General features: G+C 44.7%; 6 protein-coding genes across 31 annotated transcripts; 3 read left to right on the top strand and 3 right to left on the bottom strand.

Annotated features, from left to right (window-relative positions):
* Window positions 1-1,811: 1,811 nt before the first annotated feature.
* On the bottom strand, window positions 1,812-3,415 carry LOC117649353. The gene is made up of 2 exons (XM_034392013.1): window positions 3,168-3,415; window positions 1,812-2,556 (listed from the first exon to the last, which is right to left on the bottom strand). The coding sequence occupies exons 1-2, from the start codon at window positions 3,343-3,345 to the stop codon at window positions 2,369-2,371; spliced, it is 366 nt and encodes a 121-aa protein (XP_034247904.1). The 5' UTR covers window positions 3,346-3,415; the 3' UTR covers window positions 1,812-2,368.
* Window positions 3,416-19,988: 16,573 nt separating this feature from the next.
* On the top strand, window positions 19,989-42,028 carry LOC117649373. Of its 2 annotated transcripts, XM_034392063.1 has the most exons (5): window positions 19,989-20,085; window positions 20,896-21,069; window positions 26,541-26,711; window positions 32,022-32,182; window positions 41,861-42,028. In XM_034392063.1, exons 1-4 carry the CDS (start codon window positions 20,014-20,016, stop codon window positions 32,073-32,075), a joined length of 471 nt encoding a protein of 156 aa, XP_034247954.1. In that variant the 5' UTR covers window positions 19,989-20,013; the 3' UTR covers window positions 32,076-32,182; window positions 41,861-42,028. The 2 variants fall into 2 exon arrangements, with proteins under 2 accessions (XP_034247954.1, XP_034247955.1); XM_034392064.1 differs by lacking the exons at window positions 26,541-26,711; window positions 32,022-32,182; window positions 41,861-42,028 and adding an exon at window positions 23,885-24,006.
* Window positions 42,029-58,758: 16,730 nt separating this feature from the next.
* Window positions 58,759-76,772, top strand: LOC117649750. Of its 3 annotated transcripts, XM_034392774.1 has the most exons (5): window positions 58,759-58,775; window positions 59,203-59,331; window positions 70,904-71,188; window positions 73,081-73,350; window positions 76,238-76,766. In XM_034392774.1, exons 2-5 carry the CDS (start codon window positions 59,311-59,313, stop codon window positions 76,412-76,414), a joined length of 753 nt encoding a protein of 250 aa, XP_034248665.1. In that variant the 5' UTR covers window positions 58,759-58,775; window positions 59,203-59,310; the 3' UTR covers window positions 76,415-76,766. The 3 variants fall into 3 exon arrangements, with proteins under 3 accessions (XP_034248665.1, XP_034248664.1, XP_034248663.1); XM_034392773.1 differs by lacking the exon at window positions 58,759-58,775 and having other exon boundaries at window positions 59,114-59,331; XM_034392772.1 differs by lacking the exons at window positions 58,759-58,775; window positions 59,203-59,331 and adding an exon at window positions 61,724-61,765 and having other exon boundaries at window positions 76,238-76,772.
* Window positions 76,773-80,533: 3,761 nt separating this feature from the next.
* LOC117649462 lies at window positions 80,534-97,871 on the bottom strand. Of its 13 annotated transcripts, none has more exons than XM_034392292.1 (6): window positions 97,849-97,871; window positions 93,061-93,221; window positions 87,451-87,636; window positions 83,843-83,955; window positions 82,139-82,326; window positions 80,534-81,695 (listed from the first exon to the last, which is right to left on the bottom strand). In XM_034392292.1, exons 2-6 carry the CDS (start codon window positions 93,219-93,221, stop codon window positions 80,952-80,954), a joined length of 1,392 nt encoding a protein of 463 aa, XP_034248183.1. In that variant the 5' UTR covers window positions 97,849-97,871; the 3' UTR covers window positions 80,534-80,951. The 13 variants fall into 13 exon arrangements, with proteins under 13 accessions (XP_034248183.1, XP_034248171.1, XP_034248175.1 ...); XM_034392280.1 differs by lacking the exon at window positions 97,849-97,871 and adding an exon at window positions 97,409-97,485; XM_034392284.1 differs by lacking the exon at window positions 97,849-97,871 and adding an exon at window positions 97,376-97,422.
* Window positions 95,439-114,833, top strand: LOC117649464. 11 transcript variants are annotated; one of them, XM_034392300.1, is made up of 7 exons: window positions 95,545-95,563; window positions 96,879-96,985; window positions 99,029-99,189; window positions 99,327-99,512; window positions 102,434-102,546; window positions 106,981-107,168; window positions 113,585-114,833. In XM_034392300.1, exons 3-7 carry the CDS (start codon window positions 99,029-99,031, stop codon window positions 114,326-114,328), a joined length of 1,392 nt encoding a protein of 463 aa, XP_034248191.1. In that variant the 5' UTR covers window positions 95,545-95,563; window positions 96,879-96,985; the 3' UTR covers window positions 114,329-114,833. The 11 variants fall into 11 exon arrangements, with proteins under 11 accessions (XP_034248194.1, XP_034248191.1, XP_034248189.1 ...); XM_034392298.1 differs by lacking the exon at window positions 95,545-95,563 and adding an exon at window positions 95,570-95,704; XM_034392301.1 differs by lacking the exon at window positions 95,545-95,563 and adding an exon at window positions 96,415-96,432.
* Window positions 114,834-115,250: 417 nt separating this feature from the next.
* On the bottom strand, window positions 115,251-120,322 carry LOC117649277. The gene is made up of 4 exons (XM_034391884.1): window positions 120,178-120,322; window positions 119,156-119,355; window positions 116,053-116,202; window positions 115,251-115,355 (listed from the first exon to the last, which is right to left on the bottom strand). Exons 1-4 carry the CDS (start codon window positions 120,242-120,244, stop codon window positions 115,269-115,271), a joined length of 504 nt encoding a protein of 167 aa, XP_034247775.1. The 5' UTR covers window positions 120,245-120,322; the 3' UTR covers window positions 115,251-115,268.
* Between the last annotated feature and the right edge of the window lie 13,347 nt (window positions 120,323-133,669).

Raw genomic sequence — 133,669 nt, 5'->3', positions numbered from 1 at the left:
CCTGTAAATGCCGTTAATTTATTACCAGTTTTCACTGTAGGTCTATTCACAGCGTTTACTGTGATCTGCTCACGGGATTCACTGTGATCTGGTCCCCAGTAAACACTGTGAGTTTGACGCCGTTAAGCACCGAAGTACTGCAAATCGGGCTCCAATTCACGGCGTTTACTGTGGCCAGATCACAGTGAACCCTGTAACCGAGATCACAGTGAACGCCGTGAACTAGTCACAGCAAACGCCGTGAATTGCATAACAGCAAACATTGGTAATAAATTAACGGCGTTGACAGGACATTTTTTGTAGAGTGTACGCCAGACCGCGTCTTGTCGTAACAGGCTCCGTGATGTCAGACCCCCCTTTATTCTAGATAGAGTTGCTTCATCTACAGATAACACGATCTTGACCCTTGGAACTTTTTAACTTGTTGCGACCCCCTTTCTTCAAGACAGAAGTGATCTGCCTGCGGAAAACTCGACTTTTCGCCGTTTTTTTGTGTTTTTCGGCTATAAAAACTAAACCAGTTGAGCTAGGATGGTGAAATTTCGCGTGTGCTGAGCCAAGGACATACTCATAAAGTGTGCAAAATCTCACCGAGATCGGCCGAGCCGTTCAGGAGGAGTAGTGCGGACACACACGCACACACGCTGACATGAAAAACTTTTCAACCCCACCTGAGTAACGGGCTTCGCTATCACTCAGCCAAAAATGGTCCAATGCATAAATTCCCCAGTTTGCCAGTTCCCCCGTTCCCTTTCAAACATAACCTTATAAGTAAACTAAAAGAGGGGAAAAATTAAAAAGTCCTGCCAAGGCAATAGCAAAGCGGTCTTGCTGTGGAGCGCACGGTAAAAACGGGTTCTGGTTTTCCCAGGAACCTCCTGGAAATCGCTTATGCCTTCGCCGTAGGGCTCCTGGGAAAACCAGGTACCGTTTTTACCGTGCGGCCGGGCAGGGAGGGGGCAAGGAGGGAGGGGGAGGCTGTGAGGAGTGGAGACTGGCGCGGCGGCGCAGGACGTCGACCATACAGTCCCCTCTGAGCGCGCTGGATGGATGGACGGAATGGAACGGATGAATGAATGGGATGAGTGGGATCGGATGCAGAGCTAGAAGCGGCAACAAGACCGCTTACAAAGTTTTTCAACCCCACTGGAGTAACGGGCTTCGCTATCGCTTAGCCAAAATGTACCAAATTGAATACAGGGGCGTGCTAATTTTCGACTTAACTGAAATCCCCCTTTTCCGCTTTTTATATTGTCCAAAGGAGTTAAGTCGACTTGTCTCAATGCAGTCAGTGCGGTAAAACCAGGCAGCTAAGGCCCTGTGACTAATGTTGGATTTCCAGGTATTTGTGCATAAACTAAGATACGATTTTATGACAGACACAACTTATTTAATTTACCAGAAACAGCGTCTGAGTGACTTCAGAAGCAGAAATCCACAGTATATATACATTAACGGATTCATCCATATCATCACACTTACATTCACATTATGAGACACACACAATACACTTCACTTTACACCACATTGCTGTTTCCGACACAAAAATTTCGCTGGTGGTCGATGTTTTGTCGTGAAATATTGTTGTGAGGTAGCGCGGGAGGCAAGAGAGACAAGGATTGGGAGCACAAGTAGTATTTATTCAGATCAGTAACAGTAAACACACAACACGGGCGAGAGCGACACAGAGCGACGCGCCCGTTAGCTCGGTCTCCAGGCGAGTGGAGAGTGGCGGCGCGGCGCGGCTCGCCACGGCTCGGCCCCGCGCGGGACTCAACACTCGGCAGGCCGTCGCCAACGGCTCCGTCAGGGCGGCGGTGACGTCGTCTGCTACGGGGTCTCGCGCCGCGCGGCTGACGCGCGGGCGTTCAAATCATGGGATCTAACTTCACTACAATATTCACTCTTACTCCAACCGGATCCATTCCATTTCCAGTTTCGCGCTTCTTCTTGTTCTTTAGTCGGTCACGACTAGTGTAGACACACCACAAAGAGAAATAATTTGCGAATTTTATTTTTTTAGGAGGGGCAAAAGGGCAGGGGTCCGGAACGTGAAACCTGTCCCGGGTTGTGGCAGGTTGCTGAGGTATATTTTGTCGAATCCAAGAAAGAAATGCCCATGGTTCCGACCCTAATGAAGAACATGCTAACCCAGGATTTGCCGGAAAAAGCACGGAACACCCGGAACTTGCTCTCTGTTCCGGCATGTTCCGGACCCCTGCAAAAGGACCACGGTTGACAATTTAACGGCCCATCAACTTACTGATATTCTAATAATAATAATACTCGAGAGATTCATTCTCCCTTTCGGGTTGCCTTCAACCCTCAGTCGATTGAGATCATAGTCCACATTCATTCCAATTTTGCACTACGGATGACGAGCTGGAGCGACGCTCGCGATCCTTGACGGACTCGACTGGTCGTGGAGACCAGCTGCTCGTGTAGAGACGCTTGCTGAATTCGGTGAGGGGCTTCTAGAGTTGGTATTTGATGGGAAGTGCAGTGCTCGGACATCGTCGTCGCGGTGCAGACTGTCCACCAATCGCTGTAGCAAGCCTGCAACACAAGAGCCTGTGAGATTGGTTGGACTTAAGCGAGACCCCGGTGGGCACATTTTGGTTTTGTTTCAAAGGGGTTTGAGCGAATTTTCCAGGTCATCGAACAGTTAGTTGTGGTACATTAGAAGTCAATTATATATACAAAAACTATACCTTCGCGGGGAAATGTACCTCCTTGAATAAAAAGGCACCCCCCCACGTGTATAGCTGGTGGCCCGGACGCACGACGTCTTCTGCCTCGTAACATATTCCACATCTCAACACATGTTAAAGGTTGGGATGAAAAATACAAAAGTTTAAAAAAAGTCCAAGAGTGGCGAAATGGCCGAAAAGACGTGTTCAGTTTTGGTCAACTTTTTAATTTCCCATAAAACTTACGACTACTTTGACCTTTAAAGTTTGCTTTGACAACAAATGATCGGAATGCAATCCAATCCATGGGCGGGGTCACACATTCGGTTCGAGTCCCTATTGCTGACTAACGGGCTCAGGACGCGTCTTGAATTTTGGCCACCTGGCGGTCTTCTATAGCGCACTGTGCATCAGCCGTAAATTTCAGAGGGGCCCTTTTATTCTAACAAAATGACGTCACCGGTTGCGCTGCCTTACCTCGCTGCTGGTTAAGCCCCTCGTTGTTGACGCTCTCGGTGACGGCTGGCGAAACCGAAGTGTCCCCGGAGACGGTGGTGCGAGCAGTGTCGCCGGAGACGGCCGTGAGCTTGTACACGACCACGGGCATGACGGTGATGCAGGCCAGCGCGGCCACGGTCATCAGCACGACTTTCATGTTGGCGCTGCGGTCTCTCCTTGCTCGTCCTGCTCGCTCAAGCTTCCCGGTGCGGCTGGGCGGCGCTGAGGTGCGCGGTCCTTAAGTAGGCGTGTCGGCAGACGGCGGCACGCGCGCCTCTCCACGGGCCGGCGCGGCCACCACGTGTACCGGCGGCGGGCCCGGCGGGCAGACGGCTGATAGCGACCGCGTGGGCAGCGTCTAGACGGATCATGACGACGAGACTGATATCGATGAATCCAAGAGTGCGAGAGGAGAGAGTAACGTGTTAGACCGTGGACCGGGTTTGTTTCAGACAGTATTTCTCCCTTGGAACAGATTTACACGCTTTACGCTTTGAACACACATTGGGCTACAAGAGAGTCACACATGATCGTCTCAGCTTACTTTAAATCTCGAATAGGGCAAAATCATTCTTTCCCTAGTGACTTTGGATAATGGGCTGGTCCTGTTCTCGGAGCGCACAAGCCCATATGAGGTAACAACATCCGCTCTGGCAAGGCTGCGCTCCCGGAGTGGACATGTGCGTGCGTGCGTTGCGCGTCAGGGGCGCCGGCGGGTAATAATTAAAGGGAGGAAGCCTCCCGGCTGGGACTCTCCTCCTCCGCCCTCTCGGTGCGCGGCGCTCACCTTACGAAACCTCAGGGGCATTCGAGAGCCGATTGACAGTGGTCGAAATTGACCATTGACAATTTTGCTCATTTATGGCTTGGATGATACGAAACCTCAGGGGCATTCGAGAGCCGATTGATAGTGGTCGAAATTGACCATTGACAATTTTGCTCATTTATGGCTTAGATGATACCCATAGCTATGGTAAACGAGTAGAAACATGAAACTTAAAACTGTGAAGAGTCTAATTATTAGGAAAGAATAAAACAAAGAGTGCGGGACACACGACTTGTAGACAGGGCAACAACGGCAGCGCATGCGTCAGTGTACTCTCATTGGACCCGCCGACGCTGACTCGAAGGTAAACCGTTGGCTTCGCAGGTCCGCTCATGGTTCCGCCGCTCGGGAGCAGGAGCAAGTTGCTGCAGCAAGGGTTGACTGGTTTCCTCGGGTGCCAACGGCTGACTGACTGCCCAGTGCTGTGTATTTGGGCCTCTAGTGCTGTGCTGAGCTGCTTGGTTAACGTAGGATAACTTCCCACACAGTTCCAGCCCTCTGGGTCAATTAGTGTGGGAATTGTGAGTAATCGAAGTTTCTGGCTTTCTTTCTTAAGTCATTTTTGACCAAATTCCACTTTTTAACTAGAATGTTCTGGAATTCTATTCTTTAGGGTCCTGCGGTATGAAAAAACCCGCGCTGCCTTCACCCCCACTACGCAGATTCCGACCCCCACCACGCGATGCTTTTTTTGTTTCTCCCCTTCTGTCGCTGACTCCCAGTCAAGGTTTCCTCCGCAGTACCCTGCTTGCATGCAGACCATTTTGTCCAAACTCTGATTGCTGATAAGTCGTTTTTAGAAAGTTTTGCTCTGTCTCTTACGGTTTGTGGAATATGAGGCTTAGATGGTTTGGGACCAAAAAATATGTCCCAAGACTATCTTACTAGGTAGGTTTACGCCAGACCACGTCTTGCCGTAACAGGCTTCGCGATGTCTCGCTGCCTGTTTCTCCAAATGGACCTAATCTTAGCCAGGAAAAATTTTCTGGCCAGAAAAAAAAAGTATTTCAGGGGACTATCTCAAAATGCTTGTTTCAACCCCGTTTCATGTTGCAATTTTGTAGAAATGTTTGAAAAAGATTACACAGTGTCTAAACATGCATCAATCTTTGCTGTGCCCAGGGGCTTTTCATCCAACAGCTCACAACAATCCAGAAGTTGCAGCGGCCTGTCGAGGTCACCGTAAATAAGAACAGGCCTAGTTTCATCACCTCTGCATGTACTCCAAACATACTGTACTTCATTCGGTGAAAGTCGGCCTACTAATGATAAGTTATTAAAAGTTGCAACGGGGGGAATGGCATATTGTATGTTCTCTCACAGTATGTTCTTGCTAATGTTTTCAGCGGAGGCTCGGCCTTGTCGAAGATAACATCTGGTGATTCCCTCTGAACCTCATTGTCGACACTCGTGAGGAGGTTATTCAACAATTTCCTGGCAGATGATTTTGCAGTTGACTTCTCTTTGGCAGCTAAAGGCCTCTTCATGCGTTTTTTTCTGATTCGGGGGGACTACTCCAGGTCTCTGTGTTACATTCATTGGTAAATGTCTTACTTTTTTTTCCCCGCGTGGAAGGATCTGTAGTGGAACCGTAGATGAAACTGCAGTTGTTCATCTGCAGTCCGTTCCGATCCCGGAAAATGTTCCGGGATCTCGTCTACTTCTGAATTTTCTGTTTCTGCACCTTGCTGTGATTTGATAAATCTCTTCTTTATGTTGAACCCATCAAAGGACGATCTCTTTCTGGCAGATTTGTGAAGTTTCCAGTTTTCAGTTTCTTGCTCACCCTATTTACCTTGACTGAATCTGTTTTCCTTCACATTGCCACTTGAGGAGTTACTTTTATTAAAAGCTTTGCAGGACGTGGCATTAAGAGGCTGAGTTTCTTGCTTTTTTTTTGCTCGCTCTTCAAGTTTTGAGTTGTCAATGTTGCGATACTTCAGATATGCTTTGCTATTTGTTATAAGCTTTTTATCGACCTTCACCAATTTTGTCTCTATGTATTTCCTCTCTTTTTCCACCTTCCCAATCTTGTTGAGCAGTGAATCTTTGTGTGTCAAATCCTTCTCAGTTTTAAAATAATCTTCAGCGTTTGCGTTCGAAGGAGGCAAATAGAAATTTTCGCCTCTGCAATCAGACATTACCTCTGTCCATAATGGAATTAAAGGGGCACATTTAAGCATAAAAATGTCTTTCAAGTACCTCGGACAGAACGCTGGATTATCCTCCAAACGCTGGATCTCAGTACACGTCTAACCTTTTCCCTAGTTTTTGTCTGTTGCTTAACATTTTGCAGCACGCCAAAGCAAAGTTGAAAAAAGAGAGAGGAGACCAAACTTTCGTCAGAGCCCATGACCAGAGCTATATTCAGTTAAGGCTCGGCAGAGTCGGCGAAGCAAAGTCGGCGAAGCAAAGTCGGACTTCGGCGAAGTCGGCGAAGCAAAAGTCGGCGAAAGGGATGGCGAATAAGCGAAACGCGCCGCGGGTGAGCTAATGCGGGTATGAAAGCGCACATATTTCGGAAAGCGGAAAGTCCAAGGATCAGTTCGATATGCACCTTTTGTCATTTCAAGACAGAATATTCAAATATTACGCTCCCTAACCTGATCTGTATAGCCTAGCAGACGACTGTACTGCTAACAGGTTAGGGAGCGCAATATCTGAATATTCCGTCTTGAAATGACAAAAGGTGCATACCAAACTGATCCTTGAGCTTTCCGCTTTCCGAAATATGTGCGCTTTCATACCCTAAGAATGCACCCGCGGCGCGTTTCGCTTATTCGCCATCCCTTTCGCCGACTTTTGCTTCGCCGACTTCGCCGAAGTCCGACTTTGCTTCGCCGACTTTGCTTCGCCGACTCTGCCGAGCCTTAACTGAATATAGCTCAGCTGTTCCATGTTTTCAGGATCCGGACCAACGCCTTCAATAGGCTAAGGCAAAGCTGTAAAACTACTATTTTGCAGAATCCGTAAATGTGTAGGATCCAGACAAATATTTATAACAAACACTCAAATAAGCATTAGGCTGACCCCCTTTCATTCTAGATAGAGTTGCTCCATCTATAGATAACACGATCTTGACCCTTTCAACTTTTTTACTTGTCGGAAGTGATCTGCAAGGGAAAAAAAATCGATTTTTCGACGTTTTTTAGGTGTTTTTCGGCTATAAAAACTGAACTACGTGAGCTAGGATAATCAAATTTCGCGTGTGCCGAGCTAAGAACATACCTAATAAGCCTGCAAAATCTCGGCCAGATCGGCCGAGCCGTTCAGGAGGAGTAGTGTACACAGACAGACAGACAGACAAAACTTTTCAACCGCATTCGAGTAACAGGCTTCGCTATCGCTCAGCCAAAAACATTCAAGATTTGCTTCAGTCATCTCTTGATATGTTGTTCCTAGCGGGTTTGGAGCCCATTAGGTTCCTTTCATTCCTTTTGAAGGGTAGGTGTACGCCAAACTGTGTCTTGTCGTAACAGACTTCGCAATGCCGCGCCAGTTGCGACAATCCACGCCTGATGCTTACACCTGCGGCCCTGCGGCGCTTCTTGCATGCCTGTTAGCAAGTCGTCACAGAAATTTATGAAGGAATGCGACGAGCACTCTGGGAAGTCCCAGAAGGGTTCATGGGGAAAAACCAATTCTTTTCTTGCATCCACAACTCTCGCAACCGAGTTGAGACAACGCCTCAAGAAGAGTTTCTCATTATGCAGTGAGAAAATGAAATAATTTGAGATATTATTTTCACTTATAGTTCGCACAGTGCTGGACGGCAGATTAAGATTCCTTTCCATGTTAAGATAGAATTAAGGGGGCAGTAGCGTCATTTGCACGTGTTTTGACGATTTTCGAACCTCCTGTTTAGACGTTAATATAAAGATAAGTATGACTGCCAGAGACAAACGGCAGGCACCATTTGAAAGATAAAAGTTTTTACAACATTTTCAAAAAAAAATATTTTGTTTTAGCATTGAATTAGGATGTTTTGTGTTCTATGCAAAAATGGTCTGCAAAATTACATGGTGTCACTGCGCGCACGATTGCAGCCAAAGTTTTTAACTTTTTACCAATCGGTAAAATGCATCTGAAAAAGCATAAAATTGCCCATAAAATGACCCTTGGGTTTCAATATTGGGCAAGAAAAACTATTGAAACGCTCATCTTCAACTTAAGATGGAAACGAACCACATTTTTTCTGGCCCAATATTAAAACCCAAGGGTCATTTTATGGGCAATTTCATGCTTTTTCAGATGCATTTTACCGATTGGTAAAAAGTTAAAAACTTTGGCTGCAATCGTGCGCGCAGTGACACCATGTAATTTTGCAGACCATTTTTGCATAGAACACAAAACATCCTAATTCAATGCTAAAACAAAATATTTTTTTTTGAAAATGTTGTAAAACTTTTTATCTTTCAAATGGTGCCTGCCGTTTGCCTCTGGCATTCATACTTATCTTTATATTAACGTCTAAACAGGAGGTTCAAAAATCGTCAAAACACGTGCAAAAGACGCTACTGCCCCCTTAAGCAATGAAATCTACGACTTGACTGGAGGGAAACAGGTCTTTAAAAGGAGGCATGTTGTGCCGAAGATCTTCCTGAAGACGCTCAGGGTCTTCTCGGAGATAATCACCCGAGGCAACGTCCAGGTCAGCAGAGTCGTCAATTGTGGTAACGTGAACTGTGACTTCTATAGGAACTAATCTTGGAGAAGCTAGATACCCAAGATGCTGGGTTGTCACCTCCCAAATGGACTACTGACAGTCTCATTCTTCTTCAAATGTTCTCCTAGTGTGGTATTACATCCTTTGATGTTGAAACGGGTTCATCACAACCTTAAAAATTGCACTTGGATGTTGTCTGCACTGCAAGAAAAAAACCACAACAAACGTACACAAATTTCTGGAAATTTTTTTTTATCAGGAATTCAGTGTATTTTCAAAGTACAACAATTGTTGTACAAAGTACAATGGAACCGGTATAAGGAGTACTGTGCAGTCCAGGCCTCGTTGTGGTTTGTACAATTCTCGTTGCACCTGTTGTGCTTTTATTGTTCAGTTTTTGTTGTATATTTGTTGTACTATTCACACATTTTTTGCAGTGTGAGCACTTCGTGGAGCACGGGGAGGTTTGTTGCTGATAGATGTACGTAACGATCGCAGGCCGCTAGTCACTTTAGTCTTGAATGGGCAGATAGGACCCCAAAAATTAAAGTTCCTCTCTAGACTATGGATGAATCAAAACATGACAAGGTAGGTTTACGCCAGACCGCGTCTTGTCGTAACAGGCTTCGCGATATCTCGCTGCCTGTTTCTCCGATCCGCGCCTGGCGTACCTACCTTGGCCTGCGGCGCTAGCCTGCCTTCGGCAGGCATTAGCTTGTCCATCGTCTCCGTTTCTTCTTACCTGTTGCATGCTGGGGGGCTCCGACCCCCAGACCCCCCTTTATTCTAGATATAGTTGCTTCATCTACACATAACACGACCTGGACCCTTGCAACTTTTCAACTTGTCGAGGCTGGGGGGCTCTGCCCCTAAGACCCCCCTTTCTTCAAGACAGGAAAGATCTACCTGCAGAAAACTCGATTTTTCGCCAATTTTTAGGTGTTTTTCGGCTGTAAAAACTGAACCACGTGAGCTAGGATAGTGAAATTTCGCGTGTGCCGAGCTAAGAACATACCTAATGAGCCTGCAAAATCTCAGCCAGATCGGCCGAGCCGTTCAGGAGGAGTAGTGCACACACACAGACAGACAGACAAAACTTTTCAACCGCACTGGAGTAACGGGCTTCGCTATCGCTCAGCCAATAAATCTCAAAGCTGAGAACAGTCTCTCAACGCTGACTTGCGTTGCAGGTATATACCTGAATGTAGAATTGAGTGGGGAATCCGAATCTGCACGCAGAATCGACCCCAAAGCAGTCCATCGTTGATTTAAACGCAGTCAAAGCCAAAAAAAAACTTTGTTTTAGTGTTTTACAACCCTCAATTTTCTCCCCATCCCGGAATCCCAACTGGACCCGTTCTGGGCGGGAGACCGTTCCTCAGACGACTCCCTAGAAACAAGTGGCTCGAGTTACCGAGGGTATGGGTATGGTTTGGGCGCTGCAGTGCTCGCAAATTTGACAACTGCTAAATGTTCAATCCAATGAGATCTAATAGATCTGTGCGTCTGGCAGCAACTTGCATACACTCTACCAAAAATATCCTGTCTATGCCGTTAATTTATTACCAGTTTTCACTGTATAGGTCAATTCACAGCGTTTACTGTGATCTTGTTCACGGTGTTCACTGTGATCTGGTCAACAGTCAACACTGTGAGTTTTACGCCGCTGAGCACCGAAGTACTGCAAATCAGGCTCCAATTCACGGCGTTTACCGTGGCCAGATCACAGTGAACACTGCAACCGAGATCACAATGAGCGCCGTGATCTAGTTCACAGCAAACGCCGTGAATTGAATAACAGCAAACATTGGTAATAAATTAACGGCGTTGACAGGACATTTTTGGTAGAGTGTAAAGACTTTTTTAAATTTTTAATTAAAATTGGTTTTAACCATCATAAGGGCAGTTGCCAAAATTGTGGGTCCTTTTGGCTCCGAAAAAAATGAAAAAAATATCTCGTTCTAAATTTTTTTTAGTATTTTTCCTGTATTCTAGGGGTCATTCTAAACGCATTTCCGAAGGAGGCCAGTATTTTGTCGCTCTTCGATTTTTCCCCTATACTTTACATGGGGGAATGGCACGGAAGTTACCGAAAATGTGCATGGCACGGAAGTTACATCATCAAACAAACCGTGAAAACGGACCAACCCGTTCACCAAATCGAACAGGTGTCTCGCCTAAAGTTTAAAAGACGTGAAAGCGCAAAATGGCCTGGTGGACCGAAATCGATAGGCCGAGTAGCAAGCTTGCTATTGATGACACGGAATGTTACACACAAACCTGACACATGCCGGATTTTTACCTTCGATGGTCCAGCTAGCCAGAATGGTGCCCTCCAGCGAAAATCCGCCTAGCGCGCTGGAAAGAGGAAACCACGCTGCTGATTCTGGGCGTTGAGCCGAACTTTTCCCGCTACAGGTTCGGCGCTGAGGCGCGAAACTAAAGCCTACGATGTTTGAAAACCAATACACGGTGGACATTTTTTCATCCAATAAAGCAGGAGGTAAGAGTCACTGGAATAAATTGCTATCCAAGGGTGTCATAAAGGGTTGCCAACGGAACAAAAGGCTGTTCGCGGATTTGCTCTCCGACAAATAGTTCAAGAGATTTTCGCCTTGGAACACGGACTTTTTGGACAATGGACAGCACGGAAGTTACATTTGGCCCAGTTTTAGCCTGTTTTGACAGGGAAATGCTTGAACTGCATGCTCGGTTAGTGTGTGGGATAGCAGGGGAGATGAAGCCCAGTCATGGGAATCAAACCGCAGGTCGATGCGTTGAAAAATAAGGAAACTGTGGCCCAAAGACACAAAAGGACCCACAATTTTGGCAACTTCCCATAAGACTAAAGCACTTACTGACTACTACAATTAAATCTTTTCACGATACACTACAAGTTCAAAGTAACAGACACAACATTCCAACCATCAAGCTTCTATTCAACAGGAATATTAAGAAAGACACTCATAAGAAAGAAATAACTAAGCAAAAAAATTTTCTAAAAATAACTCTCTTTTTCTATGTACTGATGTCTTAAGTCCTCAGTCCTTGAAAAAAAAAAAAACAGTCAGGCATATAGAATCAAATAAATGGTTGAATGACTATCCGATAATTCATCAAAAAGACCCACATCTTCCCAATTTTTGATTTGTTCTGCTTCAGAGGTCTTTATTCGTAGGCTTTGATAAGCATTTTTTTACCATATTCAATACTTTTATCAATAACATCTTTATTTCTTTTGAGCAATAGAGACTTTATCAAGACATTTTTGAACAGAGGAATTTGTTTTTGACCTTTGCAGGGTTGCCACAAGTCTGGAAAACCTTGAAAACCTGGAAAAGTCAGTTAATTTGGTCTGGGTTTTCCATTTTTTTTTCCAAGTTTGAAGAGTGTCAAACGCATAACGAATGCAATCTGCTTCACCACAAACTCTTATGAAACGTTTTTTATCAATCGTTGTTTCATAAAAGTCCATAAGCTTGATCTTTTGAAAACAACGACGTTGCCAAATAACTGGTGGAACCACACTGAGATTTCAAAGGCTATGAATATAGCAGGTATGATGCAATGCACTGAGATATCCCACCATACAATGAGCATTGCTCAAATGAACGTATAATTTTGTCACGTTCGTTTCAACGTGATGTCACGTTCCTCGAATCGAAGTGTCTGAGTGCTGAAACATCACACACTACGAACACACAGCTTGTGGAAGCAAAAATGTTGATTTTACGCAACACACGGAATTTCAGCTGAATTTTCCGTCCCTGGGTATTGTAGTAGGGCCACATATGAAGCTCGATTTGCTGTTTAAAGTACATAAGGTGTCTTTTTATTCCCGATGCAATGCCAAGCCATATTGAACCTTACGTTCAATGCGTTCTGAAAATGCCCTGTGTTAATTCGTGAAGGGATGCCCAAGCATTGCACCAATTGACGCTGCATTCATAGCATTTGGATGTGTTGTCTTGATGGTCCTCAGCTTTAGTGTGAAAGAACTGGAAGATAAAGAGCCGCTGTCAAAAGGAAAGACCTTTCAAGCTTCTGAATGTGTGGCTAGATTACAAAAACATTGCTAGTGGAAAAGTACTTCCTCCTCCAAAAATTTCTTGTACATTCTTGTCATAGACTCGAGGTTTTGTTTCAAAAGCATTTGAAGAAGCTCAGCTCTTTTAACCAAATATGACCCATAGCTGGGGTTTGACGGGTGATTACGCCTGGCGTTGGAAGGAGTTGGCTGGAGCTCTTCATGACCATATTTTCTGGCCCTTGCTTTACACTTCAGTGTAATTTTCTCTCTACATCTGAAATACTGCATCCCTGGGCTGCAGGTTTTCTTTTCTGAATGATAGAAATGATCTCCCATCTTAAAAATTCTTCTCTTTCTTTGTCCCTCTAATACTGATACACCACCATCTTCATATCTCAAATCGACCCGAAATACCCTTAATTCGTAGTACTGCCCCTTTACAAACTGACAGATATTGCATTTTGAACACACAATATGCCATGGCTTTAAGCTCACTTCGCTCGCATAGTGCTGCGGAATCGCGTGAAACGAATCTATCATCAGCTCGATGAGTTCCAAGCAGGTCCACATCAGTTCCTGATAAACTTGCAACAATGTTGCAAACTCTCTTTGCTCGCAGTTTCCGCTGCTTTGTTTTGGCTGCTAGCATCAGAAACAAACTCTGGGTAATTCTATCATTTCTACAATTTCAGAAGTCTGGGAAAATCACATGGTTGTCGTAATTATTTATATAGAGGATTTCACCTTACGAGAGGGGGGGGAGTGAAAGCAAGGGCTCCTTTTCTGCCGGGGCCTTTTATGAGCCAGTCCGGCCCTGCAATGTTGAGTGTGCTCATCCTGGGGAGGGAGAGGGGGGGGGGGAGTTGACGGGCGGGCGACTTAATCGCTCAGTTTCTGGACACCACTTTGTCTCGGAAAACTTCAGGACGATCCTAGCACCAACGGCTTCTGCGTCTGCCGCGTGAGACATGAATTAGTACAGTTTTACGAAAACCACCCGCCTATCACCCGTGGATCACATTTTCATTGTTGACAGGATTATGCTTCCTGCCACGACCGTGCATTAGGGGTGGTCGAATGTACACTTTTTTCGAAATCTCAAAAGTTAGATGGCGCATTTTGTGGTATTTTTTCTGCTGATCCCGAATATGTACTTGGTTTTGAGAAAGGAGTGAAACTGAGGGCGCTACCAGCCTTTTAAGTTTTAAAAAATTGCTTAAAATGCGAATTTTTAAAATTTTCCTTTTTTCCCGTTTGAAAATCACAGTACATCTTCGGAATCGGCAGAGAGAATGCAACAAAATGCACCATCTAATTTTTGCATAATTTTTGCAAAATGGATATTTTGACGAAAATATTGTTTTTGACCACCCTTAAGAGGGTCAGTACTAGAGCTCCCCCCTCCTAGAGCTCCCCCCCTATTTTCCGCCTTTTCTTGAATTTATTTTATTTAAATGTGATAAAATGAATTAAATATGATAAAAGAAATAAAATATAATTAAATGAATTAAATATGTTGAGTTTGGCAGTGTGAGGGCGAGTGACAACGCTGGAGGGGTTTGGAGGGATTTATTGGAAGGAGCACAAGGGCACTAGTCAATGGTCTGAGACTCGGCTGCAGACTGACTGGTTGCTACAAGGGTGGTTCAATATATAGCTTTGGCAACAGAGACACTTGTTAGGAGGGTGGCAACGGGGGTGCGCTCAGAAACCGGAAATATAGAGGAGCCTTGGCCAAGGCAGGGAAGTTCCATAGCAGAGACAGGAAGAAGAACAAAAGCGGGGACTGACCGGAACCAACTCCAGTTGTTTCACTTCTAGCATTCTGCCAATTCACAACACCACTCCCCCTTCAACAAAAATTCCCTCTTGGAATTTCCACCACTCCCATCGTTGCCCAAAGCTTTACAGGTCCTCAAAACGTTAGACTTCTCTCCGTCAAAGCTGTACCTAATCCCACTAAGGCCACTCAGGGCAAGGTTGTCCAGACCTTCCCTGACACGCCAGTCGTGGTTAAAAGCAAAGATAAATAAATGCCAAGCAAGTTGATCCTCTCAATGAGTGGTTTGTCAGTGACTCTCATGGCTCATCCTTAACTAGTATTGGATGCCCTCCTGAGGTCCTCCGACTCGCCTGATCAACAGATTTAAGCGTAGCACTGTATTGGAGAGAAATGGTTGAACGTTGACTGAAGTTCTCGAGGATTTGAGTTGTCAGGCTCGCTGCAGGTCTTGGATCAAGGCGACAGTTCTTGTAGATCTCTCTGGCTCTGGCTCTGAAGACTGGAACGGTCTCGAAGTTCTCGAAGTTCTGTCGGTCTTGATGGCAAAACCTGAACAGTGTGAAAATACCTGGCAGTATTTGAGCCCTCATTCCCCCTCAAAAAAAAAGGTGGGGTTTTGCCTTGGTGTTTCCTGACTAGCTCAATCCTATCTACAACACCATCAATGTCTAGACACCCTAATTAACTGTTGCACGACCGCGAATACTTAACTTTTCTTTTGCCACGGCCTGTCGCTGTCCGGGCCTGGCGCCGCGGCTGGTTGTTCTGCTCGGTTCTGCTACTGATGATTTCGTCTGTGTCATCTGTCCGTCCGTTATCGGTTTCGTTACTCGTCAGAAAAACTAGGCCAATCATTTTAGTGCAATTTCGCCTATGAAGCTCCACTCCGTGACAAGATTAACCACTCCCATGAGGCAAGTAAGTTCAACTTGAAACTGGATTTGTTTGTTTACATGTGTATTAGTTGCTGAAGTGACTAAAGCTGTACTGTGTTTCTCCCAGGCCATCCTTTGACTGACTCCAGTGGTGCCTCACGACGGCTTATTTATTTACATCGCCATGGCCGCCTCCGGGCCCGACTTCAAAACTTTGAAGAGGAATTGTGTTTCTGGAGCTTTAGATAACGTGTCAAGACGTTGTGTCCTAGAGTTTTGTTTGTGGAAACACGTCCGCACTACAAGGGACTTGACCCTCTTGCATGCCTTCCGGAGCGTTTCGTGTTCTGTCTGAGCGAAGTGCACTCCACCAAAGGCAAGTGACTTCATAAGTCTTGACTACGCTATTAAGGGAACAGTGTGTCCAACATGGAGAGTCAAAGGTGGCAACTGTTTTGGGATCACTTTTATTTACGATATTGACAGGGAATAGTGAAACTGAACATGGGTCTGGGACTTGTCAAGGAGCTCATAACCTCAAAAGTTACTGTTTACAACTTGGAATGCTCTCAACATGGAGCTTGCTAGGAAGTTTACTGTTAAGAATTTAAAAACTCTTTGCTGATGGCTTCAAAATTTACTTTTACTTTTAACTATTTTCAATGGCCCAGTCTTTCAACTTTAGTTTTTCGTTACAGGTCTGGCGTTTCTCTTCTCAGTTCTCGAAGGCTGGCATCGACTGGACTGGATTCTGCTGGCATCGTCTGCTTCAGCTCGAAATTTTGGGACTTGCTGCTGCTCAACTGGTGTACTTCATGGTGTCTCCGACTCCTGCTTCTGAACAACTGATGCTACTCCGCCATAATGCTGCTGTTCATCACTGTCCTCCATTCCGCTGAATTCATGGGTTCTCCAGGTATGTTTCTACTTCTCAATTTGGCACTCTCATTCTAAGCGCTTTTCCAAAACCTTAAACTGGCAATCGTTCAATCATCAGATTTCAATTTTTCTCAACTGGCACCAGTGAAAAGACCCGCTTGTACTCCTTCTTGCCACGCCACCTGGCTTCACTTGTGGCTCTCTGTCTTTGCCTTTCTCTCAGACTTTCTTGGCCCTGGAGCTTCCTTCTCCATGCCGCTCTCCTTGTCGAGGAATCATGAACAAGGGTTTGAACATTGAAGCAGAGTTTGACTCGGGTGTGGACTGCACCCTGTCTCCCTCTGGCGTTCTGTTCTTGCCCTAGCCCATGTCCTGACTGTCTTGATTCCACTGGCCTTTCCAGCACTCTCTCAAGAGTCTGTTAGCAAACTTTCCTTAACCACTGGACTCCGAACGGGGCTTTTCATCTGATCCAATTTTTCTCATGTCTTTGAATGGGAACACAAACTTCTGAATTTTGTCTCTGGTTCTGGAATAAGCACTTCTGAATTTTGTAACTGGGCTCTCCGTGACATGCCGCATAAGCTTTGTGCCTTGTGTCTTGTTTCTTTGCTTGGGTTTCTTTCTCTTACTTAGTTTCTTGTTTGTTCCAGATGTTCTTAAAGGTACTCCTCTTCGTCCTCCTCGTCGTCGACCTCTTCATCGTAGTCGTCCTCAATGGCGACGGTCCTCGCTCGCTTGGCTGGTTGGCTTGGCTGGGACAGGAGCAGACCTCGGTGAAGGTTCTTCATGGCCTCTGCCAGAGTGTCGCACTGCGAGTAGGCTAGGCTCCCTGCTGCTTCCCTGTCCTGCAGGCCCTTGACGAACGCGACTACGAGCGCTTCCTGGACGTCTCGCTCGTTTTGAGTGACCATGTACCGCCGTCCTGCGAGCTCCAGTTCTCGAGCAAACTCATGGACAGTCTGGCCGGACTTCTGTTCCATGGTTTCGAAGTCTCGTTTGCGTTGCCAAAACGAAGTGGGCCTACTGAACATTGTGGTAAGCATTCCGTCCACTTCTGCATAAGTGATGGGCCTCTGCTGCTGGTTCAGCATTTGTAACACTCCTAGAGTTTTTCCTTGAAGTGCTGCCACAAGCTTAAGCTTTTTCTCTTCCTCAGAGCATCCTTCAGTCAGGGCTCGGAACTGCAAGCGCCACGCACTGTAGCACTGCTCTCCATCATACTCAGGAATTTTGACTCCTGGACGAGGGCCTTGTTGAGCACCTTGCTGCTGGAATGCAAGCAGCTGTGTAATCTGTCGCTCCTGCTGCGCCATCTGCCGCTGCTGCTGCGCAAGCTGCTGCCGGTACTCAGCCAATTGCAGGTAAGGCTGTAATCCTGCTGGTGGTGGGGCTTCCCTCGCGTCGACAGCGACATCGACTCGTTCAACTCCTCCTTGTTCTTGTTCCAGGTACTCCTGACGGGCTTCCCGTGCCTGCTGGACGCGTGCTAAGGCGGCTTCTCGTTCCTGGCCTCGGCCACGGCCTCTTCCACGACACTGGCCTCGGCCACGACCTTGGCCACGGCCTCTGCCACGGCCTTGACCTTGGCCACGCCCTCGGCCACGGCCACGACCACGACCTCTGGGTGCTGCTGCAGGCTGAGCGTTGTCCTCTGGCTGAGCCTCGAATTGGCCTTCCAGCGGTAACTCCTCGGGACCAACTTCGACGTTTGCCATATTACACGTTTGCTCGTACGCTTGGTGTCTTTATTTGAGTTTTAAGAACCTGACCTAGGCTCCTTGGTGCTGGCTTGTGGGTTTCTCTCGGCTTTCAGCTACCAGTCACTCTCACAGTGGACGTAGCTACACAGCCTTGTCGGCCTGTAGACTTCCCGTTGTCAGACTGGCGTCCTGGATTCCAGTAGCACAGTCTCGTTGGTTAAGTCCACAGCTCGGCTCAACCGGTTTCGCTCGACCTTTTCTTTCACTCGTGGTAGGGCTGCTCGGCTTCGCGACTCCGCCTAGCGGACAGCCTGTACCCCTGCACCTGCCTCAAGGGCTGCTCGGTCGTACGGCTCCGGCTAGTGGACAGTCTGAACCGCCTGCACCTGCCTCAGACCACTTTCTCTTTCACTCCCACATTCGGTCTGGGGTTGGGCTGCTCGGATTCGCGGCTCCGCCTGGACAGCCTGTACTCCTGCACCTGCCTCAAGGGCTGCTCGGTCGTACGGCTCCGTCCAGTGGACAGCCTGAACTTCCTGCACCTGCCTCCACCCCCTACTGAGCTGCTAGTCAACTCGTCCGACTCTCACACTCTCACTCTCACTCCCCCTCAAAAACTCTCCTCTCCCGTCAAGCGTTGCCGCCGCTTCACCGCTGTCACCAGTTGTTGAGTTTGGCAGTGTGAGGGCGAGTGACAACGCTGGAGGGGTTTGGAGGGATTTATTGGAAGGAGCACAAGGGCACTAGTCAATGGTCTGAGACTCGGCTGCAGACTGACTGGTTGCTACAAGGGTGGTTCAATATATAGCTTTGGCAACAGAGACACTTGTTAGGAGGGTGGCAACGGGGGTGCGCTCAGAAACCGGAAATATAGAGGAGCCTTGGCCAAGGCAGGGAAGTTCCATAGCAGAGACAGGAAGAAGAACAAAAGCGGGGACTGACCGGAACCAACTCCAGTTGTTTCACTTCTAGCATTCTGCCAATTCACAACAAATATGATTAAATAAATTAAATGTGATTAAATGAATTAAATATGATTAAATAAATTAAATGTGATTAAATGAATTAAATCTGATAAATTTGATTGCACTGCTGGTGCCGAGTGCAAGTTAGATGGATTGGAGTCTACACTAGCCGCGTGAGACCAGCATCGTTCTACCACGCAGCAAGATGCTACGAGAGCTCCAGCGCGGCGGCGGCGGCACTGACAGGGCTGAATTTAAGTGATCTTACCTATCCTAACCAAACCTAACGGGCTGGCGACGGATCTCACTCTCTCGCAAGCTAGAGAAAGATCTGTCGCGAGTGAGAGTGAGATCCGTCGCGAGCCCGTTAGGTTTGGTTAGGATAGGTAAGATCACTTAAATTCAGCCCTGTCAGTGCCGCCGCCGCCGGAGCTGGAGCTCTCGTAGCATCTTCCTGCGTGGTAGAACGATGCTGGTCTCACGCGGCTAGTGTGGACTCCAATCCATCCAACTTGCACTCGGCACCAGCAGTGCAATCACATTTATCAGATTTAATTCATTTAATCACATTTAATTCATTTTATCATATTTAATTCATTTAATCATATTTAATTTCTTTTATCATATTTAATTCATTTTATCACATTTAAATAAAATTAATTCAAGAAAAGGCGGAAAATAGGGGGGAGCTCTAGGAGGGGGGAGCTCTAGTACTTCCTGCCTTAAGAGCGTACCTTTCTCAAAATGTCAATTTTGCAAAAATTATGCAAAAATTAGATGGCGCATTTTGTTGCATTCTTTCTGCCGATTCCGAAAATGTACTGTGATTTTCAAACGGAGAAAAAGTAAAATTTTAAAAATTCGCATTTTAAGCAATTTTTCAAAACTTAAAAGGCTGGTAGCGCCCTCAGTTTCACTCCTTTCTCAAAACCAAGTACATATTCGGAATCAGCAGAAAAAATACTACAAAATGCGCCATCTAACTTTTGAGATTTCGAAAAAAGTGTACATTCGACCACCCCTACCGTGCATGTGGATCCAGTGCGATTGGCATTAGACGCCGCAGCCGCATACTGCGCTGGCGTGCAGGCAGGGACCATGAGGTTCTGTCTCTTCAGTGGGCTACTGATCAGCACCTGCGCCCTCTACGTTCTGTCCGCCCAGCGTGGGGTAATCGTTGCCTTCAAACATTAAGAACCACAGTGGTAAAACTAAAGTGTAACTCTAAGCTTGACTCAAGCATCAAGTTACGCTTGAAGACGTGACGCTTGATATGAAGCGTAGACATGAAACTACCCCATGCATTTAGATAGGGGGGATCTTTGTGGATGAGCCGGTTACGCTTGATTTCAAGCATAAACTGATTACGCTTGAAAACAGAGGGCAATACTTCGCTTAACCTTTACCAGTGGAGTCACAATCACGACTCTAATTTGGCATACAGGACATGAGGCCCGATGGTCTGAGCCCCAGCATGAGCCGGGGTTGAGCCCCGACTCCCGGATAGGGCACTTCGGAGATAACCCAGACCGGAAGTCAGCGACAGAACGGGAGAAACAATAGAGCGTCGGGAGGCTGTGCTGAGCGGTGGTGGGGGTCTAAATCGGCGGAGTAGGGTTGACGACGGCGCGCGCATGCTGCCCCCACTCCGCCGATCTCGACCCCCACCACCGCACAGCACATCCTCCTGACGCTCTTTCTTCCGTTCGGTCGCAGCCTTCCGGTCTAGGTTTTCTCCGAAGTACGCTATTGAGCCCCGACCTAAGCCCCATTTGAGCCCCACTTGAGCCCCGTGGCAGTATAAATCATACAAAAATATTACCTGCGCTCACTGATTACTTCCGAGGCACACACGCTTAAAGCCTTGCGAAGTATTTCGAGCTTAAGCTGAGGGGCGATGAAAGCCTTGACCACTTTCGCGCCGAAACCTAACCTAACATTTAGCCGGTACGAGAACATGTAGTCTTCATTATGTTGCAGAAACCGGTGAAAACGACGAGGCTTTTCCCCAAGTGGTATGGAGCCCAAACATGCACGGATAAGAAACACTACGCCAATCTCACCAACTACAGGATCGAGTTGAACGAGTACGGGGCAGAGTATATCGCAGATGCAGAATGGTGGCTCTACCGCGGAATCAAAGTGCTCACCAAGGTAACGCTCTAACACTCCAAGTCCCGAAGGCATTCAAAACCAAACCCGAATGATTCACACTCCTGGCACAGCGCAAATCGGTTTGTGCTCTTAAAAGAGGTGTGCACTTGCACCGTGTAGGACTCCTAACCAAAATTTTTGTGCAACTCCTTGGTCATTACCGTATTATGCCCTTGAAAGCCGTCAAAACCTGATTCAGGAAGCAGAAGAAGGGGTAACTTCCGTACGAGAAACAACTCAGCAGCCGTTGGGCATAATGCGAGGGGTGCCTCGCTATGTTCAAAAAAGTGTACGACTGAGTGAAGAGCGTGTGGGAATGATTGTCTAGACTGTGACAGATTGTTACGAGAACGTGTAGAATATGAGGGATTGTTACAAGAATGGACAGAATGTAAAAGAATATTGTAGGAAGGTAAGAGAATGTGTGCGAATGTCTTTGAATGGGCGTGCATGTGTAAGTCATGCACGTTTGACGGTAGAGCGGGAATGTTAAGGGGGCAGTAGCACTTTGTGCACGCTTTTTCATTTTTTTTCGAATTTTCTGTTTGCACCTGAATTAAAAAGACTTCCATGAATGCTAGAGACAAACGGCAGTAACCATGTAAAAGATCATTTTTTTTGCAACAATTTAAAAAAAAAGTATTTTGTTTCAGCATAAGGGGAGGCACCTATATGAGGGACGTAAAAAAGGTCTGCAAAATCATACGTGGTGTCACTGCGCGCACGATTTCAGCCAAAGTTTTCAACATTTTTTCAATCGGTAAAGTGCATAAAAAAGAGCATAAAATTTCCTACAAAATGAACCACGGGGGTTAATATCGGATGAAAAATGCTACTGGATATTTAGTATCGAACAAGAAAAATGCATTCAATGGAAAATTTGTGAAAAACGACCTTTTTCTACCAGCGTTTTTGGCCCGATATTAACCCCCGTGGTTCATTTTGTAGGCAATTTTATGCTCTTTTTTATGCACTTCACCGATTGAAAAAAAGTTGAAAACTTTGGCTGAAATCGTGCGCGCAGTGACACCATGTATGATTTTGCAGACCTTTTTTACGTCCCTCATATAAGTGCCTCCCCTTATGCTAAAACAAAATACTTTTTTTTGAAATTGTTGCAGAAAAATTAATCTTTTACATGGTTACTGCCGTTTGTCTCTAGCATTCATGGAAGTCTTTTTAATTCAGGTGCAAACAGAAAATTCGAAAAAACTTGAAAAAGCGTGCACAAAGTGCTACTGCCCCCTTAAGTGAATGTGACCGAATGTGTGAGAATGTTAGGCGTGGTGAAAGAATGCCGCGATTGTATGGGCGAGTGTGGGGAATGTCTAGTATGTGAAGGAATGTATGAGGAATGTCTTGAATGTAAAGGAATGTGTGAGGAATGTCTAGAATGTGGAGGAACGTGTGAAGAATGTGAAGGAATGTGAAAGACTTTTGCAGGAATGTGTGAGATTGTTTGTGAACAAGTACTGGTACTGTGTTCAAAATGTGCCAGAATGTAATGTGATGGTATAAGAGTGTTGAGAGAATGTGTGTGAATGTTGGGACAATTGTAGACAAATGTCGTGACGGGATTGTGTGAGAATATGAGGAATGTGCTTGAGTGTTGTGAGGATGTGTGAGGGATACTCGGGAGTTGGGTCTCCAGTTGTACATCGAATGTGGGCAGGGGTCCCCCCCGCGGCATAAGGGCGTAAGTCAAATGGGAAACCCATTGAAAATAGGTTGTTCTGTCCGATGACGACTAAACTGTTTGAAAGGAAAATAAAAACCTGACAAATGAATGTTGTGCACATGTGATTACAAGTGCATGAAGCATAAGTTAGATTTTTAGCTAAAGTCATACGTGTCAGGTTACTCCGTGGAAGATTTCTGTGACTTATCACTTTTCGTTTAAATGGAAAACTCAGTCATTTTAACTTGTATTTCCTTAACGAAATGAAATTTGGAGACAAATCAAGGATTCCATTTAAGTTGCCAAAACGAAGGAGGTTAAGTTTACTTCATTCTTTTTACAATAGATTCATTAAAACACAAGTTGAGTTATCTCCTATCGACGATATTTTCAACGGAACCTTGGTTGAGTTTGCATCTTTTTCTTAATAGAGAGCGTAAGAGAGGCCGCCCTGAGCCTGAGCCCCACACCCATAAAACTTCCCTTTTTTGCACTGACCCAGCCGTTTATATTTGTCGCGATACGAATCAGATCGTAACTTGATCCATCGTTTGTTTACACTATATGAACTGTGAGAGCGTCACACTATTTAGTGCGAACCACTATGTTTCACGCTTATGAACCTCGTTTGTCTCAGACTTCCAAGAGTGAGACCGTTTTGTCCCACACTTCCAAACGTAGGTCCTGTGGCACTGAACCATAGGCAGCGAGTGTGGGACAAACCGTGTCTCGCACTTGTTAGCGTGGGACAAGGTTCACACCAAATACTGTGAGACTGTCTCACACCTGCATTTGCACTGTATATGTAACTGTTGGAAGTAGGAGGTAGGTTGCACCTAGCTTAATCCGGTTCGAGGCTGAACCGAACAAATCTGGTTACTTGTGGAGCCACCTACTTCCATCCAGTAATCGAACAGCCATAACTAAGTAGGTAGAACCAGTACATTTGTTTTATTTGCACATGTAACCAATAGGGGTGTTTACTATGGGTGAATGCAGGGTAGGGGCAGGGAGGGCTAGAGAGAGGACAATAATAACGAGACTAATCAATGGACCGAAACGTCAGTTTCGGCTTGTTCCGGCACCGGTGGGGCAAAGTTGCAAATTGTTTTTTAACTACAGAAAATTGTTGACCAGCTTTCCGACCGGGAGATGTCCGAGGCGCGGGTGTATCAAGAGCTACGATAACTGTAAAAACGAAATGTCGAAAATAATAACACCAGAAGGATATGAGAGGCTGATAAAGGAGATGAAGGCACGTAACAATAAAGAAACCAGCGTAAAAAGAAATTTGAGAAATAAAGCTTTCCGTCTTTCACCCACATCCAACCAGACAAAATGCTGTTTTAACACTTTCAACCAAGGTAAAAAATCAATTGTGGGTCTCGAATCAATAATAGTCCATTTTGTTTGACGGGCTACGACAAATCCATGAATGAGCGTATCAATTTCAAATGCGGTATGGGTCTTCCCTCAACCTTCTTTAGTCACCTGAAACAGCGCAGATGTCTGAGCAACGACCACCACACCACCTATCGGGCAGCAAAGAGAGACCTTCAAAATTCTATGGCAAATTGGGCACATCCGAGGGCAAGAAAAAGGGAAGGGGGGGAAGTGATGTTTTTCAAAAAAAAAAAATCGAATTATGGAATGAAGGGGGACGTCTCTGCCGACTCAAGTGTATAACAGGTGAAGAACTGTAAGTTAACCCAAGTCTGGCAAAAGTTGCTCAAGGCTTGTCGCGTGGGTACTCACTAAATGTCATGGGACTTTTGTTGTCCCATGAATGATGCAATTTTAAGCACATCCGGCGGTGATGCAATCAGAGATCCTCAACTTAACATTTAACTAACACTGCTTTCATAACGTAACATAAGACAATGTTCGCTAAAGGTTAAGGGTACGGACTTTTGGAAGTAATTCAAAACACAAAAAAATAACTTACCCTTTTTGAAAAGATGTCAGAAGTTAAGGTTAATAACTTTAACTCTTACGATAACGTTATGATGCCCTTATGAGGTAAGTTAAGGATCCCTGGATGCAATTTTGAGTCCGCCAGGCGGAACAAATTGGCTGGTGAAAGTACAATTTGCAGCGGCGTCGGACAAAATGTGTCGCCAGACGGGAACAAAATTGTATCTGCGTCGGATGTGTTTAAAATTGCATAAATCGTGGGACAAAAAAAGTCTCATGACATTTAGTGTGTAGCTTTAAAAATTGCTGACCCACAAGTGGTTCCAAAAAGCAGTTCGACGCCTCCTAATAGAACAATCCTAACTGTCGGTGCTGATCCAAGACAATCCCACACCCAGAGGAAGGAATTCTTGTGGCAATCCCGGATTTTCTATTGAAATGTTTTGATCATAATTTACTCCATTCAATCCTAATTTTCTCACTTCGAGCATGCATGCATGCATGCTTCAAACCATGGTTTAGATCGATTATGAGAACGTGTTATTCTCAATTTTTGGCCTGTATTTCATGTTCGACTTCAAAAGTGAAGGAGGCGACGAGCATCGAACACCCGCTTTTGAACTAGATTGCCAGCTCGCAAGCCACAGCGCCAATGTGTCGCTCTGTTCAGTGTGCCTCGATAAACGCTATACACTTCGACGCCTGCTCGAGCGCTCAGAAAAATAGAAGAGAGGACCGAACGCGGAAACTGAGATCAGCTGATGAAGCCCCGGTTTAACAGACGGCAGTAGTGTAGTGGTATCCCGTCTGGCACTTCGGTGGACTGCGGTTCAAAACCCGTCCACTTCGATATTTTGTTTGACCTTTAGGTCCCACCCCAGCCTCAGATCCGTTGACCAGCTTCAAATCCCGGCTCTGCGGTCATTTTGTTTCAACTCCAACTCCAATCTATCGCCGTGCTCAGACGCAGCGCTGTGGTAGCGCAGTGGTCAAGGGGCGTCTCCCGTAGTATACGCACCTCGGTTCAAATCCCATCTGTTTTTTTCTTTTTCGTTTCTTTTTTTTTTTTTTTCAAACAAGTTAGCACGCTTATTACGCAGAGCTCAACGCTGAAAACGACGTAGTGCACTCTAAATGTCTTACGAAGAAATTTCCCATATTACGAAGGAAATGGCGCAAGCATAATACGAAGGTGGTTTTTCTTCGTATTACGAAGGTTTTTCTTTGTATCTTACAATGAAAAAGCTAAAAAGATTCGTATTACGAAGGAATATTGCTTCGTATTATGCTTGCGCCGAATTCACAGTAACATACGAAAAACATAGGTCAAATTTCATTGTACGACATTTAGAGTGTGCACGACGTAAAAAGCTATTCCTTATAAAAATTCTATGACGCCAACATGCTGCTTCAAATTTCTTGGCAATGGACTTTTTAAAAAGTATAAACCTTGCACATGAACGTGGAAGTTGTATTTCAGTGATATCATGATTCGCTGCTTTGGACTGAAGAGAGCTAATGAGCAGTCTTAGCCTCCTCTGAAACCTTTGAGCAGTTAGGATTGTCTTGGATCAGCACTGACAGTTAGGACTATTCTATTAGAAGGCGTCGAATTGTGGGCCAAAACGGCCTGTTTTCGAAACGGCCGTAGCTCACCAACGAGGGCGACTGACGGCACTGCTATGCGGCAAAGCGTAGCTAAGGGATCATAATTGAACGTCTGAAAGCTACTTCTGTACAATGCATTTTTAAGTGTGTACTTAGTAGACAGTTAGATTCGTAGTGTTTAGGCGCCCAAAGGCGCTACAAAACCTGAGGCGAGCGTCAAAAGACACCAACTTTCAGAGCACCCCTGAATGACAGTGTATTTTCGCCTCAGTTCGTGGTCATCATTCACCGCTGCTTGGGTGGCGTCTCGTCGAATGCGTGCGAATACTTTACAACGTGGACCTGGGACGCGGCTCTCTGTGCGCTGGTCCCCTCCAAGGGCGTCCTCTGGAGCCCCATCGTCCAGACCATGGAGCCTGAGTTCAAGTGTCCCATTGCAGCGGTAAGCTGGCAGAAAAATAGGCCGCATGTAACAAAACTTGAAATGTATCGGCGCTTTTGCAGGGGACACGAATTAAGTGTCACGCCAAAATGCAGCCTCACAGTGAAGTCATGCCAAAAATCGGCGAGACTGGTTAGAAGACGCTGATTTTCGGATTTCCTTGTCATGCAGATTTTAGGCGTGACGTCGGCCTCTGTTGTGGATACATCTAGGCTTCGTTATTTTGACGTGATGAGGGTTCGATTTTCGGCTGGGAAGGGTTCGATTTTCGGCTTCAGTAGGGTTTGAGTTCACTGAATTTTCAAACTTAACCAAATAGACATCACCATACAGGTTTAGATTCGTCTCGAGAGGACAAACAAAAAATGTCAACACATGTTATGGGTTAAAATAGAAAGTGAAAGAGCTATTGGATTTTTAGAGTGCCAAAATGGCCAAAAAGACGTTAGAAGTTTTATAATTCTTTCATTTTCCATTTAAACCCGTGACATTTGTTGACATTTTTTGTTTGTCTTCGCTTGCGACAAATCCCCTTGCAAAATGGAAAATATATGGGCACTATATGGACAAAATATATGGCCCAACATGTATTGACGACATATGTGGAAAAGATAATTTAGCAAGATACTTTTCCGATATAGAAAATATGTGGCAAATATATAAATTTCATACATTGCTCTATACATGTAGGCAATATATGATGTGAATACACCGAGTCTGACGACTCAGAGACTTTCTTTACTATTAGCAAAGAATTAAACTTCGCCTTGCGAGGACATCCAATAGTGATCCTACCGTCGTTACCTAAGAGAACTTTTCGCGCTACACCCAAAAAAAGACGTTTAAAATTTTCGAACTGTTCCAGTAAACTTAACAGGATTTCTCAAAATTTCCTGGAGACTTAAACGCATAGGAAAGAACCTTGCCCCTGCTCAATATATGGCGTCAATATATTTTACAAGATAAAATCATGTTGAGAAATATAGCCGCCTTTCAACATCGAGTGCCAAGATTTTAAGAAAAGTTACTTGAAAAGTCTGCCCTCCTAACCCTGCCCCATCCCACGACGGGCACCGTGTCAGATATTGAAACATACATTCCGCGAAGATAATATTATATGGGGGAATATATGCATCATATATTAACGGGCACCAAGATATACCCCCATATATAAACCACGTATTGCGCAAGATAATTTGCAATATATTGAGCAAGATACAATTATATTGGCAATGCATGAAACATATATGGAGTCATATATTGACACATATTTTCCATATATTTTCCTTTTTGCAAGGGATCTTAATCTGTAAGTTAATGTGTGTTTGGTGAAGCATGCAAGTAGGCGCTGTCCTGGGAAAGTCCCCAAGTGCCGAAAGCCGGCGAAGCGGTCGAAAATCGAACCCCCGTGGGTTCGATTCTTTATAAACCGTTATTGAACCGGGCGAGAATTGTGACAGTCTTTCCACGCTTCGAGCATCGAACCCCCTTCTAACAGTGTGCTCTCGTGCGGAGAGTACCGAGTTTCCGGCTGGCCAGGCAGCGGTTGCCTGGATGGCCTGTCTAGAAGATTAACACGCGTTAACGCATTCGCTGCGATACGAGAACATGCAACTAACCTCGTATCGCACTGTGGGAAAATAACCACAGTGAATCGATCATTTTAAGCAGGGATCCTTTACTTACCTCATAAGACTATCATAACGTTATCATAAGAGTTAAAGTTAGTACCCTTAACTTCTATCACCTTTTTAAAAGGGTAAGTTATTTTTTTATGTCTCAAATTTGTGTGGATAAACTTTTGCAAATACTTTCATAAGTCCGTACCCTTAACCTATAACGAACATTGTCTTATGTTACGTTATGAAAGCAGTGTTAGTTATATGTGGAGTTAAGTTAAGGATCCCTGATTTTAAGTATTTAGACACTACACAGCAAGAAATCGTAGGCCTCAACTCATGTAATGCTGACCTTCACCTCGAAATGGTTCCAGAGTGTTAAGTCAGACACTAGGATAACATTTTAATGCACACGCAATGTGGGTGTTGGCAAAGGCTGAGGGTCCCAACCTTGTTTCTCACTTTATTATGTTGCCATATTCTATTTTCAACCCATTTGAGCGCCTAAAGCCGCAATTTAAAAAAAAAGTTTGAAATTTTATTTGAAATTTCAAAAATTTGCCACGGCGTAAGTTCTGAATTGTTTTTTTTTTTCAGAAAAATTTATATGAGTGATCTTTGAGTGGTACGCTATGAGATAAAGAACTGGGAGCTGGATCTGAGCAAGTGCGTTTTGGACCATGATGGTTTGACACGAGGGGTGAATCACGAGTGTACTCATGTGTACAAATTTGCCCGTACTCAGTGTACTCACAAGTTTAAAAAGGGTAAAATTCACCAGTTTTTCGACCGATTTAGCGTTGAGTGCCTTTTAAAACGCTAAATAAAGCCTTAAAACGTTTATAAACGTGAAATTTATGAGTAAAGCATGGTGTACTCACGCGTACTCTTGTACTCATGTGTACACTAGGACGCGGAGTGATCCACCCCTCGGTTTGACATGGAATGCCCCAGACTCCTGTTTTAAATGTTAGACAGGGCAGTCTGAGACCGTGTTTGGTCTGAATTTTTGTACCCAGTCTGAAAATTCATTACGAAGAAAGTTTTAAATTTCAGATAAGGCTGACTTTTACAAAACCAAATATACAAAATCAAACGTAGCGCATTGAATCATTTTGATAACGTCAGCTGTTATGTTAAGTGAGCTTGGCAAACCGAAACTGTGGACAATCCACTTCTCACGGTTCGATCCACACACTGGCAGCCGCCTGGGGTCGGGTTTCACGGACCTGCCGCTAGGTGGCGCCTGGAGCGCCGTGTCAGATCATAAATTAGTAATTCTGATTCAAGTAACTATAGTCAATTATTTTTGCAAACGGTGTCATCTGTTACCGTAGTAAATATCAGCTTTCAGCTTTATCCGTTAGCGACAAGTTTTAAACAGGGTAGGTTTACGCCAGACCGCGTCTTGTCGTAACAGGCTTCGCGATGTCTCGCTGCCTGTTTCTCTAATCCGCGCCTGGCGTACCTACCTTGGCCTGCGGCGCTTGCGCCTTGGCCTGCGCCTGCCTCGCGGACAAGATTATGGGCCGTTCGGGTTTTGATAAATATGTGTGGCAAGCAGAAGTTCAATTGTTTGACGAACTTCGCGAATTGTCAGTTTCTTTCAATTTTACCTTTGAAATGAAACGCGTAAGGATATAGTCATGAGTCTCGCACTCCCTTAACTCAATTACGCATCAAAGCTGTTGTTTTCATAGTTTGATATTAAAAGCTTATAACAATATAAGCTTGAAGACTGTGTTTAACTAGAGCAATCCTTCATGCAGCTATTCTGAAACAATGACAAAACAGGGGGTGATCCTGAAGAGCAGCCAGCGTCATGGCAGTACGGTAGATGCGTGTAGGTACACTCTAAATATCGTACGAAGAGATTTACCTTAATACGAAGGAAGTGGCGCAAGCATAATACGAAGGAGGTTTTTCTTTGTATTACGAAGGTTTTTCTTTGTATTTTAAAATGAAAAAACTTAATAGATTCGTATTACGAAGGAATTTTGCTTCGTTTTATGCTTGCACCGAATTCACTGTAACATACGAATAACATGGGTCAAATTTCACTGCAAGACATTTAGAGTGTATTAGAGGGAAGCTGCGGAAGTGGTGTTTGTAACGGGCAGTCGGACAACGGGCGAAAATTCGCCAACCATCTGGCGCGAGCGTTTACACTCTGCCCGGAAGGCCTGCACTGAAACAAGTCCACACTCTCAGACTCGTATTGACTTTTTTCTCTGCATTATTGACATTTTGAACTTTGCTTACGTAGTTTTTTAAGCAGCAATAATATGTAGCATTTCCTTTTAAACCATGAACAATATTGTTCACTATAAAGACTAAACTGTCATCAATTATTCACAATTTTTGAAGTCAATTGCGTATTGGCTCCTTTGTCAATACCATTTTGACTTTAAGGGGGCAGTAGCACTTTGTGCACGCTTTTTCAATGTTTTTCGATTTTTCTGTTTGCACCTCAATAAAAACGACTTGCATGAATGCTAGAGACAAACGGCGGTAACCATGTAAAAGCCTGTCGTTGGAAGGAGTTGTCTGGAGCTCTTCATGACCGCATATTTTCTGGCCCTTGCTTTACACAGGGGGCGGTAACACCCTAAATCGGCAGTGAGGCGAAGCTCTCGCTCCGATCTTGCTCCGTGCAGGGGTCACGGACTTCTTCGAGATTATTCAAACTAGGCCATTGTTTGCAAATCGCTTTGCACATATCGAAAGAGTATCACATAAAGGGTGCATTAGACTCATTGGCAATCCCTTAACTGCTACTTCAGCCCTCAAAAAAATCAAAGTGAAAACACCGAAAAATACAATAAGTCTAATAATTAAGGAAAAAACCTCGGGGGCGCCATCTTTGTGTAAACATTTCTGCGATTTTCTCTTTTGTACTAAGTAAAATTGGGAGTTTTGGGAAGGTCAATACGTCTAATGCACCCTAAATTTGATGCTCTTTTGATCTGTGCAAAGCGTTTTGAAAGTACATTTTTTGGCGATACAATTGAGTAGCGCCAATAAACGGCCTTACGGAAAAGTATTGCCTTCAGAACGGCGATACACACACAGAAATATCGCCAAAATTTGGCGATACTTTTGGGTATTGCCAAAACCACGGCATTAAACAAAGGTCTTGTCCCCTTGATTTGTTCGACTTTTATTGCCAAATGGTGGCAATACTCCAAAGTATCGCCAAATTTTGGCAATACTTTTGTGTATCGCCGTTTTGAAGGCAATACTTTTCCGTCAGGCCGTTTATGGGCGATACTCAGTTGTATCGCCAAAAAAGGAACTAAAAGTATTGCCTTTGGATTTAAAGTGATTTTAGGCGCTTGTATATTGCGAACAACTGGAGATAGGAAAGGTAAGCACAGAATAGTTTAAATTGAAAATTAAATTTTGAATTTAAGTTATTCTGTGTATAACTTTTTCATCCCCCACTGTTTATGAAATTGAGCTACTAAAATTCAAAAATTGCAAAATAATGTTAAGTGTGCTCACCCTGAGAGAGAGAGAGAGAGAGAGAGGGGGGAGGTTGACGGAGTCGAGCTCGTTGAGACCTACACGAGCGGAAAACTTCAGGACGACTCTACCACCAACGGCTTCTGCGTCTGCCGCGTGAGTCACGAATTAGTTTTACGAAAACCACCCACGTATCATCTGTGGATCACGTTTTTATTGTTCGCAGGATGCTGCTTTTCTGCCACGACCGTGCATGTGGATCCAGTGCGATTGGCATTAGACGCCGCGTACTGCGCTGGCATGCAGGCGGGGACCATGAGGTTCTGTCTCTTCAGTGGTCTTCTGATCAGCACCTGCGCCCTCTACGTACTGTCCGCCCAGCATGGGGTAATCGTTCACTTCAAACACTGAGAACTAGTCACAATCACGACTCAAATTTGGGAGAGGATCATGTTGTCATCTAACTTTGGGCGAAGAAACCATCCTCACCTAAATCCGAGTGAAAATGCTATCTGGCCGTAGCTAGGAATATAATCCTAACCCATATTTGGGTTATAAAGTATACCTCGCCCCAAATTGTATTTTGATCAATGCTTCTTCGTTCGCACTGAATCACAACGTTCTTTTGTGTATTAGGTCATTCGCCTATCTGTGGTGCACACTCTCAGAACGTTACTGTCCTCTTTCTCATTATTCGTCAAAGCAAGGATTATATTTAGAATCTTAAAATTTTTAACAACAAATGGTCAGTATAATTGCGTATTGTGGTTGCACAATGTAACGTGCTGTGAGTGCAGGTGGCTTGCAAGTCACAAATTCGATGGCCCCTATTCAAAAGATCTTATCTGCGCGCTCCTATTCAAAGAATCTCATCTGCCACGCACGCAAATTTCACTAAGTTTGACCATTTGGGACGGAGAAGAGGATAAGCGTAACATATTTCTACACGCACTATTAATTTCTTCGATCTTTCATCTTCAAGTTTGTGTAACTATAATCCCAAATTATTTTGATTTGTAGCTGCCTCTATTGGTCAAACTTAGTGAAATTTGCTTGCTTTGCAGATAAGATCTTTTGAATAGGACCCCTCGAATTGTTGTTGCGGAATTTTAAATCTTTTCAGTGGCCTGTTTGTTCGGAGCTTTTATCAGCGGGTTAGGGAAAAGGGCACCGAAGTTCCGTACTTGGCAGGCAGGTACGGAGTATCTAGGCTAACTGTCGAGCAGTCATACTGGACTTTTTAACATATTATGGTGTGTCTACATTTCCCCCTTGTCCCGCGCTCACTGATAACTTCCGAAGCACACACGCTTTAAACCTCACGAAACAGACGAATTTACTTTGTTATGCGAAGAAATAGTTCGTAAGTTACGGGGTATTTTCTTTGTAAGCTTATGTATGCTAAAAATACTTTTAAAGCAAGCTGCTTTTCTTTTTAAGGCCTAAACTAGTTTGTTAGGTTTTCGCAGTGCAGTTTTTGCTGTTTGAAGTGTCTTTCTCCGCTCTACAAACTTTAGTGTGTACTCAGTATGCGTCTGTAGACACCTAAAGATACATACTTAGATGAGTACACACCTACAGATGCATACTTAGATGAGTACACATCTGCAGATGCATACTTGGATGAGTACACATCTACAGATGCATACTCAGCTGAGTACACGCCCTTGCAAAAAGGAAAATATATGGAAAATATGTGTCAATATATGACTCCATATATTTCTGCATTGTCAATATAATTTTCTTGCTCTTTATCTTCAATTTTGTACTAAATCCCATTTATATTGATTTGTATCCTGTCGGTTAAATTGATGCATATTTGCCCTTTGAGATATTATCTTCGCGAAATGTACCTTCAATATCTGATCGGTTTAAATCGTTGATGGCCTGGTGAGGTGGGAGCTTTACAAGGGTTTTAAAACTGGCACCAAATGTTGAATGGCGGCTATATTATCATAATTTTAGTTGTAAAATATATTGACGCCATATAATATTATGGGTAAGCTACTTTTCTATGCGTTTGCCCTCCAAGAAACTTCCGAAATCCGCTTTAAACCTCACGGAACAGGGGAAAATTTAAAACTTTGTTAGGGTAGGGAAAAGTTCTTTAGGCGACATGTTACTTAAGCTTAGATGTCCTCTATGGCGAGGTGCTTTCTTTATAAGTAAACTATTGGTTTTCGCAGTCGCAGACTTCTGGTGTTTCACTATATTCGCCTACAAACAATATATGTACTTTATATCTGTGCCAAAATATTTTTAAATGAGAACACATCTTGCAAGATTATCTTCACATATGGTCACACTGTTGGCCATATTTGGTGCTATAGTCTCAGATGCTTTCCCATTTGAAGGGCGTCGAGGGGTGAATCACTGTGCGTTCTGGTGTACACATGAGTACATGAGTACGGGTGAGTACACCTTGCTTTACCCATAAATTTCACATTTGTTGGCTGAGCGATAGCGAAGCCCGTTACTCAGGTGGGGTTGAAAAGTTTTGTCTGTCTGTGTGTGTGTGTCTGTCTGTCAGCACTACTCCTCCTGAACGGCTCGGCCGATCTGGCTGAGATTTTGCACACTTTTTGGGTATGTCCTTGGCTCGGCACACGCGAAATTTCACCATCCTAGCTCAACTAGTTCAGTTTTTATAGCCGAAAAACACCTAAAAAACGGCGAAAAATAGTGTTTTCTGCCGGCAAATGCCTTCTGCCTTGAAGAAAGGGGGGTCTGGAGGGCGGAGCCCCCCAGCCCCGTCAAGTTGAAAAGTAACGACGGTCAAGATCGTGTTATCTGTAGATAAGGCAACTCTATCTGGAATGAAGGGGGGGGTCTGGGCACAGCATGCAACAATTAAGAAGTAACCGACGATGGGCAAGCCATGGCCTGCCGAAGGCAGGCTAGCGCCGCAGGCCAAGGTAGGTGCAAACGCCAGGCGTGGATTGGCGAAACTGGCGCAGCATCGCGAAGCCTGTTACGACAAGACACGGTCTGGCGTACACCTACCTTGTTAACATCTCAATGCTTTATTAAGCTTTTTAAACATCACTCAACGCCAAATCGGTCGAAAAACTAGTGAATTTCGCCCTTTTAAAACTTGTGAGTACACTGAGTACGGGAAAATTTGTACACATGAGTACACTAGTGATTCACCCCTCGGTACACGTCTAATACCCAAATTACCCTTGAGAGGTAACAAAATTCCAGGGGTGGTCCACTACCCCACACTAAATGTCATGGGACTTTTTTTGTCCCACGATTTATGAAATTTTAAAAGGCCCAATCCGACGCTATAAAATTTTTTTCCCGCCTGGCGACACTTTTTGGGTCCGACGCACTCGTGTAAATTTAGTCAGAATGTCAGAAACATGTCTGAAATCCTGATCAAATTCGCGCACCTCTGAAAGCTGAAATTCTGAAAACTTACTCTGATATTGATGGTGGGGTTCTACAGAATGTCAGGAGATGTTTTCAGTTTTCAGAGGTGCGCGAATTTTGATCAGGTTTTCAGACAGGTTTCTGACATTGTGATAACATTTACACGAGTGCGTGTACTTTTTGTACTTTCATTAGACAATTTGTCCCGCCTGGCGGACACGAGCGGACTCCAAATTGCATCACCACCGGATGTGCTTAAAATTGCATCATTCGTGGGACAAAAAAAGTCCCATGACATTTAGTGTGCCCACACTAGGGGGTAAGTAATACGGACCACTCCTTGCACAGCTGTTACTCTGCAAAGAAGCAAGCCATAAACATGCCGTTTGACCCAAAACACGAGGGAGGGATGATAGATGAGTTTTAGATTGGCAAGACCGCAAGCACTTTTTGCTTGTCGGTAATTCTGAAATAATCTCGACAAGTGGTCCATATTACCCGCACTGGCGATGCAAAAAGTTGTGAAATTGAAATTGAGGTACGCCAGACCGTGGCTTGCCCTAACACGTCGCGATGCTGCACCTGGTCCGACAACCCACGCCTGGCGCATTCGCACCTTGGCTTGCGGCGCTGGCCGGCTCCTTTTGTAGCACATTAGCACACAATCGGCGTGAACAGAAAGTTAGAAACTAGGTTCGGTTTTAACGTTTAAACTGGGGTGCGGTGAAACCCTTTACCCTATTTAACCCTCTCGTCCCTGCACCCTATTTAAGGGGGATTTTCCCCCCTCTTTTGATGACGATGATATTTTAACTATACCTCTCGGAGACTAACGGTACAAACCAAATAAAAGAACAGAATTTTTACAACATTTTCAAAAAAAATATTTTGTTTTGTCTTCAGTTGTAAGGGAGTTATAGGGAATGCAACGAAAACCGACAAAACATACAAAATTTCACTGCGCGACACTTTTCTCCGGAAGTTCTTAACTCTTTGGCAATCGGTTTGCTGCATCTTGAAGATGAAAAAATCCTCTTTACTTTAACCTACGATCGTCCATATAGCGCAAGGAAATCTTCTATGATAATAGGAAGTGAACTTATGAACTGTATCAGGTCCTGTGAAATGAGCATGAAACTGTTATAGCTAAACATGTGCACTCAAGAGCAATCATGCTTACAGATCTTTAAAAAAAAAGGTAGCTATTCTATTTTACATTTCACACCCACCTTAAGAAATTGATGGTGTAGCTGGTTCAAAGTTTCAGCTCTTGGAAACACTGTGTTCAAGGCTTGCTTTAATTCAGAGTCATAAGGACACACAATAACATCTGGATCAAAACAAGTATTGATTCCTCTTAGATGCATCAGAACTGCTTTGTAGGATGCTTGGTTTTGCTTCTCCATCATGCAATATACTAATGGCAAAGCATAATCTTGATACTTTCCCACCAAAACGAGGAGCTGCAGGCGGCAGTGAAACGGAGGTGAAAAAAGTCATTAGTAAATCGTGATCCAGGGTGCAGAAGAAGGACATAACCCTCAATATTGGCCATTTTTAGGAGGAACAAAAAACTTAGCAAAGGAAACTAAAACAAAACAAATGGCTGTGGTAAATGATATAATTTCAAAAAGCAAGTTAAATTTTGGAAAAAGGCCATCAGAAAATAAAGGACACTCCACCCGGGTTTCTGCAACTTATCACTATTCGTTAAAATGGAGAGCAGTAGGGACCTAATCAAATAATTCGGTGTAATGATAAAAACCATTCTATGGCACAGTAAAATATAAACTCAATTTTCAGTCAAGTGATTCCCCTCGTCCACGTCTTGGATCACATGCTACCTATGTTCCTTACAAACATAACAAGGTAGGTGTACGCCAGACCGTGTCTTGTCGTAACAGGCTTCGCGATGCTGCGCCAGTTTCGACCATCCACGCCTGGTGTATTCACCTACCTTGGCCTGCGGCGCTAACCTGCCTCCGGCAGGCTGCTTCCCTAGGCAGGCCGTAGAGATGGGCGTGATCCCCTCAAAAAATAGTATTTGGTCATCAAAATCTACACCAATGGGATTTAACTTTCGATCGGTGGCCCGAACGGGTTCTATTTTCGTCATCAGCAGCCTCAAAAACATATGAAACGATATGAAACTTGACAAAAAGTTGAAAGTACCAAAAAAGTTGTCCTTTTTCTGTCGTTTTTGAAGTGGTTTTTGGCTGATATGACCGAATGGATTGAGATAGAAAGCTGCATTTTGGTGTGTGGCGAGCCAAGGACATACCTAATGACCCTGCAAAATCTCAGCCAGATCGGCCGAGCCGTTCAGGAGGAGTAGTGCACACAGACACACACACGCAGACAGACAGACAAACAGACAGACAGACAAAACTTTTCAACCCCACTGAAGTAACGGGCTTCGCTATCGCTCAGCCAATAAATGCTGGAAATTACCTGAAGTTTAGGGTTAGCTACATTTTCAGTTATGCAGGGAAAAGACCTTACACGACTGAGAAACGAAATATTTCTTGAGGAGCATAAGACTAAGCTGCTTGACTGATCATCAGATGTGACTAATTTTGAAAAGATGGAGTCTTGTCCATCTAAAGTGGCAGATAAGAAGGAGAACTGTGGCAGCTGCAGAACCGCAGCCACCTCCTGCAGACTCTCAGCAGGTGGGGGAAGAGAGAGCCTTGCTGCTTTCATCTCAGGATAAATTAGCTCCCATTTAATCTTGGCCTGAACAGCTCTTGACAATCTGGAACAAAATAGTTATGTATAGAATTTGTTCATTATCCAATAAAATTTGATTTCCATAACTGTAGAAAGGCTTACAGAGAACTTTCTTCGTCAAAAATATTCCTGTAGGAGGCTGGATTCCCATTGGCTACTCGCTGCAGTATTTGTTTTCGAAGCTGAAGTTGAGCCGGGAACAATAGGTTGGGCAAATGGTCGTGTGCGTGTAACAGTATTAAACTACCTTCTTGCCAGAGGGCTGTTCCAGGACAAGTATAATTGAGGCACCTCAGCAAAGCATAGGTCTCGTTAAGAGGAGACATCACTCCAAAATGGTCAAAAATTGCCACTTTTTTTTTATAAGTTAATATTATAGACCATTCTTTTCTGCGTCAAATGGTGAAAACCGCATTCCGAAATTCAAAAAATTGCAGTTTTAGGAGGTTGTGGGCCGCAAATATGCATAGGGGAAAAGCCTAGTTTCCCCAACTTTGATCGCGTTTTTCTCGAAGCATGAAATTGCAAACGGTTGCAGGCCTGTAGGGCGCAGTTTTTGAGCTACAGCGGGGAGATTTAGCATGGAAGCTCCTACGACATGCCGCTATGGTGGTTAGCAAAATAATTTGCATTGGTCAATTTTTATTATTTTTTTAACGTTCAAACTTGAACAATTTTGACCAAAAAAATTGAACAATTTTTTTTGTATGTAATAAATACAACTTAAAATTATTTTTTAAATGTGATTGAGGTACCCACCATAGCCAGACATCTCAGGAAGGCTGTCACCAAATTTCGTTGTTCTAGGTCAAACCGTTTGGCGTCCAGCGCTGAAACAGTGCGAAATGGTCTAACCTAACACTCAAAAATGTGTTTTCAACGAAAGCGCCGTTCTGCCCTGGCGGATTGACTTTGTGTTGTTTTATACTTTATCTGTTAAAATATGAACAAGTTTGCTCTTTCCGTTTGGTTTTTATGACGTTTTTACAAAAGCACTGTTTTTGGAGTGATGTTCCCCCTTAAGGGGGCAGTAGCGTCATTTGCACGTATTTTGACGATTTTCTTACCTCCTGTTTAGACGTTACTATAAAGAGAAGTATGAATGCCAGAGACAAACGGCAGGCACCATTTTAAAAAAGAAAGTTTTTACAACATTTTAAAAAAAAATATTTTGTTTTAGCATTGAATTAGGATGTTTTGTGTTCTATGCAAAAATGTGGTTAGTTTCCATCTAAAGTTGAAGATGAACGTTTCAATAGTTTTTCTTGCCCAATATTGAAACCCAAGGGTCATTACATGGGCAATTTCATGCTTTTTCAGATGCATTTTACCCATTGGTAAAAAGTTAAAAACTTTGGCTGCAACCGTGCGCGCAGAGACACCATGTAATTTTGCAGACCATTTTTGCATAGAACACAAAACATCCTAATTCAATGCTAAAACAAAATTTTTTTTTTTAAATGTTGTAAAAACTTTCTTTTTTAAAATGGTGCCTGCCGTTTGTCTCTGGCATTCATACTTCTCTTTATAGTAACGTCTAAACAGGAGGTAAGAAAATCGTCAAAATACGTGCAAATGACGCTACTGCCCCCTTAAGGGGGGACCCTGGAGAAACTTTCAAGTAGGCTTCAAAATAATCCCAGGAAGTTGAAACTTTGCTTAATTATAAGGTTCATTAAGGTGAGTTCCCAAAACAAAATTCAAACCAAAATGTTGAACGGTCTCTGAGAAAAGTGGTTTTTTTAGTGTTTTTTGGAGTGTTGGGGAAAAATCTTCCTGCGTCTTTCAATGGGACGGAAAGTCTTGAAAATTTTTTTGGGTTACCCTAAAGATGTATAGAAGAGATTTTATTGACGGAATTTTCAAATTTACCTTCTGTCCTGAGATATGAGTTTTCAAATTTTAACATTTAAAAAAAGTGATTTTTTCCCCTTTTTTAAAACTTTTAGGTGTGTTTTAAAAAAAGTAGGGCTGATATCAAGATTCCGTCACGAAAATTTGTCGACAAGTCATCAATGAATAGAGTACATGCAAGCTTGCATGATCATGTAGGTGTCAACCAGGAACGCAGGAAGTCTTTCTACGACAAAATTTTTTTGTCGACTGAGCAAAGCTGTGAAGTTGAGCGTAGAAGCCAACGACAACTGATCTCAATGTTATTTCCTTCCAAATGATAAAGAAACTACCCACTTATCTTAAAGGTGTTCAACCTGTTGAATCAGAAACCTTCTATGCACATTTTTATCTATGAACTTTAAAAATACTATTTTTTGGAATTTTGGCGATTTTTTCACCAGGGTCTCCCCTTAAACTCCTCCAATAGGTAATGAAGGCCACCTCCAACGTGAAAAAATGATGTCTGTTCGTTCACAGTGGGCTGTTTCATGACGCCGGGCAGGTCTGGCAGGTCCGCTATGACCTGTTGGACATCAGGCAAATTTCATAACATATAACATGATTGAAACTTGAGAAAGGGAAGTTTTGTCCTTCTTCTGCTCCCTGGATCACGATTTACTAATGACTTTTTTCACCTCCGTTTCACTGCCGCCTGCAGCTCCTCGTTTTGGTGGGAAAGTATCAAGATTATGCTTTGCCGTTACTATATTGAAGCAAAACCAAGCATCCTACAAAGCAGTTCTGATGCATCTAAGAGGAATCAATACTTGTTTTGATCCAGATGTTATTGTGTGTCCTTATGACTCTGAATTAAAGCAAGCCTTGAACACAGTGTTTCCAAGAGCTGAAACTTTGAACCAGCTACACCATCAATTTGCTAATGTGGGTGTGAAATGTAAAATAAAATAGCTACCTTTTTTTTAAATATCTGTAAGCATGATCACTGTTAAGTGCACATGTTTATAACAGTTTCGTGCTCATTTCACAGGACCTGATACAGTTCATAAGTTCACTTCCTATTATCATAGAAGATTTCCTTGCGCTATATGGACGATCGTAGGTTAAAGTAAAGAGGATTTTTTCATCTTCAAGATGTCGCAAACCGATTGCCCAAAAGTTAAGAACTTCCGGAGAAAAGTGTCGCGCAGTGAAATTTTGTATGTTTTGTCGGCTATTGTTGTTACAACTAAAGACAAAATAAAATATTTTTTTTTAAATGTTGTCAAAATTCCGTTCTTTTATTTAGTTTGTACCGTTAGTCTCTGAGAGGTATATCGTCATCAAAAGAGGGGGGAAAATCCCCTTACAATAGGGTACAGGGACGAGACTGCCCCCTTAAAGGGTTTCACCGCACCCCAGTTTAAACGTTAAAACCGAACCTAGTTTCTAACTTTCTGTTCACGCCGATTTGTGTTCTAATGTGCTTCAAAAGGAGCCGGCCAGCGCCGCAAGCCAAGGTGCGAATGCGCCAGGCGTGGGTTGTCGGACCAGGTGCACCATCGCGACGTGTTACACTCTCAGACCCACATGGACTTTTTTCTCTCTTGCTTATTGCGTTTTTTTAGCAAACGTAAAATGTACTATTTTCTTCTTAACTATGCACAATTTTGATCGTAATAAAGATAAAATTGTCAATAGATCATGTAGAAATTGAAACGTACATTGCAAATGACAAAAAGTCCGGTTTAATGGACTAAGTACATTATACAATGAACAAAATAGTGCATAGATAAAAAGAAAATAGTACATTTTACGTTTGCACAAAAACCTTTATGGCAAGAGATAAAAAGTCAATAAGAGTCTGAGCGTGTAAATTTTGTATGTTTTGTCGGTTTTCGTTGCATTCCCTATTAACTCCCTTACAACAGAAGACAAAACAAAATTTTTTTTGAAAATGTTGTAAAAATGCTGTTCTTTCATTTGGTTTTTACCGTTTGTCTCTAAGAGGTATATTTAAATAATCTTCGTCATCAAAAGAGGGGGAAACCCCCCTAAAAAGGGTACAGAGACGAGACTGCCCCCTTAAGTTCCCATTGTGACTGCGTAGTCTTTATTTTGTTGCAGAGACCGGTGAAAACGACGAGGCTTTTCCCCAAATATTATGGAGCCCAAACATGCACGGATAAGAAACACTACGCCAATCTCACCAACTACAGGATCGCGTTGGACGAGTACGGGGCAGAGTACATCGCAGATGCAGAATGGTGGCTCTACCGCGGAATCAAAGTGCTCACCAAGGTAACGCTCTAACACTCCAAGTCCCGAAGGCATTTAAACCAAACCCGAATGATTCACACTCCTGGCACAGCGCAAATCGCTCCGTGCTCTTAAAAGAGGCGTGCACTGGCGCGGTGTAGGACTCCTAACCAAAATTTTTGTACAAATCCTTGGGCATTACCGTATATTGCCCTTGAAAGCCGTGAAAACCTGATTTAGGAAGCGGAAGAAGGGATAACTCCGTAAGAGAAACAAAGAAAACTGACAGGGAAAATAAAAACCTGACAAATGAATGTTATACATTGGTGATAAGTGCTAAACGCTAAAACGTCATACGTGTCAGGTCAGGTCACTCCGTCGAGGATTTCTGTGACTTACCACTTCCCATTAAAATGGAAAACACACCCATTAAAATGGAAAACACAGTCATTTCAACTTATATTTCCTTGTCGAAAAGAAATTTGGAGACAAGTCAAGGCCTCTGACTTGTCTGCAAATTTCATTTTATCCTTGACTCAAGGATTCAGGGGGTTGCTAAAACGAAGGGGGATTAAGTTTACTTCTTTCTTTTTACACCAGGTTCATGAAAACGCAAGTTAAGTTATCTTCTATCGACGATATTTCCAACGGAACTTTCATTGAGTTGTTTTTATATTTTTCGAAATATTTTTAAATTTTCTAACTACACTGCCAATCCAAGTGCGAGACAGTCTCACACTTAGAGGTGTGTGACAATTTGTCTCACGCTTACATGTGTGAGCCACGCTTGTCTCACGCTTGCAAGTGTGACACATCGATGTCTCACACTTGCAAGTGTGAGACACGGTTTGTCCTACACTTGCAGACGTGGGACCCGTGGCATTGAACCACAGAGGCATAGGCAGCAAGTGCACTGTTAAAAAAATCTCATTCAACGAACGTTAATGAAAGCAGATGATACTCGTTTGGTTTTCTTCTGCGGGGTAGTATGAGCTCATTCCAAAGATAGTACTTAAAATCTCATTCAACGAACATCTGAACGAGGCCGAACTGGCGCCGAAGTCGGCACGAGCTGAGCAGGGGCCGGGCCTGCCCGAGTCACCCTTTGAGACGTGGCAGGCGGAGAGGGATTGTCAATTTTCGCGCGGGGCCCTCGCACGCGAGGAGGGGGTAGGGGGTGCCATTGTCCGCGCAGGCTGCGCCTCACCGCCAGCCAGACACACCAGCCCGCCCCGCCGGCCAGCCCCTATTATATTGTTAGGATACGCGCTTGGTTTCTGGACTCGAGAGTAAAAGCACGCTGACACCTTCATGTGTATAGTATTTTTAAGTATGTTGCAAGTGTGGTGAAGGTATCATCTGCTAAAAAAATCTCATTCAACGAACGTTAATGAAAGCAGATGATACTCCTTTAGTTTTCTTCTACGGGGTAGTATGGGCTCTTTCCAAAGATAGTATTTAAAAACTGAGTCCTTTGTGCCGTGGCCTGCACCGCCGCGCCGTGCATGTTGGATTGCGAGCACCCGGTGCCTCTGCGCTGTAGCGGGGAGGGATTGTCAATGCTGCGCGCAGGCCGTCGCGCGCGAGGAGGGGGTGCCATTGTCGAATTCCGCGCAGGCTGCGCCTCATTGCCAGCCAGCCAGCCACACGCACCAGCCCGCCCCGGCCGCCAGCCCCTATTATATTGTTAGGATACGCGCTTGGTTTCTGGACTCTAGAGTAAAAGCACGCTGACACCTTCATTTGTGTATAGTAGATTTAAGTATGTTTCGAGTGTGAAGGTATCGTCTGCTAAAAACTTCCGTTCTCAAACAGAGCGGTTCAGCCGTAAGCAGCTAAAATACTTTTGCTTGTTGCCGGGAAACGAGGAATATTTGGTCTAACCTGAGAGTGTCTTATGGTATACAACATGTCGGATGACGATTTCGAATTGAAATGCCGTCTGTAACTGAAACCAGTTCGGTTAAAATGACGAACAAAGGTAGGAATGACTCGCACCGTTTACAAACGGAAAAAATAACGCAAATTTTTAAAACGATGCCCACAGTTAAATCATATAACAGAAAAAAGCGTTGTGCTAATGATGTTTTTACGTTTGTGAACACGTAATTTCTGTTTCCAAACAGATATCGAGGGGTCCTATTCAAAAGATCTTATCTGCGCGTTCCCCCCAAGACAATCTTATCTTAAACGCAGGCGAATTTCACTCACTTTGATCATTTAATACAGCTACAAATCAATATCATTTGTGATAAAATTCACTTAAGGGGGGACCCTGGTGAAACTTTCAAGTAGGCTTCAAAATAATCCCAGGAAGTTGAAACTTTGCTTAATTATTAGGTTCATTATGATGAGTTCCCAAAACAAAATTCAATCCAAAATGTTGAACGGTCTCTGAGAAAAGTGGCTTTTTAGTGTTTTTTGGAGCGTTGGGGAAAAATCTTCCTGCGTCTTTCATTGGGACGGAAAGTCTTGAAAATTTTTTTGGGTTATCCTAAAGGTGTATAGAAGAGATTTTAGTGATGGAATTTTCAAATTCAATTTCTGTCCTGAGATATGAGTTTTCAAATTTTAACATTTAAAAAAAAGTGATTTTTTCCCCTTTTTTCAAACTTTTAGGTGTGTTTTAAAAAAAGTAGGGCTGATATCAAGATTCCGTCACTAAAATTTGTCGACAAGTCATCAATGAATAGAGTCCATGCAAGACGACTCATGTAGGTGTCAACCAGGAACGCAGGAAGCCTTCCTACGACAAAATTTTTTGTCGAGTGAGCAAAGCTGTGAAGTTGAGCGTAGAAGCTAACGACAACTGATCTCAATGTTATTTCCTTCCAAATGATAAAGAAACTACCCACTTAGCTTAAAGGTGTTCAACCTGTTGAATCTGAAACCTTCTATGCACATTTTTATCTATGAACTTTGAAAATACAATTTATTGGAAATTTGGCGATTTTTTCACCAGGGTCCCCCCTTAAATGTGGAGATGAAAGATCAAAGAAACCAAAAGTACATGTAAAAGTATATTCCGCTTATTCTCGTACGTGTCCCAACTGGTCAAACTGGGTGAAATCCGCATGCGTTTAAGATAAGATTGTCTTGGGGGGAACGCGCAGATAAGATCTTTTGAATAGGACCCCTCGATATGTGTTTTGAAAGCGCATTTTTCATTACCAAATAGTAAAATTTTGTTCCAGAATTATTATTTTTGTTTTAAAACAGAGATTTGCCGTTTAAGAACATCAGTAGTCGTTTTTAAACTTTGCACGAATTTTCCATTCTAAAACGGCTGGATTTCTAACAGTGTGTGGGATAAACCGTGTCTTCGTTGTCTCACACTTCTAAGCGTGAGACAAACTGTCACGCACTTGAGACTGTCTCACACTTGGATTGGCAGTGTACTCAAACTATTTCAATACCGACAAATAAGTAAAAAGTCAGTAACGTGCTGAGAGTGTATGTTAGCGTTATTTTCGCCTCAGTTTGTGGTCATCATTCACCGCTGCATGGGTGGCGTCTCGTCGAATGCGTGCGAATACTTTACCACGTGGACCTGGGACGCGGCTCTCTGTGCACTGGTCCCCTCCAAGGGCGTCCTCTGGAGCCCCATCGTCCAGACCATGGAGCCTGAGTTCAAGTGTCCCATTGCAGCGGTAAGCTGACAGAGAAATAGGCCGCATGAAACAAAACTTGAAATTTATGGGCGCGTTTGCAGGGGACATGAATTAAGTGTCACGCCAAAATGCAGCCTCACAGTGAAGTCATGCCAAAAATCGGCGATACTCAAAAGAAGCTGATTTTCGGACTTCCTTGTCATGCCGATTTTAGACGTGACTTCGGCCTCTGTGGTGGATACATCTAGGTTTCGTTATTTTGACGAGAAGAGGGTTCGATTTTCGGCTGGGAAGGGTTCGATTTTCGGCTTTGTAGGGCTTCAGTTCACTGAATTTTCAAACTTAACCAAATAGACATTACCATACAGATTTGGATTCCTCTCGAGAGGACAAACAAACAATGTCACCACATGTTATGGGTTAAAATAGAAGCTATTGGAGTTTTAGAGTGCTAAAATGGCCAAGAAGACAATAGAGGTTTAATAACTCTTTCATTTTCCATTTAAGGGGGCAGTAGCGTCTTTTGCACGTGTTTTGACGATTTTCGAACCTCCTGTTTAGACGTTAATATAAAGATAAGTATGAATGCCAGAGGCAAACGGCAGGCACCATTTGAAAGATAAAAGTTTTTACAACATTTTCAAAAAAAAATATTTTGTTTTAGCATTGAATTAGGATGTTTTGTGTTATATGCAAAAATGGTCTGCAAAATTACATGGTTTCACTGCGCGCACGATTGCAGCCAAAGTTTTTAACTTTTTACCAATCGGTAAAATGCATCTGAAAAAGCATGAAATTGCCCATAAAATGACCCTTGGGTTTTAATATTGGGCCAGAAAAAATGTGGTTCGTTTCCATTTTAAATTGAAGATGAGGTTTTTAGGTTTTTTCCCCAATTTGGAAACCCCAAGGGGTCTTTTATGGGCAATTTCCCCCTGGCCCCCTTTTTCGTGGCAATTTTACCCCCCTTGGGAAAAAGTTAAAACCCCTTTGGGGGTGCAAGTGGGGCCCCATGAAAAAAACCTGTTTTTTTTTGCAGGGGCCCTTTTTGCATAGCCCCCAAACATCCAAAAATGGGGTAAAAAAAATATTTTTTTTTGGGAAAATTGGTTTGTAAAAAGGTTTTTATTTTCAAAAGGGTTGCCTGGGGGGTTTGGTTTTGGGGTTCATTACTTAAATTTTAATTAACCGCTAAACAGGGGGTTTTTGGGAAAAAAATTCCCGGGGAAAACAAAGGGGCAAAAAAAAGGGGCGGGTTTTTCCCCCTTTTAAACACATGACATTTGTTGACATTTTTTGTTTGTCTTCTTGAGACAAATCTTAATCTGTAAGTTGATGTGTGTTTGATGAAGTATACAAGTAGGCGTTGTCCTGGGAATGTCCGCAAGAGCCGAAAGCCGGCGAAGAGGTCGAAAATCGAACCCCTGTGGGTTCGATTCTTCATAAGCCCGATTATTAAACCGGGCGAGAATTGGGAAAGTCTTTCCACGGTTCGAGCATCGAACCCCCTTCTAACAGTGTGCCCTCGTGCGCAAAGTACCGAGTTTCCGGCTGGCCAGGCAGCGGTTGCTGACTGGCCTGTCTAGAAGATAAACACGTTCGCTGCGATACGAGAACATGGAACTAACCTCGTATCGCACTGTGCGAAAAAACCACTGTGAATCCCGTTAATTTTTTGTGCCGGGATTTACTGTAGTTCAGAACACAGGATTTACTGTGCCTGGCTGCATTATTTACTGTACACTGTAAAAATTAATGTCCGGAAGAAACGACGGATCCTTCGGCGAAAAAATTGCCAACGGTTCCTTTGTTAATTTACGAAGCTCTTCGTATATTTACGAAGCTCTTCGCATATTTACAAAAACCTCCGAGTATTTACAAAAAACCTTCGTTAATTTTTTGAACGATCTCTGTCGATTTTACAATCACAATCGAAATTTACGAAGCACCTTCGTAAATCTACAAAGATCCTTCGTAAATCTACAAAGATCCTTCGTAAATTTACAGGGAACTTTCGATAATAAACAAAGAACCTTCGTTAATATACAGAGAACCTTCGTAATTATACGTCTGGAAATTAATGTCCGGAATAAACGACGGATCCTTCGGCAAAAAAAATTGCCAACAGTCCTTCGTTTATTTACGAAGACCCGTCATAGATTAACGAAGCCCGTCGTAAATTTACGAAGCCCTTCGTAAATTTACAACAGACTTTGTACATTTACGATTTTTCTTCGTAAATTTACCAAGAATCTTCGTAAATAAACGACGAACTTCCGTTGATTTACAAAAGTTCCTGTAGGAAAGAAACATTTACAATGCACTTTTGGACATTCCCAAAAACCATAGGAAATTCCGTCGTAAATTCACAACATAATTTTTACAGTGTACCTCGTACAGGATATTCCGTCCGTACTCCACTCCTGTGGTTCAGTAAATCCCATACAAAGTAACAGTAGATCTTGTAAAAAAGTACAGCAAATCCTGTACTCTGAACTACAGTGACAGCTGTACTTATCACTACAGGATTTACTGTGATTTTTCCCCCAGTGCGGGCGGGCCAAATCTGCGGTACAAGAACATGCCGCCTCGTACTTCGCCAATTTTTTATTTCTGGCCAAAACGAGGAAGCTGGCACAGGTAGGAAAGTGAGACCAAAAAATAAATTTTAACATACGAGGACTCAAAAAATTTTGGCTGTTGTTTCGACCCAAAACGACCATTTCCGTACGGAAACGGTGTTCTCGTATCGCATTTTGGCCAACCGGCAGTTACGAAAACGCCATAATCTGGCCGTGTGTTTGATCATCTAATTTTCAGTGAATATAGTTGCACTCTTCTTGATGGTAGTTTCAGTGCACTGTGCAAGGCCTCTGAATAGTTTACCGCGTTAAGAACTAAATTAGTTGTCATGAAGACGCAAATCCTGCTTTTTAAGTGCTTTTTTAGGTTGGTCAATTTGTTAAGTTTTTAACGCAGTAGGGTCAGTTGGGGTAATAATGGGACAGTTTGAATAATAAGGTTTCCACAACTCTGCAATGGCGAGTTGGAGTGTTTCTAATGCTTTTAAAGGATAGGGTACTCTGTTCCACACCATTTGGCGTTAAAATAAGATCAAAAAGTCATTTAATTTTGCAGTTTTGTTAAATAAACTATGAAAATACGGACTTGTAAGTTTGGGGTAAGAATGGGACACGCTGGGGTATAATTGGGACAGGGGCTTAGCAGTGGTAAAACAGGCCTCAAAGTTTTCCAAATAGACACCGCTTTATAAAATTCGATCCGTCTCAACACGAGGAACTAAATGTCATCGCATGCCACAGGTTTGGATGAAAAATGAAAAGGCATTGCGCTTCAAAAGAACTTGGGTGCAATTTGACCTTTTGCGACTATTTGTTAATTTCAAAGCCCATTAACTGTTTAAATATCCGTTCAAGCACATAGCATGTGTCGAAATTTTTTGTTTGTATTGTCGAGGTCAATCTATTTCCGTTCAGAGATGTCAATTCGAACAACTTTGAAAATTTTCTCCCCAAAGGCAACAATTTACCATTAACCATGTGTCCCATTTTTACCCCAGGAGTGCCCCATTCTTCCACAAAGTGGTGTCCCATTCTTATCCTACCGGAAAATTCTACAATTGCAAGTTAACGATTGCATTGATGTCAAAATGAGTTGGTGGATCGAAATCCTCGTTCTTTTAGCTTTCCAAAACACTATAATTCTTTACTTTTCTGTTTATGGGGGGTTCAGTAGTGTTCTAATTGACCTCTGCGGCAAATTTTTCCAATCTTTAGAGAACCCATAATTGCCATGTTCCACTTGATTTCTTAATTCCCATTTCTATGAGCAGTCATTGTGGCGCCGTATGAAACATGGAATACTAGACACCTTAATGAACATTTCAAGCACAAACATGTCATTGGAGGACGTTTTAAAATGCCAAAACTCGTCAAAATTAGAAAGTGTCCCATTTTCCCCCAAGTTTTTCAGTGTCCCATTATTACCCCAACTGACCCTAAACTCTTCAGAAGCCTTGCCAAGATCAAAAAGCCATCAGGAGTTCAACTACCATTCACTGGAAATTGAATGGTCGGACACACGGCCAAATTATGGCGTGGCATGCTAAGTCTGATTCTTTTGTAACAGTCGAAATTCCGGTTATGGTCTAAGTCTGCTGTCTATGGCACGAAGTGACAATTATATTCTCTTCTTCAGGGTTATAAGATCATCAGGAATGCAACTTTGGACTTCGATATCGCGGACAAGATTGGGGCCCGTTCGGGTGTTGATAAATATGTGTGGCAAGCAGAAGTTCAATTGTTTGACGAACTTCGCGAATTGTCAGTTTGTTTCAATTTTACCGTTGATATAAAACGCGTAAGGATAAAGTCATGAATCTTGCACTCCCTTAACTCAATTACGTACGCATCAAAGAAGTGGAAGTTCTGTTGTTTACATAATTTGATATTCAAAACTTAAAACAATATAAGCTTGAAGACTGTGTTCAACTAGAGCAATCCTTATGCAGCTATTCTGAAACAATGACAACTGGCGGAGGTGATCCTGAAGGGCAGCCAGCGTCATGGCAGTACGGTAGATTCGTGCAGGTATCGGAGGGAAGCTGCGGGAGAAGTGCCGGTATTGGGCAGTCGGACAACGGGCGAGAATTCACCAACCATCTGGCGTGAGCGTTCACACTCTGCCCGGGAGGCCTGCACTTAGTCCATGGTGCGCAACGCCACATTCAGTCGCAGGGACCTGTAAGGGCAAACCATGACATTAAAAATACGATTTCAAGAAATCCTAGGAGTCACGAAGTCAATTTGATTATTGTGTAAGAGTGTGGAGAAAGAAAAGAAGTGGTGTTGTGAAGTTGTGGCTCGAGGGTAATTCTTTCCCAAGTCACCCGAGGTCCCGAAATCGATGTCTCCGATTTCGACGAAACTTTGTGGGTGTGTTCCCTATGTAGCAAAGAGCTCCAGAAAAAATTTTCAACTTTTTTGGTCGGCCCAAAAAATTTTAATCACGTATTTTGTAAAAAACACTGAAACCTGCACTAAAAATTTGTTTGTTGCCTGAGGGCGACCTGCCCGGTGGATTTTTTTTCTTTTCATGGTACTGAAAAAAAAAGTCCCCGAGAGCCACTTTAAAAGTCACTTGTTCCAGGAGATATGGACAAAAAAATTCGTTTTTCGCGAATACCCAAAAAATGCATCCGAATTTTTTGATGATAATTTTTTTTTAGGAAGGTCCTGTGGTGGTCTATCACCCTTATTGGTTTTGGGTTTGGCCAATGGAAAACCGAATAAAAATTGCGTTTTTTCCGTTTTTTTCGCAGTTTTTGGCCCATAGTATCGCCATTTTAAGTCTGACTTAATGAGCGCCATTAGACTTTTTTTTCGCCTCTTCAAGACGAATCGATTGATATAAGTTGAAGTCAAATCGGAGTATTTTGAAAAATCGCCTTTTTTACGATCGGGATCCAACTAATCTAGATGCGTAAAAAAGGCGATTTTTCAAAATACTCCGATTTGACTTCAACTTATATCAATCGATTCGTCTTGAAAAAGCGAAAAAAAAGTCTAATGGCGCTCATTAAGTCAGACTTAAAATGGCGATACTATGGGCCAAAAACTGCGAAAAAAACGGAAAAAACGCAATTTTTATTCGGTTTTCCATTGGCCAAACCCAAAACCAATAAGGGTGATAGACCACCACAGGACCTTCCTAAAAAAAAATTATCATCAAAAAATTCGGATGCATTTTTTGGGTATTCGCGAAAAACGAATTTTTTTGTCCATATCTCCTGGAACAAGTGACTTTTAAAGTGGCTCTCGGGGACTTTTTTTTTCAGTACCATGAAAAGAAAAAAAATCCACCGGGCAGGTCGCCCTCAGGCAACAAACAAATTTTTAGTGCAGGTTTCAGTGTTTTTTACAAAATACGTGATTAAAATTTTTTGGGCCGACCAAAAAAGTTGAAAATTTTTTCTGGAGCTCTTTGCTACATAGGGAACACACCCACAAAGTTTCGTCGAAATCGGAGACATCGATTTCGGGACCTCGGGTGACTTGGGAAAGAATTACCCTCAGGGGACCAATGGCAGTGGTACCAATGTGGTCGATGTGCCACCCGTCAAAATTTAAACTTGACAATAAATAGAAGTCAAAATGCTGGTAAATTCAAAAAATTCCAATGCTTATGTATTCCGCGGTGTTCTGACAATGGAACATCTTTGAAGTCCATCATTATTAAAATGTTCTTAGCAGAAAGAAGGCAGTAAATTAATTTTCACGAGTTGGCAACAATTTTCTCGGCGTCTGTGCCCTTGGGAAAATCGCGAAGCTGAAAGCACCAGCAGTCGCGCATTAAAACTGCCCCTCCATTGTTGCTGACGTTGAATTGTTTGGCTTGTTTCAAAAGGCTATGGTTCTCTAGTCATGTTTTCTTCAATTCTGTGTAATAGTTCTCCCTCACAACGTATCAACACCACGACGGTTGGTTTGACAAACTTCATAAACTTGGGAGGGATGGTTTCGAAACGCGGGTGAGTCTTGTTCGAGGAACATGAGCACTGCAAGTCGCGAGGTGAAACGAATTGGTCATAGTGCTAACTGAATCACAACAACCACAAAATTGTTTTATTGACAGAAAAAAAGTAATATTTGAGAAACTTTTTGTCAGAAAAAATGAACTTCTGTTTTGGTAATTTTTGGGATATATTTTTTCAGAAAGTTATCACATATAAATTGAGAATTTGTTTTATATGAATTTCCATGAATGAATAGCAAACAAAGACAAAACAAGAAATACAGCAAAATGAATACACATTTCGAATACAATAGTTGGTTAAACTGTTATACAGGTTTCATACCTACTAGGGTGGGCCGTGAAACACGATTTTTCTATATCGCAAACGTAATAGCGCGCCAAAGTTACTTCATGGCATTACAAACTCAACGCGATCTGGGGCAGGTCTGTAACTTAAAGCTTGACCCTCGCGCATCGACGTTGAAAATTTGAAAATTCGACTTTTACGGGTTTTTCTAAAAACATCCACAGAAACTGAACCAGATGTCCAAATGATGTTTGCGAGACGGAAATGGAAACGTCTGATCATGCTTTATCAGTTTAAGACCACCGGGACCCTCTCCGAGCAGTAGGGGACCGATGGGAGAAAATTACAAAATTACAATTTTTTTTCCGTTTTTTACAAAATGCAAAAATTGCCTTCAGGGTTTGATACGGCCATCCTGACGTCACCGTACCCGAACCATACCCCGAATCATCTTCTCTAATGGCCCCTTTCCCGTTTTAAGCGCACGGGGTACTCCGGGATCCGTTCACACGTTAGGATTTGGACGCCAAAAACACATGTTTTACTAAAAATGCAAATTATCGGTACTCAGGGCACTGTAGGGCACTCGTCCCGTCCGTATGAACTGCAGTGACTCAGAATCGATTACTAGATGGTGTCTTTGCGTCGCAGGAACCCACCAGTATATAGACAATCGGACGAAGAGACCTTTAGAACGCTATTTACACTGTAAATCTCGTTAATCTAGAGTAAAAACGTATTTGGCTCGTCTGGATTAACGACAGAAGGTCGCTGCACGTTTATACAGGTTATTCTTATCCATCGCATAGGTTGTAGGTGCCTGTGACGCAAAGACACCATCTAGTAATCGATTTTGAGTCACTACAGTTCATACGGACGAGACGAGTGCCCTAAATACCGATAATTTGAATTTTTAGTAAAACATGTGTTTTTGGCGTCCAAATCCTAACGTGTGAACGGATCCCGGAGTACCCCGTGCGCTTAAAACGGGAAAGGGGCCATTAGAGAAGATGATTCGGGGTATGGTTCGGGTACGGTGACGTCAGGATGGCCGTATCAAACCCTGAAGGCAATTTTTGCATTTTGTAAAAAACGGAAAAAAAATTGTAATTTTGTAATTTTCTCCCATCGGTCCCCTACTGCTCGGAGAGGGTCCCGGTGGTCTTAAACTGATAAAGCATGATCAGACGTTTCCATTTCCGTCTCGCAAACATCATTTGGACATCTGGTTCAGTTTCTATGGATGTTTTTAGAAAAACCCGTAAAAGTCGAATTTTCGAATTTTCAACGTCGATGCGCGAGGGTCAAGCTTTAAGTTACAGACCTGCCCCAGATCGCGTTGAGTTTGTATTGCCATGAAGTAACTTTGGCGCGCTATTACGTTTGCGATATCGAAAAATCGTGTTTCACGGCCCACCCTAATACCTACTGCTCATGTCCAAAAACGGTTACCGGTCATTTTTCCCAAACCCATTTTCCCACTGGAGAATGTTTCTAAAATTTTTACTCCGAATGTAGATTTTCCAAATAAATTTTTCCCAAATCATTAATTTTCCCCAAAATGTATTTTTCCAAGATAGTTTTTTTAAACTGCGTGATCGGTGCAGCTTTCAGTGTTGAGTGGCGTCTGGAGTGCGCAGGTACTCAGCTTCATGCACGTCAGGCTTGTCATAAACAAGCAAGTCATAATCAGGACTACACCTTTGAATAAGGATACTTGTTTCCCATGATGGCGAGGATTTTTGTATCGTCTGAATTCGCGTGCAGGTCTCCTCGCCAAACATTTAGCTAGTAGGTAGCAGATACGCCTTTTATCGCTTAAAGAAGGAAACCTTTGATAACCGAAGTAAGATGATTAAAAAATCTTCTCCCAGATTTAGGTGATTGAGTGAGAATACCTCGCCCAGAATTTGGTACTCATCAAAACCATCATTCACACTGTTCTTCCGGAGTCTCGTCACCACCCCCTTTTCGGTCATTATGACCTCCGCCTGTTCCCTTCTGGAGTTCATGGGCACATAAGGGAAGATTTTGGGAAAACTTTTGGGCGTAACTTTGGGAAACTTAAATTGGTAACAATGGATTGGAAAATATAGGATTGGGACTTTAATTTTGGGGAGGATTGCTTTGGGAAAATGTATTTTGGGAAGCCAATATTTGGGAATTTATTTTTGGGAAAAATGGGCGGGAACGTCCAAAAACACTCCGATCAAGAAGTATTATTGGATAGTTCTACCCGAAAAACTGCGTTCGAACCGACACCAATTCTATTCTTGCATCTTCTCTACCTGCAGTCAAAGAGATTTTTCATTTCGAACGTGCTATTTCAGCTTTTGGAGTAAGCTGTACAGAACCGAAAAGAAGCTCGGCTATTGGTCCGCCCCGGCTCGGGCTCCCCCCACTCCTTTTTTTCTTTGACGAGTCGAGTTTTGCCATGGAAACGGCAATTTTGACAGCAATTTTCTCAAAATTGGTCATTTACTTTTTAATCACAATTCAACATCAGAATCAGCGTTCAAAGTTCTACTAGTCTGCAAAATCTCATTAGTCCTATAGAAAATCTCCAAAATGCATAAAGGGCCACTCGAATTGAATCTCCCGCCGGCTGAACCCTCGGTATACTATAAGGCTACTTCGTGCCTAAACAAAGTTCCACACGAACCTCCCTTCTTGCGGACAGAAAGACTGAGCTTCGCTCTTTAAGGGGGGACATCACTCCAAAAACAGTGCTTTTGTAAAAACGTCATAAAAACCAAACGGAAAGAGCAAAATTGTTCATATTTTAACAGATAAAGTATAAAACAACACAAAGTCAATCCGCCAGGGCAGTACAGCGCTTTCGTTGAAAACACATTTTTGAGTGTTAGGTTAGACCTTCGTACTGTTGCAGCGCTGGACGCCACACGGTTTGACCTAGAACAACGAAATTTGGTGATAGCCTTCCTGTGGGTACCTCAATCGCACATTTAAAAAATAATTTTAAGTTGTATTTGTTACATACAAAAAAAAAATGTTCAATTTTTTTGGTCAAAATTGTTTAAGTTTGAACGTTAAAAAAATAATATAAATTGACCAATGCAAATTATTTTGCTACCTACCATAGCGGCATGTCGTAGGAGCTTCCATGCTAAATCTCCCCGCTGTAGCTCAAAAACTGCGCCCTACAGGCCTGCAACCGTTTGCAATTTCATGTTTCGAGAAAAACGTGATCAAAGTTGGGGAAACTAGGCTTTTCCCCTATGCATATTTGCGGCCCACACCTCCTAAAACTGCAATTTTTTGAATTTCGGAATGCGGTTTTCACCATTTGACGCAGAAAAGAATGCTCTATAATATTAACTTATAAAAAAAGTTGCAATTTTTGATCATTTTGGAGTGATGTCCCCCCTTAAGTTTGTACTATAGTCCGGAGGTTAGCAGATCCCACCTTGCAAATCGTTATACCGGAATGCCACTTCACATAATTGTAGTTGTGACCCCAAGGATCATTTTAAGAGGTGGAGCCAAGGTGGTCCCCCTTGTGGGGCCCCGTGGCGCCCCCCAGTGGGGCCCCCTGTTACCTAGATTCTAAACGAAGCGTCTTAGAGAGTTGCGGTTTGGCTCATTCGATTCAGCGCACCAAAAAACGTCGGATTAGACGCCTCGACCATGCTTTACAAGCCCACGGGGAACCTCCAGGGCCGGCTGCCTATCTAGAACGGGATATTGGCGTTTAGAAAATGTTATGTAGAATCTGAACGGAGCATCGTAGAGAATTGTGGTTTTGCTCATTCGATTCAGCACACGATATTACATTGGGTTGGACATCGTGACTCCCGCCGGGAACTTCAAGGCTGGTTGCCTACCCAAAACGGGGTTCAAAATTGATGTTTAGGAACGGTCACCTACATTCTAAACGGAGCGTCGGAGAGAGTTGCGGTTGGGCTCAATCGATTCAGCCCCACCGCAAGTCTCTCCGACGCTCCGTTTAGAATCTAGAAGACCGTCTCTAAAAATCAATTTTGAACCCTGTTTTGGGTAGGCAACCAGCCTTGAAAGTCTCTGGAGGGTGTCACGATGTCCAACCCGATGTATTTTCGTGTGCTGAATCGAATGAGCTAATCCGCAATTCTCTACGACGCTCCGTTCAGATTCTACGTAACATTTTCTAACCGCTAACTAACCCGTTCTAGATGGGCAACCGGCCCTGGGGGTTCCCCGTGGGCTTGTAAAGCATGGTCGAGGCGTCTAATCCGACGTTTGGTGCGCTGAATCGAATGAGCCAAACCGCAACTCTCTAAGACGCTTCGTTTAGAATCTAGGTAACAGGGGGCCCCACTGGGGTGGGGGGCGCCACGGGGCCCCACAAGGGGGACCACCTTGGCTCCACCTCTTAAAACTAGGGGTACGCGCCGTTTAGTCTGGGCGCGTAGTGTGGCTGAGCGATGCGAATTGACATACCGTCATGTCCCCTAAAGTGGGACGACTTTTACGGAAAATCGCCTGTAATTCACAGAATAATGATAGCACCGAAAATCGCCGGGGATTTAAGAATCTTCATGTCAAAACACGTCTTTTACCGAAAACAAAAAAATTTTTCAGACCATGGGGCTCCGGTAGGAGCAGCAAGAACCGTGTCCCAAATTAGGAGCCAAAGTCTCCTAAAGTGAGACAAAGTCCCCTAAAGTGGGACACGTTCATTCTTTTTCGCCTAAAAACCGCAGTAGCAAAAATTTTCATAAAATGTATTATGTCTAAAATTAAATTTGAAGCAAGATTGGTTCTGAAGTCTTTTTCGATATCTCGACTGGTTAAGCTGATATGAGGTTAACCCTGTATACAGATTTCAAATGCTACAGTTGGTTTAACTGTTCTACCCGAAAAACTGCGTTCGAACCGACACTACACTGTTATTCAAACTGCGATAACCACTGTATATATTTTGCAATTAAAAACTTATCACATTTTTTTGCTATGATGACTACTAGAAATCTGCAATAAAAAATTTATAGCTAAATTTTGCAATAAAGTATCACTTTGTTGCGATAATGACTACGAAGAAAATGCAATAAAAAGTTATCACAGAAAAAAATGCGATAAAAAATACTACAATACGCTCTTTTATCGCAAAAATTATGGGGTGGTTATTGCGAAAAAATTGCAATAACAAAATTATCGCACTCCAGGGTGCGATAAATCGTGGGAATCGCAAACTGGGTTTTATCGCAAAAATTTGTAGTAAAAGTATCGCAAAATGAATGACAGTGTAATTCTATTGTTGCATCTTCTCTACCTGCAGTCAAAGAAATTTTACATTTCGAACGTGCTATTTCAGCTTTTGGAGTAAGCTGTACAGAACCGAAAAGAAGCTCAGCTATTGGTCCGCCCCGGCTCGGGCTCCCCCCCCCCTCCCTTTTTTTTTTTTTTTGCTTTGACGAGTCGAGTTTTGCCATGGAAACGTCGATTTTGACAGCAAATTTCTCATAATTGGTCATTAACTTTTTAACCACATTTCAACATCAGAATCAGCGTTCAAAGTTCTACTAGTTTGCAAAATCTCATTAAAATCCTATAGAAAATTTCCAAAATGCATAAAGGGCCACGCGAATTGAATCTCCCGCCGGCTGAACCCTCGGTGTACTATAAGGCTACTTCGTGCCTCAAAAAAGAGTTTTTTTGCATAGGAATAAGGATCTGTGACGTCACGCCCTGTGACGTCGCGCCCTACTGATGATTCATCCGTTACTGGGTCATTCTACAGAAATGTTACAATTTCGCAGTTAGAACCGTGAAAAATTAAAAGTTGTCCGATTTCATTCATATTGGGCTTGTTTTTCTTGTAACGGTATGCAGAATGCGAAACAATATCAGGCGTCACACTTTTCGAGAAAAAAATTTTCCCCCTGAAATTATAGGTGAAATGTCTACGGAGTTTACATAAATTGACGCCTACGGAGTTTACATTTTGAAGCAAATACCTGGATTGCAGCCGTATGAGTTGGAACAGTAGAACGCGCATACACAGCTGACTAAAGGACCACCAAAGCATTGTTTTTATGCACATTTCGAAAGTTAGACGCACAGGGGATCCTCAGCAAATCGGGTACGGAGTTTACATGCAAAAAAAATACGCGACCCCCTTTTTGAAATTTGGGTATCAATAAGATGCTAGCCATTGGACTCACATCCCTCAAACTTGGTGGCTAGATGTGTTTTTTCATCCGGAATCCATTGCAGCCTTCAGATTGAGGCTGCGACTTCCCGTTTGTCTCCTGTAGTGCCAAACTCGTTACAGTGCACATGTGGATTTTAGAGAAGTAAAAACTTCGGGACAAAAGTTAATTCTGTGCAGGTACAAAGCTTCAAACTTTTTAGTACAGTCAGCGGGGTCAAGTTAAAGTATGAAAGTGCCTTAGCAAATAGAGCTGTCGGGAATGATTGTCCTGCGTCTCGTTTAGACATACGAGAGGCGCAAACTTAGTCAACTACGCATCGGGACAGCTACGGAGTTTACATTTTGCACCTTCCGGAGGCCACAGCCATCTGAAAACCTCAGAAACTTTCAAACCCAATAGTGGATCATTTTGAAGCACAAACAGCACCATCTTAACGCGCAAACCGCGTCTTTCTAGGACGTACCGTTTCGTCACAAAGGGGCAGGGACATCAAATTGTAACATTTCTGTAGAATGACCCTACTAAAGATCGCTTCTCTTGTCATCGCAACTCGCTGTCCCTCTCCCATCCCGCGCTTTTGCCCGGGCCCCTAACGGGATCTAGGAGGACCCACCTGGGACAAAAGTGGAACGGAGACGCCTTAAGTTGCAGTGGATCTGCGCTGCGCGAGGAGCAACATTGTTGTAGCGGAGCCCACGCGGCATCGTCGGCATGGAGATGGAGAGCTCACCGGTAAGTGACCATTTAGCATAGTCACCGTCTCATTGGAATAATCTAGTGAAGGCCAGCGCAGGGTACACCTATTGGATATTTGTTGTCACTTTATGACAAAAATGTGGATGATATTTTTATCACTTTCAAATGATGACAATCTCATCACAAATTGACGATACTTTCACCTAACCTAACCGATACTGTTTGCATGATCGTGACAATAGTCATCAATTGTTTTGATGACATTGTTAAAGGAAAATCAGCCTTGAAATTGTCATCTAGTGACGACTCAAATTTTCACAGCGAGGGAGCGCGTGAAACCATGCACCATGCATCCACTAGGATGTGGGTAGCGACTTCGTCGGGGTTATCGAATAGAGGCCGTTGAAACGAAGGGTGGGGTACCTATACTGTAAAAATTTCAGTCATCACTAGATGACAATGACGTAGCTGAGTTCCTTGTTCTGTTCCTTACAACAATGTCATCAAAACAATTGATGACATCTTTTGAAAGTGATGGAAATATCATCCACGTTTTTATCACAAGGTAGGTGTACGCTAGACCGTGTCTTGTGATAAGAGGCTCCGCGATGCTGCGCCAGTTACGACAATCCACGCCTGGAGTTTACACCTTGCTTGGCCGCGAGTATTTATCTTGGAGAGCACTTGTGTGAAAGGCACTGCGCGAGGCTAGATGGTTCAGGACCCGAGCGTAACCCGAGCGAGCGCGGGAGGACCCGAACTGGCCAAAACGACTGACCGAACCCGAAGTCGTGGTGTTTGCTCATTTTATGTATTTCTTTAACTCTAGAGGTAAAAACTATGTTACCATGGGCATTTTATAAAATGTAAGGGCCGCATAAGTGTTTTTTTTAACAATTTGACAATATGTTGGAAAAAGAAAACAACAAACAACTCTTGCATCAAGTGAATTATGTGAACTGTATTACTCAACTTATTTTCCAAACCTTTTTAAATATTTGGATAAAAATTAAAAGATAGAACAGAATATTTTTGTTTAGCTTTTTTAAATTAGTCGAACCAATTTTTTTCTCAAACTTGCTAAAACAAGACTCCGTTAAGGGGGCACACCAGTGAAAATGCAGAGGTTTCGAAAAACGATCATTCTGAAAAAAGTAACCGATGTATTCGATTGATATTTTATTCTTGGCTCAAAATTATGTCAAAGAAAAGGAAAATCAGTATGGGAGAGCGAGGTGGCGATGGCAAGATGAAGCGCCAGTGCACTTCATTTTTCAACGACCTTGCTTCACTCCTGCCACGATTCCGCCTCTCTGGATTGAGCTTCGCGCACGGGATTTGAAAATTTCTCAACAGGACACATGCGGCTATGGTCTGAACCACGGGCATGCCAAAAGAATGATTTCGAATTTGTTTTTTCAGAGGGCAAAAATAGAAACAAATTTTTTAACCAATTTTTTCGCACTTTCATGGCTGCAGCTCACGTCCTTTTTATGGGATGGCCATTTCCGAGGTTCAGACCATAGACGCAAGTGTAACGAACATTTTGCCGCAAACCGCATTAAATTATCTTCATTTTTGCGCCCGTGAGAGTGGCACAAAGGTACAAAAAAGGTGTTTGGAGAAAAAGCCCTTTAAGGGGAAACATAGATTTGACGTGTTTTTTTCGGATTATAAATGCGTCTTTTGACGTATTTTAGTTCAGCTTGCGCCAAAATGTCCCTCTTTTCAACTGCGTTTGGGTGGTTCAAGGGTTTTGTAATTGAAGTTCAAGTGAAAACCCTAAACGTTAACAATTGGTCAAAAAAATGCAAAAATAATTACCTTTTTAGCAACTTTAAAAATGTGCACAAGCCAAAGTAATCGGAATTTCTGGGTGGGGTTTGCGGCCTTCGACTCGGGATGAATAGCAGAAAAATAAGATACAGTCGAACTCCTCGTTTTGTCCCTCTACCCGGGAGTTGCTTTGGACAAAACGAAGGACCGAGCCCGGCCGGCCGATGCGGATTAGGCCGCCGTAATCCCTACCTGGCCGGCCAGCGACGGCAGGCATCGGCCGACGGGGCGCGACCCGCGCCACAGTGGTGGGGATGACTCTGGGACAAAACGAAGGACCCAGATGAGGGACAAAACGAGGAGTTTGACTGTAAAATAAAAGAGAAGGCAAAAATTTGCCGATTTTCACTGGTGTGCCCCCTTAATGCAAGTGCCGAAAGTTTGCAGAGACGCAGAGACTTAAAATTCTTCGGACCAGACATTGAGGTCAAAAAGTCAGTCGCAAGAGACACTTTAGCTTAACGCTAAAATGAAATGATAGCTCAAGGTGAGGTGTGGGAGAAAAACACCTATTAACACAAAATATAAAACAATTCGTATTAGTTGTCCATTGAATCCTGTACTAAAGAAGTTGCGAGTATGACTAATGTATTGTAGAACATCTAACATGCACAAACAAAATTTAAAGAAAGTGGTAAGCTTCCAGAGTTGTCGTAATCTCTCATCGATTAGTTTAAGAGATTCCGCGCAACAGTTATGGTCAGGTCTAGTCTTCGGCCTGATAATTTATCTCTCTTTTTCTTCCGAAGTTTCTTAGATAGTTGTCAACAGAATTAAGAAGCGAAAATGATGCACTTGTTCACATTTTGGAACAAAAAAAGAAATATTAGGCCAGTAAATGTCACCATTTTTGGCCCGCCCTTCTATTCAAAAAATAGGGGGGGGGCCTATGCATTTGCCTTTGTGTCTGTGTGTTGTTGTTGTTGTTGTTGTCGTTGTTGGTGTCTGTGTACAAGGAAGGAGTTGAGCTAGAGTAACCAGATTTGGAGGGTACTTCAGGAGTACCGTCCAAACAAATAATCCGGTGGTGCAAATCCCGTCCGGGTCGCACAAGGGCTGCTGCAGGTGCATCATGGTTTACATGAGCGGGAGGGGGATTTCCGCCATTATTGGTGCTAGCAGGGCACATAGGGGTATTTTTGGAATCGGGGCGACGAGACAAGATGAATGGACCTGGTCCCGACCCCATCGGCCGCTTTTACAAGTTGGCCCGATCAGGATCTTCAAAAAAGGGGGTCGACCGACTGAAAAAATTTATTGCAGATTTCGATTGGTCTCAGCAAAACCTTTTCAACGAGGGGTCGGAAAGGGGGTCCAGGAGCCCGACTTCGTCTATTAGTCACATCAGGATCTTGAAAAAAGGGGGTCGACCGACTGAAAATTTTTACTTAAGTTTTCGATAGGTCTTGGAAAGACCTCTTCAACGAGGGGTCGGAAGAGGGGTCCAGGAGCCCGCCTTCATGAGTTATGGGAAAAAGTGCGACGGACTCGTTTTGCGCTCCTGCTGTGATTGCAAGGAGTTGCAGTAGCATGGCAAATATGGGTATTTTCGGAATGAGGGCTAAGAAACAGATGAAATGGGCATATTCTAAGGACAGTTGGAGTAAAGAGTGTAAGGACTTTCGCATATTGTGAATAGAAGGGCGGGCCTAAGTCACGATGGTACATCGATAACTTTGCTTTAGCCGCTCACGGGGTGTGTGATGCGAGCGGGCCGAAGGCCCGGGCCTTCGACTGGCCAAGTTGGGTCTGATGCGAGGGCCGAAGGCCCGAGGAAAGGCCGCCGGCAGGCCAAGCTGGGCCGGCCCCCTGTCGAACCGAGTTGCCGGCGCAGCGAAGCGGAGCTGGCAACTCGGTTCGACGGAAGGGCGGGCCCTAGCTTGTTGTTGACTTATGGCAATTTTTCCCCATCGTATATTTTTAAAATATTTTTCCAAAATTAGTTTTGAGTTTGTGGACATCCTTTCTTCTTTTCCCCAAGCAATATGAGTGACTTAGTGACTTTAGTTGCATGATCAGAATAATTGAAATTCATATGGCACCTTCGGCTTTGGCTTCGGGCCGAGTCGGGGCCTTCGGCTTGCCTTCGGCTTCGGGTCTCCGTTCGGTTCGGCACCTCCTAGCCTCTCGCAGGGCACCTTTCACACAAGTGCTCTCCAAGATGAATACTCGCTGCTTGGCCTGTGGCGCTTCCTGCTTGCCTTCGGCAAGCTGTCACAGAATTTTATGTCGAAGCAATGAGTAGAACACTCCGTGGTAACACTGGTAGTTCTAATGTGATAAGTTTCATATAATTTGCTGCGGTAAAAAGGCTGATGTGATTCCTTCAAATTATCGCACATGTGGCAGCAATAAAAAAATTATTGCATTAAAAATTCAATAAGTCTCTTAGGTTTTGGCCGGTCTGGGTCTAGATTATCACAGTTTTGGTGTGATAAAATGATAACTACGCTGATAAAGTGATAAATGCGCTAATGCAATACAATATTTATTGCACTTACCAGGGGGCGGCAACGGCCTAGGAAGCGCGTGAAGCCATGCGCGAGGGAGGTGCAGGGGTTACTTATTTTGCTTCGATTGGAAGATCTAACCCGTTGATTGCAAAACGCTTTGCGCAGATGAAAAGAGCACAAAATTTAAGGTGCATTAGGCCTAGAAGACTGCCCGATACTTCCAATTCAACCGAACACAAGGGCGGAATAACTTACATCAACATGGCGCATTCGAGTTTTTCCTGAATTTTATGATTTCTCGTGTTTTTTGGTGTTTTCACTGCACCTTAACATAAAGTAAGGGGGGAGTGTCGAGAGAAGCAATTAGCCAAATGCACCCTAAATTTCAAGCCCTTTCCATCGGTGCGAAGCGTTTTGAAAAACACTGTCTAGTTTTCATGATCTCGTACTAGTGCGCAACCTCTGCACTGACGGCGCGAGCATCGCTTCACGCTCGCCCTAGGCCGTTGCCACCCCCTGCACTTACACTGTCAGAAAACTCCGTAAAAATACGGAAATTAAACGGAGACTGTCCTTTTTTTTAACGGGGATCTCCGTTTTTTTGAATTATGGATTTTTTCCGTAAAAATATGGAAGTTATGTGTATAATTGAAATAGAAGCCTTACCTATCAAAAAGAACAGACTAATTCACGTTATCGATGGGTTGGGTGACCAACTGATAGGTGTTCCAAGAGTACGCCTTCCCTAAAGCGACCTCGTCTTTGGGTTTCCGTCCATTTATCCGATCCTAATGGCATGTGGTCAAGTGGATCTTCAAACAGTTTTGGAGAATATCACTTTCGTCTAAAAGGACACTGTTTGCATTACCATCGAAGGTGGAAGGAGGGAGGTTAACCGTTAAAATGCGTTTATTTCTGCAAAAATGCGGTTCATCTCCGTTAAAATACGGAAAATCTCCGTAAAAATACGGAAAATCTCCGTAAAAATATGGAAAATTTACGGAGCCTCCATTCCCAAAATTAGAGTAACTTTCTCCGTAAATTTACGGACTTTTTTTTCTGACAGTGTATAATGCAATGACTTCTTCATGGCACTATATACTAATAAGATAAAAATGTTATCGCTTTTTAAATAAGTTCATTATTACACTTACAAGGTAGGTTTACGCCAGACCGCGTCTTGTCGTAACAGGCTTCGCGATGTCTCGCTGCCTGTTTCTCCAATCCGCGCCTGCACGGTTAAAGCAGTACCTGGTTTTCCCAGGAAGCCCATGGTAGAAACATAGGCGATTTCCAGGGAGTTCCTGGGAAAACCAGGAATCGTTTCTACCGTGTGGCGTACCTACCTTGGCCTGCCCCGCGCGGAAGAATCTGCAGTCTGAATTGTACCCAGGAACTGATGTCGCACCATACTTTGAAGTGAATAAGGGGGGCAGTTGTAGTGTGATTCAATTGTTCTTATAGTGTTCACAAATGTGCCATTTTGTTTGTAGTATGAAGTATGCATTGGCCACAGTATAACTGCAGATAACCGGCTGCAGTTCGAGTGCAGTTCGAGTGCAGTCGAGTGCAGTTAAAATGCAGTTTAAGTACACTCAACTGTACTTGAACTGTGATCTAACTGCCGAAAAAGTAGTAGTTTTTTCGAACCGTTTCAGTTTCAACTGCAGTTTTGCGGACAGTTCATAACAGTTTTGACAAACATACGATTTTGCTAAAAAAATTCAAAATTTTTGATTTTTAGCCTCTTAATGCCTCCCTCCCTCCCTCTCTCCCACTCTCTTTTTTTTTTTTTTTGGTAGTTGTTGTCGTAGTTTGTCAGTCAGTAGTCGAACCCGGGCCACAGGGTTGTCAGACCGCAACGCTGCCAACTGCGCTACGGAGACGTGTGAAGGCATGGCGCCAGCGCGGGCGATCCCACTGACCATGCCCGCGCGCTCAGGTAGACGAGGGATTACCGCAACTCCGCGCTCGGCGCGCTCCACTCCACGAGGAATTTTCCCGTCATTTGCCGAGTCTAGCTGATCTGGAGGCAGTGCGGAGCTTCACTCGGCCTAATTTAGAACATTTGAATCATTCCATGGCCGTGACGTGAAAGGGCATTCAGGGTGAAGCTGGAAGTACCCTTTGACTTCTACAGCATTGAACTTCAATTACAGTTTTTGACTGCATTCCCAATTGACCCCGGGACTGCATATGTCATTCACTTTTCTTTATTCTCCATGTGTAGGAAAAAGAGCAAATTAGAAGTATATTTGTCACGACATTTGGTTTTGAAAATAAGTTGAATTTTGACTGTGGTCCTAACTACATTCCGGACTGCCAGAGCAAACTGCAGTTTGATCTGGCAACAAAAACGCAGTTAAAGGACAGTTTCTGTCCACTTCAAAGCACATAATTGACTGCAGCCAGCAATACAGAACTGATGGCACTTTAAATGCAATTTAAGGGCAGTAAAGAACTGCAGAGAGGAACTGCAGATGCGCCACTGCAGTTTCAAATACAGTTTGACTGCTGATCCTTTCGTGCGGGGCGGCGCTAGCCTGCCTTCGGCAGGCAATGGCTTGTCCATCGTCGATTTTCTTACCTTGTTGCGTGCTGGGGGGCTCCGCCTCCCAGACCCCCCTTTCTTCAAGACAGAAGCAACCTGCCTACAGAAAACTCGATTTTTCGCCGTTTTTTAAGTGTTTTTCGGCTATAAAAACCAAACCAATTGAGCTAGGATGATGAAATTTCGCGTTTGCCGAGCCAAGGAGATACCCAAAAAGTGTGCCAAATCTCACCGAGATCGGCCGAGCCGTTCAGGAGGAGTAGTGCGGACACACACACACACACACGCGCGCGCGCGCGGACGGACAGACGGACAGGAAAAATTTTTCAACTCCACTGGAGTAACAGGCTTTGCTATCGCTCAGCCAAAAAAAGTTCCGCCAAGGCAAGCTTAGCAAAGCGGTCTTGCCGTGGCCCGGCAGCGGAGGCCGGGCAGAGAGGGGGCAAGGAGGGAGGGGGTGGCTGTGAGGAGTGGGGACTGGCGCGGCGGAGCGGCGCAGGACGACGGCGGACGGCTTATTTAGAGAAGCTCAGCGGGTGAGTTGTGCGGTGGTGCCGAACCCGTTGAGCTTCTCAAAATATGCCGACGGACGACGACGGACGACGGAACCAACACGACCAGCAGTCCCCTCCGAGCGCGCTGAATGGATGGATGGGATGATATGAGTGGGATCGGATGCAGAGCTGCACTGAGATTCGAAACGCTATGAGTAAGGGAGAGTGGGGTAATTCCGGACACGGGGTAATTCCGGACACTTCGATTTTCACTGGGTTTGAGTAAAGATAACTCAAAATCCCGCCTAACAGAGGAAGATAATCAGTTAAAAATGATAATTCCAAATCGCCAAGGTAGGACGTCAAACCGTCTGGCAGTGAACGCTTCACGAAATTGGAGTACCATCAAAAATAGGCAAAAGCTGCATCTTTCCCTCGTATTTCCATGTACTTATCGTACCTTACCGTCAAGTTCAGTCCCATGACTAAAATTTTATCATATTATATGGTCATTGGACTTTACTTTGGCGTTTCAGGAGTGCTCGTATGGCTCGCCGTTTTCTTACATTTGAACATCAAAGGTTTTCACTACCTGTGGGGTAAATCCGGACAAGAGGGGTTATTTTTTTCAATTTCCCGCACAATGTTAAGGTAGTGGGTTCAAAATTGTGGACATGCATCCCCACCGTTCAGAAGGATACCGAAAGAACGAAAAATAGCATTGCACCTATGTTTCAGAGCTTTACTCAAGACAGTGTTGTCAATTTAGGGGTTTTGATAGAAACTATTCCCTATAATATGCTTTGAGCAATAATCAAACACTTCAGTTCGCAGAAAATGGCCTTGTACGCCTTCTAAAAGCATGCCTCACATCAAAACAAGCGAAAGTAAGCTCGAGTAGTGTCAAATTTTAAGGTCGTCCGGAATTGCCCCATAGGTCGTCCGGAATTACCCCAGGCTGGGGCAATTCCGGACACGTGCAGGGCTTTTGTTAGGTAGGGTGCGTCGATATGCACGACTTTTCAGATGCAGCTTTTGGGTAGCACTCAAAAGTTTCGTTTTTTTGTGCTGATTCCATAAATGACCTCGGTTTTGCGATAGGACAAAGCCTTCATGACCCTACCGGGCGTTTTATGTCAAAAAGCGGAGTTTTTGTATTTTTTCTTGTTTTTTGGCTCCGCATTCTATCCCAAACTGTCGGGGCGGCTGTTGCACGGTCGGATGGCCACCGCCTACACTAAATACAAGTTTTGCAGCTTGGCAGGACCACCGGACACCTCACGTGTGTGTCCCAAACCTCAATTTTCACCCTTTTTTCACAACAATTTTTCACTTTTTTCCCTTTTTTTCAGCTTTTATCGAGGATTGTACCGACCCAGTCGGTCTATACCATGACCAGAGGTTGTATAAAACAGTGCAGGGGTACATAGAACGCAAGGCAGCCCCCGGACCGGGGCTGTGTAGGGAGGGGGAGGAGAGAGGGAGGGGAGGCGGAGAAAACAAATGCCCAAAATCGGCCCAAATCAGCTGTTTGGCCCTGTTTTGCCTGTTGGTAAATACTGTATTGCGGTGCTGCTAGCTCGGCAAGTGTTTCTTCCCCTTGCCTACGCAGGACTCACCACGAACAGCGGACCAGCGGCAGTGGTGGGGACTGGCGCGGGGCACCGTGAGACTGTGCCGCCCCTGGCGGACGAAGGACTATGTAGGTGGGTCCGAACGGAAAAAGTGGAAAAAATATTAGTGCGGACATAACTGAGCTTCTTCAATAGTTAGTTTGATTGGTGTTTGTGATTTTAATTTGTAATACAGGGTGAGTTTTCTCAATGTGTCAATAATTTGCAGGCAGTTTGGGCATCCCTAGGGGACCATTTTTCACCAATGAACTAGTGGGCGCAAACGTCTAGATACGGAGATAATTGGTGTTTTGAATTTGGATTTTGCGCCTACAAGGTAGGCACCCGGTGCCACTGAGGGTGGCAGGACCTGTCGAGGGGGTGTCGCGGGACTAGCAGTACTCGCGGGAGTGCCACTTACCTCGCGGAAGTATCCGTGGAATCCTGCCACCCTCGCAAAGACAGCCGTGAGATCCACTGTAACGGGGGCCACCATGACAGCCCCTTGAGACCCGCGGCAACCCCTCCCAAAAGACATTTGAAAGGTCCGCCGCACCCCTTCGAGACCCGAAGCACCCCTCCTAGACCCGCGACACCCCCACGTGAGGTCCTGCGCCCATCAGTGGCACCGGGTGCCTACCTCGCAGGCGCGAAGGCTAATTACAAAACACCAATTATCTCCGTACCTAGACGTTTGCGCCCACTAGTTCATTGGTAGAAAATGATCCCCTTGGGGTGCCCAAACTACCTACAAATTATTTGACACATTGAGAAAAACTCACCCTGTAGACCGTGTGAAGATGTTTACAGATGTTTTAAGCCGATGAGGTGGTTTTCACATGTACATGAGACTACACATACATTGTCACACACGTAACAAGTCGCTCCCTTCTTAGGCTCACTGCTTGCCTCTGTTGGATCCAGACCATGTCTGGAGCGCATGTGCCTGTACAAGGTTTTCTTGTGTTCATATGTAGCTGGACACCGGAGGCCAGACAAGAAATTTTTTATAGAGAAATGATCAAAGAAGTCTAAGGCAGCCAGTGTTGTTACTCACAGTGAACATGCTTCCTTTGAGTACATCTTCACAGGTTGACCGACAGAACAGAAATGACCGATAATCGCGCGCTTTTCCCTAACATTTGTTTTGCTACTTGCTTCTTTTGTTCTGACAACTTAATTAGGGTCAGTTGGGGTTCTTATGGGGCATGGGGTAAAAATGGGACAGCTGATTTTTAGTCAAGAATCGAGATTTTAGAACTTGTGCCGTAGCAAAAATTGTTTTCTCAATAAAAACATCACATTTGGTATGTAATGCGTTCAAAAATGTCAAATCTTGACTAAGAATCAGCTGTCCCATTATTACCCCGTGCCCCATGATTACCCAACTGACCCTAGTTCGCTCCTTTTCAAGCGGTGTCTTCCCTTCCCGGGCCAGTTTGAAATTTCGCGTCTCACGGTGCCCCGCGCCAGTCCCCACCACTGCCGCTGGGGGCGCTCCGATCGGCGGTGCTGCGGCATCTTCCTGCGCGTATCCACTCGTAGCGGACGCGCTCGTGGTGAGTCCTGCGTAGGCAAGGGGAAGAAACACTTGCCGAGCTAGCTGCACCGCAATACAGTATTTAGCTACAGGCAAAACAGGGCCAAACAGCTGATTTGGGCCGATTTTGGGCATTTGTTTTCTCCGCCTCCCCTCCCTCTCTCCTCCCCCTCCCTACACAGCCCCGGTCCGGGAGCTGCCTTGCGTTCTATGTACCCCTACACTGTTTTATACAACCTCTGGTCATGGTATAGACCGACTGGGTCGGTACAATCCTCGATAAAAGCTGAAAAAAAGGGAAAAAAGTGAAAAATTGTTGTGAAAAAAGGGTGAAAATTGAGGTTTGGGACACACACGTGAGGTGTCCGGTGGTCCTGCCAAGCTGCAAAACTTGTATTTAGTGTAGGCGGTGGCCATCCGACCGTGCAACAGCCGCCCCGACAGTTTGGGATGGAATGCGGAACCAAAAAACAAGAAAAAATACAAAAACTCCGCTTTTTGACATAAAACGCCCGGTAGGGTCATGAAGGCTTTGTCCTATCGCAAAACCGAGGTCATTTATGGAATCAGCACAAAAAAACGAAACTTTTGAGTGCTACCCAAAAGCTGCATCTGAAAAGTCGTGCATATCGACGCACCCTATTGTTAGGCGCCTATATCTCCCTAACCGTTGCTGAGATTTGGCTTTCATGTATATCATTTTGAAGGTGAAGGTCCATACTTTACTAACCTGTGATAACATTTGACCCAAGAAGCATATTCAAGCTCAAAGACCAAAAAGAAAAAAAACGTCCGGAATTACCCCACTCTCCCTTATAGCACGTATGGTGCAATGCGCTGAGATATTGCACCTTACGTGCAATGCCACAGCCATATTGCACCTTTAGTGCAATGCTTCCATGCCCTATGCTAATGCATGGGAATTGGGAGGCATTGCACTTCATGTGCAATGCTTTTGCATTGCACCAATTGACGCTATACTCATAGCGTTTGGATTCTCAGTGTAGAAGCGGTAGCAAGACCGCTTAAAAATCAGTGTTCTTTTCATCAATGGTAAATGATTCTGCAGAGCCTGACCGACTGATTTCACGCCATGTAAAGTTCGTTCTTGTGACTTTCAGGTTCCGCCCCTGGCGCTGCGGCTGGTGCTGGACTACCTCTCCGCGAAGGACGTGGTGTCGTGCGGCCAGGTGTGCCAGGAGTGGCGCTGCGTGGCGCAGGCGGCGGACTTGTGGCAGTATAAGCTGCGTACTCAGCAGGACATCGACGGGTTGAAAGAACTCCTGCGCGTCATGAGATTTGCGCCTTCGGGGATCGCTATCACTGTGAACGAGCTCGCCAGCATAGACTGCCGCTCGAGTCTGTTCGAGGCTTTCGTGGAGGCGATGCGGGAGACAAAAGTGCAGGTAGGACTCCACTGTGGCCAAAACGAGGGGGCAACCACTCTAGAAATCTTGTGTCCCCTTAGCGCTAGAAATCTCTGGGAAATCTGAAATCTTGCCCCAAAAGGCCATGAACAAGGTAATTTTGGGTGGAACATCGGTTGAAATCTTGCGAAATCCGACGAAATCTTTAGCCTTAAGATCTAATGTGGTTGCCCCCCGTCAGGGATAGGCGCGGGCCTCCATAGGAAAAGGGGAAATGCTGATCGAGGTACAGGGGCGTTCCACGTCAAACCATCATGGTCCAAAACGTACTTGCTCAGATCCGGCCCCCAATTTTTTATATGGTAGTGTACCACCCAAAGACCACTCTCATAAATTTTTTTGAAAAAAAATTCAGAACTTTGGCCGCAGTGATTTTTTGAAACTTCAAAAAAAAAAACTATAAATTTTTTTTCAGTTTTTTTTAAATTGTGTTTCTAGGTGCTCAAATGGGTTGAAAACAGTAAAGGGCAACATAAAATAGTGAAAAAAAAATTGGGACCCCCAGCCCTTACCAGAAACAAAGTTTACGACAAAAAAAAAACACGGTTTCCTGAATTCCCAAGATAGTACGCCGTCTCACTTTTGGACCATATTGACATCAAAGGACCCCAATGAGGTACTCTAACTGTCACTAAAAAATCAGGGACGGCAATCCATAAACACCAGAGATATTGTCAAAAAACTCAAAAAGTTATCGAAGCTTTTTCCCCCAAAATTGTCGAAATGGGACCTATATTGGTTCCGCTGAGGCACTGTGCATTGAAATACTTTTCAATTGTCTGTCTTAAGACCATGGAAGATGTGAGAGAGGTGAAGGTCAGCATTACAAGAGTTTTGGAATTACACGGCAATAAGTTTTTTTAATTATAATAACCAAATGCGACAAAATGCATTGTTTGGCAGTCGCCAACTGAAGCTCATTGATTGGTGGGGACTTCACCCAGGTCATCTTCACCTTGACCATGCAACTGCTGGAGACTTAAAAGAAGAAAATGAAGATGACCCGGATGAAGTCCTCACCAATCAATGAGCTTCAGTTGGCGACTGCCAAATAATGCATTTTGTCGCATTTGGTTATTATAATTAAAAAAACTTATTGCCGTGTAATTCCAAAACTCTTGTAATGCTGACCTTCACCTCTCTCACATCTTCCATGGTCTTAAGACAGACAATTGAATAGTATTTCAATGCACAGTGCCTCAGCGGAACCAATATAGGTCCCATTTTGACAATTTTGGGGGAAAAAGCTTCGATAACCTTCGATAACTTTTTGAGTTTTTTGACAATATCTCTGGTGTTTATGGATTGCCGTCCCTAATTTTTTAGTGACAGTTAGAGTACCTCATTGGGGTCCTTTGATGTCAATATGGTCCAAAAGTGAGACGGCGTATTTTGGGAATTCAGGAAACCGTGTTTTTTTTTGTCGTAAACTTTGTTTCTGGTAAGGGCTGGGGGTCCCAATTTTTTTTTTCACTATTTTATGTTGCCCTTTACTGTTTTCAACCCATTTGAGCACCTAGATACACAATTTAAAAAAAAACTGAAAAAAAAATTTATAATTTTTTTTTGAAGTTTCAAAAAATCACTGCGGCCAAAGTTCTGAATTTTTTTTCAAAAAAATTTATGAGAGTGGTCTTTGGGTGGTACACTACCATATGAAAAATTGGGGGCCGGATCTGAGCAAGTACGTTTTGGACCATGATGGTTTGACGTGGAACGCCCCGCTCCCAATTTTATCCCGCAACCCCTGGCGCCCCCAAGCACCACGCCGCGACCCAACAAAAAAGTTTTGCGACCCAAAATGGGGTTGCGATCCCAAGGTTGGGAACCGCTGGCATATGCATTGTGAGTAACGACTAAAATTCTTCCAGTGCAGGGACCTGACTCTTTGCCGGAACCGCCAACACAGGGCCTCCTGCGACGCCGTTCTGGGCACCATGGCGCCCGGCCTGGAGGTCCTGACTTTGCCCGACGCCACCGGAGACCAGCTGTGGGCCGTCTCTGGGGACAAGGCCCCCTCGCTGCGGGAGCTGACGCTTGAAGTAGAAAATGACGAGGAGTACGCCGGGCTTCTAAACATCCTCGGCGCGTGCCGTTTTCCGGCTTTGCAGGGACTCTACTTTGAACGTGAAGACAACGACGTAAGCACACCCTGGAAACTTGACTTATTAGTTTTTGGCTTTGCAATCAAAAGTAGCTTGCTTTGAGCATATGAGCTTCACTCTTAGACTCGTTTTGACTTTTTCCTCACCATTATTGACTTTTCGTCCTTTGCTTACGTAGTTTTTTAAAGAGCAAAAATATGTAATATTTTCTTTGTAACCATGTACAATATCGTTCACTATGAAGACTAAATTGTCGTCAATTATTGACTATTTTTGAAATAAATAGCGTATTGACTCTTTGTCAAGAGCAAATTGACTTTAAGTCAATATAACGAACGAAATCTTACATAGATATTGAGGGAATACTACTTTTTATTGCTGTGTAAAATACTCTTTAACAAAGGGCAAAAAGTCAACAATAGTCTGAGAGTTCACGAAGGAAATACTTCATCATTTACGAAGTCGTTCTTCGTACAACAAACAGCTTATACTTTACATTTGCTCAAAATACTTCGTCAGGTTTTAGTCGCACTCAAAGCGAGAAAAAAGCTAATAATTCGTCAGTGACACCGTTTTTAATCAACGAATGTGGCGCCATTTTTGTTTCCTGCTTCGTATTATTTGAATGTCGATCCACGTTGAAACGACAGTGACATGCAAAGAAAACGACCGTTTAGCCGTGTCACGCTTCAATGAATGTGATTTCTGGCCCGTCCCGTGTATTTTTTGGAAAAAAGAACAAAAAACGGAGGGACGGGTATATAGTATGATGCATGCTGTGCGTCCGTTCGTTCGTCCGAGGACTTCCCGTGGTCCGATCTTCGCCACATTTGGTACACGCTAAAGTCCTTACGGATAGTTTTGTGCAGCCATATTACGGATCGAATTTTATTTGTAATACGGATGTTTTTGTCCGCACTGCAGGAAATAACCACAACAAAAGTACACAAATTTCTGGCAAATTTTTTATCAGGTTTTTGTTGTACTTTCAAAGTTCAACAATTGTTGTACAAAGTACAATGGAACCGGCATGACGAGTGCTGGGCAGTCCCGGCCTCGTTGTGGTTTGTACAATTCTCGTTGTACTTTCCACATTCCCTGTTGTACTTTTATTGTACAGTTTTTGTTGTACATTTGTTGTACTATTCACACTTTTTCTTGCAGTGCGTAATACAAAGATTTGGGAATCCGTATGTTACAACGAAATTATCTGTAAATTACGGACTTCAAAACCTTTGTATTACGGACAAAAATATCCGTATTACAAACAAAATTCGATCCGTAATATGGCTGCACACCGTAACCTACAAACACGCTATCCGTAAGGACTTTACTGTGTATGCAGCCTCCTTGGGTGATCCTAAGAACCACTCGGTGGCAGCAAATCCGATCCGAGCCCCGGGGACGCTGCTGCAAGTGCATCATGGTGTCTACATGGGGTCGAGGATTTCGGCAACGAATACAGCTAGAAGGGCACGTATGGGTATTTTTGGAATCGGGCTGACGAAATAAAACCAATGGTGCCAGTTTCGAGCCAATCGGAGAAGTTTGGACCCGGGTTCAAATTCCAGTGGGGTGTATTCCGATTATCTTATTATTCACGTTTTTGCATTGTTTCCCATGTTTCTAAGGGCGCTGATGACGAAAATATCTTTCCATTTTGACCCAAGACTCAGGATTAAATCCCGTCAGGGTTAAACATAGATGAAATTCGCACATTTCTAAATGTACGGGACGGGCCAAAGTTGCCGATGAGTATTGCTACTTTTCCTGTTACTTTTTCAAACAAACGTGACAAAAGTTACATTTTAGCGAATATGAAGACACGATTAAACAGGGCAAATATTTGACTATATCTGTGGGTGGGTTGTATTCCGTCAGCTGTCAGCAGCGCTGCTGGTCCGCTGTCGCTGCCATTTGTCAACTCTTTTTCTCCTGCACTCGGCAACTAGTAGAGGAGATCCATTACACTGAGAATGAAAAAGTCATGATCAATACCCATTTTTGGGCGAGGTTTACTTTCTCACCCAAATTTGGGCGAGGAACGTTTCCTCGCCCAATTGTGGGTGACGAAGGGTGTATCAGCTCCCTTAGCTCCACAGTATTATGACCCAAATTTGGGCGAGGAAACTTTCCTCACCGAAATTTGGGCGAGGAAAATTTCCTTACCCAAATTTGGGTAATAAAGAATTCCTCTCCCAAAATTTTACACTGCAAACCTAACTGTCTACTAAGTACACACTTACAAATGCATGCTTGCAAGTACACACTTACAAACGCATGCTTGCGACGCCGTATAACTCTATGCGTCAAGCATGCGTTTGTAAGTGTGTGCTTGCAAGCATGCATTTGTAAGTGTGTACTTGGCCAAGCATGCGTCTGTAAGTGTGTACTTGCAAGCATGCATTTGTAAGTGTGTACTTAGTAGACAGTTAGGTTTGTAGTGTAGTCATGATCATGACTCTTTCATTCTCAGTGTACGTAAAGTCATTTTTACAATTTTAAATGCAAACTTGTAGAAGTAAACTTAAGTGATCAAGTTCAAGGTCTACCACTGAAGGAAAATGCTTATTGGGAACACTGCAAACCTAACTGTCTAAGTACACACTTACAAATGCGTGCTTGCAAGTACACACTTACAAACGCATGCTTGGCCAAGTACACACTTACAAATGCATGCTTGCAAGTAGACACTTACAAACGCATGCTTGACGCCGTATAACTCCATGCGTCAAGCATGCGTTTGTAAGTGTGTACTTGCAAGCATGCATTTGTAAGTGTGTACTTGCAAGCACGCATTTGTAAGTGTGTACTTAGTAGACAGTTGGGTTTGTAGTGAACTCGTCTCCGTGTCAAATTTCTCACTCTAAAGACGGCCAGTTAAAAACTAACAACATTTTTTGACCGGTTTTCCTGTTTTCAGTGTGGCCTTCGGAGGTGCTACGCCAAGATCGCGCGCTTAAAAAAGAAGTTGCAGAAGCATTCGACTGCAAGCGTTCAAGTAATGTGCTTCTCTTGCGAACATTACGCGGCGGCCTTTGATAGTTATCCTGAAAATGACGATGTCGAGAACGATTTCTACAATTATTTTGATTTCTGAAGTTTTGGTGATGTTCACACTATAAACGTCCATGGAAAATTTTGGTGACGGTAGCCAGACACTATTTTGTGCATTACCAAATCAGAAGACAGAATTAAACCAGCTTAGTAACAATTTACTGGCCGGTTTTGATTTTGTCACCAGATCTGGTAATGCTCAATTGATTCTAGTTGCTAACAAAACGTGTCCATAGACATTTAGTTTGTATTGGATGCCCGATGATGATTGTGAGAGAGTGGCTTCAATTGCACAGATGATGTCTATGAACGTCAAGGAATTTCATTACTTGTAAGACGGAAATGTTTGAATTATATGCTGAAATATATAAGTGTCTACATTAGTAGTTTCCTCTCTCCTGAAAAAAGGTTTAGGCACCCGTGAGTTCTGAATGTGTTGATCTGCCATGCCTTACTTGTGAGATTTAATATGCGCACTGAAAACCGTGTGTGTTCAGATCACTCCTCGAAAGGCGTGCTTGTCACGACTATCATTCTGAGAAACATTGAAATAAATATACCATCCAGTCCTTCTGGCAACTCGCTTTCACCCTCACCTTGGCCTTGCGCTATCGTCTTTCGTCGAAATGGGGCACACATCCAGTCCTGCGACGCGTCTAAACACCTTAACCAGCCCGCGGTTGGCTGCACCGAGTTCCTTGACGTCTAGGTCACTGGAGAGTGAGAGTGCGACCGCGAAGGCACGCTGCCACGTCCACGCTGGCGGGGCCGCACTGCGACCTTGCAAGGTAAGTGCACTGTGAAATCAAGTGGAGTGGGCTCCACTCTTCGAATGCGGAGGTGTAAATTTTCGGTGTCGGCACTCGGAAGTCTCCACTGAGATACCAAACGCTATGAGTATAGCACGTATGGTGCAATGTAGCTGAGATATCGCACCATACGTGCAATGCCTCAGCCATATTGCACCTTACGTGCAATGCGTCCCCAAAATGTCCTATGCTAATGCATGGGAATGGGAAGGCCTTGCACTTCATGTGCAATTGACGCTATAGCGTTTGGATTCTCAGTGTCTACACTTCAAATACGGAGTTCTCCACTTTTGCGCCACACTGTGGGAAAAAATCACAGTAAATCCTGTACACACTAAATTCTTGTGGACTTTTTTATGCATAGTTATGCATGCTCAGAAACGTCGATATGTTATGCATAATATTATGCATCACTGTGTACATTTTATGCAGGAAGATGCATAAAATGTACACAGTGATGCATAATTTTATACATAACATATGGACGATTCTGAGCATGCATAACTATGCATAAAAACTGCGTCTTTATGCATTTAAAAAGTCCATAAGAATTTAGTGTGAAGTGGTTAGTACAGCTGGCACTGTAGTTCAGAGTACAGGATTTACCGTACTTTTTTGACAGGATCTACTGTACTTTGTACGGGATTTACTGTACCACAGGAGTGGAGTACGGAATATCCTGTTCCAGGTACAGTAAATACTGTGGCCAGGCACAGTAGATCCTGGGTTCCAAACTACAGTAAATCCCGGCAAAAAATTAACGGGATTCACTGTGGTTTTTTCGCACAGTGCATGCCAAGGGGCAGTGGATCTGAGAGCTCTCCACATTTGAAGTATGGAGACTGCAAACTCTGCATTTTAAAGTCTGCATTTAAATTTCTCCGCACCAGGAAGTTTGGAACTCGAGTTCTTCACAAGTGGATTGCTAGTGGACACACAGCGCCCGAGTGACTCACAGTTATTCAACGAATTAGTCGTCATATTCGCTAGAATGGGAATTCTGTCACTTTCTTTTTATCTTGGATCACAATTCAAATGAATGTGACACCATATTCAAACGAGAGGTTAAAATCTACTTTTTATCGAATATTACGTACTACGTACGTACCATTCGTTGAATAACATGGTAGGTCTTTCAGTTGAACAGCATATCACTGCGTGTTGCCCAGGGCCTCTGTCAGGGCTCCTGCACTGCTCGGGCTCGGCCCCAACAGCTCCACTTCCAGTGACAAAAACATCGTCCGCCTGACATTGAAGAAGCCCGACGCGGACTTGCGCACTTCGCGGGCGCTACTCTGCATGGGATGGTGAAGCTCCGACGGGTGATTGACGTCATCGACCGGACGCACTGCGAATCCTAGTGTGGGACAGGCATGCGCTAGATTACGTGGGACAAACTGTCCCACGCTATAGATTATGTGGGACAAAGTGTTCCACGCTTGCAAGGGTGGGACACGGTTTGTTCCACGCTTGCAAACGTGGGGCAGTTTGTCTCACGCTTACAAGCGTGGGACAGTTTGTCCCACGTTATCTAGTGCATGCCTGTCCCACACACAAAATCTATGTGTGTACTCAGTACACACTTCTAGGTGCGTGCTTACAAGCATGCAGTTCGAGGTATGCACTTGCCTAAGCACGCACCTAGAAGTGTGTACTTGAATGAGTACACACTTAAAAGAGTGTACTCAGTGAGTACACACTTGCGAGGGGCTTGCGCGGCATAGGGAAAACGCAACGCATGCACTTCTGTGGGTGTACTGAGTACACACTTTAAGGGGAGGTTCTGGTGAAAATCTTGCCATTTTCCAAATAGACCCCACTGTCATAATTTGTTCGTAATATAAAATCTTTCTTCGAGGAGACTAAAATTTGACTTTTGAAGGCACATGCCAGGTTCTTAACCCTGTCGAAGAGTCTTTTTGAGCCTATTTTGGCTGTATCTTAAAAATCTTCTTGCGCATACTATTTTGTCGTAAAAGGTTGGCCTTGACATTTTTCGCTTCTTCGATTCATTTTCAAAAGATCCCGGCATGCATAGCTCAATATTTCCATTATATTAATAATAGCAAGCTTTTTTAAGCTGAAAAGTCCCTAAAATTTGTCTATTTTGTACATTTTTGATCAATTATAGTGAAATGCTTGGTTAGAAAGCTTGCGAATAAAAATTTAATTTACATTTTGAGTTGTGCATGCCGGCATCTTTTAAAAATGAATCGAAGAAGTGAAAAATGTCAAAGCCTACCTTTTACGACAAAATAGTATGCTCAAGAAGATTTTTAAAGTTATAGCCTAAATAGGAGAAAAAGGCTCTACGACTGGGTTCAGGGCATAGAATGTGCCTCCCTAATAACTTTTTTTAATAATTACTTGATAAGACATCGAATTTTTAAGAAATTTTGACAGTGGGACCTATTTAGGAGAAAATAGAATTTTCACCAGAACCTCCCCTTAAAGTGTGTACTCATTCATATACACACTTCTAGGTGCGTGCTTAGGCAAGTACACACCTCGAAGTGCATGCTTGAAAGCACGCACCTAGAAGTGTGTACTGAGTACACACACAGATTTTGTGTGCACACTTGGATTCGCAGTGCGATCAATGCGTGACGATGAAAACTTCTTAATATCCATGCGATAAAAATCAAGATGACAGCGGGGTCATCCACAAAATGGTCTGCACATCACGAAAAATGAAAAAGTCTTCATCAACACCCAAATTTGGCCGAGGTCTTTTACATCTAAATTTGGGCAAGGTATACTGTCACTCCAAATTTAAAGGCGGTAATATTTCCACCCTTTACTGGCGGTAATTTTGTATTGGCGGTGTCCACGTTTTACCGCCAATACGAAAGCGGTACAGAAATTACCGCCCTAACTGAACCGTTTGTACCTCCTTTCGAGAGCTTTACCGCCTTTTTCTTGGCACTCTGAGGGAACGTTACTGGGGTAATATTTTGTACCTCCTTTTACGCACTGTCTAAACGGCGCCCAATGGGCGGTAATATACTGTACCGCCGTTTTCCTTCGGTTTGTAGGGTGCGTAATTGGCGGGCTCCAGATTTTACCGCCAATACGAAAGCGGTACGCGTTTTACCTCCTTCGCCACACCGTGTGTACCGCCCATAGATTTGTAGTGTTATCACCCAAAGGCTTCCTCGCCCAATTTTGGGTGCTAAAGGAAGTCAGCTGCCCGCTGCCCATATGGCCTGACAGTAGGATTCTCGCCCAAATTTGGGCGATAATAACTTGTTAAAAATTTTATCGAATTTTATAGGTAAGATTTTGACTCCTTTATTCTCCGGGCAGGTTTAACAACGTCAAATAGATCGAATTTTTGATCCACAAGCAGTTGATATCCATAGGGATGATTGTTCTTTAATATCTTCAAAAGGTGACAACATCTCAACCAACGCAGCTTGTCAGGAGAAAGAGGCATATCTCTTGCATGCCATAAAATAATAATGATAATTCGATAAGATGATGAACAAAAGATCTTTGCAGCGCTACAGACTTACATATCTTCAAATGAAAGCCTACAAAGATGAGAACTCAGTGGATTTATAACACAAGTTTGAGACGTTAAATGATCAATAGAGAACAGAATGAGAGTCTCTTTTCAGCAACGACATTAACAAGCTTCAAAACCAGTCCTAGAATCAAAATTGTTCGCGTCCACATAAAGGCACTCAGAACAAGAAACTCAGCACACAGGCAGCTACATAGTGGCAATGCTCTTCATGAATATATGTATATAAAATTTTTGCCAGTAATTTATAAACTGATGTGTATTTCTTCCCCGATATGCTTCACGCCACAGCATTCATTCTTCGGGTGGCTGAACAGCGTGCACCTTGAACTTGCCGGCAAGTCATGGCAGGTGTGCTCCAGACAATATTGAGAAACGGATCCAAGATCATGGAAGGAGTTCATCAACAAGTGTAGCCGTGGGCACCGCCCCAAGACGGCCCTGACTTGCTCGCCGTGGATCCACTCGTGGGGGCAACGCTCTGGCGAGTTGAAGGACAGCTGCTCCAGGTTGGGCAGTGCGTCGCCGTCCAGTGCATCAAGGAGATCATTCGACATGTTGGGGACGTGCAGGGTCACGAGGGCCTTCAGGCGGTGGAGAATGGCGGCCAGAGGGGGCAGCGTCGCTTGCAACGTCGATATGTCATCGTCCTCATCTTTAAGGGTCAAGCTCCGCAGAGTCTGTGCGGCGTGTCGCGAGCCCGCCAGACTTAACACCAGGTTGGTGGCTTTGCCGCGATACTCACTGTCAGAGAACTCCAAAACGAGCTCCTCCAGGCGCGAGACGGCCGCGCGAAGGTACTCTGCCACTCCGAGTGTAGAGGCTTTTGGAGACGAGTCCAGGTTGACGAGAAGGTGCACCTTCTTCAGCGAGGGGCACTGCAGCAGCGCCGGCATGTCCTCCAGCAAGGTGCACTGTAACTCGCGCAGGCGAGGCAAGGCGGCGAGCAGCGGTGTCACGCCGGGATGGTACACCCGCAGTTCCACCACCTGCCAACGCAAGAGGCACGAGTAAATTTCCATTCACGCCAATTTTTGGCCTGACTTTCTGTCACTCCATTATTTGACCATGTGTCCAACTATTAAATTTTCAGTGTATGCTCAAAATACTTTGTCATAAGAAGCTGCGAAAGGCCTAAAATTATTTGTAAGATTTTCTGAGTGTGCCCCAATTAGCCCGAAATACATCCGACAATGGAAATTTATTCACCCCCTCCCCCCCCCCCCCAAAAAAAAAACACGATACTTTAAGTTTTCCTATCAAAATATTTCACAGGTTCATTTTAGTCCTCAATAATAAATAGAGAGGATGCTTAGTGAATGCTTGAAAAAATAATTTGGTTTTTGCTTTGCTTGGGCATTTTAAAAGATACCCTCCCAATCTGTTGTCACAAATTTCAGGCAGTTGTCCAAGCAGTGTATTTTGAACTAACCTCCAAAGTGGCTGCATGCCACTCGAGGTGGCGGGGCAGACAGGGGTCCCTCAACGTGGAACAGTACACCAGCTTCCGAAGGGACGCTGGTACTGGTGCGGCACTTTTGGCAGCGTTGAGAAGAGGGGATTTCCCTTTCATGATGTCAGCAGGGTCAGCACCAATGTTAATAACAATCGATTCCAATCCTAGACGAGGCAAATCTATTAAAAGGGGTAGCAACCCTAAACGTCTAAAAAAAAAGAAAAACAACCTTTTTGTTAACTGCTTATTTATAGAATATTTTCTTTTCATTCTGTGTGTGAGTTGATGACCTTTCAGTTATAAAAAGTAGATTAAAATCGGTGTACTTTTCAGCCAGGGGACCACATTTCCATGTATTTAAAGCCTAGATGGCAAGCATTCCATTTTGATCTGCATGAACTCTCATTTTTAAACTGGTGCGTAGCTCTTCAGCCTTTTGACTGGGCCACTTTCTGTGTAGATAACAAATTTTACTGTGATGCTAACTGATCCAGGAAGCGGAAGAAGGGGATAACTCAAGTTTGGCCATTTTCCAGGGGAAACAAAAAACTGATTCCAGGGAAAACTAAAACCAAACAAAGGAATGATATATATGATAAGAAGCTCAAGAAACATAAGTTAAATTTGGAAATGAACATGAGGAGTGTCAGGTCACTGCGCATCAGATTTCTGCGACTTATTACTTTCCGTTTAAATGGAGAACAGTCATCTAACTTGTATTTCCCAACCGAAGAGGAATTTAGAGACAAGTGGAGTGGAACTATAGTCAGCAGAGAGTGTTGGTTCCTCTGGTGTATTAGGGGTTAAGTTGACTTGATTCTTTTTGCAACCAACACAAAAAAAACACAAGTTGAGTTATCTCTTTTTGACGAAATTTTCAACAGAGACATGTTGACTTTGGTTGAGTTGTTTCCATATTCCGCTAAATTGAGAGAGTTATATATAAGTTATATCTTTTCTTACAAAGTGGATTTTCTCCTTAACTGCAGGTAACTGGGTCCAATGATTTGGTGCTATGATGCAAACCATTCTAAGGCACAATAATAGAATAAAACTAAATTTGAATATGTGTTGAATTATTCCCTTCTTCCGCTTCCTGGATCAACTGATGCTTTTATCTGATGCTTTTTACTGGTCATTTTTTTAACAGGCTGCTTTTAGTTTCTGGTTCATGCCATTCCGGGTCATGTCACCAGCACAAAGAAGTATTTTAAGTAACAAAACATAAATGTGCATACTCAAAACACCAAATCTTCAACAAAAAATTATTTTAAATCGGTATTTTACAAGACGTTCCACCTGACCTAACCTAACGTAGGCCTTAATATCAATTAGATATTTATATATTGTTGTTCTTTGCTTCTCGTTTACCTTACAACTAAATGTACCACCTTAGCTGAAAAGAACACTTTTACATTCCTTTTTCCACAACCAAAAGGATATCAACTCATACACATTTTAAAAAGAAAGTATCTAAAAAGTTAAAAGTTATAATTTGACAAAGTTCTTGTTTTGAATGTAAAAGGTTGCTTCTTGATTCCAACACATCTACAAGGCAGCTTGCAGCAAAAATAAAAACTAATGTCACAGGAGGGAATTCCCTGTTGAGGAATTCCCTCCTGTGACATTAGTTTTTATTTTTGCTAACAGCATATGTTTAAATACTGAACATTAACTCACCTTGAGTGTGGAGCAGAAATTCTAGGAGCTGATGAACTTTGCTCAGAGACTTTTTGTTCACTTCGTCGCAGGAATATACATTAAGATGTTTTAGTTTCCCCAGGGCAGCCTGCCTGAAACGAAAGACACTCGAAAAACTACTGAATAGGTACGTTTTAGACATCTTGAAGCTGTTAAAGAAAACAGTGTTCTGCATTTCACATTCAAGACTATAACATGATTTAACATTATTTGTTTGACTTAGTGAGCCAAAACCATCTCCACAAAACAGAGTAAATACTGAAATTTTAAAAATTAGTCTGGAACTTCGTTCCAGTTACGTTCGTTTGAACGTGACTCGGCCGTTAAAGTAGGGTGTCATATCCGTTTGAACGTGGATCAACAATCAAACGAATGTGACATTATATTCAAAACGTGACAAAATTCACTTTCGAACAAATATGACGTCACATTCGTTGGCTACCAGTGATTGACGTTACTGCATTCCGCAAATTAATAAACGTTACTTCAACTAAGGTAGGTAAAAAATGAATTGTGGGTCACATTTTTGATAATTCCAAATTAAGGCCTTTAATTATGACCTGGTGACAAAAGTGCATGTGCAGCCTTTAACTATGGTCCTTGGACTAAGTTTTGCAGCATAGTAGCCCCGTCTATCATCCTTCTTTACTAAGCTGTGGCTGTTTTAAAAATAGTGTCTGTTTTGGCCCACAATTGATTTTTGGAACCAGTTGTGGGTCAGCATTGTAGAAAGCTCAAATTTGGATATGATTTGCTTAAATACGAGAGAAATTCACTTCTGAATTTATTTTTCGGAATCGTGAAAACTGCAGGATCTATAGCACAATGAATCAATTGTGGGTCATATCAATTGTTGGCCATTTCGTCTTTTTGATTGTAAATTGACCACTTTTGCCAGATATTTTCTTATTTTCATTTTTTGAAGGCCCCTGGTTCTCAATAAACCAAGCAGGCACGTTTTTCACTCAAAGAGGAAAATGCATGAACAGGCCAATCTCACTGTGAGACAGATGTGAGTTAAACGTCCTGGATTAGAGACGAAATTTTTATAGTGCATATTCTAGGGCCGCCAGTGTGGTAGACAATCCAACACCACACCCTGTCATCGTGATGTAAGTTATTGCTACAGTATATTATCTATTTCAATCAAAATATTTAGTCTGTAGGGATTGTTTTGACTCGTCATAACAGGGCCGGACTGGCCTGGGGTGCCTAGCCTGCACTTGCAGAGCGGTCCCCTTCCGGGCGCTATGTAAGCCCCAACAAAAAGAAAAGCCTTATGGCAGACTGGAAGAGCTGGCGTTGTCATTCGGGGCTGTAGCCTGAGCTTAACGTAACCTCCGCATCGTAGTACTAAATGTGACGGAGCAGAAAAATGGTATTTACTGTGATACATCAGTCATTCAAAAGCGCAGAAAAGAAAAAAAAATCAGAAAAACTACCGTGAAATTCGTCTAAAATAATGGGTCTGGCATTGTAGCGAACGCTACTTTGCCATCACCCGCGCACCATGGCATCGAATGATTTCGTTTGTACTATGGTAGATAAATATTCCCTGACCTATTATGAACCTAAATCAGCAAGGGCGTCCCGTTTTATCTCGTAATAGCTTCACGGTGGCAATTTAAAAAACACACGATTTTTCGCCTCGTTGGATGGGCGCCATTTTCACGACTTTTTGAAGAGCCTTCCTTTGAAGCCTGATAGGAGCCGTTACAGTCGTCGCTCGGACATACACGCTATTTGGGGAGACAAATAAAGGTTGGAAGAAGGTCTACCGCGAAATTCAAATCGATTCGATCTCCATCGGGTCTGCGGTGACCCGTCGAAAAAAATGACCCACAATTGATTCATGACCCACAATTGATTTTTAGGGGTTCCCAAGAACCCCTATTGTCCGAGGTCCGTGGATTCTTCCCCCCCCCCCTCTCCGATTTTCAAATAAACAACTCTAAACTATTTCAACCATAAAAAAAACGAAAATTCCAATTTTTTTCGAAAATTCATCGTGGAAATTTTCCGTAAACGCGAAAAACATAAATTTGCAACAATCGAAAACGAGAACCGTTAATGATATGAAAAAATGGTTCAAATAAAAAATGTGCCACTCCTCAAAACTAAACCTCCTGGCTCATCAAAGTAACAAGAAATCGTATATGTTCTGAGCAAATGGTCAAAACATGAAAAAAAATCTCCATGGCAACGGCATGGTCCCATCGTACCACCCGTCAAAATTTAAAGTCGCCCATTAAAAAAAATCTAAACGCCGTGAAATTTGAAAAATGCTAATGCTTACACATTGCACGGTGTCTCAACGTTGGAACATCTTTAAAGTCTGTCACTACTAAAAAGTTCGTAGCAGAAACGACGCATCAAACTAATTTTCGTGGGTTGGCACCAATATGCTTCCCGTCTGCGCCCTTTCGAAAATCGCGAGGCTGAAAGAACGAACAGGCGCCCATTGAAACTGCCCCTCCATTGTTGCTGAGGTTGGATTGTTTGGCATGCTCTCAAAGGCTGCGGTTGTCTTGTCATGTTTTCCTCGATTTTCGACCAGTTATGGAAACGGGAACACCGTGCAATGCGATTAGCATTGGAATTTTTTACCTTAGTAATGTGGTTCAGCCGTACCGAAACTAAGAGCACACAATTATTTTTTTCTACTCATTCCAGAAAACAGGAGACTGAACATTAGACATAAGAGAGGAACAGAAAATAATTCAAAAGGCCAATGTTTCAGGAGGAAGCATAAAACCAGCAAAAAAAAACCTCTCTTCCAAGTCCAATAGCCTTGGAAACTACTTGAGGTAATTCGGAGAGGGACAGTCAGTAATGGTCTGATGGAGCCTTTCCTATCACAAGGCTTTTAATCAAAGACTGTTAATGTATTTAAGGAAAAGTGGCTAGCCATTGCGCATTTGTCCTACAAACTACAGAACAGATGTGCGTGGGCCTGCAAGCAATGTGCCTACGCAACAAAAACATTTAGGGTTTGGCAGGAAAACTTCACACTGTAAATTCGAAGGTGATACTTTTAGTACCTTTTACGGCGATACTGAGTATCGCCAATAAACGGCCTTACGGAAAAGTATTGCCTTCAAAACGGCGACACTTCTGTAGTACAGCCAAATTTAGGCGATTCTTCTGTGTAACGCCATTCTGAAGGCAAGATTTTCCGGTAAGGCCGTTCGCTGGCGACACTATATGCACACTAAATGTTTATGTAGAATTTTGTACGTGCCACTTGCACGATTTTGTGCATGCGGGGAATTTGCATAATATTGTACGTGAAAATGCATAAATTTGTGCAAATTCACGCACAATTTTACGCACGACGGCACACAAGTTTAAAATTATGCATCACCATGTACAAAATTGTACATAAACATTTAGTGTGTGGTATCGCAAAAAATGTACTTCAGTATCGCCTTCGCATTTGAACTGCAACCGGTGTGCGGCGTCTTCACTGGTAGTCAACGAATGTGACGTCATATTCGGTGACTACCAGTGTTTGGGTTGACGCCACACAAGGTGGATCCACGCACAACTTGGATTCATCTCCAGCTGTCCACCATGGAGATACGCACCTTCCGAGCACCGCGGTAACGAGGACTGCATCGCTAAGATTGATGCCTAAGTGCAGGTGGGATACCGCGCAGTTTGTCCACGGAAGAACGGCGCCGAGACTGTCCCAGCAGGTTGACCAAGGGCTCACCCACAACTTGTGCAGGCAGGGAACCAGCCGCATGGCGGCCGCGACCAGTTCGCTGTCTCTGAAACCCAGCGACACGCTCATGTCCCTCTGCTGACTCAAGTTACCCCAGTTTAAGGAAGGACACATTCGTTTTAACGTGGATAAACATTAAAAACAAACTGTAAAAAAATTTTACTTCGTAGATGGAGTATGATGTCGAATTTATAAAGGGGGCAAGACACTGAAAATGGCCGTAAACTGACTTGCGCGATTGCTTCCATACGCGTAGTTCTACGTTGTTAAAAACTTCTCACGTGTCAAGACCTTACGAGATGAAGCATTTTGAGCCCACAACAGCGTCGATCGGGCGTCAGGGAACGGAGCAGCTGCGAATCAAGTTACCGTAAAAAATCGAACTGGTGGAAGTTCCTCCCGCCCTCAGTCCGCAAAAATGAAGATATTGCAACCCCGTCTGCAACAAAATGTAGGTAGTTGTGGCTATCGACAGTGCAAAATTTCATACAAAAACAATTTTTGAGGATTTAGCAGAAACGAACAAAACAGATTTTTTCATAAGATTTTGTACTTTCCATAGCTTGATGTCCATGGTTGTAGTTCATGCGATAGCCACTTGAATGAACTTTATACTGGCGCAAACGGGGTTACGATATCTTAATTTTTGCGGACTAAGGGATTTCCACCAGTTCGATGTTTTACAAAAATTTGATTGGCAGCTGCTCGGCTTCCTGGCGTCCGATCGATGCCGTACTGGGCTTAAGGAGGGACCCTGGTGAAAAAATCGCCAAAATTCCAAAAAATAGTATTTTTAAAGTTCATAGATAAAAATGTGCATAGAAGGTTTCTGATTTAACAGGTTGAACACCTTTAAGCTAAGTGGGTAGTTTCTTTATCATTTGAAAGGAAATAACATTGAGATCAGTTGTCGTTGGCTTCTACGCTCAACTTCACAGCTTTGCTCAGTCGACAAAAAAATTTGTCGTAGAAAGACTTCCTGCGTTCCTGGTTGACACCTACATGAGCCGTCTTGCATGGACTCTATTCATTGATGACTTGTCAACAAATTTTAGTGACGGAATCTTGATATCAGCCCTACTTTTTTTTAACACACCTAATAGTTTGAAAAAAGGGGAAAAAATCACCTTTTTTGGCCCGCCCTTCTATTCAAAAAATAGGGGGAGGGCCTATGCATTTGCCTTTGTGTCTGTGTGTTGTTGTTGTTGACGTCTGTGTACAAGGAAGGAGTTGAGCTAGAGTAACCAGATTTGGAGGGTACTTCAGGAGTACCGTCCAAACAAATAATCCGATGGTGCAAATCCCGTCCGGGTCGCACAAGGGCTGCTGCAGGTGCATCATGGTTTACATGAGCGGGAGGGGGATTTCCGCCATTATTGGTGCTAGCAGGGCACATAGGGGTATTTTTGGAATCGGGGCGACGAGACAAGATGAATGGACCTGGTCCCGACCCCATCGGCCGCTTTTACAAGTTGGCCAGATCAGGATCTTCAAAAAAGGGGGTCGACCGACTAAAAAAATTTATTGCAGATTTCGATTGGTCTCAGCAAGACCTTTTCAACGAGGGGTCGGAAAGGGGGTCCAGGAGCCCGACTTCGTCTATTAGTCACATCAGGATCTTGAAAAACAGGGCTCGACCGACTGAAAATTTTTATTTAAGTTTTGGATAGGTCTTGGCAAGACCTCTTCAACGAGGGGTCGGAAGGGGGATCCAGGAGCCCGCCTTCATGAGTTATGGGAAAAAGTGCGACGGACTCGTTTTGCGCTCCTGCTGTGCCTCTATTGCAAGGAGTTGCAGTAGCATGGCAAATATGGGTATTTTCGGAATGAGGGCGAAAAGACAAATGAAATGGGCATATTCTAAGGACAGTTGGAGTAAAAAGTGTAAGGACTATTGCATATTGTGAATAGAAGGGCGGGCCTAAGTCACGATGGTACATCGATAACTTTGCTTTACCCGCTCACGGTGTGTGTGATGCGAGCGGGCCGAAGGCCCGGGCCCTCGTCTGGCCAAGTTGGGTCTGATGCGAGGGCCGAAGGCCCGAGAAAAGGCCGCCGGCAGGCCAAGCTGGGCCGGCCCCCTGTCGAACCGAGTTGCCGGCGCAGCGAAGCGGAGCTGGCAACTCGGTTCGACGGAAGGGCGGGCCCTAGCTTGTTGGCTGAGCGATAGCGAAGCCTGTTACTCCAGTGCGGTTGAAAAGTTTTGTCTGTCTGTGTGTGTGTGTGTGTGTGTACACTACTCCTCCTGAACGGCTCGGCCGATCTGGCTGAGATTTCGCAGGGTTATTAGGTATGTTCTTGGATCGGCACACGCGAAATTTCACCATCCTAGCTCAAGTGGTTCAGTTTTTATAGCCGAAAAACACCTAAAAAACGGCGAAAAATCGAGTTTTCTGTCGGTAGGGTAAACTATACAGTTATCGGCAGGGGTACAGTTATCGTCATCTCGGCGAATAATTGGGTCCTGCTCTGCAAGTACGCGTCCGTTAGTGATGCGGCCAATGCAGGTAGCTAGAGACACCTTTTGAGCATGCAGGACCGAGACAGCATCGCGTTTGACTGAGCATGTCCGCCAACATTCTTGTCAAGTGCAGAATGAAGCTGCTTCGGCCGCCCGTTCTTATCTTCCATGCTAGGAACAGGGGTTCAATCTTTCGTTAAATTCGTGAATGTGGGCCGGAAAAAACTATTCTCCTTGCCAGGTTCCTTCTCCCCATCTATTGAACAGAGCATTCTGTGCTCGGTGCACAGAAATTCCTCTTGCTTGCCCTCATTCGGGGGGTGCCGATAACTGCACCAGAGAAATCACCCCAAACACAGTTATCGTCAGGGTGGCCTCAAACTTCACTGGTGTTTCGGGCGTCGTCCGGGAGTTAATATTCTGATCCATTATGACCGTAGACCGAAGACCCCTGCCAAATTTGAATGAAATCGGACCACTATTTCCCAGTGATCTACGTGATTTACGAAATGTCCTCCTCGGCGCTTTGAGAGGTTGTTTTTTCGCAGCTCATGGTGCTAGTTGTCCGTGAGTCTAAAATGAAGGGCGCAAGAGGCATAACAGAAGAGAGAGGGGGTTCGTGACTTGTCAAGGGGTGATATAGAGTGTCTGTGACGACTGTTAGAAATTTTCGTCACTTTCGGTCATGTTTTGCCTTTTTAACAAGGGGTGCCGATAACTGTCATAAAGGGTGCCGATAACTGTATTTTAGCTGCCGATTACTGTGTTTTTGGTAACCATTTTCTCAGGTTAAATGATCCAGGAAGCGGAAGAAGGGGATAACTCAATTTTGGCCATTTTTCAGGAGAAACAAAAAACTGTTAGCAGGGAAAACTAAAACAAAACAAATGAATGTTGCACATGTTAATAATTTCAAAAAGCATTAGTAAAATTTTGGAAAAAAAATCAAAAGTGTAAGGTCACTCCGTAGAGGATTTCTGCGACTTATCACTTTCCGTTGAAATGGAAAACAGAGTCAGCTCACCTTATATTTCCTAAACAAAGAGGAATTTGGAGACAAGTCAAGTGGAACAATAGTCTGCATAAAGTGTATGTTACTCTGGTGTATTTTTTGGACTTAGCTCTTTTTTCCAAATTGAAATTTAAAATTTAAGGGGGTTAAGTTGAGTTGATTCTTTTTACACTAGATTCATAAAAACACAAGTTGAGTTATATCCTTTTGCCAATTTGTCAAACGGACTCACGTAGACTAAGGTTGAGTTATCTCCATTTTCCAATGAAATTTAGACTGTAAAAGGGGTTAAGTTGAGTTATACCCTTTTTCCAAGTGGATTTTCTCCTAAACTGCTTGGAATTCAGTCAAATAATTTGGTGTAATGATGTTAACCATTCTAAGGCACAATAATAAAATAAAAACTCAATTTGGGGATAAGTCAAGTTATTCTCTTCTTCCGCTTCCTGGATCAAATAAGAGCGTCACAAAAAGTTTTTAGTGAAATCTTTGTCAGCCACTTCGTTGTCTAGATCCTTCTGAAGTGTCTGGAACAAGTCGCACGGGTCTAAGTGTCATAACCTACCCTAGAAGCCCTTGAAAAGAACGCGATGCTCTTAAACTGACGGTAACTGTATAGTTTACCCTAGACCTCTCCTGTCTGGATGAAAGGGGGGTCTGGGGGGCGGAGCCCCCCAGCCACGACAAGTTGAAAAGTTACAAGGGTCAAGATCGTGTAATTTGTAGATGAAGCACCTCTATCTAGAATGAAGGGGGGTCTGGGGGCCCCCAGCATGCAACAGTTCTGAAGTAGGGTAAGGTTACCAAACATGGATCACTTTTTAAATAATCTTCTCTATATCGAAATTAAGTATGGGTTGACTACTATTTTTGAATCTTATGTTGATGTTTACCTCACTGGTCGTATGGCTACCAAAAATGGTACCTCTAGCTCGAATACTTTGGAAGTTGTGAGGACAAGAAAATATGGCTATTTTTGCTAAGGTTAGGTTAGGGTGGTCCAATCATGGATCACCCCACCAGCGTTTGGACACAAAGCAACGTATGCATTCAGTAGTCCCAAAATATCAAAGTGGTCCGTCTAAAGTGCACGATGAAAAATTTTGAAGTGACTGCGGTGATTGCTTGGCCAAGAATCAGGGGTGCAAAAATCACCTTTTTGAACGTCATTTTTCCATCGATTTTCGGGGGCCTGTTTTAGGTGTCTTTCTAAACGCAACCCTGCAGAGTAGAGAGACGCAGTTGCAAACTTGTCAGATTCACATCGAACAGTCAAAGGGTCAGTCTAAGCAAGGAAAGACAGAAATTTAGAACCTGGCCACCTGGTCTTTAGGTAAAGACCCCCAAAAAACAGAAATGATCCATGTTTGGTACCCCGATCCATGTTCGGCACTTTACCCTAACTGATGATGGACAAGCATTGTCTGCCGAAGGCAGCCTAGCGCCGCAGGCCAAGGTAGGTACGACAGGCGCGGATTGGAGAAACAGGCAGCGACACATCGCGAAGCCTGTTACGACAAGACGCGGTCTGGCGTAAACCTACCTTGTTTTAATGTTACAATTTGGAAACTCATATCTCAGGACAGAAGTTGAATTTGAAAATTCCGTCACTAAAATCTCTTCTATACATCTTTAGGATAACCCAAAAAAAATTTCAAGACTTTCCGTCCCAATGAAAGACGCAGGAAGATTTTTCCCCAACGCTCCAAAAAACACTAAAAAGCCACCAGAGACCGTTCAACATTTTGGATTGAATTTTGATTTGGGAACTCACCATAATGAACCTAATAATAAAGCAAAGTTTCAACTTCCTGGGATTATTTTGAAGCCTACTTGAAAGTTTCACCAGGGTCCCCCCTTAAAATGCTTCTTTTCCTGGTCAACACACGAAAAGTTTTAGCGACGTAGAACCACGCGTATGGAAGCGACGGCTCAAGTCAGTTATCGGCCGTTTTCAGTGTCTTGCCCCCATATATAACAGTGAGACAGGAAAATACCTCTTTGCATAAGCGTCAAGATTCTTGTGGCGCCAGAGGGCCGGAAGCACTGCCAGGTCCCTCCACCGACGGCACGTGGCCCTGCACCGCAGCAAGTCCCCGGGGGGCAGGAAGCTCAGCACGTGCAGCAGCAACTCCTGGGGCAGCGAGGCGATCTCCATCTGAGGAACAAGACACGGATTGGTCAAAAGTACCGGGTGGGTCACGAGGGAATCACACCCTAAAAACCTTACGAACTATTTTCAGCCTTAAAGAAAAGCAGCTTGTTTTAACAAAGTATTTTGAGCATACGTAAGCTCAAATACTTCGTAATTTACGGACTATTTCTTCGTATAACTGAGTAAAATAAGTTGTACTATGCATGCTCAAAATACTTAGTAAGGTTTGAAGCGAGAAATTGAAACGGAAGTGGCGGGTGGGACAAAAGGAACGGGTGATCTTTAGGTCGCAACAGATTGGGCGAAGCGGTGATCCAACAGCTATACTTGGTAAAACCCAATTCATCTAATATTTTAGAGCATCTTGTGAACGTAATTAAAATCTTTACGTCCAACATTTCAGTGATGCGTGCCACTCACTGTTAGCCGTCCTGAGTTGAATTGGACACTTCTAAAGCCTGCACATAATGAGGGACGCACAAGATATGGGAGCTAGGTCGAGCGCGAGCGTATTTAAGTTGCACCCTTTGATTTGACCACATTAAAGTCCGGTAGTCCGCCCGCCCAACAGACGTGTTTGGCGGGCCTGCCTAGTCGGGTGTGTGCAGGAGCTCTCCCGTGCCCATACTTTGAACCGCTATATCTCCTAAACGAATTGAGATAAAACTCTGTGCGTGGTCTCATTCGATTCAGCCCAGGGGTCGGCAACTTCCCTTGGCCGTGTACGAGGAAGTATACGTATATTACCAGTAATATAGGTAATATATGTGTAATATAAAGTAATACAAACTGATATATAGTAATATAGGGGTATTATAGAGGCGAAATTGTGGTAATATGCAAGTAATATATGGTAATATACAGGTAATATACGGGTAATATAGCCACCGCGTACGAAGTAATATATGAGTTGCCGACCCCTCGGATTCAGCGCGTTATTGTCTACAAGATAGGATCACCCACACACACCAAGAAGGCAGAGAACGTCAAACGATGCTCAAAACCTGCATTTTTAGAATAAAAAAGGGCAAATTTTGCATACTTTGAACCGCTATATCTCCTAAACGGTTTGACATAAAAATCTGCGCGTGATCTCATACGATTCAGCGTGTCATTTCCTACAAGATAAGGCCATCAGAAATTTTTCTCCATATAATTTTCCCAGAAACCCCAAGAAAAAACTGTTTTCTAGGTGTTTTTAGGGTATTTGGGGGTTTACTTTATAGGCATTCGTCAGAGGTCAAATCTGAGGTCATATACTTGTTCCTTAGCCAATTTCACGTAAAGTGACCAAATTTTGGCCCTCTACTATGAAAAGTGTAAAGTAAGTCGGAAATACCCAAATTCGTGTTTTTTTTTTACCAAAAGTTAAATAGAGTACTTCAAAGAAGCTCTGGCCCGGAAGAAGAAGAACAGAAACGGAAGTAAGAAATTGCAGTTTCTATGAAAAATATAAGCTGCGGACTCTCACGCGCAGCGTATATTTCTTATAGATACTGCAATTTCTTACTTCCGTTATTGTTCTTCTTCTTCCGGGCCAGGGCTTCTTGGGAGTACTCTATTAAAGTTGGCCATATCTCGGGCAATAAATTCTTGCCAGACCTAATATTTTGGCTTCAGACTCTCCTTTAGTTAGTTATTAAGCCTACAAAAAAATCAGGCAAATCGGATAGGGTCGCTGGAAGAAGTGGTCTGTCTTAGTTGATTTTGCTGTCACCCAACCTTAGCCCCCACCACCCACGGCCCTTCTGTTTCTCCCGTTCTGTCGCCCACTTCCGGTCTGGATTTCCTCCGAAGTACCCTATTAATTTCAGTGTTGTTGGTTCATACTAGAGTTAACATAGAGTTCAATCCCATTTCACTTCTAATGGGGAAGATCCGAAAGTGTGGCGGCGCTAATAATAGCCTATTCCAGTCGTCGTCAACTGAAGAACAAGAAGGATCACAAAACCGGAAATAGACTGGATCGGGAGTAGGTAGTGAGCCTGTTTTAAGGGAGTAATGCTCCCAAATATATTTCTTTCATTTGCCAAAAGTATTTGACACAAGCTGAATTGATTTTGAAAGAGTGTCGAATCGAAAAACTTTTTAATGATGCATTCGGACGGGTGAGTGAGGTTAAGTTGCTGGCACCATTTCCGGTTTTGTGATTTTTCTTGGTCCTCAGTCGACGACGACTGGAATAGTCCTATTCGGTTATCTCAAAAGAAGCTTAGTCTGGATAGGTCTATTCTTCAGTCATCGACCCCTAGAGAAGTATTTTCTCCTTGTACGTGCTTAGCGAAGCCACTGCGCATTTCGCAGGGTGTAGCATCAGAGGAGATCAGCGGGGTAAATCGTACAAGGTAAGACCGGAAGCTGCCACCTTGGCCGACACCACTACTCAGTGAACGCGTAGCGGCGTGCTCATCAAGCCAAGCCCCAAGCTGAGTGCCAAGTGAAAAAGAATAGCAAGAACCGGAGCTCCACAAGCAGCACCATTCAATGTATGTTCACAAGGATTCTAAGACAGCTGTTCGCGGCTTTAGTGGTTATATACAAGGTAGGTTTACGCCAGACCGCGTCTTGTCGTAACAGGCTTCGCGATGTCTCGCTGCCTGTTCCTCCAATCCACGCCTGGCGTACCTACCTTGGCCTGCGGCGCTAGCCTGCCTGCGGCAGGCAATGGCTTGTCCGTTGTCGGTTATTTTTTAACTTGTTGAATGCTGGGGCGCTCCGCCCCCCAGACCCCCCTACATTCTAAATAGAGTTGTTTTATCTACAGATAACACGATCTTGACCCTTGTCACTTTTTAACTCGTCGAGGCTGGGGGGCTCCGCCCCCCAGACCCCCCTTTCTCCAAGACAGAAGTGGTCTATCTGCAGAAAACTCTATTTTTCGCCGTTTTTTAGGTGTTTTTCGCCTATAAAAACTGAACCAGTTGAGCTAGGATGGTGAAATTTCGCGTGTGCCGAGCCAAGGACATACCCAAGAAGTGTGCAAAATCTCACCGAGATCGGCCGAGCCGTTCAGGAGGAGTAGTGCGGACAGACAGACCGACAGACAGACAGACAAAACTTTTCAACCCCACTGGAGTAACAGGCTTCGCTATCGCTCAGCCAATAATGGACACTCCTAGCAGGGCTTGAAGTGGAGAACAAGAAAATACGAGAACATACACCGGAAACAGTACCAGAAATCGGTCTTGCCACGACCTTTTCAGCGAAGCCTTAGGTGGTACTCTAATCAATCTTGAAACGGATGAATCAACAAAAGTGAGCCCTAAAATCAGCTTCTGCCCATGCGCATTGGGTGGTGAGGGAACGTCTGCGTATGCGCAAATGCTGTTTTTAGAGCTTAATTTTGTTCTTTTCATCCTTTTCAAGATTCATTGGAATACCCTATTGTTAGCAAGCGTAGCTCTGGACGAAGTTCATGGCAGTGGCCGCTAGGTGGCATGCATCTGGTTCCCAATATTTGATTGCCTATGTTCTTCACCTGGCTACGACTGAAAGGGCACTGTATTGGCGTAGCATTGCGTAGCTTAACGACATGACACGGTCTGGCGTACACCTACCATGTTTCACGAAGAGAGAGAGTTCGTGAACTACGAAGTAGTTTCTTCGCAAGCTTATGTTTGCTCTGAATGCTTTTTCATGACAAGCTGCTTTTCATTGCAGGGCCTAAAAGAGTTCGTAAGGTATTTGAGAGCGTTGACTGGTGCCGTGAGGTGGGGCGCGCTAACGTCACACTTTTATAACCAAGGACAACCCCAATTCAATCCAAGGTGGGCCATCCTTACGCCTAAAATCCTATGCGTTAACGATGTGTTAGAATAACGGTATTTCTCGCAGTGTCGTTTTCGCACACTGCACAGCCGAGCCTATCTCGTCTCTGGAAAAACCAACTATGAAGAAGGTATCGAAAGGTTTCTACATCGCGTTCGGGTTTCTGGCCGGCGTACTCTACTAATCCAAAAGCGCACACTGCAAGGCCAGTGGTAAGTTTGCATGCCACAAATTTGACAAGCCGTTTTGAATTTCAAAATTTGGCAAGCTTTGGTCGGAAATCTTAAAAATCTTGCCAAATTTTGGCAAGCGGGGGGCTACTTCCGGGCCAAGCTTGCCAATTTTTGGCCTTCAAAACAGCTTGCCAGTTTTGTGGCAAGCAAACTTACCACCGGCTTTGCAGTGCACATGGTGTGCTGTACCTCGACGATGCCTGCAAGCACGCTCCAGCTAGCGCATGCCTGCCAAGCATGCAGTTCATAGTTTATACATGCCATACACGTCAACTGAAGTATACATCTTCAGCACAAGGCATAGGGAGCTGTTTGCATCAGTAAGCATATGTAAATGGCATCAGGCATGCGCTAGCTACAGCGTGCTTGTAGGCATGTTCCAGGTAGAGCGTACAATGTACGCTTTCCGATTTTAGTGTAGCCTTGCAGTCGCTTTAATATTGTCAAACTAAGGGTCGAACCTTACTTCGCTCACGCTGGACCTTGCGTCCTTATCTCGTCTTTCTGAGCAAGCATTAGAAATGCCCTGTTCAACTTAACACGGCTAACAATGGCATGATCATTGAAATTTTAGACAAAGTGATTTTAATTACGTTGACCAGCTGCTCTGAAACATCAGAAGAACTTACTTAGGTTTTCAAAGTATAGCCTTCAGGTCACCGCTTGGCCCAATCTGTCGCGACCTAAAGACCACGTTCACGGTAAAAATGTCCGCTTGGAACTCAAGGGAATTTTCTCAATTCCAAGGGAGTTGGTACGAAACCAAGACTCTTCCTTGTAAATTGACAAAACCAAGGGACTCCCTTGGAATATTAAACAGAATCCAAGGGACTACCTTGGAATTTCGGGCTGGGGACGCACACATGAAAGTGAGGTTAATAGTTTTGGCACTGCTTGTTTTCACGATTCGTTTGCACGGTACTGCTCCTACTGTTTTTCTTGCTTTGACAACTGAACGAAATCAAGTTTTTATCACGCAAACAGTCATAATCTCCCATTTCACATGATATGAAAGAGGCCAAAGTCGCTAGGTGCAGCGGCCACATTTCAAGAGACTTCCTTTGCAAATCACGGAATTTCCATGGAGTCCCTTGGATTCGAATTAAGTAGCTTCCAAGGCTATAGGACTTACGAGGGACTTTTTTTGCGGGTTTTATGCTTCCTCCTAAAACATCGACATTCCGATTTTTTTCTGTTCATCTTTCAAATATAATGTTGAGTCTCCTGTTTCCCGGAATGAACCGCTGATGGCTCTGAACTGCTTTTGATTGTTGTGATGCCTGTGTGTACGGTGATTTACGTAAAATACGGGGGAATCAGTTTTTCTGTCCAGTTCTTCCCCGCCCTGCCCTGACCCTACCCATTTCAATTGCACGCTCAAAACGTTAGGGTCAGGGAGGGGAAGAACTGGACACGGAAGAACCGAACACCCCATATTTTATTTCAAATACCGTATGCACAGGCATAACCGTGGTATCAGCGGTGCATAACATTATAGTTGTTACGCCGGTGCCAACGGCATTTGAAGTTAAATGGGGTGCTCCGTTGATTCCCCGTCTAGTTTTTTTCCCGCGCCGACCCTTCCAAGAATTTTGAGCATTCGTAGTACAAACTAATTTACTATGACATACGAAGAAATGGTCCGTATATTACGAAGTATTTTCTTTGTAAACTTACGCGTGCAAATACTATGTTAAAACAAACAAGCTCTTTTCTTTGTAAGGCTGAAAATAGTTCGTAAGGTTTTTAGGGTGTGATTCCCTCGTGACCCACCCGGTATTTTTGACCAATCCGTGTCTTGTTCCTCAGATGGAGATCGCCTCGCTGCCCCAGGAGTTGCTGCTGCACGTGCTGAGCTTCCTGCCCGCCAGGGACTTGCTGCGGTGCAGGGCCACGTGCCGTCGGTGGAGGGACCTGGCGGTGCATCCGGCCCTCTGGCGCCACAAGAATCTTGACGCTGATTCAGAGAGGTATTTTGCCCTATCTCACTGAGATTGCCCTGTCTCAATGAATAAGACATCACATTTTTTTATGGTTTGTTTTCAATGTTTTCCTCTTTAACTTGAGTCAGCAGAGGGACATGAGTGAGTGTGTCGCTGGGTTTCAGGGACTGCGAACTGGTCGCGGCTGCCATGCGGCTGGTTCCCTGCCTGCACAAGTTGTGGGTGGGCTTTCATCCAACCTGCTGGGAGAGTCTCGGCGCCGTTCTTCCGTGGACAAACTGCGCGGTATCCCACCTGCACTTAGGCATCAATCTTCGCGATGCAGTGCTCGTTACCGCGGTGCTCGGAAGGTGCGTATCTCCATGGACAGCTGGAGATGAATCCAAGTTGTGCGTGGATCCACCTTGTGTGCACGCTAAATGTCTTGTACTTTATTGTCCATAGCTATGGCCGTTTTTGTACATACAGAACTTATGTACAAATTTGTGCATAAATTAGGAACAATATTTCCATATTGTGCTTAAGTATGTAAAAAATTGTACCTAATTTATGTACAAATTTGTACATAAGTTCTGTATGTACAAAAACGGCCATAGTTATGGACATAAAGTCCGATAAAGTCCATAAGCATTTAGTGTGTGGCGTCAACCCAAACACTGGTAGTCAACGAATATGACGTCACATTCGTTGACTGCCAGTGAAGACGCACACCGGTTGCAGTTCAAATGTGAAGGCGATACTGAAGTACATTTTTTTGGCGATACCATATACACTGAGAATGAAAAGTCATGATCATGACTAAAATTTTGGGCGAGGTCCCTATTACCCAAATTTAGGTGAGGAAGGTTTCCACCCAAATTTGGGTCATAATACTTTGGAGCCATATAGGCAGAGGCAGCTGATACACCCTTCCCCACCCAATTTTGGGCGAGGAAGCCTTCCTCATCCAAATTTGAGTGATAGAGCATACCTCGCCCAGAATTGGGTGTTGATCATGACTTTTTCATTCTCAGTGTAGTGTCGCCAACGAACGGCCTTACCGGAAAATCTTGCCTTCAGAACGGTGATACACAGAAGTACCGCCAAAGTTTGGCTATACTTTTGGGTATCGCCAAAATCGCGGCAACAAACTAAAAACTTGTCCCCTTGATTTGTTCAAAGTTTATTGTCAAATCGTAGCAACACTGCAAATTATCGTCAAATTTGGTGATGCTTTTTTGTATCGCCGTTTTGAAGGCAATACTTTTCCGTAAGGCCGTTTATTGGCGATACTCAGTTGTATCACCTTAAAAGGTACTAAAATAGTCACCTTTGAATTTACAGTGTAAAGTTCTCCTGCCACACCCTAAATGTTTTTGTTGCGTTGGCACATTGCTTGCAGGACCATGCACATGTGTTCTCTGTAGTTTGAAGGACAAGTATGCAATGGCCAGCCCCTTTTTCTGAAATACATTAACAGTCTTTGATTAAAAGTCTTGTGATAGGAAAGGCTCCATCAGACCATTACTGACTGTCCCTCTCCGAATTACCTCAAGTAGTTTCCTGAGCGATTCTCACGTTTCGGGGTAGTTTCGTTTCTTCTGACTCCTGTGCCCAAACGAGCGCAGATATCGACATGGGGTTTGTTTCTGATGTTAGGGAGGGCCATTGCCCACTAAACGCACACATTTCGAAAAGTTCTTGTTCGTTGGATTGGTCTACGTAGCGTTTGGAATACCCTAAATGTAACTTCCGTGATTGTCCAAAGAGAACATACTCGAACTTTCCGCCCCCAGTGTGGCGGTGTGGTTCGAAAATGCTGCCAACTGTCGATGGGGACTCGAAGCTTGGCATGTCTCGAGCTAATTTCAACCGAAGACCAATACGCCAGACTTCTTTCAAAGGTACTTATGCTGCAACGAAAAATGTCCTCCGTATATTCAATTTCACTACACAAATTTCGAAAAGGCAGCTCTGGACTTCTCCCCAAGCCAAACTTTTAACTTTCCATGACACAAGCCATCAAAGTGAAGTCCCTGGGATATAATTGCATGGGTCGCGGAAATCTAAGATGCTGTACACGGTCTCAAAGCGGGCTGGAGCATTATAAAATGGCGTGTATCAACAATTACCTGTAACTTCCGTGGCACCCTTTACCCAATGTTGCAGCAGCAGTAGGTGAAAAAAAATTCCGCTTAAATGTCGGCCTTAGAGTATCATTTGACCCTGGAACGACTTTTAAGCCACAGCAAGCCCGAGTCAGCCGTTAAAGCCAATTTTCACACTTTGTAACTTCCGTGATAACGTAATTTCCGTGATCAAAACACCCACTAAAACGTATGGGAATACCTTATGGCTCATGTTTTTAGGAAGATAGTACAAGGTCTTTACTATAAATACCATTTACATAACTCTAGTATCATCCAGGACCCCAATAATCAGAAAAACTTAATTGGATATTTCTCACTTTCGGCAAATCAGAGACGCCAAAACTACCCCGAAACGTGAGAATCGCTCTCCTAGGCTATGGAAATTGAAAGAGAGAGATTTTTTGCGGGTTTTATGCTTCTTTCTGAAACATTGACTTTTTGAATCACTTTCTGTTCGTCTCTTAAGTTCATCGTTCGGTTTCCTGTTTTCTGGAATGCGTAAAAATAATTGTGTGCTCTTAGTTTCACTGAGAATGAAAGAGTCACCACCATCGCCCTTTCATTGGGTAACGCACGCACCGTTGCCCAAATTTGGGTGACGAGTCCGCGGTGACCAAATTTTGGGCAGTCATAAAATCGTCGCCTAAATTTGGGTAACGCCGTCGGCGACGCCGTAAGGTCACCGATGACTTACTTCCGGGGCCACCACGATGACCTAATGTGGCGTTGAGGCCTCCGGTCATCGTGGCGTCGCCGACGGCGTTACCCAAATTTGGGCGACCAAACGCCTGTCACCCAATTTCGGGTGATGAATTTTTCGTCACCAAAATTTGGGCAACGAAGTTGCGTCACCCATTTAAAGGGTGATGGTGGTGACCAATTCATTCTCAGTGTTCGGTACGGCTGAACCGCATTACTTGTTGAAGTAACGCTTATTACTTGTTATCAAAGTTCCAATTAGGTTATAGACTGAATTTTAAAAATTTCTGAATTTATTCTCCTTTGTGGAGATGGGTTTGGCTCAACGAGTCAAACAAATAATAAGCAGAACATAAATAAATGCAGAACACTGTTTTCTTAAACAGATTCAAGATGTCTAAAACGTACCTATTCAATAGTTTTCCGAGTGTCTTTCGTTTCAGGCAGGCTGCCCTGGGGAAACTAAAACATTTTTCTGTATGTTCCTCTCAAGTCGTGAACAAAAAGTCTCTGAGCAAAGTTCATCAGCTCCTGGAATTTCTGCTTCACACTCAAGGTGAGTTAATGTTCAGTGCTTTAAACATATGCTATTCCCTCCTGTGACATTAGATTTTATTTTTGCTGCAAGTTGCCTTGTAGATGTGTTGGAATCAAGAAGCAACCTTTAACATTCAAATCAAGAACTTTGTCAAATTAGAACTTTCATCCTTTTAGGTATTTTCATTTTAAAATGTGTATGAGTTGATATCCTTTTGGTTGTGGAAAGGAGAATATAATAGTGTTCTTTTCAGTTAAGGTGGCATATTTGGTTGTAAGGTTAACAAGAAGCAAAGAACAACAATATATATCTATTGAAATTTATATTAAGGCCTTACATCTATGTTGGGTCAGGTCAGGTTAAACATTTTTTACAATACCCATTTAAAATAATTTTTTTTTTGTTGAAGATTTGATGTTTTGAGTCTGCACATTCATGTTTTGTTACTTAACATACTTCTTTGTGCTGGTGACATGATCGGGATGGCATGGAACAGTCATTTTTCCATTTTATTGAGAGAAGCTGAAATTTCATCTTGCGCGCAAAGTTTCTTCAACAAGAATTGAGACCAGACCTCAAAAAATATTAAAATGGAACGCTTCACTTCAACCACCTCTATGGTCCAAAGCTAAAATATGGACCAGAAACTTGAAGTAGCCTAAAAGAAGAAAATCAGAACCAAGTTTTTATTGTTTATACTAAAGTTAAACATTTCACTTTGGTCCAGAGAATACAGTTGAAAAGCCTTCAAAATTATAATGTTTCAAAAAAATGGCAATATTGTTGGGGAAATACCCCAAGCCCCACTCTACCGGCGGCGCTACCCCACGCTCTGTCCTTCTGAGCATGCGCTCCGTTCGAACCTCTGTCGCGTAGCAACGGCGCAAGCCGACCTTGTGCACTGCTGGCCTAACCCTCGGATTAGACGGACGTACTTCTTTACCTGCCTTCCTGCCTTCCTGATTCCCTTCCCCCCGACGTCGTCACTTTCATTGGTGTCAGAAGTGGGATTCGTGCCTACGTGCCCTGCATTCCCTGCGCTTCCCTGCTCCTTCGTCTGTGCCCCTGCCCAAGATGAGCCGTCGAGAAGACCGCCACCGCGGGGAAGACCGCCACCATCGAGACGACACCGCCGGCCTCCGGGAGATCATCGGGGAGTGGGCCGCCGCGTCCACCGCCCTCAACGCCCAGAATGCCGCAGTCATCCGGAGCATGTCGGAGAGAGACATGCTGCGCAGTCAAAGGTCAGGCCCTAGTTATGCTCCCTTGACTTATGACGGCACGCGTGCGTGGCCGATCTTCGCCGCTCAGTTCGAGGACGCCGCGTCCGTCCACCGCTGGGACGACGCCGAGAAGGGACGGCGCCTGCTCCGCGCCCTGTCCGGCCCCGCCGCGGACCTCGTCCAGACGCTGCCGCCCGGCGCCTACAATGACTACGCCGCCCTGCGCTCCCGCCTCGAGCAACACTACAACCCGGCGCAGCGCCAGGCCCTGGCTGAGGTTGGTCTGGATCAGCGCACGCAGCGTGCAGGTGAGACGCTCACTGACTTTGGTGCCGAAGTGCTCCGTCTGGCCCGATTGGCGTACCCCACATGGCAGGAAGACGCCCTTCAGACGATCGCCAAAAAGGCCTTCCTGAACGGGATCCAAGATAAGGAAGTGCGGCATAACGCCCGCCTGCGCCAGCCTGCCTCTTTCAACGACGCCCTCACCGCGGCCATCCAGGTGGAGGCTATCGAGCAAATGGAGCCGGCCCTACAAGCGCCCGCGGATCTGCGCCGCTTCGTCCGACCCGCAGCCCTCTACCAGCCGCCGGTCCTCTGCGTCGGCCTCCTCGGACGGCGCGGAGCCCCACGACGCCGACAATGACTCCACGCCGCGCGTGGCCGTCGCCCGTCCTGCTCTTTCCGCCGCTGCCGGCGGCAACGACGCTCTGTTGCAGGAACTTGTGTCGCAGCTGCGGCGCTTGACCGCGGCGTTGGTCGCGCCCTGCCCCGACCAGGGCACCCAGCGGTGCTACACGTGTGACGAGCCCGGTCACTACGCGCGGGAGTGCCCTGACGCCGGTGGCCGCCGTCGCCACGGTGGCGGCCGTCGTCACGACCGTGGTTCGGGGAGTGCTCAGTAACCACGTCGGCGGGCGCTGTGCGCGTGAGTAACGGTGATGCGACATGGACTCCTCGAAGCATTGGTGCACAGCTTCCTCCGGCCACCTCGCCTTCCCCTTGCCACCTGGCCAGTCGCTCGGGGTTGGCCGGCGGTGCGGTTGACGCTACGGTGCGTGCCTCGAAAGCTGACTTTGACTGGGCTGGACTGTGTGTCCCTGGACTGTGTGTCCGCACCGTGGGATCACGCGCCGCGGGACCTCGAGAGGCTGTGTGCCCGGCTGTGTGCCCCCTTCGGCTGTGTGCCATGAGGGACTGTGTGTCCGCACCGAGGGATGCTCCGCGGGCCGTTCTGAAGACCAGCTCTTGAAGACATCTTTCGCGCGCGCTTCGCCTGTTGTGCCCTGTCCCTGTCGTGTTCCCCAAGGCCCTCCGTGCCGTCCAACCGTACGGCCGCCTCCGCGGCTACTCTTCCGGTCTGGCCGTTCTCCGCGAGGGGGGGAAAAGCTGCCGATCGCTGCAGTCCCATGGCGCCGCAGGAAGACTTCTTTGGACGGTAACAACGCACCTGTCCATGGTTGTGCAAGCGTCTCAGACCATTTGGGACTTGCAGGTGCCACTTGTGATGCTGAGTCTCCGAGTCGCCCCGCACAGTACCACGGGCGTCTCTCGCGCCCAGATGCTCTTCGGGCGCCAGTTGGGACTTCCCCCGGGCCTCGCGCGAGGCTATCCTCCCGGCACCGAGTGCGTTCCTGACCGGCTGCTGTCCCAAGCCTGACTTCGGGCCGAGCTGTTCCGCCTTCACCACGCAACCCGAGACTACGCCGCCGCAGTCACCCTGCGCCAGAAGCTGCGCTACGACCTGTGCCCCTTACTTGCGTTGAACACTTTGTTGGAGGGGGGATAGTGTTGGGGAAATACCCCAAGCCCCACTCTACCGGCGGCGCTACCCCACGCTCTGTCCTTCTGAGCATGCGCTCCGTTCGAACCTCTGTCGCGTAGCAACGGCGCAAGCCGACCTTGTGCACTGCTGGCCTAACCCTCGGATTAGACGGACGTACTTCTTTACCTGCCTTCCTGCCTTCCTGATTCCCTTCCCCCCGACGTCGTCACTTTCAATATTTGTAAGAAAAGAAATTAACGGTAAGTTATATTTAAAATCATCAGTAAAGAGCATCACCTAAAGAGTCAGTTACCACCACAGTAAAACTTGTTATCAACCCAGCGAGTGGCCCACTCTAAAAGCTACCCAGTCAACAAAACATAGTCCCGTGGACGTCCGACAGACGTCCGGCAGGGACCACCGGGACGTCCCGGCTGGACGTCCGTGGGCTAGTCCGGATGGCAAAGAATACCAGTCCCTGGGTAGTCCGTGGGACGTCCGCACCGGGTCCCGGGTGAAAGTTCCGCGGACGTCCGCCGCATACGTCCGTAGGGACTATCCCGGCGGACGTCCCTCGGACCACCGAGGGACGTCCCATGTTCAGCGTTAAAATTTTTGGTTAAAAATTTGAACGCAAGTGTGTTAGCTTGGTCTCGTTTCACCCAGTGAGACATGACTTTGGACTTTTCCTTCAAAGTATTGTCATCTCATCGAAGGGCAATGTCCGAACAGTATGTATTACCTGGGACGTCCTCAAGGGACCTCCCCCGGGACTACCCCCGCTAGGGCCAGCTAGGGACCACTGGCGGTCGGGCGTGTTGCCTATGCGACAGGGGCCATGTCCCAATGGGACGTCCTTGGGACGCCCGCAAAGGATATCCGCCGGGATCAGCCCGGCGGGACAGGGGGGCCACTGCGGTACATCGGCGGTTTGCCCAAGCACCGCGGGGCCATGTCCCGAAAGGGGGTCCTTGGGACGACCCAGGGACGTCAGCCGGAACTAGCCCTTCGCGACCCTTGACGGGTCCCGCTGGGACGTCCGCCGCCGGACCTCTGGCGGACGTCTGCTGTCGGCTGGACCCGCCGATTGCACCGGCCGGGTGGTCCGAGCGGCCGTCCCTGGGACATCCCCAGGGGACCATGCAGGGACCACTATAGGGATAGTGACTGGATAGTGACCGGGACTATGTTTTGTTGACTGGGTACGCACCAGTTTGGAAATGGGAGTTCATGCAGACCAAAATGGAATGCTTGCCGCCATCTAGACTCAGAATACATCGAAAAAATGTGGTCCCCTGGTTGAAAAGTACACCGATTCTAACCTACTTTTTTATAACTGAAAGGTCATCAACTCAAACACAGAATGAAAAGAACATTCCATAAATAAGCAGTCCACAAAAGTTTTTTTTTTCCTTTTTAAACGTTTAGGGTTATTACCCCTTTTAATTGATTTGCCTCGTCTAGGATTGGAATCGATTGATATAAGCATTGGTGCTGACCCTGCTGACATCATGAAAGGGAAATCCCCTCTTCTCAACGCAGCAAAAAGTGCCGCACCAGTACCAGCGTCCCTGCGGAAGCTGGTCTACTCTTCCATGTTGAGGGACCCCTGTCTGCCCCGCTACCTCGAGTGGCATGCAGCCACTTTGGAGGTTAGTTCAAAATACACTGCTAGGACAACTCCCTGAAATTTATGACAACAGATTGGGAGGGTACATTTTTAACTGCCCAAGACAGGTATAACCAATTATTTTCTTTCAAGCATTCAATAGGCACCCTCTCAAATTATTTTTGAGGACTTAATTGAACCTGTTGCAACATTTTGATGGGAAAACTTGAAATATGTTTTCTTTTTGGTGAATAAATTTTTGTTGTGGGATGCGTTTCGGTCCAATTTGGGCACACTGAGATAATCTTAAGGGAAGGTGGGGTACCATGTGACACGGCCACCATGTGACTTTGGCTTTTTCTCCCAAACGGCTTGCTATCCAACAGCGGTAAGAAGACTCAAATGAAGGTATCATGAAGGAGAATCGACGTGCAATAGGTCATGACTCTCCTTCGAAAAGGACGGGAATGGTAGCGATCAGAATTGGAAACCGTCTTAAAATAGCTCATTGGAAACTTTTTCTATTTCCCGCCGCGTCCGCTTTTTACCTTTAAAATACATTTTAAGGACATATGCTCTGCAAGATGTTCTTCTTTGCTATTTTAAGCGCAAAATAAGCTTTGGCTCGATTCTCTACGACATAAACTTTGAGCGTTATTGCTATTTCCCCTAAAACTGTTAATCTGGGCACCATGTACAGAAACTACTGTTCGCTTTTAGTTCGTTTCAGTCGTTTAGTTCGCTACCCTATGGATTGGTTCGCTTTTAGTTCGGAAGGGGGGAACTGGTTCGCTTTCAGTGAGCGAACTCAATTTGAGTCCAATCCCTCAAAGGAGGGATTGGTTCGCTAATAGTTCGCTTCGGTGGGACTAGTGCGCTAAAGTTCGTCCGGAGGACTGTAGCATCCGGTGCGCGGCAGTGCGAACTAGATTTAAGTTCGCTAAGGAGACCCGACGCAACTCCTTACGAACCAATCCGCCTCCTGTACGAACCCTTGCGCACTCGTTCGCTCTGCAGCGAACCACCGCGTACTAGTTCGCTCTGCAGCGAACAACAGCGTACTAGTTCACTCAGCGAACCGAAAACGTACTAGTCTCTGACACAAGGTGGGGGACCCTCCGCCGTTTGTGTTAGCTCCTAAAAGTCGGCACTTTGACTTCGTGTTCATTTATACGTCAAGGGGATTGCAAGTAGTACAAGGCAAAGATCTCAATTCAAGTCTCCACAGGAACAAATCTGAAAATTACAATTATTTTGCTTAAAGTTTGCGCGAAGCTTTATACTGGTAGTATAATGTTTCAATAATTTAATTTCTGTCGAAATAACAAAGAAATGCGATGTAACAGTTTATGTACGTTCGTGCCAATGATAAAGCTCAATGTGAGAATAATCCTCTACACATCGCTCTCATGACGCGCACTTTTAATTCCAATCTTCTGCAGTTTTATTAACGTTAAACGCGCTTCAGACATCGATTTCTGGTGTTTTGTGCAGTGCTCAAACGCCTCGCAGATTTTACGAAATTCCAATAGAGACATCGAAACCGCATCTTTCTATCTGATAAATGCGCCTCCAGAAGCACAACAAGATGGCCGGAGTGCGCGCGCGAGCTAGCGGAGCCAGTTGAGAGGCTCGGCCGCGGCCCTGCCTCATTTAGGTTGCGCAGTGGTTTAGCGCGTCGACTACGAGGAGCCAAGGTCCACATCACAGAAACTAGGGATCGACTCACCGGCAGCCAGCATCGAGCACGCAAAAGCATACATTACACGGGGGTCGGCCCTTCTATTGGCTCGCCGTGGAAGCGAACTGTCGCTTACCAGTTCACAGCGACCGAAAGCGAACCGATGCCCTCGCGAACTAATTCGCTTCCGGTTCGGTTTTTGGTCGTTTTTAAACTCTGAGCGAACCAATCCCCTGCTGAGCGACTCAAGCGAACTAATCCACTGGTAATTTAAGCAACTAAAAGCGATGATACGAACTTAAAGCGAACTGCATTTTTCCTGTACGGATGTGACACTACTGTCATCGCTAGGGATTCCACAATTCACTCAGTCTGAATTCGTCCATGATTTGTACACTATAACTAAAACTTCATTGCTCGGGAACCAAAGATGATAAAATTGATAGACTCAACGAAAAATACAAAAGCTGGAAGACGTTTCATTCATTCTTTGCGTATTGTACGCCGAATAGGATTTAACCATGACAAAAGTGCCATGTCAAATGGTCAACTAAGCTGTCAATAGTTACTACTTGGGGTACAAGTCACACTTTGACTTGGCCATACTTGGATAATCGTACCAAATTTTATAATTTAGAAATCTCAACAGAAATTAAAGGTGAAGAATCATTTGTCACATGACTACTTATATTAATTTTGTATTATTGGGTTGACGGGCACTTAACAAAAACCGTCACATGGTACCCCACCTTCCCTTACTATTTTAGGCCTTTCAAAGAAAAGTAGCTTCTTATGGCAAATTATTTTGAGTAGGCCTGGGCGATTAATCGATTAATCGAAAATAATCGCAATTATTTTGTTAATCGTCCGATTATTTCAAACCCCCGATTAGTGGTTCGGTAATCGAAGTTTGACTGATTCCTTGTCGATGATCGATTATCGATTAATCGTTTCTTTATCGGATATTCTATACATCACCTGTTCAAATTCTGAGCAGAAACGTCTTGAAAAGTTTTCAGTTACGACACAAAAGCTGTCACAGACACTCCTCTTGATACATGCTTTTTTTACAATAGTACGAGTATCAACCTTTGTTTTTCAATTTCCAAATAATCGGTTTCTCCCGATTAATCGTTGATTTTCGATTAATCGAGAACGTTTTCGATTACCGATTACCGAACTGCTAATCGACACCAATCGCGAATATTTTATTCATCGGCCGGTTACGATTACAACCAATAATCGCCCAGGCCTAATTTTGAGCATTCACGGAAAATTAAATACCGTGAAACGGGGTAATTTCGGACACTCGGTGTAATTTCGGACAACTCTGCCCGAAAGCATGGCAATGATGCTCCCATCTAACGGCCAACTTGGAGGCTTGTCCCGTTGCGCGCATCGCATCGGCCGCACTTTAAACCATCTGATCAATCACCCGGAGGCCAAATCTGGGGCAAACTTCAGGAGAAAGAGTGGTTTTTGTATTTAACCATTTTTACCTAAATTCACTTTATGCGTAAAAACTTTGACTGGTAAGCCGAAACTGTTCATGGCCGGTTCATGAAGTGATTGTATGTCGATTCGATCATGGTAAGAGCATACTGTGTCAAATTTTCAATCACCTGGGTCAAATAGTATGGTTTATATGGGCTCAAAACTAAAAAAAATGTTACTTTACGGGGTAATTTCGGACATACAAACGTCCCGCCAGGGAGAGTGGGTATGCCCTGAACACTTCCAATTTCGCAGGGTTTGAGTGGTGGAAGCTCAAGAGCTCTTCTGAAAGTTGAAGATAATCCAATAACAACGATATTCCCCAATTGTTACAACGGTTGCTTTGTAAACTTCGAATGTCATAAAAATGGGGCAAAGCTTCATCTTTAATACTCAGTTTTATGTGCATATCCTACGTTAGTGTCAACGACTGTTTTGTGATTAATTTTCTTTCATGTGACATGAGAGTTGGACTTGGCGAATGGCTGCATAGCTCGCCGGTTTACTGCAATTGAAATGCAAAGCTTTCCACTGAGCCCCTGTACCTTCCTAACCGTACGTACGACACGACTACTTGCCTTTCATATGCATGTATGTGATCGTATGTAATCTTGTAGAGGAAGATTAAAGATTCACTTTCGCGTAATTAAGTATGGCCCGAGTTACCTGAGAAAGCTAATCGGTCGAAGATTAAAAAATAGAAGCGTTCTAAATGGCTCTAGTAGTTCCACCCACTATTCCTGAAATCGAACTACATATGAGTGCAAAAACATGACTTCAAATTATGTATGAATGACCACCCCTACCTTACCTTTACATCTAAACCCTTACGAATTGCTCACATAATCATATTAGCACTTTAGAAAGAGACAGTGATCGATTTTGGGACCAAAATCAGAACGAAAAGTCGTTTTTTCCAGGGGTGTCCGAAATTACCCCAAAACACGGGGTAATTTCGGACACTGCTTCGGACCCTCCACTGTAAAAACGGTGAGGTGCAGATATTTGAAATAAGCGCCAAATCGAAGCTAATGGTGGGTAGATGATAAATGTTAACCCTCAAGCCCATGACAGCACCACGACTTTCACAATTTCAAAAAAACCTATCAAAAGTGTCCGAAGTTACCCCGTTTCACGGCACATAGTCGGACACATGGTGACAGAAAGTCACGCAAAAAATTGGCGTGGCAGGAAACTCACGCCTAAACGGCGTGACGTGTGTGTCACACCGTCATCTGGCGTGAATGTACCATGTGGTCTGTTGCGCACAATGCGTTATATGAGAGGAGTTGTTCCAAAAACGGCATGACTGGACCTGGACGTTCACGCTGAAACTGGGTGCGAATGTCTGAGTCACACCGATTTTTGGCACACTGTCAGAAATTTTGTCGTAAATTAGCGACAAAAACGTCGCTAATTTTGATAGCGACAGAAATCGTTCTGAAACTACTTCGTCGTAACTGAACGACTAAAAAAATCATTCCTCTACGACAGTGTCGTAATCGCGATTACATATTTTAAAATCTGAAATCCCCGAAAAGTTGATGAAAAGTTGCAATTTTGCTCGCTTATTTACGATTTGAGTCGTTCATTTACGATTCATTACGCAAAGTTACGACAAGATTCGTTAATGTACGACTGAAGTCATAACTGCACGACATATTCCATAGAAAAATTACGATCGTTCGCAAACTTACGATAAAGTTGTAAATTAACGACTTAATTCGTTTCAAAACGGAACGTCTTGCTATCAAAATTAGCGACACATATGTCGTAAATTTACCTCTGAAGTCGTATATTTACGAATTGAGTCGTAATAAAATATGTCGTTTAAAAACGACATGATTGTTTTACAAAATGTCGTAAATTTACGATTATTTTTAACAGTGCATAACCATTCTGTCATTCCGTTTTTTTTTTTGTTTTTTTATGTTTTTCTTTTGGCGTGACACTTCATTCACGCCTCTGCTGCGGCACGAGGTCACGCCGATAGACTTCTAGAGGTCACAAGCTTACAAAGAATGTACTTCCTACACGGGAAAAACGGTTCCTGGTTTTCCCAGGAACTCCCTGGAAATCGCCTATGTCTCCACCATGAGCTTCCTGGAAGAACAAGGTACCGTTTTTACCGTGTAATTTACGAATTATTTCTTCGTATAACAAAGTAAATTGGTTTGTAATAAGCAAAGTGTAGTTAACTGTAGTTTAACTGCAATTAAACTGCTGTGTGTACCAAGTGGGTCACGGACCCCGTGAGAAATGGTTACTATGCAACCCGCTTTGAGCCCGGCATCCGGGCTTGCCTACGCGGCAGTCGGAGGGCGCAGTGGGAGACCGGGCAAGCCGGCTGGCAGGCTGCAGGCAGATAGGCGGTCCTCCGCTGCACCCGGCGACGGATTCGGGAGGGATTAGCTGCCCGGTCTCCCAGCATGCATCTCGGTTGCGCCGACACCCTAGGCCTCCCGTTCGCCCGACGACTGCCGCATAGGCAAGCCCGGATGCAGGGCTCCAAGCGGGTTGCATAGTTACCATTTCTCACGGGGTCCGTGACCAACCTGCCACAGGTCCATCTGCAGTCTCAATCTTTTTTTTTTGTGCCACTACCATTTGTAACACTTGATGAACTTTAAGTCCAGATGTCTCATACTTATTCTGGAATTGTAAATGCATTTTAAAATTGTAGATTTGATTATATTTCGATCCACCCGGGATAACACGCTCACAAAACATCAGAACGATCGCAGGGGGTCGTGGCACAAAGTGTCTTTTCTTAAATGGGATTACCTATTACTGCTTCGTATTATTCTTGGGCCAGATTCACTGGAACGTAGCGCAGAATTCATCGCAAGAAATCTAGAGTGTATCCGCGAACCAACCTGGAACGACCGACTAATGGTTAATCGTGCCTCCACTGCAAATGCAACGGCGATACTAAAGTACATTTTTTGGCGATACAATTGAGTATCGCCAAGAAACGGCCTTACGGAAAAGTATTGCTTTCAGAACGGCGATACAAAAAAGTATCGCCAAAATTTGGCAATACTTTTGGATATTGCCAACACCACGGCATTAAACCAAGGTCTTGTACGCTCGATTTGTGCGACGTTTATTGCCAAATCGTGGCAATACTTAAAAGTATCGCCAAATTTTGGCGATACTTTTGTGTATCGCCGTTTTGAAGGCAATACTTTTCCGTAAGGCCGTTTATTGGCGATACTCATTTTTATCGCCAAAAAAGGTGCTAAAAGTATTGCCTTTGGATTTAGAGTGTCTTGCGTTGGCAGGTGGTAGAACTGCAGGCGCACCATCCCGGCGTAACACCGCTGCTCACCGCCTTGCCTCGCCTGCGCGAGTTACAGTGCACCTTGCTGGAGGACATGCCGGCGCTGCTGCAGTGCCCCTCGCTGAAGAAGGTGCACCTCTTCGTCGATGTGGGCTCGACGCTAGAGGCCTTCATGCCCGGAGTGGCAGAGTACCTTCGCGCGGCCGTTTCGCGTCTGGAGGAGCTCGTCTTGGAGTACCCTGGCGATGAGCATCGCGGCGAAGCCACCAACTTGGTGTTATGTCTGGCGGGCTCGCGACACGCCGCACAGACTCTGCGGAGCTTGACCCTCCAAAATGAGGACAGTGAGGACGGGTACGCGTCGCTGGAAGCGGCGCTGCCCCCTCTGGCCGCCATTCTCCACCGCCTGAAGGCCCTCGTGACCCTGCACGTCCCCACTATGTCGAATGATCTCCTTGATGCACTGGACGGCGACGCACTGCCCAACCTGGAGCAGCTGACCTTCAACACGCCAGAGCGTTGCCCCCACGAGTGGATCCACGGCGAGCAAGTCAGGGCCGTCTTGCGGAGGTTCCCACGGCTGCACTTGTTCATGATCTCCGACCATGATGAATTATGTTGTCAATATTGTGAGGGGCACCTCTGCCATGAATTCTCGTCCAAACGCTGCACGCTGTTTAGCCACCCGGAGAATGAATGCTGTGGCGTGAAGCATGTCGAGGAAGAAATATACATCAGTTTATAAATTATTGATAAAAACTTTTTTATACATATATCTATAAAGAGCATTGCCACTACGTCGCTGCCTGTGCTGAGCTACCCTCGATTTTCTTGTTCTGAGTGCCTTTATGTTGACGCAAACAATTTTGATTCTGCGACTGGTTTTGTATTTTCTTCATGTCGTTGCTGAAAAAAGACTCTCATCCTGTTCTCTATTGATCATTTAACGTCCCAAACTTGTGTTATAAATCCACTGAGTTTTTATCTTTGAAGGCTTTCATTTCATAATACGTAAGTCTGTAGCGCTGCAAAGATCTCGTATTCATCTGATCCAGTTATCATTATTATTTTATGGCATGCTCTAGCAAAAGAGATTTGTCTCTTTCTCCTGCCAAGCTGCGTTAGTTAGAATGTTGTCACGTATTGGATATTGAATAACAACCATCCCTGTGGATGTCAACTGCTTGTGGATCGAAAATTTTATCTATTTGACTTTGTTCGACCTGCCCTGAGAATAAAGGAGTCATAATCTTAACTATAAAATATTGAGTAAGTTTATTACTAGATTGAAGTAAGTATCGGCCAAAAGAACCGTATTTAATGAAAAATTTGTAAAGAAAAGACACATTTTTCTAGCATTTTCGGTTCCCTGTACTTATGCATAAGTTCAAATTGAACCTAGAACCACAAAGGTTCAAATCAGACAAAAAAACTGCCCCAAGTGCCCGCTCCTATGATGTCGCTGGCCAAGTGTTTAGACTGGCGCTTCTTACGACGAAAAGTTTTCTCTTCGCACAGAGTATTTTAGTGAATTGGGCCGGAATTGAGAAGCGTGTCAATTTGTTTTGATCCACCGTCTGCGCATACAAAGCCCTCATGTTTCCGTCGATAACAGGTCGCTTTTCTTTTTCTGACAGATGAGCAGGGCGTTCATAAGGGAGAAAACATTTAGAGCCGAGGACTCTTTATTTGTACAACATTACTTCATACACAGGATAGAGGGCGGTGCGGTTTTGCCATGGTATGCTGCACACCGTTTGACCTTTCATAATCTGTAACGAAGCGAACATGTTAGGCTGTCTTCTTGACATTGTTACCACACTCTCAAACATTTTTGAACATACTAGCAAGAAGGGTATTTTAACTCAATACTTGTACATCAATGAGACGTATACTATAATTCAATATTTTAGTTCAAATGACTGAATAATAGTTCAATGCAGAGAACTCTACACTTTGAATGAAAGAGTCATGATCATGACTAAAATTTTGGGCGAGGAATTCTTTATCACCCAAATTTGGGTGAGAAAGGTTTCTTCACCCAAATTTGGGTGAGGAAGGTTTCCTCACCCAAATTTGGGTCATAATACTATGGAGCCGTATAGGCAACTGATACACCCTTCCTCACCCAAATTTGTGCGAGGAAACAATCCTCGCCCAAATTTGGGTGATAAAGTATATCTCGCCCAAAATTGGGTATTGATCATGACTTTTTCATTCTCAGTGTATTCAGCATTCTTTTTGACTTCTGAGCAAAATGGTCGGGAAGGGAGGGCTATCACACCGGTCAGAACTTCTCCATCGTATTAAGATATTTGTCACAAAAGTTAAGGGCAAACTGTTGGTAACAGCTATGGAATAAGGCTTTTAACGACCATTTTAAAAAAATCATCAAGCAAGCATAATGACGTAATGTCAAGGATCGTTCGGCAACAAGGTCAAGTGCTATATTTTCAAAACAGCACGTACCAGTCCGGACTCTAGGATGAACGCAGTTTCGTCCAGAACTCGGCAGGTGTATAGGTCGGTCCCGTTCAGATACACGCCGGTCGGTTGAGCCCCAAGAGGAATGACGCCGTTTGCTGCCGGTATCCAAGTCACTTCGTCAGCAATGAGGACCTGTACCATGAGAATGTGTCTTATGTGTTGCAAGTTGCACACTACAGACTTCACTGTCCTTGAACACACACACCGAGGGATGCTATTCAAATAATCTTATCTGGGCGTTGTTTCCCCCAAGAGAATCTTATTTTAGAGGCAGGTGAATTTCACTCAGTTTGACCATTTGGGACGGGTACGAGAGTAAGCGGAAAATACATGCACTTTTGGTTTCTTTGATCTCTCATCTTCAGATTTAAGTGAATTAGATCACAAATTATGTTGTTTTGTAGCTGTATCAAATGGCCAACTGAGTGAAATTTGCCTGCATCTAAGATAAGATTCTCTGGAAGGAACGCCCAGATAAGATATTTGGAATAGGACCCCTCGACATGCTTCGCAAGTACATATGCTGATCTCATGCACTTGTGTGTATTTGGCCAAGTGTCTATTTTTTAGGGGTTCCCAAGAACCCCTATTGTCCGAGGTCCGTGGATTCCTTCCCCCCCCCCCCTCTTCGATTTTCAAATTAACAACGCTGAACTATTTCAACTATAAAAAAAACGAAAATTCCAAATTTTTTTCGAAAATTAATGGTGGAAATTTTCCGTAAACGCGAAAAACATAAATTTGCAACAATCAAAAACCAGAACCGTTCATGATATGAAAAAATGGTTCAAATAAAAAATGTACCACTCCTCAAAACTAAACCTCCTGGCTCATCAAAGTGACAAGAAATTGTCTGTGTTCTGAGAAAATGGTTAAAACATGAAAAAAAAAAATCGCCATGGCAACGACACGACACCAACATGCCAACTGTCAAAATTTCAAGTGACCCATCAAAAGAAATCAACACGCCGTGAAATTCGAAAATGCCAATGCTAGCGCATTGCACTGTGTCCTGACATTGGAACGAAATCCGTCATTGGTAAAACGTTCGTAGCAGAAAAGACGCAATAAATTAATTTTCGTGGGTTGGCAACAATTTTCTCGGTGTCTGCGCCCTTTCGAAAATCGCGAGACTGAAAAAACGAGTAGTCGCGCATTGAAACTGTCCCTTCATTGTTGCTGAGGTTGGATTGTTTGGCATGCTTCTAAAGGCTGCGGTTGACTTGTCATGTTTTCCTCAATTCTGTGACCAGCTAAACGGTTGGTTTGACAAACCGCACTCGCACTCCGTAACAAAGGTGTTCTAAAGGAAGGCCCAAAGAGTACCCACCCGTTGAGGGAGAACGATTAGCCGCTTTAGATTAGTCGCAGTGGGTGCCTAAAGTCAGCTCAAACCACGATTTCTGCACATTTGTTACCGTTTCAACAAACTTTGCTGCAATACCGCTCCCAAACTAAGGCGGCTAATCGCACTCCGTAACAAAGGTGTTTCAAAGGAAGGCCCAAAGAACACCCACCCGTTGAGAGAGAACGATTAGCCGCCTTAGATTAGATGCAGTGGCTGCCTAAAGTCAGCCCAAACCACGATTTCTTCACATTTGTTACCGTTTTGACAAACTTTGCTGCAATACCGCTCCCAAACTAAGGCGGCTAATCGCACTCCGTAACAAAGGTGTTCTAAAGTAAGGCCCAAAGAACACCCACCCGTTGAGGGAGAACGATTAGCCGCCTTAGATAAGACGCAGTGGCTGCCTAAAGTTAGGCCAAACGATGATTTCTACACATTTGTTACTGTTTTGACAAACTTTGCTGCAATACCGTTCCCAAACCAGGACCCCTTTTTATTGGTATTTCAAAACTTACTTTTAAACCAGTTATGAAGCTGGGAACACCCTGCAATGCGATTAGCATTGGAATTTTTTATGTATGCTCGGCCAAGTACGCATTTTTTTATTTGTACCGGGTCAAGTATGCATTCACTCTCATTCCAGGAATGTGATATCACGTTGAAACGAACGTGAGCATTGTGTCACATTTGTTTGGGTGTGAATTGGCAAAATATCAGCTTGTTCACATTCAAACGAACGTGACACAATGCTGAAACGAACGTGACATTTTGTCACGTTCGTTTCAACGTGATGTCACGCCCTGGAATGACGGAGTTCGTTTGAATGTGACATACTCAATTTGCCACGTTCGTTTGAATGTGACACGCCATGATTGTCAGGTTATGGGGTGCCACGTTCGTTTTAAGGGGGCAGTAGCGTCATTTGCACGTGTTTTGACGATTTTCGAACCTCCTGTTTAGACGTTAATATAAAGATAAGTATGAATGCCAGAGACAAACGGCAGGCACCATTTAAAAGATAAAAGTTTTTACAACATTTTCAAAAAAAAATATTTTGTTTTAGCATTGAATTAGGATGTTTTGTGTTCTATGCAAAAATGGTCTGCAAAATTACATGGTGTCACTGCGCGCACGATTGCAGCCAAAGTTTTTTAACTTTTTACCAATCGGTAAAATCCATCTGAAAAAGCATGAAATTGCCCATAAAATGACCCTTGGGTTTTAATATTGGGCCAGAAAAAATGTGGTTCGTTTCCATCTTAAGTTGAAGATGAGCGTTTCAATAGTTTTTCTTGCCCAATATTGAAACCCAAGGGTCATTTTATGGGCAATTTCATGCTTTTTCAGATGCATTTTACCGATTGGTAAAAAGTTAAAAACTTTGGCTGCAATCGTGCGCGCAGTGACACCATGTAATTTTGCAGACCATTTTTGCATAGAACACAAAACATCCTAATTCAATGCTAAAACAAAATATTTTTTTTTGAAAATGTTGTAAAAACTTTTATCTTTTAAATGGTGCCTGCCGTTTGTCTCTGGCATTCATACTTATCTTTATATTAACGTCTAAACAGGAGGTTCGAAAATCGTCATAACACGTGCAAAAGACGCTACTGCCCCCTTAACGTGCCCACTCGGGCAGGTCACATTCAAACGAACTTGACAGTGCATGGGTGTACATTTTGGTTCACGCTTGACTGTGTAAGACCTCCACACTTCAATTTGCAGTGTGGGTACCTCAAAATTTTCCTTCTTGACTTCGTAATCTTGCCACGAGGCCCAGGCACCCACGTTGGGCCGTGCAATGCCGGGCAGGATGTTGTTGTCGTGCCAGACTCTCGCCACGAACGTGGGTAAGTTATCAGTGAACACGCCGGCCTGCACTGCACCGGAGTCCAACAGACGGGACGGCGTCATGGCAATCCAATTAGACCGACCTGTCGGAACACATTCAGCCAATCGCACTTCACTGGCAAACATTCAGCAAATAACACAACACTGGGAAACTTTCAATAAATAGCACAACACTGGGAAACATTAAACAAATAACACAACACAGGGCAACATTCAATAGTAACATTAATGAAATTCCGTGATTCGCACATCCCTAAATACAGCGTAATACTAAGTACTCTGTACACGATCTCTTCGAATCGAATCTCAAAAAAAAAGTTTCGAATCGAACTCGAATCGAATCTGGAAAAAGTTGTCGAATCGAATCGAACTTTTAAAGATTCAGAATCGAATCGAATTCGAACTGAAACTAAAAAAATTTAGTGCGTTTCAAAACACATTTTCTGTAATAAAGGAAGGGCATAGAGCAGGCATACAAAATGAAGAAAAATCAAAAAAATCTGATCTTGCTTTGGCATAAAATCAACGCTATGCGCGCGGCATTCAACCGTTTTCGAGCAACCGATTCGAAGACGAACCACTGTCGATTCGAAAATTTCGAATATTCGGGGTCGAAGCAAAGACATCCGTCCCCGAATCGAATCGAATCACCCCTGATTCGATTCGATATCGAACTATTTGCACACCCCAAGCTGTATTACGGGGATACGGCATTAAAATGGCAAAATTTCGCACATTTGGCCCAAAAATTGTATAACAATTGCGCCTTATTAGGCACGGTTTTTGTGTACAGGGTATTACACGAGTGTTTACACCCCCTCGTAGCGCCCTAAACTGTGGGGGCAGGCGACAAAGGCACCCAGTTTCAGAGCATGCCAAACTCAGAGTGAAGCCGTCAAACTTACCCCAAGTCTGCTGCGCGACCACAACCAGAACGATAGACAACGAACGCCACATCTCGGGCAGAGCCATGACGGTTTCTCTCTCACTAGCTGGGCACGTTCACGGCGAGCTCCTTAAATAGCACCGCTCGCGAAAGGCGGCGGGCACGTACGGTGAGACTTCGAGTCCGCATGGATGCCGTCACCACAGAAGAACTGACTGTAGTCAAAATCTTTGACACGTATAGGAGAGATTCTACTGCTAACCAGCGCGTGGGTCTTAGACGGGTAGCCCGCGGGGGCCGCGGGCCACTCTCACGAACCGCGAACACTCCCCCTACAGCTCGGAATATATACATATACGTGTTGTTATTTTCGCTTTGTATTGAGTGCTATTCCTATCGAGGCACTGGGTTTCTTCCATTGAGATACCGCCTGAAAGTGTCCAAACGCGTATGTTGACGCAAATTGTGTAAACAATGGCTTCTGTTAAACGAAATTACAGAAAAAGTGTAATGTCCATGATGTTTTTTGTCTGTGAACACGAAATTCTTATTTCTGAACGGAGCTCTTGCAAGCTTACCGGTCGCGACCTTCTCATTGGACATCTCTTGGGCGGGAAAAGGGGGTGAGGGAGGGGCGTCACTGAGCCGGCCGGCACTGCTCAACTCCCTATTACGATAATTGCTGACGTTGTACGCCGACGTTCGATCGAGACCACCACCCCCACGAGCAGGCCGGAACAGCGTCGCCACCTGTCTGTCCGCAGTGTGTGGGGCTCGCCGAGGCGCGCATGCGGCGCCCACCCTGCTCGCGTGATGCCGGTTAGTGTGCACTTCATCAACATGAAGTGGTTGAAACCAAATCCGTCGTCAAAACGTTGTTCAACGTTCAAACGATCGTGACACAACATATATGTACAAGGTAGGTTTACGCCAGACCGCGTCTTGTCGTAACAGGCTTCGCGATGCCTCGCTGCCTGTTTCTCCAATCCGCGCCTGGCGTACCTACCTTGGCCTGCGGCGCTAGTCTGCCTTCGGCAGGCAATGGCTTGTCCATCGTCGGTTACTTCTTACTTGATGCATGCTGGGGGGCTCCGCCCCCCAGACCCCCCCTTTCTAAGGCAGAGGTGATCTGCCTGCAGAAAACTCGATTTTTCGCCGTTTTTTAGGTGTTTTTCGGCTATTAAAACTGAACCAGTTGAGCTAGGATAGTGAAATTTCGCGTGTGCCGAGCCAAGGACATGCCCAAAAAGTGTGCAAAATCTCACCGAGATCGGCCGAGCCGTTCAGGAGGAGTAGTGTGGACACACACGCACACACGCACGCACACAGACAGGAAAAACTTTTCAACCCCAATGGAGTAACAGGCTTCGCTATCGCTCAGCCAATAACGAATAGGACATCCGGGCCGTTGAAAAAATGATGAAAAACTGAGTACACGCTAAATGTTTATGTTCAATTGTGTACGTTATGAGGCATGATTACCTGTGTACTGAAGTGCATAAAGTTGTGCTCAAATTTGCATATATGTGTGCATGTACACTGGTAGCCAACGAATGTGACGTCATATTCGTTCGGATGTGAATTTTGTCACGTTCGTTTGAATATGATGTCGTATTCGTTTGAATGTTGATCCACGTTGAAACGAATGTGACACCCTACTGACCCTACCTAGACGGCCGAGTCATGTTGAAACGAATGTGACATCATATTCAAACGAACGTGACAAAATTTACGCTCCAACGAATATGACGACACATTCGTTGGCTACCAGTAGTGTACGCATGATTATATGCAAATTACACGTAAGCACCAAATCGTGACAGTTTACACGTACAAAATACTGTCCACACATTTAGTGTAAAACGGGGGATGAGAGGCTCCAGCTCGTATACGCCTGTCGGTTTGTAGAGTACGCGGCCCTAGATGCCAGCCTGGGAGTCCTACGCCGAGTGGAGCTGGCGATGCTGGCTCTGGGCGCTGCGCTCCTTCGGCATGGCGCCCTTCACCACGGTATGGGGTGGCGAGCCCCCGGCCATGTCGCGACCCTGGCTGGTGTGAGTTCTGGAAACGATTATCACGTTCTAGAAAGTTGTCATTTATTCCTCGAAGATTGAGTCCACTTGCTAATGTTTACGCAATTTTATGGTTTCGACGTTACATGCTGCACACTCCCAATTTACTTCGTACTGAGAAATGCCGTGCGGTCCTAATACTGAGCTAGTTCTTAGTACTCAACGATACGAATCTATCATTATGCAGACAAGTTTGTTCGTTCTACGACGAAACAGATCTTAAGTTACTCAGAATCTTTTCTCAGTTGTGCTGTCACTAAGTTTTTCTCGTATGCTTGTATTGTCATCCAGGGTGCATATTATGGTAATTATTCCGAATAGCGGCTCCACCTATAGGGGGTGAAAGGAAAAGTTTGGACAGATATTGATGAGTACTGTTCGAAACTGCAAGGAAGATGCGGCGCTCTTGAAGGATATCGCTGTAAATGTTTATTTGCGTACCTCACCATACATAACCCCGATCAATGCAGCGTTAGCGGGAAATGCGCTCGCACCGTCAATTTACCACGCGTTGAGTAGAAGGGGAAATGTTAGAGGGATGTTAGGTCTACCTCGCAGACCTACGATATGCCCCCAAATATTTTCCCTTAATAATTAAGGAAAACTGGGCGGGCCGATGAACCTATAGAAGCCACTTAAAGATAGCACCACCTGTCACAACTGCAGACGGCCGGGTCCACTATCTCGAATTGATAGAAGGGGAAATATTTAGGGTTCTTCCTGCAAAGCGATTCCTTCTTCGATTCTTGTTTTTCTGTGTACACTCTCAGCACGTTACTGTCTTTTTCCTCATTAATTACGTCTCCGAATAAACAGCAATAATAGTAGTATTTTCTAAGTAAGTATGGCCAATTTCTTTTGTACAGTTATGCACAAAACTAAATTCTTAGTATATTACTCTAATATTTCCTAACTAGTTCTTTAAAAAAGGAAAAGTACGTCGTGGTTGCACAAATTACTTGCATACTGACAAAATGAGCAAAGAGTCAGTAACATGCTGAGAGTGTACCCAATCCAAACGGGGACTCTACTCCAGGTGCAGCATCGTCGGGGCGGTCTCGCTGCCGGCGCTCCGCGTCTCCACCTTCGTGGACTTCATGCTGTCGTACGAAGACGACGCCTTCTTCGTGGCCAAGCTGCACGAAAGCATCCACGTCTACAACGCCATGACGGCGGGGCTCGTGTCGGCGGCTTCCATCTGGCGCCGCCACGACGTCCTGGCCCTGGTGCGCGGCCTGCACTACAGCATGAGGCACTCCATGAAGCCGTCGACGCTGGCCCTCCAGCGCGTCTCCACTGTGGCCGCCATTGCCGCCTTCACGCTCTTCGCCGTGCTGCTCATCACCATCTACGTCGTGTTCATCAACCGCATCATCAGCAGCTACATGGGCGTGCCCAACGACGTGGGCAACATGGTGTTCACGTTCGTCAGGTCGGCCAACCAATTCGCAAATAGAATGCACGCCTCAGCGATTAGAATCGCTCGAAATCGGCACAAAATCACGCGACAACCAGCTAACACTCCAAATCCAGTGGCAAGTTTCCTCGCCACTGGAGTGGCGTCTTTTCCAAAGCGCCAAAATTTGGCGTTCCCATCCCTGGTTTCCGGATTCCATGCCAAACTTTGGCGTTCCACAGAGAGCGCCAAAATTTGGCGTTCCATTCCCCAGAGCACCACAGACCAGAACGCCAAAAATTGGCGCTGCAAAAGAAATGCAATAATTTGGCTTAGAAAGCAATACCCGTTCACAGGAAAATAAATGTGCATACAATAGTTTTCAGTGCATAGGATCCCCAGTTCAAATCACAGCAATTATACTATGAAAAGTAGAACTGGGCCACTAAAATACAAGACCTGCATCTGTATTTTCAGGTTACGTGTCAATGCCGCTGACCAACTATTGAATCACTTTGGTTTGGCCAGCGATTCCTTAGACACTTGGAAAATGGTACTCACATCAACACAAAAAGCTGGATATCACTTAGTCACTCTCTCTTGATAAGGGGTTGACACAGCAAGGGGTCTCAGTCCGTTCTCAAATCAAGAAGACTTGAGCCAGCCTCAAAGCCCTAGCCTGGCCCTGTTGCATCACGCCGCTCCCTCTTCAAAATCTTCCTCAGAACAACACTTGAATAGTTTTGAAATGGCCCGAGAGCACTCAGGCCTTTGGAAAGTACTGCGACACGATAAAACATGACTGACACACTATCGTTGACCGTGGCGAGACGAAATGCACACAAAAGTAACAATTTGAATGTTTCGTTTGTCTTAGAGAAGTAGCCATGGTTACTGTTTTTGTTGTTTTGCTTTTGATGATTGCTTATGCGCCCTACCTGTTGAGTGTGAATAAAACGTGGAGGGCGAATAACATGTTATTCGCACGCAATATGTTATTCACCCTCCACGTTATTCACCCTCCATGTTATTCGCACGCAATATGTTATTCACCATCCACGTTTTATTCGCACTCAACATGTAGGGCGCATAAGCAATCAACAAAAGCAAAACAACAAAAACAGTAAACATGGCTACTTCTCGAAGACAAACTGGGGAATGGAACGCCAAATTTTGGCGCTCTCTGTGGAACGCCAAAGTTTGGCATGGAATCCGGAAACCAGGGATGGGAACGCCAAATTTTGGCGCTTTGGAAAAGACGCCACTCCAGTGGCGAGGAAACTTGCCACTGGATTTGGAGTGAAATCGCATTACAGAAGGGAAAATAACGCAAATCGGAAAGAACATGTACGAACACTGAGAATCCAAACGCTATGGGTATAGCGTCAATTGGTGCGATGCAAAAGCATCGCACATGAAGTGCAATGCCTCCCCATTCCCATGTAGCATAGGGCATTTTCGGGACGCATTGCACTGCGATATGGCCATGGCATTGCACGTACGGTACGATATCTTAGCTGTATTGCACCATACGTGCTATACTCATAGCGCTTGGAATCTCAGTGAACATACTCTACAAATCCAAAAGCGTACATTGTATGCTCTACCTGGAGCATGCAAGCACGCTCTAGCTGGCGCATGCCGCGCATGCCTGTCAAGCATGCACTTGCTAGTGCATACATGCCAAGTACACGCTTCCTGATGCTCACAACTCCCTATCCCTTAGGAACTAGATGCATGCTTCAGTAAGCGTGTACTTGGCATGTATGCACTAGTAAGTGCATGCTTGGCAGGCATGCGCTAGCTAGAGCGTGCTTGCAGGCATGCTCCAGGTAGAGCATACAATGAGTATATTTGGTTTTAGGGTTGCTTTGAAGTGGTTTTTACTCACACGAAACAACACGAGACACGGAGATTGCAGTACGATGCTTTATTCAGCACTGGACGGCACAGCATTGATTTAAACAAGATAACGGTAGAATGGGACCAACATGAATTGGAACGGACAGTTTTGCCGACACACATGAATCTTGTAATTCAATATTCAGTTTACACTAAAGTTCATTATTATGAATTTAGTCCTTCAAATCAAGGGACAATTTCCCAGAACACAGCCACATCGTGTGCACACATAAAAGGCGATTTCAACTAATTCCAAGTTTAAAGCCAAATTTTGGCGTTACTTCCAAATCTTTTAGCAATACTTACGCCTTTAAAGGCAAGATTTTCTGTACGGCCCTTAGTCACCGTTGCCCAGCTGCATCGCTGAAGTAGGTACTGAAGTATCATCTTGGGATTTTGAGAGTTTGTTGCCGCTGCACTGTTGGCCAGGTGCACGATGGCGAGTGCCTTCGCCTTCCAGGTCTCCATTCTGTGGGCACTGACTGCCGACCTCCGCGGCGACGCTGCACGTCTTATCGTGGAGGACGCGGGGAGTCGAACCGGCAGCCCCAGGGCCGACGCGCGGCGCTGGCGCGAAGTGCGGGTCCGCCAGAGCCTGCTGCGGGACTTGCAGGTCCGTACTTACACCTGCATCCCTAATTTCCTACTGAGAAGCCGTGCAGTCATGATTGTAAGCTAGCTCTCAGTACCTTACTAAAAAAATCACAATCTCACTGCAAATTTGGTGGCACGTTAAATTGCCACAAAATTGGTAAGCCGCTTTCAGTGCCTAAAATTGGCAAGCTCGGCAGCTCTACCTTGATATGCTCGGGTCGAAACTTGCCAATGGCATCCAGAGCTCGCCAATTTTGTGGCGAGCGAACTTGCCACATCGTTTACAGTGACTGAGGAATTCGTTCGTTATATGAAGAAACTGGCCATGTATTATTGAGAGACCTTAGTCATAAGGCCGCACCTTCGCTGTGCTACCAGCTGTCATATTTTTTGTTCGTATATCATTATTGAAGCTCAGCAGGATCTTTAGAGTCTGGCCTCTGAGAACGATGCTAGTGGATTTCTATAAGTATGATAATACGGGACAGCTTAAAACTAAAAGCCTACAAACGGTCACGAGGGATTACCATCAAAGTGGTGCCTATACAACACAATTCCGCTTACAACTTGTCCCCCATGATCGAAAATTAGCTTGCGTTCACTGTGGTTCAAACGGAAACTGGGTTGACCCCCTTGAACCGTCCTTTAATTCCTGTTTGATTCGTTGGCATGTAAACAAACAAATGCAAACAAAAACAACAACTGAGACACCCCTCTTGGCAGGTGTGCATGTGCCGCGCGTACGGCGTGCAGTTCACTGCCTTCGTTCTCAACGAGATGGTAGTGTCCGCCTTCTCCCTGTACTGCAACCAGTCCGAGTCGTTCGCCACCATCAACCTCCCTTCGTGGCTCAACCCGGTGTGGGCCTCGCTCGTGTGGCTGCGCCTCATCACCATCTTCTCCCTGTGCCAGTGGGTGCGTGACGAGGCAAGTACACGTTCCCAAAAACAGAAGTGATTCCTGCTGGATTTCGCTGAGTGCACACGGTGAAAAGTTTTGTTTTTTGTCACCTCACGGTAAAAACGGTTCCTGGTTTTCCCAGGAACTCCCTGGAAATGGCCTATACCTTCACCATTGGCTTCCTGGGAAAACCAGGTTCCGTTTTTACCGTGCTCATGACAATGTCAAGGCTAACTTTCCTTACATACTCTGCAAACTGAAGTGTGTACATAGTACACTTTTATTAGAGCATACTTCCAAGTACACACTTATTTACAGCATACCTGCTAGGTACACACTAAAATAGAGTGTACATTGCATGTACACGCTAAATAAGAGTGTACCTGGCAAGTACACTTAAACTGGCCCATGCTTTTAGATAGGACTTATCGAGTGTATTTTAGCGTGTACATGGAAGGTACACACTTATTTGGCGTGTACTTGCCAGGCACACTCTTTTTAGCGTGTGCCTAGCAAGTATGCTGTAAATAAGAGTGTACTTGGAAGTATGCTCTAATAAGAGTGTACTATGTACACACTTCAGTTTGCAGAGTAAATGCCATACCGCACTCCGTCAAAATTTATACATATGTCTTTAATTTTAAAAAATATATATATATATATTTTTGGAAACAATCTTAGTTTAACATTAATTGCGCAGCACGAAACGCTTTCCCACATCTTGAGCAGCTCTCTCACCGCCAACAGAAGTCTTCCCCCAGAAGAAGTGCAGGAAGTAAGTGGAACGGCACTGCTAAGTAAGTAACTCATGCAATTGCTTGAGGGGCAGAGCAGCTACAAATATAATTTTCGTTAAAACATGAAACTGGTGGGGACCCGATAATTCGCTAAAAGAACAAAAACAATTATTGCAACCGAGTTTGCGCCAAAATACCATGTACACGAAAAGTTAAAGACATGAAAATTAAATTGGAAGGCTTCTTCGTTAATGTACTTCACTCCGACATGAAAAGTTTGAACTTGCAGCTCGGTGCACTTAAAATTACTGCGTGTATTTTATTTTTACGCAAAATTGTGCATGCGTCAAAGGCCGGAATTATGCGTAGTATGTGGGTACAACGCTGTGCCCCCTTGTCAGTATTCTCCGTAGGATCTTACAGTGTTCTCCGTAGGACTATATGGTCTTCCAGGTCCGACGGAGAACACTGTACGGTCCAACGGAGAATGCTGTAAGCCTACGGAGAATTTTGATAAGAGGGCTACGTAGAATCGTGCACTCTTAAAACCTTACGAAGTATTTTGAGCATACATATAACAAACCAAAATACTTTGTTATGCGAAGAAATAGTTCGTTAATTACGAAGTATTTTCTTTGTGAGCTTACGTATGCTCAAAATACTTTCTTATACAAACTACTTTTCTGTGTAAGGCCCAAAATAAATTGTAAGGTTTTCTCAGTGTGGAAAATAAATGGACATAATTTTCCGTGCCTTCACTCTCATTCCAGAAACGTGACATCATGTTCACGAGCACTATGTCACGTTCGTTTGAATGTGAACAAGCTTATTTTTGGCCAATTCACACCCAAACGAATGTGAGACAATAATGCTCGTGATGTCACGTTCCCGGAATGAGAGTGTTTTCGCCACAGTATTAAGGTGTGCGTTGTTGCGCATGAAATCGTTTCTTTCAAGCGCATGCTTAATTTTGTGCAAAAGCTACACACAAGATTACTACGCAGTAATGTGTGCAGCTACAACTATTTTTCGAGCAATCGCATTTCAATTTTTGTTTCGAGCAGATGAACGGCTGCATTCTCCAGATTCGTCGATTGAACAACTCTTTCACTGCCGTCGACATGCTCACTCTCGACCTCAACACCATGAAAGCGGTGCGACTAAGCGTAGACCGGTTGAGACTTCACTCCAAACCTTTCTGTTCCACATCTGTCACGATTCTTTGGGCATTTCATCACATTCGTTTGAACGTAGATAAGCCAATTCCCTGTATTCAAGGATGATTTGAAATGTGCTTTCTCATACAAGTTTGAGATAGCAACGTTAGCAGTCTGGTTATGTAGTCTTCCAGAATATAAAAAATGTTTTTTTTCTTTTCCAGGCCCTGTTGGTTGTCGTCAGCAACAGCTTTGTCTTAATCCAGTTCGATCGAACTTCCTGCACACTAATTGAATCACAAAGTGAATTTTCTATTTCGCGGAGATAGTTTTGGGAAGTGTTGTATCACCGGAAAACTTGGCTTCTAATTCAAAGAGCGACATCTAACTAAAAAGAACATAATACGGCGTATTAAAAATATGACTTCCTCCCCCCTATTTGAGCAGATCGGACTTTTTCTGTGTGGACCGGACGGATGCCTGTCTGTTCCTCACGACCCATCGTCTAACACAATCAATCTGAATTTTCAGTAGGCGATCCTGCAAATTTATTTCTGTCAAAACGTTCAGTGTTACGTACGCAGCTGGTGGTCAAGGACTTGATTTAGCTGGACAGCGATGGTATTTGGACTGACGGTCGGGCAGGTGGAACAGAACATCTCGAGGGGTAAACACTCGTGTAATACCCTGCACAAGCTGTCCTGTAATACCCTGTAATACCTCGTAATACCCTGTAATACGCGCGTAATACCCCCAATGGACCCTGTGAAATAACCTCCCCACAATGATCTCCTAGATAATTGGTACAGAACTTTTCATTATCACCCACACTTTTCCGTGTATAACGGGTGAATTACGTGTATTTCGGTTGTATTACGCGCATTACGGGTATTACGGGTGCATTATGCGTATTACTGTTGTATAACGCGTATTACGGGTGAATTACGTGTATCATAGGTGTTTGGCGCGCCTTTTAGGTACGTAGTAGTTACGTTGTTTTTTTTAACATAGAAACTGTTCCGTTGATATTCCATGCGCACCGTAATACACCTGTAATACCCGCAATACACTTGTAATACCCGTAATACACATGTAATACCTGTAATACACATGTAATACCCGTAATACACATGTAATACCTGTAATACACATGTAATACCCGTAATACACACGTAATACCCGTAATACATCCGTAATACCCGTAATACGCGTAATAGGGAGTAGTCTGTACACCAAAACCCCGAGTGTTTACCCCCGGAACATCTCATGGAGAAAGGCGACACAAGCACAATTTACTGCAAAAATACCGTCTACTCAACTCACATTCAATATGCGATAATTTTACCGCACGTGTTTTGTGGAAAACCGAGTCTGTGATTGTCGCGATTTTATTGCGCTCTCAGGTGCTTTTATCGCAATGTTTTTTAATTCCTTTCTACTGCATTTACCTTGTACGCATCATGGCAAAAAAGTAATACTTACATTGAAAAATTTAGTCATAACTCTTTACAACCGTCGCGTCCGATACTTGAACACAGGCGAATTAGTGCGTACAAGCCATGGACACTCTTGTCCGCGATATGTCTTTAAATTAAACAATAATAAGCACCAGCTATAAAACGTCTCCAACGTACACTCTTCAGTGTGCTGAGAGGCCGGAGCGGGAAAACCCCTCGAGCAGCAGCACAAGGCCTGCGCCGATGCATCCTCCGAGCAGGACCTGCAGCACGGGCCAGAGGTGCGTCACACTGATGCGCACCCGCTTCGTCGGGGGGTGGACGTCCGCCGCAGCCAGCGCGGCCTCTGCCCTGGGGAACTCTTTGGTCAGCCCGGCGGCGTGGCGGCGCCCCAGGAACGTCTTGAACTGCGCGTGGAAGGGCGAGCCGCACATGACGGCGTAGTTGGTCTCGACCTGCCGCATGGGCAGCCGGAACAAGTGCACGCTGCTGGGCAGCCCCGGCAGCTCCGCCGCGGACTCTCCCCTCACGAACGTCGCCGCGGTCCGCGCGTCGCCCACGTGCTTGATGACGTCAGTCAGGCGCATGCCCCGGGGCGCCGTGTACTCCACCCTGGGGTGCAAACAAGCGATCCCGAGAAGGTACCCTAGTAGCACAGACCCGTCGCTTGACGGTCGCCTTCGACGCGCCGCGGCGACACTCGGGAGTCGCCGCGGCGACAGCCTACCATGGCCCCTCCGGCTAGCGCGCCGCACGTTGCTTGTAAATGGTGACCACGCGTCATCTTGGCGACATCCCTCCCGAACGCTCGGAAACCTCCCGGGTGGAGTTAGCGCGGCGACAGCCCCGTGGCGACTGCCGGCTTGGCGGTGACGCTCCAACACTCTGGTGACTCCGTACTCGAACGCCCGAAAACCTCTTGGGTTGAGTTAGCGCGGCGACAGCGCCGTGGCGACCGGCGACTTGGCGGTGACGCTCCGCTACTCTGGTGACTCCGTACTCGAACGCTCGGAAACCTACCGGGCGGAGTTAGCGCGGCGACAGCGCCGTGGCGACCGCCGACTTGGCGGTGACGGTCCGCCGCTCTGGCGACCCCGTACTCGAACGCACGAAAACTTATCGGAATCAGTTATTGTGGCGTTTGCGCCGCGGCAGTAGCCAACGTGGCAGTAACGCCCAGATACCCAGGCGCCTCTTTTCCAGGGTGCCCGAGATTCTCTCGGACAACGATATTGTGGCGGCAGCGCTCTGGCGGCAGGTGCCCGGGCGGCCACTCGTGGAGATGAAGAATATGCACTGATCGTCGGACGGCTCCCCTCATCGTGTCTTCGTAGGTTCGGGGTAGCGTGCGCGCTCTCGGATCTACAAGACTAGGGTTCAAATCCCGCAGTGTCGAATAAAAACTTGTGTTCTACTACACACGTCACTTGAGACACATTTTTTTTTCATGCTAGTATTATGAGCGGTTCGGTAACCTGGCATGATCGCCGAGGCGACTGTCGCCCGGCAAGCGCTGTGGCGGTTGCCGCCGGCGATGCTCGGGCGACAACCCCAGGCGCTAGGCGCAAGGGCGTCCCCATTTGTGCCACTTCGTGTAGCGCTCGGCCGTCGCCGGCGCTAGCGCCACGTTAGCGAGCGTCGCCGCGGCGCCGCGCGGGCGATTGCCGGGCGGCCGGTCTGTGCTACTAGGGTAAACACTCGCGTCATACCCTGTTCACAAAAACCGTGTATTTTTGAGTCAAATGTGCCGAATTTTGGCATTTTAAGGCCGTAATACAGCGTAATACCTAGTAGTCTGTACACGGATTTCTTAAAGTGGGTACCCCCTCAGCGATCCTCAAACAACTTTTTCTCTTTCTTTGTGGTCCTCAATATATTGAAAGAATAAGTAAAGTGTACCTGTTCAAATTTTTAATTATAACCGATGGTGAACTACCAAGAGAGAAAATGACATTCCCCGTAATTTAACCGGTTTGCAACCCCTTCCACGGTAAAAACGGTTCCTGGTTTACGCAGGAACTCCCTGGAAATCGCCTATGTTTATGCATTCTCAAGGTTCTACTGAGCTTTTCTTCGTAATACAAACAAAAAGCATAGTGTTATGACAGCACGGCGAAGTTAGTACCCTATGATGGAGGGTTCTCAGTAACATATGATCAGTTTCCTCATATTACGAACAAATTTCTGTCTTTTAGGCCTCCGAAGCATTTGTTTCAACTGCAGAGAAAATGAAGCCATTGTAGAATTGCTTCGTATTATGAAGAAATGCTTCGTATTACGAAGGATTTTGCTTCATAATACGAAGCATTTCTTCGTAGATTTTACGATGCCTTCATTTTCTTCGTATTACGAAGCGATTCTTCGTAGAGTTTTTACTGTGAAAGTACTGAGAATCAGCTTTACGACTACGCGGCGTTTCTCAGTATGAAGTTGGGAGTGTCGGCTGCCAGGGAAGCCTGAAACGGTTTTAGACCTGTGCGCCAGCCCCCACTCCCGCAGCCGGAACATGGACGCGAAGACCGGGCTGTGCATGAGGATGGTGAGGTTGCTGGCGGCGAGCTGCTCCACCGAGTCGATGTCCGCCTCGGGGTCCGGGACCGTCAGCTTGCTGAGGAGGCGTCCTTGGTACGCGGCGGCCAGCACCACGCTGACGAGCAGCCAGCTGCCTGGGAGTAGAGTGCGGGAGAAACGCGGGGTGCATCCCCTTTACACGAACGGCGAATGTTTTTCACTCACTGCTTTTCAGTTAATAGGCGAGAGGGTATTCTCTCGCGTCATAGTCGCCTAGTTCGGTGACTTTGTCCATAATAGCAAGCGTTATAGCACGTAATAGTGTGCGTGACAGCCAAAAGGCTCTAGTTACCCCAAAGCTGTTTCAAGTTACCCCACAAGTTACTCCAAATATTGTCTCAAGTTAACCCGGATTACGGTACCTGAGAGCGGCCCACGCATCGGGTAAAGTCTGCTGGTGGGCTGTCCCAGCAGCGGCGCAAACGCCTGCATCATGGCCTTGACGGTGTCCGTGGCGGGCGGGCCGCGGCCCCCGCAGACGTGCAGACCCGCGGCAACCACCACGACGGCGGCGGCCGTCGCGCACCACGTCGTGGAGGTGAAGGCGGTCACCAGCTCGGCCAGGGGTCCGTGGCGGCGGCCCAGGAATCCCTTCGGGACGACGGCGAAGAGGATCTTCATGTCCCAGGGGAACGGGCACAGGGGAAAGGCGGAATTGATCATTGTCGGATTGGCTAGAATGTCCAGCCGGCACTCCGCCATGCGAAGGTGCTTCAAAACCGTCT

This window comes from Thrips palmi, unplaced genomic scaffold, assembly GCF_012932325.1.
Source record: "Thrips palmi isolate BJ-2018 unplaced genomic scaffold, TpBJ-2018v1 HiC_scaffold_4, whole genome shotgun sequence".
NCBI classification, from domain to species: domain Eukaryota; kingdom Metazoa; phylum Arthropoda; class Insecta; order Thysanoptera; family Thripidae; genus Thrips; species Thrips palmi.
The sequence above is the reverse complement of the archived record's forward strand: the minus strand, read 5'-3'. Positions and strand labels throughout refer to the sequence as shown.

Coding starts and splice junctions, on each gene's coding strand:
- LOC117649353 (XM_034392013.1), bottom strand. CDS start 3,345: ATGAAAGTCGTGCTGATGACCGTGGCCGCGCTGGCCTGCATCACCGTC. Junction 2,557..3,167: donor GGGGCTTAACCAGCAGCGAG/GTAAGGCAGCGC, acceptor CTTGTGTTGCAG/GCTTGCTACAGCGATTGGTG.
- LOC117649373 (XM_034392063.1), top strand. CDS start 20,014: ATGAGGTTCTGTCTCTTCAGTGGGCTACTGATCAGCACCTGCGCCCTC. Junction 21,070..26,540: donor GAATCAAAGTGCTCACCAAG/GTAACGCTCTAA, acceptor TTTTCGCCTCAG/TTCGTGGTCATCATTCACCG. Junction 26,712..32,021: donor TCAAGTGTCCCATTGCAGCG/GTAAGCTGGCAG, acceptor TATTGTTCGCAG/GATGCTGCTTTTCTGCCACG.
- LOC117649750 (XM_034392772.1), top strand. CDS start 61,739: ATGCACAAACAAAATTTAAAGAAAGTG. Junction 61,766..70,903: donor AACAAAATTTAAAGAAAGTG/GTAAGCTTCCAG, acceptor TGTGACTTTCAG/GTTCCGCCCCTGGCGCTGCG. Junction 71,189..73,080: donor TGCGGGAGACAAAAGTGCAG/GTAGGACTCCAC, acceptor AAATTCTTCCAG/TGCAGGGACCTGACTCTTTG.
- LOC117649464 (XM_034392294.1), top strand. CDS start 97,477: ATGCCATACACGTCAACTGAAGTATACATCTTCAGCACAAGGCATAGG. Junction 102,547..106,980: donor ATTTCTGCTTCACACTCAAG/GTGAGTTAATGT, acceptor TGCCTCGTCTAG/GATTGGAATCGATTGATATA. Junction 107,169..113,584: donor GGCATGCAGCCACTTTGGAG/GTTAGTTCAAAA, acceptor TTGCGTTGGCAG/GTGGTAGAACTGCAGGCGCA.
- LOC117649462 (XM_034392280.1), bottom strand. CDS start 97,483: ATGGCATGTATAAACTATGAACTGCATGCTTGGCAGGCATGCGCTAGC. Junction 87,637..93,060: donor CTTGACGCTTATGCAAAGAG/GTATTTTCCTGT, acceptor GCTGGGTTTCAG/AGACAGCGAACTGGTCGCGG. Junction 81,696..82,138: donor GGCATGCAGCCACTTTGGAG/GTTAGTTCAAAA, acceptor TTGCGTTGGCAG/GTGGTGGAACTGCGGGTGTA.
- LOC117649277 (XM_034391884.1), bottom strand. CDS start 120,244: ATGGCTCTGCCCGAGATGTGGCGTTCGTTGTCTATCGTTCTGGTTGTG. Junction 116,203..119,155: donor TCAAGAAGGAAAATTTTGAG/GTACCCACACTG, acceptor CTCATGGTACAG/GTCCTCATTGCTGACGAAGT. Junction 115,356..116,052: donor TCATCCTAGAGTCCGGACTG/GTACGTGCTGTT, acceptor GCTTCGTTACAG/ATTATGAAAGGTCAAACGGT.